The sequence below is a fragment of the Equus asinus genome, chromosome 23 (genome assembly GCF_041296235.1).
Source record: "Equus asinus isolate D_3611 breed Donkey chromosome 23, EquAss-T2T_v2, whole genome shotgun sequence".
Taxonomy (NCBI): Eukaryota; Metazoa; Chordata; class Mammalia; order Perissodactyla; family Equidae; genus Equus; species Equus asinus.
In genome coordinates, this window is record NC_091812.1 from 66,542,175 (window position 1) to 66,686,353 (window position 144,179).

The 144,179-nt window shown below is 47.6% G+C and overlaps 1 protein-coding gene across 7 annotated transcripts in view; it reads left to right on the forward strand.

The window, feature by feature from the left end:
• The first annotated feature begins 138,469 nt into the window (after positions 1–138,469).
• The window catches only part of CDK20 (cyclin dependent kinase 20), a 23,138-nt gene continuing 17,428 nt past the window's right edge, over positions 138,470–144,179 (forward strand). For 4 of the 7 annotated variants that reach the window (XM_044756780.2, XM_070495890.1, XM_014857722.3 and 1 more), the window contains exons 1-7: positions 138,470–138,684; positions 139,087–139,200; positions 141,274–141,462; positions 141,706–141,827; positions 142,019–142,081; positions 143,610–143,733; positions 144,107–144,179. The exon at positions 144,107–144,179 is cut by the window's right edge and continues 83 nt beyond it. In XM_044756780.2, coding sequence (XP_044612715.1) covers positions 138,610–138,684; positions 139,087–139,200; positions 141,274–141,462; positions 141,706–141,827; positions 142,019–142,081; positions 143,610–143,733; positions 144,107–144,179 — 760 coding nt within the window. In that variant the 5' untranslated portion in view covers positions 138,470–138,609. The remainder of the gene's footprint in view (positions 138,685–139,086; positions 139,201–141,273; positions 141,463–141,705; positions 141,828–142,018; positions 142,082–143,609; positions 143,734–144,106) is intronic. The other 3 variants (XM_044756784.2, XM_070495892.1, XM_070495891.1) reach the window with 2 other exon arrangements.

Below are 144,179 nucleotides of genomic sequence, written 5' to 3' on the forward strand. Positions count from 1 at the left end.
TTTGGGAATGTGGCTCTGGTAATAACCGGACCTTCTCCGGGCTGGGTAGGCAGCAGGTCCCTGCTGAGAATTTGGGCTACTGATGAAGGCGTTTCCAGGGTGAATTGTGGCTGGTGTCTGATTTGCAAAAGGGGGCACTAATCCTCGTTTTCCTTTAACACTAACTAGTGTACTCTACCTCAACCTGCTTAGCTGGGCATTTCTGTGGGACTTGTGGCAGCCAGCTTCCATGAGGGACCCGGATGAACCCCACCTCCCGACTTTCACACCCTTGTGGAGTCCTTCCAACATGGTGCCAGGTGGGTCCACATGACCACTGGCATATAGTTTAAGAGATGGCCTGTCCCATGATTAGGTCAGGAGAGACACTATGACTTCTGTCTTGGTGCTGGCTGTCCCTCTCTCTCTTTCTCATCACTTACACTGGGGAAGCCAGTGGTCATTCCATGAGCAGACCCCCAGGTTGGCCTACTTTGGGAGGATCCAAGGCCTCTGGCCAACAGTGAGTGAGGAGCTGACACCTGGTGACAATGTTTAGAGGTGACTCCTCCAGCCCTAGTCAAGCCTTCAGGTGAGATGGCAGCCCTGGCTGGCAGCTGGACTGCAGCCTCGTGAGAGGGCCGGAGCCAGAAACACCCAGGTAAGCCCCTCCCGGATTCCTGACTTCAGGAACTGTGTGAGCCTTGGAGGAACTTATGCAGCCATAGTTAACTAATACAGTTCTTACGGAAAATTACAGAGGTTTGCATAATTATTTACATTTATGAAATATCGAAACTACCGTGAGATTATTATCATGACCCTTTCCAGACTGTGAAAATCAGCTTCAAGGAGATTGACTTGACTAGGGCCACATCGATCTGTGAGCCAGCTGGCATTAGTAATTAGAGCTTCAAGTTTTAGAGCCTATGGAACCTTTTGCATGAATTTCTGTTCATTTTTGTTTGAGTTGAATGAGAAGAAAAAGTCTTTCTTAAAATCTTGTGGTCGTCCAGGTGTGTGTGCTGGCTGCTATTGCTCATTAAACTATATTCCAGCAAATCCTTAAAAGCTATGAATGAGGATTCATGGAAAGAAAGCACGGAGCAGGAAGTGGCTGTCATGAGACCGAGGGGTGTGCTGTCTCCTGTGGTTCCAGAGGGCCCACAGAACGTGCGTGCTTTCTGGTGCTGATCATCTCGCGTTGAGTCAAAGCATAACTCATCAGGCATTGTAATTTTTTGGTCTTGGTGAACCACGAGGAATTCAGCTAATGCTGCGATTTTCCTGGAATGAAAAGGTCTGCAGCTTCGACTGTGCATAGAGGTCTCAGGGTGTTTCTGTTACGACGTTCATACTCACGGATTCATGGTGACATGGGAACCCCCCTCCAGCTGAAACTCATAAAACACAGTCTTGGTTGGGAATAAGATTTAAAACAAATGAAATAGCTAAAGGCCTCGCCCCCGCCCTCACCCACCAGGACCATATATCCTCAGAGAGACTTGGTCTCTGGCTTGAATTATGTGAAAGCACATAAAGGGGGATTTTTCGTGCACAGAAAGTATGGAGCATTGTCCCAAACTGGTGTTTCTCCTGTATTTAGTTCCCACAACACTGAAGTTGGAGTGACCCTGGAAGGTGACAGGTGGGGACAGAAAGAGGTGGCTCTGCCATCTGATGCTAAAAAGGCAGTGTGATGGAGTGTTCCCACGGGGCATACGCTGTTCTGTGTTTTCTGCACGTCAGCTCATTTAATCCCCCCAGTGTTGTTGTGTGGAACCAACATGGAGCAGAGCACAAAATATTAATGAGGACAGTAACAAAGAAGAAAGGTTAGCATCCTTTAAGAATGTGCCAGCGATTATTCTAGCCACTGACAAAGAGTTATTCATTTAATTTTCACAACTGCCCTCTGAAGAGCCTTCTCTTATCAGCCACGTTTCACGTGTGTAAGAGCTGAGGCACAGAGAGGCTAAATATCTCACTCAGGTTCACACAGTAAGAAACTTTCTGAGCTGGAATCTGAACCCAGGCCAAGTAGCTAAAAGTCCACGTTCTTAGCCATTATTTTTTCACTGAAATTCAAATTTATTAAACCTTCTTAAGCAATCAAAGAGAATTTCACATCAGTGGGAAAGGAGTCGCCCACCTGTGATTGTCACAGTCAGCTACCATTAGGGGGACAAGGTAGATCCCTCTCTCACGTTTTACATCAAAATGAATCCGAAATGGTTTAAAAACTGACAAAAATAAAAACATAAAACCATGAGAATAGCAAATACACCAACATCCATGAAGTCTGAGGATGCAGAAGAACTTGCTGGGCCTGACAACAAAGGCAAATCACAAACAGAGAGATGCTCGATTTGTCCCCGCGGAAATGTCTGCCCCGTGATGGAGGAGCGAACGCAGCCTAAAGACAGACACATTCGCAATGTATGCGATGGACAAAGGATTAAAAACACTAGTATGTAGGCAGGTTTTACACAATGATCAGAAAAAGAGAAACAACCCAAGGGAGAAGATGGTGTAAGCCAGGAATATTGAAGTCACAAAAGAAAATGCACGAGCTAATAACTGCATACACAAAAACTATCAGCCTTACCTTCAAAGGTACGCAGATTCAAAGGGATTCTCTCTCTGTCGCTCTCTGTTTCTGTCTCTGTCTGTATCTCTCTGACTCTCTGTCCCTCTCTCTCTCTCTCCATCTCTCTGTCTCTGTCCCTCCGTCTCTCTGGCCTATCAGAGGAACAAAGCTTAAAAAGGACGAGAATCCTCAGCGTTTGGAGGACATGTAGGAAAAGATGCTTCAATGTCTTTTCTGATTATAAAAGTGATGCTCACTCAGTATGAAATAGTCGAGAAAACTCTAAGTAAGAAAGCAAAAGCTTCCCCAGGCCCCCGCCTGGAGTTGACCTTGTCCCCCGTGTTCTGTGCCCACTTGGCTGTCCCAGGTGGCATCCTCTGCCAGCCCCATCTTGCATGCGTTCCAAAGTGAACAGATCCTCGGATGAGGGCCTCCAGGACAGACGGGGGCCCTCACCAGCGGGAAAGCACGCTTGACCTGCTGCGATGCTCCCGGCACCAGGTGGGGCAGTCTGTGGGCCCCTGTGCATGTGCGTGGAGGGAGGCATGACGTCGGCAACTTTGTAAATCTTTGAAGCCCCCAGGAAACCCTGAGAGCCCCAGGGCCCATGTCTGTGTGCAGCAGTGGGGTGAGTCTTGGGCCCAAAACTGGTCCAACCGAAGTGCCTCGACAGAGGGGTGAGGTGACAGCTGTCCTCCAGGGACCAAGGCCACTGCCAGCAATGTGTACGAACAGGGGCCCCTGTACCCCTCCCTCAGCAGCTCCCACTCCAGGCAACCTGGCAGACTGTGAGGTTGGCCTGATGATCTGGAGACCCCAAACAACTGACCGTAGCCTGCTAGGGTCTGCCCCACCACATTTGAGTGGACAGTGACGAGTGTCACCAAGGAACGGTCTGTTGTGGTTATTGCAAGCTCCCAGGGAAAATCCAGTGTGTCTCTAGGAATAACTTTGACTTTTTTGAACCTGCGTAAGTGATACGGCCTCTGTGTACCCAGCGTCTCCTCTTCTGATAAAAGCAGTGCCTGCTCATGATGCCAGGGTGGGGAGGAAAGTGCCAGAGGGTGCCTGGCAGATGGCAGGCATCTGGTTATCACAGTTGTCATCATTGTTGTGATCATGGATTTCCTTCTCAAGGGCTCGTGAGGATGCTGTTGGGAGGATCACAGGGATGGAGTGGGTGGCCTCACGCCTGGTTCTTCTCTGGGAAGTGAAGAGTCGTGCAGTGAAGAGCACAGGCTCAGGGGCAGTGCTCACCTTCTGTGTGCAGAGCCTGACTCCCTCCAGCCCCTCCCACGTGCAGAGCCTGACTCCCTCCAGCCCCTCCTGTGTGCAGAGCCTGACTCCCTCCAGCTGTGTGTCAAGCCCTGGTTTCCTCAGCTGTAAAACACAATGGATGACAGTTGTAAAGACTTAGTCACACAGTAAATATCAGCCATTAGTCCACCCTTAATACTGAACAGGTGTGTGAGCTGGAACAGCATGCTAGTCAGGGGAACAACAGACAGGATGCCTAGACCTACACCCACCCGCATCTGTATCTTTAGATCTACCTCTGTCATCCGTGTCCATCCATCTATCTATCAAAAGAGGAAGAGACAGAGATTCACTGTGAGGAACTGGCTCCTGCAACTGTGGGCACCAGCAAATCTGAAGTCTGCAGGGCGGGCAGGCCAGACGCTCAGGGGAGAGCCGACATTGCAGTCTTCAGACAAATTCATCAGGGCTGCGGACTGGAAACTCAAGCAGGGTTTCTATGTCATGGTCTGAGGAAGAATTCCTTCCTTTTGGGGAAAACCTTAGTCTTTGCTCTTCAGGCCTTCAACTGGTTGCATGGGGCCCACCCACCTTAGGGAAGGTCATCTGCTTTACTCAAAGTCTGCTGATTTCAGTGTTAGTAAGATCTTTAAAATACCATTACAGCGACATCTAGGCTGGTGTTTGACCAAACAACTGGGATCTGTAGCCTAGCCAAGCTGACACATAAGCAGACAGCTCTGTAACTTCTCCAAGCCCCTGCTTCCCAAGCATCAAACGTTGTTGATAACACGTAAGTCGTAACATTTTTTTAAAAATACTTTTTCAATATTTTCTATGTTCCAGGAAGTTCTCGGTGCTTGAGATACAGCAGTGAGCGAGACAGAGAGTCCCGTCCTCACTGACTCACATCTGGAGGTGAGGACGAGGGGACTTCATTTAATTGCTGTATAAACTGTCTGGTATTGATAAGTGCTGGGAAGAAAAACAAGCAGGTGCTGCTGTTGAGAGGATTAAATGAGATAATGAAAACGAGGGCACAGCCCCGGACCGCTCACGCCCTAGGTGCTCCATCAGCATTGCCGTCCTCCTTCCCTCCCACAGCCAGGATGTGACAGGACAAGCGACTTTCTCCGCCCCAGCAGAAATGACCTGTTTCTCCTTCTTGGTGTGGGCCACCTTTCAGCAAATCCTGGCATGCCTGTGGGATGTCCCAGGAGAAAGTGAAAGGGGACCTATGCTTCCTTAGGTGCCTGAGCAAAGTTGTTTTATCACTGGGGCAGAAAGCTGGAATTTAGGAGGGCTGGAAAATTTTGTAAGGAGCCTGGAAGCCTTTGGGAAGGGAAGGGAAGGGATCAAATCCAACCCCATCCTCCCCTTAGAAAGGCGTTTTGAAACCCTCTTCACTATCCTACAAGGAAATCAATGGACGGAATAAGCAATTTGTGCATCTAAGTCCAAAATAATCGACATAATTCTCTAACTGAGAATACGGGAGAAATGAAAACCTTTGTGTGACATGTGTGTGTGTTTCCCTCTGGTGCTCAGTCGCACCTGCACGAGACAGCAGCCCCTCCGTGCCCCCCAGCCTCCAATGTGTCCTGCGCCAGTGAGGGCCCTGGAGGGCCACCATTCTTTGCGGGGTCACTGAAGGATTGTTCACACAGGTGAGGGTGGCGTTGAGGGGAGCCAGGAAGGGGGCGCAGCCCCAAGCACGAAGGACGGGGTGGGGGTAGGGGAGCTGCCCCCACCTGGGGCCTGAAGGGGCTGGGGAGGAAGCCACGGGACAGGAGCTGTGTGTCCCGTCAGCATGAGAGTGGCCCAGGACACAGAGACCCAGACTCACTCTCCTCCCACCTCTGAGTTCTTGCAGGGTCACCCGTTGGCCTAAACGAGAAGCAGGATTCTCAGGTGACTCCCGGGGACCCACACTCTTGCGTAATTTTCTGCCTTGAGTGTGGGTGGGACCTGTAAATATCATGGGCTCTCACTTCAACGATGATGGTACATTAAATGGCAAACGTGAAGGGATTTTGCATGTGTAACTAAGGTGGTTAATTGGCTGACTTTGCATTAATGAAAGGAGATTATCCTGAGTGGGGCTGACCTCATCAGGCAAGCCCTTTAAAAGAAGGATTGGGGCCCTCCCTGAGGTCAGAGAGGGTCTCCAGTGCCACAGTGAGGGGCCACAGGGCCAGGACTGGAGCCCAGCATGCTAAGGATGGTCCCTGGCCAATAGCCAGCAAGGAAACAGGGACCTCAGTCCTACAACCACAAGGGGCTGAATTCTGCCAACACCTGATGAGCTTGGAACAGGCAGAGCTGGCAGAATCAGGGTGAGCTGGGCCACAGCAGCTAAGAGACCCCAGAATTCAGACGCTTGGAAGCCAGTGGCGTATTTCCTCCTCACTCGGAAGTCGGGGTGGATCGCAGGTGGGCAGTTCTCTGGCCATGAGCTGCCGTCACCCAACGTGGCTTCCCGAGTCACCTCTGTCGCTCATTCAGAGGATGAGGCCCGGACTTCTGCTCAGGTTCCCTGGCCGGATCCAGACACGTGGCCACACGGAGCCAGCGAACATGGGGATGCAGCCGCCTGGAGAAAGCGGGAACAGATGTGGCGAGAGCTCCACGTGGCTGCTGGAGTGTAGAATTTGGACTGTAGAAAAGAGAAAATAGTTTGTAGTCAGGACAGTGTAGTCGTGACACTGGGATGGACAGACAGACTGTGGAGCCGAGTGTGGCAGACAGGTCCTGGTGTTTGTGGGCAGTTGGCTGTCTCACGGAGCCTCAGCTGAGAGGAGAAGCCTACTTGTTGAATAAATGGTTCGGGCACAAGAGCCATACCTGGGGAAACAGGAAGCTGGATCCTAGTCTTACAGCATATGCACAATTACAGGTGGAGTGAGGGTGAACAGCAAAATAATACAATGTTTAGAAAATGTGTAAACCTGGGGGTCAGAGAGACCTTTTCAAACCCAAAGGGCCGCCCCATGGGCATAGCGGTTAAGTTCTCATGTTCTGCTTCGGCAGCCCAGGGTTCGAGGTTCGGATCCCGGGTGCGGACATGGCACTGCTTGTCACGCCATGCTGTGGCAGGTGTCCCATATATAAAGTAGAGGAAGATGGGCACAGATGTGAGCTCAGGGCCAGTCTTCCTCAGCAAAAAGAGGAGGAGTGGCAGCAGATGTCAGCTCAGGGCTAATCTTCCTCAAAAAAAAAAAAAACCCAAACTAAAACCAGAAACTCTGGAGAGACATAGTTGACTTCATACAAATTTTAAAGATATATTCTGTTATATATATACACACACAGACACACACGTACATGAACAATATACACAAATAAGTAACAAAAGATACCAAAGAAGTCAAAAGACTCATGTTAGGTTGAAAAAATATTTGCAATGCATATGAAAGATAAACGATTAATACCATAATGTATGAACAACACTTAATAATAATAAAAACATGAAGGATATGAATTGCTATTAAATACAAATAAGTAATTGTTAAGGATATGCTAAAATTAGCAGATGCAAATTTACAAAAATTGCAAGAAATTATAACCTATTTTTAGTAGAAATGTGTGCAAAAGCATATTCATTCATTGCTGGTGGAGCTGTCAATTGCTGTAGAACTTTGGAGAGTAATCTGGAAATCTGTATTAAGATAAAAACTATGCATCCTTGTGATTCAGCCAGCCCACACGTATCTGGGCAGTAGAAATAAAAACACCAACATGGGCGTGAACATGAGAGTATGTGTTGCAGCCTTGTCTTCAAATAGTACGTGGCAGAATTCCTGAAGATGAAGTCATGGTCCCTCGGTGGGGCCGTGCGTGGACAGAATGTGGGCCGTCCAGGCCACGGGAGTCACGCGGCCGTCGGAAGGCACGTGTGCGATGTGCGCCGTGTGTGGGGAGGTATTTCCAGACCGTGAGTGAGAGGAGCAGGACACAGAACAGTTTGTAAAACATCAGTTCTTTTTGGCAAAATAAAAAATAGAAACGTTTGAAAGTGTTTTAATGTATCAACATACGGTTATACACATACGGAAAAGAAGTAGGCTGACTTGGTGGGCAGTGGGGTGAAAACAAGTTTAAAAGAGGGACCCCAAAAATGGCTAGTAAAAGGAAAGGTGTCAATGATAGAAACAGCAACCTCGGTATGGTCCTGTTTCCGTAAAATGAAGTCCACGTGTGCACACGTACAGATGTGCACACGAGGGTGGAAACCAACATGTTCGTGTGGTTATTTCCGTTTGGGATTTCAGTTTTTTCCTTAAGCTTTTATAAACTGTTTGAAAATGCTAATGAGCATATATTAGTTGTATAATCAGAAAAAAGTTGTAAAAAGAAGAGATAAAAATTTGATACTTGACGATACCCCGTGACATGTCTGTCTGTCCCGTCCGTCCACTAGGTAAGTCCCTGTCTGAGCAGCATCCCAGACCCCCACCACGCCCTGGGGACTGCAGCAGTCCCTGCTGTGCCTCTCATCCTGGGGGCTCCACCCGAGGCAGAAGCATAGGAAACCCCGGGGCTGATGGGGGCACGGCGAGCGTGGGCCCCTGAGACATTGAATCTACGCAATATTAAAATATCGCTTCTCTATAAAATGAACGTCTACGTCGTTGTGCAAAACGAATGTCAGATGAGATCCAAGTGGGTTTCTTACTTCCGATTTCTGGTTTATTCCCAGCCCAGGGCCCGCAGGCGGCTCACTGTCAGCAGGAGTGTCCGGGGAGACGCTGGAGAAGAACTGAGTAGGATGGACCCGCTCGGCTACTTAGAGCCTTCCCCGCCAGGCTGCCCAGCCGTGTCCCTCCAGAAACGCGCTCCACATGGCGGCTGTAGATGCTTCACATGCTCCTGTGGACACGTGGCTTGCTGTCCTGGAATCTGGGCTGCCCTGTGTGTGCTTTGGCCAATAAAGGGTGAGAGTATGGAGGTGTGCCTGGTGAGAGGGCCCGTGGGGAGCCCTGAGCCGCCCTGTGGGCGGCTATGCCCCCCTGCTGTCCTGAGGGAGAGAAGACAGCTGAGCCTGCCTTCCAGCACAAGGCATGGCAGCGGGGCCACTTCCAAGCCTTTGGACCAGCCGTCCAGCAGCTGGACTCCACCATGTGGCCCCGTCAAGGCCACAAGGCAGATGGCCCCACTGAGTCCCGCCCCAGAGGCTGGCCCTCAGAATCACACTGTGATAAAATGATAGTTGCTTTAGGCCTCTCAGCATTCAGGGCAGTTTGTGGCACTGCAGAAAGTGACCAGAGTGACTCCATGGAGGGTGTCCACCCTGGCTGGCGCCCCGCCCTCCTCCAGAGGTTGTGGGCCCTTCGCTATCCCACGCACGGCATGCTCAGCCCCCACTTGACAAGCCATGGCTGTCCGAGTGGCCGCCTGAGTCCCCATCCGTGCCCCATGCTCCTTCCAGCCCTCTCCTCATGGTCCCCAGCTGCCGGCCTGTTGTCATGCGGCCCACCCTGAACCTGTAAGGCAGCTGCAGCCGTGTGGGGCTTTAAACCACGTCTACAAATTCTTTAACACGCCTCCCAAGAGGTATTTCAAACTTTTTATTTTGAAATAATTATAGATTCACAGGATGTGGCAAAAATAATACAGAAAGGACCCATGCACCCTTTATCCAGTTTTCCCCAAAGGTGACACTTTGCAACTGTAGTACAGTCTTGAAATCAGGAAGTTGACGTTGGTGGAAATGTGTGCACAGTTCCATGTCATTTTATCACATATGCGCACTGTAGCCACCACCATGACTGAGACCCAGGCCTGTGCCCTTGCCACAGAGGTCTCCCTGCCCACCGCTTGTGGACCCACCCACGCCCCTCCCCACCAGCCCTGAGCCCGGCACCACTCAGGTGCTCTCCAGGTCTGCAGCCTGGCATTTGAGAGGGCTCTGCAGTGGGGTCACACAGCAGGTGACCTTTTGAGACTGGCTGCTTCCCTCAGCATAACATCCTTGAGATCCGTCTAAGCTGTTGTGTGTGTCACTCGTTCACTCCTTCTCATCGCTGAGTAGTGTTCTGTGGTGTGGACGGACCTCAGTTTGTTTGACTGGTCACCTGCTGAGGGACATTCAATGGTTTCTAATTTTAGGCTATGACAAAGAAAGCCGCCATGACATTCACGTACAGGTGTGCGTAGATTTAATTTTCTTTTCCTTCCTCTGGGGTGAGTGCTCAGGACTGCAGTTGCTGGGTCGTATGGTAAGTGGATGATTAGTGTCTTAGGAAACTGCCACGCTGTGTCTGAGCGTGGTGATGTCGCCGTCCCTCTGCCAGGCCTGTGGGGATCCGCCCTCATCCTCACCTGCCTGCGGTCCTTCACCGCTTCTTACCTTAGCTGTTCTGACAGGCGCCTGGAGATTTCTCTTTGTGGATTTGACTTCCATGATGGCTGGTGATGTTGGACATCTTTCCAGGTGCCTAACTCTCACCCCTCTGTCCTCTTCGGTGAACTGCTTCTTCATGTCTTTTGCTCATTTTTTAATTGGATTCTTAATGTTTTTACTGTTGCGTTTTGAGAATTCTTTCTATATTCTAGATATGAATTCCTCGTCATGTGCATTTGGCAAACACAGCACATCTTCACTGTCCATGAGTTCTATATTCGCAAATTCACTTACTCACTAAAATGTACTTGTAGCCCCAAAATCAACATGCACGATGCTTTTGGGGTTGTTTGTCAACATGCATGGAGTGGTGACAATTCCCCGCTGAGGCTGAATGAGGAATGCTCTGCCTCCCTATAAACACGTGTCCTTGTCACGGTCTGAGCAGTGCCCCGTCTTCGCATTTTTGTGCTTTTTGGTGGTGATGTTGCCGTTTAAAACGGCCCTGAGTGTAGCACTGATGTGCTGCCCGGTGTTCCTATGCACAGGACGGCTACGATGGGCCTTAGAAGAAAACACAAGTATCAGATAAATTTTGTTCAGGCAGGAGTTGTCGCGCTGTTCTGTGAGTTCAAAGTTGATGAATAACAATAAGGAACATCCAGAAAAAGAAAGGAAATTCACCAAACTGTAGGCGAGGCTGCTCTGGAAAGAGCTGAAGTGACACCTCTAGTGCATGAAGAAACTGTGGAAAAGATGGCACAGCAGATAAATCAGTGGATTCATGAGATGCCCCCTGATGAAAGATTGTGCAGTGGCCAGCATGGCTGCGAGGAAGGGCAAAGCAGGTGGTGGTCATGTTCCCAGGGTCGGGTGGACAGCGAGCCCTTCCCAGCTGTGCGGGCTGGCTCGCACATTTCCAGAGGCGAGATAGTGTGAAGAGGCAGGTTCTGCAGGTCAGGAGGCTGGGGGTGAATTTAAAAAGCACCTGCTAACAGGAGAAAAGTTACGTGGAAGGGCAGCTTTCAACGTTGATGAAATGGGCTTGTTTTACAAGGACATTGGCAAAAAGCCATATAATGCAAATGGTGTTTGGGTGACGAAAATGCTGTGCCCAGAGGCTCGCAGGAACCGATCCCTCTATTTCCCCCAGGAGCAACAGTTCGGCACCTGCTAACTCTGTGTTCATGGCAACTTTATGGAACGTAACTCCTGCAAGTAACGAGACTCGACTGTCACCGCGTGCCTTTTCTTTCCCTTCTTGCCTGTTGTTCCTGCTGGAACTCCCAGCACCATGTGCACCAGTGGGGTTGAGAGCGGGCACCCTTGTCCTGTCCCCAATCCCAGGGGAAACCTTCAGCCTTCGCCATATGTGAATGTCAGCTGTCGGCTTTCTGCAGGTGTTCTTTATCAAGTTGAGGAAGTTCCTCTCTATTCCTGGTTTCCTGAGAATTTGTTTTATGATGAATGCATGTTGAATTTTTTTCAAATGCTTTTTCTGCATCAGTTGATATGACCATGTAAAATTTCTTCTTCATCCTGTTAATGTGGTCCAGGACACTGACTGAGTTTTGAATACTGGACTAGCTTTTTGTCCCTAGAATAAACCCCATTTGGTCATGATGTGCCATTCCTTTTGGAAATGGTGTTGTATTTGCCTAAAACCCACACTCATCCTCCCGTATACGTTAGGTCATCTCTAGTTTACTTATCATACCTAATACAATGTAAATGCTCTGTAAATAGTAACACTGTATTGTTTAGGGAATAAGGACAAGAAAAAAAGTTTGTACGTGTTCAGTACAGACACAGCCATCGCAGGCCTTTTGATCTGAGGTTGGTTGAATGTGGGCACGCAGCACCCGTGGCTCCGGAGGGCCGGCTGTACTGTTGGAGGATTTGGGGCTGTGGTTTCCCCTTTTGCACCATCTCTGGTGTTGGTGTCAGCGTCACACTGGTCTCATAAAATGAGGTGGGAGGATGCTGTCCCTCTTCCGTTTTCTGGAAGAGAGTCGGTATTGTTGGTGTTGACTCTTCTTTAAACATTGGGTAGAATTCTCCAGTGGAATCATTTGTCCTGGAGATTTCTTTTTTTGAAGAAAAACTTCGTTTTAATTTTTAAAATTAAAGTATATATGCACACACTTTGCAAAGATTGTCACACAGAATAACAGTTCTTGTGTCCACTCCCACAAAGCAATCTTGTCAACTCTCTTAGCCGCTTCCTTTGATAGCTGCCTCCATATCCCGAACAAACATGCTTACAGGGCTATTTCTTTATTTTTCAGTGTTAAAAAGTATCTAAGACTTTCCCACATGGAAGATAGTGATTTCTCTTTTCCTTCCCTGTCCCCACCAGCAATTTCTGTCTCCCCTTTCTCCCAATCTAGTTGGACAGAATTTTTTAAAACTCCCAGTATTCATTGTTTCTGTATAGTCGCGCCCTTCCCAGGTGAACGTGGGCCGTACAATGCTGATGATGTACACGATGGTAGTTAACACTCACACAGAGCTTTCTCTGGCCTGGGCATGGCTCCAGGGATTTTAATTTTCATAAATCTCTTCTAAGACTGTTATAATAACCCTGATTTTACACATGAGGCCCAGAGAGGTCAAGTGATTTGCCCAAGGTAATTCAGCCTTTAAGCAGAAGAACTTGAACCCCAGAATTTGAAGCCCAAGCATTCCAGAATCAATTCTGCGCTCTTGACCCCCACCCTACAAACTGTAACAACTTTATGTTTTTTCCTGAGTTAATAACAGCCTTTTATTGTTTACTTATTTTTCCATATAGTTACTACTTACTAATTTCAAGTTCTACCTCATTTGTGGAAAGCTTCTCTTGATGTGTTCAGATATATTAGCTCAAAATCACCTTCTTGAAAATGTGTTCTAGGGTTCTGATCTGTCACGGGATGGTTGTTCTCCAGACCTGCCGACGGCTGGCATCCCACAGTCTCCCTTCTGTCGTCCTGGGGCTCCTTCACCTCTCTCGTGCTTGGAACCCACTGATTCCTGAGTGTTAGATCATATTTTTTCTTTCTTGTTTTATTTGCTTATTTTGGTCAAGAACATCCTCTCAGCTTCCTGAGAGAAGCGAATGGAAAGGAAATATTTTGAGCCCTTCACATCTAAATATGTCTTTATTCCATCTTCATATTTAATCGATAGCTTGGCTGGGTATAGAAGAATAAGTTTAGCTTCCATTTTGCTGTTGAGAATTTCAAAGCCATTCTGATTTCTATTCTTTGTATTCGACCTACTTTTTCTCTATGGAAACTTGTAAAATCGCTTTTCTATTCCCAGGGTTCTGAAATCCAATAATGAGGTGCTTTGACGGGGACTATTATCCATCACACTTGGTGCATCTTTTCAATTTGTGATTCAAATTCTTCAGTTATGGGATAGTTTCTTGAATTATTTCTTTAATGTCCCACCCCCATCCCCACTTTTTCAATTCACTCTCAGAAGCTCACTTTATTTGAAGTTGGCCCTTCTGAAGTTGGTCCTCTCGTTTTTAATTTTTGGTCCTCCTGTTTGTAATCTGTGGTCATTGTATTCGACTTTCTGAGAGAGTGCCATATCTTCATTTCCAACCTTTCTGGTATGTTTTTATATAGTGACTTTTTATTGAAGTATTTTACCCAAATAGAAAGGTGCATAAATCAAAAGTGTCCAACTCTATGAGTTTTCACAAAGCGAAAGCACTCACGTAGCCAGCACTTGGCTCCAGAAAGAATGTTGCCAGATGCCTCCCTTGTGCTCGCTCAGCCACCACCCTTCTTAAGGGAAACAGCTATCCTTTATTTCTAACATTATAAGTTCGTTTTGCCTGTTTTTGAACTTCTCACAAATGGAAGCACACAGGAACCTATTCTTTTGTGTCTGTTTTCTTTCACTTAGCATTATGTTTATGAAATTTATTTGTCTTGTGAACTTTCTCATTTCTGCATGGTATTCCACTGCACGAATAAACCACACTTTGTTTGTCCCTTTTACTGTTGACAATTGTTGCCAGTTTTTATGGATAGTGCTTCTGTGACCGTTCTTGCACGTGTATTTTGGTGAATATGCGTGTGTATTTCTGTTGGATGTATACTAGGAGTAGAATTAGTGGGTCGTAGGATATTCATCTGTTCAGCATTAGTAGATGTTGCTAAAGAGTTTTTCACCAAAAGGGTTTTCACCAAATGACACTCCGTGCAGCCGGGTCGAGATCTCCAGGTGTTTACATTCTCACGAATACTTGGAATGCGTGTGTGTGTGTTTGTTTTTCATTCTAGGCATTCTGGTGGATGGTGTATCATTGTGGTTTTAAGTTGCTTTTTCCTGAATTGAGCACCTTTTCAAACCCATTGAGTATTCTCTTTTGTAAAATGTCTCTTCAGACCTTTTGCCCAATTTTCTATTGTTTTTCTATCTTTTTCATATTTCTTTGTAGACGTGCTCCATATATTCTGGATATAAATATTTCATTGGAGATAAAATTGCACATATTTTCTGCTGTTCTGTGGCTTGCTTTTCACTCCTGTGATGGTGTGTTTTGATGAGCAGAAGTCCTTAATTTTATTTTATTGTTATTTATTTATTTATTTATTTATTTTGAGGAAGATTAGCCCTGAGCTCACTACTGCCAATCCTCCTCTTTTTGCTGAGGAAGACTGGCCCTGAGCTAACATCCATGCCCATCTTCTTGTACTTCATACATGGGACGCCTACCACAGCATGGGTTTTGCCAAGCGGTGCCACGTCTGCACCAGGGATCCCAACCAGAGAACCCTCGGGGCCACTGAGAAGCAGAATATGCGCACTTAACTGCTGCACCACCCGCCGGCCCCCAGAAGTCCTTAATTTTAATGTTGTCAGATACATCGATCCCGTGTGACTTTGCTGCTATCTTATTTTAAATTTATGGTTCTCCAGCTGTTCCTTTGTTATTGCTTGATCCCCAGATGTAATGTTTTCTCTCAGCCCTCTGAGGATATTGACGCTTTCTTGAAGTTTTCTCTTTCCTGCGCAGCCTCTGTGCCCCCAGTTCTGTCTGCTCCCGTCCCTGTCCTTCACCTGGCGGGTCTGTTCAAGCGGCTGGACTCTTGCTGCCTGCTGATGTGTGAGTCCTTTGTGCGCGGTGGGCTTCCCTGTGGGTGGTCGGGGAGAGCTGTCTTGCAGGAAGAGTCCCTATTTCTAAGGAATTTAGGTCGTTCCTCTTGGGTTGGTTCAAATTCACCAAAGAATATGCTTTCAGTCTTCTTCCTGGAAGATTACACCCTGGCTCGAGAGTCCTGGGGCCACAGTGGAGAACACAGGTAAGAGTCTCGAGTCAAACCAGCCGGGGTCCCCCGACATGGTAAGTTTTGCTTTCCCTTCTCCAGAGAATAAACCCGCAGCTTTCAGTTAGAGACGCGAGGAGCAGAGGGTAGGAGACGAGGGTTCAACTGCTTCTCAAACAGACTTTAAATCATCTTTTAATTTATAGGCCACTCCTCTCCTTTCCTCTGGAGGTCCAGGATGCTCCCCCAATTTCGGAGCATTTGGGGACTTTGTACAATAAATCAGGACTTCCCCACTGCCGGCTTACGGTTCAGCTTTCCAAGTTCTGCTAAGTCAGTTTCGAGTCTTCACTCTGCTTTCTAGCTTCCAAAAATGTGGTGTTGCCTCTTTTCTTGTTCTCCTTGTAGGCCCGTGTCTTCAAAAGCCCCTTCTGTGGTTTTACTGGGGTTGGGGGAAGAAGCAAATGTCAATGGAGGTGCCTGATTGACTCTCTTTAACTGGGGGTTGCGACGTGTAGTTCCCTAACCCGCGCAGAAGGTGTTTCCGTGTGTATGGTGTGCACTGGACTGTAAGGCTATGCGTACCTTCTACAGAGGCTCTCATTGCCCCAAAACCTCTCATCGACTTGCTCATTCTCTCTCCACTGATCTGAAAGCTTCCTTCATTCTACTCACACACACAACGCTGGCTGTTCCTCATCAGGCAGGGAGGGTCCCCACGCCCCGGGGTGCTCTGCTCCCAGCGTCTGCTCCCTGCGCTCTCTCTCCTCCTTCCAGTCTTCGCACAACGTCTCCTGACCAGGGAGGGCCACGCTCGGCGCCCTTCCGTCCTGGCATTTTGGAAATCGCATCATGAAGTGGCTAGGGGCAAAGCTGTTTCAGTCGGAAGACCTACCTCGTTTTCTTTTCTTAATTCGGTGATTATTTTGTGCCCTCCATTCTCATGATTCTTCCTCTAGAATTTCTTCCACATGGATGTGGGAAGGGCTGTGATAGCATTGGTGATCTTTGACTGTTACGTCCCATCTCTTGGTCTGGGGTGAGCATCCAGACTCCCGTGCTGCCCGCCTGAAGGGCTGAGACGCAGTGGGGCCAGGGGCAGGTGCTGCAGGCGGGGAAGTCCCGCGAGAGAAGTCCTTCAAGTCTCCTTCGAACCCAGTCTCTCCCGACTTATTTGACCACAGGAAAAATTGTAAAACGTCTTCTGATATTGTTACCGAACCTGAAGTGAGTTCGCTCACCCGTTGCACAGCAAGCCAATCTCTGACACCAGGTGTGGCGGAAGAAAGTAGGAATTTTATTTTTGCACAGCGCTGAGCAAGGAGAGAGGGCAGCTAACGCTGAAATCCCAAACTCCCCGAAAAGCTAAAAGGAAGAGTTTTTATTTGGGGTTTTACGTAGAGGAGGGGGAACATATGGCTTTGCTGGTCGGAGCTTTCCCACCAGCCTGTCTTTGGCCTTGAGACACTTGCAGAGAGGAGGAAGCCTGTGACCTTGCTGGTCAGCAGCTTTCCCACCAGCCCATATCTCTTTTTCGGGAGGAGATAGTCCAGGTACTTGTCCTTGATGATGTCTGTCTCCATGGAGGATAGTGGATTCTGGAGCCAGGAAGCCAGATAGTAAGCAGGGAATGAGTCTTTTGGTTTTAACCCCATATATGCTGGGTTTAATGTGGGAAAACTGATATCAGGGTCGATATCAATATTTTGCCTAACATCTCACAGAGCTTGTATTCTGCGGTATAGAGATTTTAAAAACTGGCAGAGCGTAACATTTACTATGGGTTCTCAAATACTTTTAAAAACAGAATGATTTTTCCCCTTGTCAACTTGTAAACCTCTTTGACAGAGGTAATAATTTAATTTTACTCATTTGCACTCCAGGGTGAATAAATTAGTTCTTGAGAATAGACTAAGCATTTCAGCATAGGGAAATCTACGAAATGGAAATTTGGCCGAGAACACAGACTCCCCGGACACATCAACCTCGAGGGTATCAGTGAACCTGAAAGGAAGATTCGATCGTTGTTCACTGGGCGAAGTGGGAAATTTCTCCTAAGAAAGCAGAATACATATGTCCTGAAATGTGGACTTGCAAGTCAATTTCAGAAGTTGAAGTTTAAAGGAACAGGGACTGAGGCAAGCCCCAAAAGAGGACAATTCCAGGTCGCAGGGCAGCAGGGCTGGCCTGATGGGGGGCTCGCCCGGGGTTCTTGAAAGGAAGAAAGCCTGTTAGCCTTCCAGATTCCACGGCTTGTTACTGTTTCCAAACTGAAAGAAACTCGCATTTGCTTCGGGGGATGTAAAACTTCCTCCATAAATTGACCTTCTGTTTTCTTACTTCAAATCAAGGATTTGATCCTTTAAAGTAAAAATAAACCCCAGGTTTTAAGTCTTTATTCTTATTATATCCAGATGGGAGGGCTGGGTCTCTCTGATGCACGCCAGAGACTGAAAAGGGGGCGTCTGGTTAATCTCTTCAGTAGATTTTATAAATATCCTGGTTTTCCCCGTGAGTAAAAAGAAAAAGTAACGAAATAGATTAGACCCAGTTACATGTAATGTTAAATTTTTTACCTTAAGCTCCAAAATGTATGGCTATTTTTAATAGGCAAAATTAACATCTTGAGAAATTGAAGCTTCAGTATCAGAGAATTGCTAGATATTAAAAAGAAAACTCTGTATGTGGTTTTGGCAAATGATTTTATCTTGATTTACTTCTCTGAGACATTGACCGTGGTCACAGAGATGAACTCCGGCAGCCTTCATTGATTCAGCAGCATTTGGTGTCCCATTGTGTGGCTGCCAAATTGGGCAAACTCACCCTCCTTGGTATCGACCAGAACTTATTGATCTAATTCAAGTACCATAAAATGCCTTTGTTGAAAGTTCATTATGTAGGAGTGGAAACATTTCAAAATAATTCCAATTATTTTTAATAGGGGTTGGGGGCTATGAAGGACTATAACATGATTCATAAATTTTTTTTTACATTCCTTGTATTGAAGTGACTTCACAAACACCCTCTAAGCAGATCATGGTGGAATGAAGGTTTCCACATAGCTTGCCCAGTTTTCTGAGAAAAATGCCAAATTTGCCACAGTTTCTCCAAAGTGATTGGCAATATCAGGATTGTGTTCTGATTATATGGAAGCAAATGTTTCTCAAAAGAATTGTTAGCATCCAGGTTATCTCTGAAATAACCATTGAAAATAGTGGAATGTTTACTTTGGGGAGCTGCCTGAAGGGCTGACACACAAGAGGCTAAGTAGCAAGCCCGAGGGCTGGAGCAGGCTCGCCAGGAGCCCGGGGCCGTCTCGGGCTCTAGTTTCCATCCTCCACCACGCAATGTGACCTCAGGCTGCTGCATCCTCCCTTCCCACAGCGGGTGCTAGGGCTTCTCCACCAGTGCCTGAGGCTAGACTGGCCATTTCTCCTTTTCTCGAGTATCTTAATAACATCGTACCTAGTTTTCAAGAAGAAATTATTAAATATTTATATGACAAGGAAGAAAAAATTAATGAGTACCATCATCAACTTAAGTTCCCTCTTTTTTTTTTTTTTCAGAAGGGGCAACTGAGGCCCAGAGGGCTTCTCTGGTGAATTCTATCAAAGGTCTAAAGAAGAATTAACACTACTCCTTCACAAACTCTTCAAAAAACAGCAGAGTGAGGAACACTTCTCAACTCATTCTATGACCTGATATTAATCTGATACCAAAGCCAGACAAAGACATCACAAGGGAAGAAAACTATGTTCCAGGAGCCCTTATGAATGTAGTTGCAAAAATTCTCAAAGAAATACTAGCGACCTGAATTCAGCAACATGTAAAAAGGATTCTGTGCCACGATCCATTGGGATTTATCCTAGAAGTGTACTGTTGGTTCAACATGCAAAAAGCAATCATATGTAAAGAAAAAGCCCCAGCATAGCCAACACCATACTGAAGACAGACTCAGTCAAAGGACTGACACCACCTGACCTCATTGAGCAGTTCCACTCTTGGATAAATATGCACGAGAATCAAAAACACATGTCCACACAAAGACTTATGCACAGATGTTTATAGCATTATTCATAGTAGCCATAAAAGTGGTAACAATCCAAATGTTCATGAAGTGATGAAGGGATGCACAGAACGTGACGTGTCCATACAATGGAATATCATCAAGCCTTAGGAAGCAGCAAGGTACTGGTATACACTACTACGTGGATGAATCTTGAAGACACCATGCTAAGTTAAGAAGCCAGACATAAAAGGCACATGTCGTATGATTCCATTTGCATAAAATGTCCAGAAAAGGCAAATCCATAAAGATAAAGAAGATTCGTGGCTTCTAGGGGCTGGGGCACAGGTGTATGAGGAATTACTGCTGTTGGATGTGGGGTTTCTTTCTGGGTGATAAAAATATTCTGGAATTATATTATGATGATGGCTGAACAACTTCATGAATATGCTAAAACCGCTGAATTGTTCACTTTAAAAGAGTAAATATTATGGTCTGTGACTTATACCTCAACTTTAAAAACCAAGTGAGGGGCCGGCTCCGTGGCCGAGTGGTTAAGTCCGCGTGCTCCACTGCGGCGACCCAGAGTTGGGATCCTGGGTGCAGACATGGCACCACTCATCAGGCCACACTGAGGCGGCATCCCACATCCCACAACTAGAAGGACCTGCAACTAAGATATACAACTATATACCGGGGGGGTTGGGAAATAAAGCAGGGGGAAAAAAAAAAAAAGGTTGGCAACAGTTGTTAGCCCAGGTGCCAACCTTAAAGAAAAAAAAAAAAGGAAGATTGGCAACAGTTGTTAGCCTAGGTGCCAATCTTTAAAAAAAAAGAAAAACAAAACCAAGTGAGACCTACAATGGATAAGATTATCTCCAAAGCTCACATAAGTGGTAAGTGGTAGACTCAAGAACAGATCCTGATGTTATGATTCCAAAATCTGCACATTTCCCATATGTCTCAGTCAGCTATTTCCGCTATAATGCTGTGCAGCAAACATCCTCAATCTTAATGATTTACAGGTGCAAGCATTTTTGTTCTAAATTCTGATTCTACAGGTTGGCTCTTCTTCCAGCTTGAGGGCAGCCAGTCCTGGCTCCCGCTGTTGGGTCGGCTTCACTTCTGCCCCGCGTCTTCAGTCTTCTTGGTTCAGCAGCTACCTATGGCATATCGTTGTCCTGGTAGGTCACTGGAGCACGAACCAAATTGTACAAGAACATTTAAGACCTCTGCTTGTGTTACCCTGCTATTACTCCAGCAGCCAACGCAAGTCATGAGCAAGCCTGGCCTCAGAGGGGCAGGTGAGCACACCTCCTGCACTGAAGGTCACACGGCACAGGGCGGGATTAAAGAACTGAGAACCATAGTCGGATCTGCCACCTCACTCTGTCATAGGTGCTGACTTTCACAGGACCCACAGATAAGCGAGTCCACCACGGAAGCCGCCTCTGATAGGAGGAGCAGTAAGAAGCATCTTAAATTAGTTTGGAGGGAATGACCCCCAGAAGTTCTGGGGTATGTTTATTTGTATGTATTTTTTGTTCGTTTGCATTTTGTTTTGGTCTTTTTATAGACAAATGAGGGGAGACACACTAGTGTCTGTTCCGTGTTGTCTCTGTGCTGCCCAAGTGTTTTCTTGGGTGACCCTTTGGACGGTCTGCTGTTCACTTAATTTCCTAGTCACAGTGCTTAGTGGAAGGTTCCTCCAGCTGTTTTTAGGTGGAATATTTTGGCTCTAATATATCATCAATCTGCGTCTGCTCTGTCTTCAGCCTTTCAGCATTGGCAGACTCTAATGGGTCCGCTGGGTCTTGACTCATCAACATCCCCTCTGTCTACTGACCTTCTATTATGGGATGTGAGGACTTAGGTCTCCAACGTCCCCCCTCCCCCTTTTCCTCTCTCTCACTCTCCCAATAAGTTAAACATCTTTTGGGGGAATTTGGTCTGTGGTGTTTCTGTTATTGCAGCCATGTGAATACTAGCCCTCTGTGAGTCAAGCTGTATATCACGCATTCAGTTCCTTTACGTTTTTTTGTGCAGAGTTAATCATTGCCGCACTTTTTTTATTTCTTGGCTTTTCTTTATCCTAATCTCTGTCTCACTCTCTAACTTCTTTGGTGCAATTGTCTACTCTGCCAAATTATCAGATTATATGCCGGCCCCATTCTCCCTCTCTCCCCTCACACCCTGGCTCCTCGACTCTGCACGTGTCCTCTCAGCTGCGGCCCCACTGTGGTCCTGGGACTGCCCATTAGGACCGTCATGGGGCTTCTCTTCACCACCCCCTGCGTGGGAGTCCCTGATTTTGAATCCGTGTTATTCTCTTTCTTGGCATTCTCTCTCACTTGTATAGAAGACCTCTTCTCGTAGGTTCCTGAAAAATGGTGTCTGGGTGATAAATTTTTAAGTCATTGCAGCTCTAACAATAAAGTTGTTTTACTCTCATACTTGATTTATAGTTTGATTCAGTATAATATTGAGGTCGAATATAATTTTTCTTCAGAATTTTGAGGTTATATCACGGTTTTTTCCTATTTTTAACAGTTTCGAGGAGTCTGCTAACATTTTATCTCTGCTCTTTTGTAAAGGAGCCCACTCCCTGGAATGGTTTGCGCTCCCCTTTATCGCTCGCGCTGACAGTGGCGCCCTGGCTTTTTGCATTCAGCATGCTGGGACTTGGTGGGCCTCCCAGTTTGAAAGGTCAGCTCCTTCCCTCCCGAGTTAATGCACGCGCATGGCTCTTCGGTGAGTCTCCCCAGCTGCCTTCTCTGTCTCGCTTTCTCAAGCACCCCTGGCTCGAATACCCGTCAGTCAATCTCGGGTTGATCTACTCATTTCATCCTCTTTCCGAGAGTCCGTCAGTTTTTATTTTACCTTCTGGAAGACCAATTTGCCATTATTTTCCAGTGCTTCTATTGAAATTTTAATTTTCACTATCGGATTTTAATTTCTTAGCATTCTTCTTACTCTTTAATTTTTCCTTTCACAGCATCTGGTCCTTGGTTCAGTATTTTCTCTTATATCCCTGAACATATTAATTACAGGTGTTTCTGAAGTTGTCTTTTACTGTCCACATTGTTGATGTCTATTTTGTGTCCTTTTCTTTTTCCTGTATGATGGTTTTCTTCTCTGCTTTTCATGTTATGGGCTCTTTTCAAATATCTGGTTACCCCTGTGAAGGGAGTCAGCAGAGACCACCCCAAACAGGCCACTTGGGCAAAGGGGTTATTTTGAGTGGAAGAAAATTGAGAAACGGCAGATTCAGGAAAAGCTCCCTGTGCTCCCCCTTCTGCCTAAAGGGTGGGTATAAACTCTCCTTTTTGAAGATGCTCCCGAGACCATTCTCACAACCAACAGCCGTTATCACTGGAAAGTCAGAGCCGAGATGGGTCTGCATGACAAAGCTGACTAAGCAACCCTCATCTTCCGTTAATTTCTCCATATATATCCTGTCCCACAGTTTACGGCCCCTAGAAGCCCACACGCCTTCTCCTTTGTCTTGTCACCTCTCCATGATTTATCACCCTTTGTTAAGATGGTATAAAAGCCCCAAATTCTAACCACCCCTTTGAGTCACTCATCACTGGGTTCTCCCATGTGTCTGCACATTGCGTGCCTAGATAAACTCTGTTTTTTTCTCTTCTTAATCTGTCTTTTATCAGTTTGGCTTAAAAGCCTCAGTTACTGAGCCTAAGAGGGTAAAGGAAGGATTTTTCTTCTCCTGCACTTGGAAGTTCTTTAGTATTTGGGAGCAACGCACCTGAAGGTTGCCTGACATTTCCGCATGGAGGTGGTGGAGGGCCGTGTGACCGGGCTGGAAGCTGGGCTTTCTAACATCTGTGACTTTTCTTGCTGTCGCTGGAAGGTCCCCTCGGGTCTGGTGACGCCGTAGCCCACTGGGCGCAGGTTGACGCGGTCCTCCCACATCATGTCTCTGTTTAGGGTCCTCTGGGCTCCCTGGACTCCTGCAGAGAGGCTGCTCTGGTCTCCTTCCTGGGAGACAATGCCCTGACGCTGGGGCCCTGGATCCGGGCCATGGGCAAGAACTAGGTAGAGGCATGCGCCCCTTATCAGTCTCCACGTTCTCAGGTCCAAACCTCGCCCCTACCCACTGCCTTACCTGGCGACCCTGAGTCAAGAGGCTTTCTGGTTCAATTTCTCTAGAGAATAAACTTCTAGTTTCCCACGAAGGTGAATCTGTCAACTTTTTTGCATGAAAAAAAACTCCACCCCAAAACATAGTGGTTTTAAAGAAACACAACCATTTATTTAGCTTAAGATCCTGTGGGTCAGCGATGAAGGACAGGCTCTTCTGGGCGGCTTGTCCAGCTCATTCATGAACCTGTGGTCAGCTGCAGGTGGCTAGATGCTTTGTTCTGTGAAGGGGCAGGAAGGGCCCTCTGTCCCCCTCATCCAGGGGCTGGTTCACATGGAGGCCAGTGGGCTTCCCAGAGAGTGAGTGGAGGCCAGAGGAGGCCTCGCGTCCTGGGCTCAGAGTTGGCACCACGTCATTTCTACAACATTCTATCGGTTAAAATGAGTCTCGAGGCCAAGCCAGGCTTGGGAAACAACTCTGGCCTTTTGGAAAAGAGCCCACGGCAAAAGGGCAGGTGTGTGGCTCCCCCCGTGCTGGTGGAGGCGCGGGTGGAGGCCCAGGTGGAGGCGCGAGTGGAGGTCTGGGTGGAGGCCCGGGTGGAGGCGCGGGTGGAGGCCCGGGGCCCTGCAGTTTTCACACAGACTTTCACCCATTCCCACCGTTTTCCTGTCCGCACCCTTCTCCTGTCTTCAAGGCCTTCAAGCCCTGAGCAATTCCATGTTCTGCAGGATGAACCCGTCTTCAGCAGGCATTTAAGGTTCATTCTATGCGTTCCGCTAAAGCAGTTTTCAGTCTTCTCTTCATGTGTGGGACTGAAGAGAGCTCCTAGCTTCATTAAATGCATTTGTGTTTCTTTCTCCTTCTCTCTGTCTCACTGCCAGCTTGCAATTATGATCAAGGGGAGAAGCCGGAGAAACACCTGCACTCTGCCACACACAAAACAAAAGACTGAAATCAGACGCTTGAAATTACTAACGATCCTTTCTGGTGTCAACGAAGAGAAGATGGGTCTAGAGCTGGCTCTCTGAGGGCAGCCAGCTACTGTGTCTTCCTTCTTTCTGTTTTTATAAATTATAAAATAATAACCCACCGGGAAGGCTTGTGATCATATCAGTAAGAACTTATTGGCTTTGTCAGACAATTCAGGGTGTCCTCATCACACTTAGACCAATAAATTCAAGCAGATTTCTTATGTTTACCGAGGACTGTGTTGGGCTCGGTCTGACCCCCATTGATAAGCTCACTGACTGGTGTGTGAGCCAGTGCTGACCGGCTCCTGATGGATGATTACACATGTTGGCTGCCCTTCCTTCTGGAAAAGTATCCAGGCTTCATGGTAGCTTTTGAACATGGTTTTTCAAACTTCCTGGTAATATCATTCATTTACCTTTCTGATGAGAGATTATTTTGAGGTTTGAGGAAAATCAGATTCTTGGCCTTTAAGCTGTAACAGTCTAACCCCATTATTGACGTGTAACTGCTGACAGCTTTCAAGCCCCACCCCAAACCCTCCCCTGCGCCCCAGAAAGCCCGGATGGTGACTGGGGAGATTAAAACCATGCAAGCACCTACCACCTACACCTCGGCCCCAACTCCTAACCCTGAAACCCCAAGTCAATCTCCCTTCCCTACTCACTCAAGTCATTTGCTCCCTTTTCCAGCAAATTTGCAGATTCTTTCCACAGGCAGTCCTCCTGCGTCATCCACAGCCACGTCCCCTGTACCACCAGCCATGCCCCTTGTGTCCACACCGCCACGCCCTCTCTATCCATATAGCCACGCCCCCATGCCCACACAGCCACGCCCCCTCTGTCCACACAGCCACGCCTCCTACTGTAGGCTTCACAGGCTCCAGTTACACCTCCTCCTCGTTTCTCTCCCTACCTTCAGCTTTGAGGTAATGTCACTTACTTTTTCCTTGTCCCTAGGTTTCCTCGCCCTCCTTTGTCCATACTTTTAGTCCACTCTCTTCAGTTAAACTCTCTCAAGTGTCCCTCTCCTTCCGGGTGACCCTGACATCCTTCCTTCCTTGCCGTTCAGTGGGTGGTGCTCCTACCCCTGCCAGTGCTCCCCCCGCTCCCAGAGCCCAGTCCTCCCGGACTTCAGCAGGAACCTCACTCTGCATGATCCATGGAGCCGTGTAATTCCTCTCTGTGCCTTCAGCCTCTTCTCCTCTAGCAGCTTCTTTCTTCTTTAGGATATGAACACGATTGCATCATTTTATCCGGAGAACTAAAGAGAACATTGTCCGCCTCATCTCTTCTTCATAGCCAAATTCCTAAAATTATTTCACACTCCCCTTTCTCTCTATCCTCCATTCTGGCTCAGCGCTCTTTGAAATCTAGCTTCTGCTCTTTCTCTTTCTCGGAACCACTGGGGCACTGACTCCAATTTTATCCAAAATAGTAAATCCTTGGGTACGTTCCGTTCTTCTCTGGCTTCTCCTCCTGTTGATAGTTGGCACTGGTGTCCACTTCCTCTCACCCTCATTCTTAGCTTCTCTGTTTCCATGACTTCCATTCTCCACTCCTCTGCGTCTTTCTTCTTAGTTGCCTGAATTTTCAGGATTTCCTCCTTCACTTCATCTCTCAACGTCAACATCACTCTCAAGAGATCTGGCCTCTGTCCTCCCCAAGGATGGTCACTGCTTGTGGCCGTTCATTCTTCCTGCACAATCTGTCCTATGTCTGTGGCTTCACCCAGCCCATTTACCAACGACTCTCAAGTCTTTCTCTGGACAAATGTCTCTTCAGCGCTCCAGACCCATCTCTCAAACTGCTTCCTGGATACCTGCGGTGGACGTCCCATTAGCACCTCCGTTCCATGGGTCCAAAGCAGAACCTTTATCTTCTCCCCTCAGACTGACTCTACACGTCCCGAGATCTGTGGTTTGGGTATTTCCCACCGTGTCAGTCAGTGTGAAGACCTGGGAGCCAGCCCACCAATTCCAAATTCATCATCCAGTCATATTAACCTTGACTCCTAAATACTTCTCGAATTTGCCCCTGCCTCATTCACCGTTGCCGTCTTTCAGATTCATCTTCTCTCACCTGGATTATTGCAATAATCTTCTAGCTCAGTGGTTCTCGACACATGCAGCCTGGACCAGTAGCATCAGCATCCCCCGTTCTAGAGCATCTCACTGGAAATTCAATTTAAAAGAATGTCCAAGTCATGAGACTCCAAGATTGTGACAATCTTCTAAATTGTTGGCTTTATTAGCTAAAAACATAAAAGGGGATAAATCACAGCTTGTCAAGATCCCAATTCTCTTTTCCGTCTGATTCCTCTGTAAACTCTGTTCAATTCCGTTCCAAAATTAAAGTGACTCAAGGCACCTGTGTTCCTCAGCCACGATTTTCTTTCTCGTTTCCGTCTGCATTTCCAAAGTCTTAGCTGCTGAGTATTTTTAGGGAGATGGAAGGCAATAGAGCTTTTGTTCTTTTTCCATTAGCCAGGATCGGTGTGTGTCTAACACACAACTCCATTTTATGACTTCTACTGCATCACGAAAACATCTCATGATATTTTCTCTACTTCATAAAAAAAAGCTAACCCTGCACTACCGTTTTAAATCCTGAGAAGAGCTTGGCATAAAGATGAAAGACAACAACAACCGAAAATAGTAGTAGAAACTAGATCAAACTAATGCCTGAGTTGAAGGGCACCAGGGACACTGAGCCTTGGCGTGGGGAGGGAGCCTCAGCTTCCCCAGTGACGGCCTCCCCCACAGACAGACAGACAGATGTGCTGTGACCTTCACTATGATCACTGTCAACCAGGCTCTGGGGCTGTTGTTTCCATCCCTTCAGCTGGGGAGCTGGGAAAGGCTGATCCCCAGACCAATGACCTCAGAGCCCCCTGGGAGGATGACGTGGCATCAGGACGTCCTACAGACCCTCAGTGATCCCAGCGTGCAGCTGAGGTGGAGCAGCTTGTCCCTTCACAGGGAGCGGTTAGTGATCACGTGGTGGGCCTGTTGCTGCTCTCCTGCTGGTGAAGAATCTCTTCCCACAGGGGAATCGGAAACGTGGTGTGTCAGGGACCTGCCTCCTACAGGCCCACTGCCAAGAGGCAAACGTAAATGATAACGATGAAAATAATAATGTGTAGTGTCAGACGGACTCACATAGGAATCCAGTTGTTTTCAGTATGATCAGTATTACTAATCAGTAAAAACTATTAAGAAGTTGATTTTTAAATCATTAAATACAAATTTAAAAACAAGAATCTTAATTGGAAAAACTGTGATTAGATCCGTTAGATCTTTTTCTCTATCGTCAAATGCGAACATCTCAGCAGAGACGGTGTTGAGTGTGTGCAATGCCTCACTTTGCTTTTATCCAGTGAACGAACAAGGCACACTTTTTAGTGTCTCGGGGGTCAGACTTTTATGAGCAACCAATCGCCTGGCTGCCAGGCAGCCAAAGGTGATGATTCATCCCCAAATAATTCTCAATTTGGGAAAGTCAATATGGGAGTCTCTAAATTCTGTCATGTACTCTAGACAGTTAAAAAAAAGGCTAGTAGGCGCCCCAATGCATTTATTTATATTCATTACAGGTTTGTATATATTATCTTTAAAGTGTTTACTATACAGCTGCATTAATGTATTATGTACATTATAACGTATATGCAGAAGTGAGAAAGGATAAATTGAAGATGAAATATCACTATTTTAAAACATTTTCATTTTATTTAATGATACAAAAAATTTGCTTTTACTAGAAAATATTAATAGTAGAGCAATGTGATTGAACGTGCATCATTTTTTTAAAAATATAATTTGCACTGTTTGATACAGACGTGTGCAGTTCTGCTTCTAGATTCCACTTATTTTGGCACTTGTTTTTCGTCTCCATCACTCGTGAAGAGGATTCTCTGACATACCCGTGAATCCAGGCTGAGGAAGTGGGGCTCTGGCTGTGCCTCCTGGAGGTCAAGCATATCCACTGAATCTACAAAGTTTTTAAGGGAGTCTGTTTCATCTTTCCTGATGTGGATCAAGAAGTCTTGCATATTAATTAGAAAATGTTTTACTTTTTAAATTTTTATCAATGGGTTCTTCATTTGGAAGATTTCAAAACATGTTTAAAAAAGGCTCCATTCCCCATTTTTTAAGTGTTACAAGAATTTTCACAATGACGCAAAATTATGTATCAGCAGCAAAAATACTCTCATTCCATCAGTTTTCTTTCAAAAAGGAGGTTACCTTTTCCTTATTGTTAAAATCTGAAATTTACCCTGAAGAAGTAGATTGACACCTGATCATTTTTTGAAAATATCTTCCAGATAATGAACTACTCAGAGACACTTCTAGTTATTGAAAAATTTAGCAACATTGTAACTTTTTGTTGTAACGTCTAAGCTAAAAACTTTGTTTAAATATTTTATCATAAGATAATCTGCAAATTACCATGAATACAAAAGACTTTCCTGGTTGTTCTCCATATCATTACAATGACTCTCAATGTAAAGTTTCTCATTTTAAGAATGGAACCTATAAATTCACTCAGTTGGAGCTAGGCAAACTTTAATCTGCTACAACGAGCTGAAAGCAAATGAATGAGTGTGGGGTCCACTCTGATCAGGGAACTTCCACTGATTTCTCAGGACCCCCTACTGCCTCACTGTGTCAGAGATGCACACAAACATTTATTCCAAATGGAAGGTTTGATATTCACACTTGACTTTGGAGACCTATGGGCTAGACAACCAGTTAGGCTTGAGGTCACCTATAATTCAGCAATTCTGCTCTTCATCATCTTTTTTCTTTTCTTTTAAAGTTTTATTCATGTAGGTCCTCTTAATTTCTTTTTCGTTCTTTTTTTTTTTGTTTTTTGGGTTTTTTTTGCTGAGGAAGACTCGCCCTGAGCTAACATCTATGGTCAATCTTCCTCTATTTTCTATGTGAGCCACCACCACAGCATAGCCACTGACGAGTGGTGTAGGTCTGCACCCAGGAAGCAAACCTGGGATACGGAAGTGGAGTGTACCAAGCTTAACCACTAGGCAACCAGGGCTGGCCCCTTGTTCATTTCTTGATGAACACATTTCTAGATATTTCTAATTAGGTTGTTATTATCAATGGAATTGTGTGTGTGTGTGTGTGTGTGAGGGAGATTTGCCCTGAGCTAACATCTGTGCCAATCTTCCTCTATTTTTTGTATGTGGGATGCCCCCACAGCATGGCTGATGAGTGATGAGTGGAGTAGGTCCATGCCCAGTATCTGAACCTGGGAACCTGGGCCGCCGAAGCAGAATACACAGAACCTTAACCACTTGGCCATGGGTTTCCAATGGGAAATTTTTTTAAGTGGGCATTGCTTGCAAATATGAACATCATTGATGGTGTATATTGGCTCCAACACTTGCTAGCTGTGTGACTTGGGCAAATTATTAACTTTGTGCCTTGATTTCCACGTCTGTAAAATTGAGATGATAATAACAATGTTTATCTCATAGAATGTTTATGAGAATGAAACAAGTTCATGTCTAAGAAATACCCAGCCCAGGACCTGGCACATGGTTAGCTGTTACTGTGAAGATGGTGATGATCCAGCCATCTTGCTGAACTCTTTTTTCCTTATAATAAAATTTCTATTCTTTTACGTTTTTCAGGAATATAATCATATCATCTACAAATAAAAATATTTTTGCCTTCTTCTTTCCTATAATTATATCTTCTTTCTTTCTTTTGTCTAGTAATTAATAATAATAATTTAATAATCAAAGTAACATTAATAGAGATAGTGCACAACCACACATGCATGATTTTAATGGCATGTTTCACTACTAAGTTATATATACATGTATATCTTATTGAATAATTGAAATATTCTTCTGTTTCTATTATACTTAGGACTTTAGTCAAGAATGAATTCTGAAAAATCATGTAGATTTTCTTTTTGATTTTTAATATGATTAACTATTCTGTAGATTTCCTGGTACTGACCCACCCTTACATGACTGAGATGATCCTTGACTTGGCTGTGGTTTATGATTTTATAACTCACTGATAAGCTCTGTTGACTAATATCTTTTAAAGGTTTTATTTTCACTTTTTCTCCCCAAAGCCCCCTAGTAAATTGTCGTATATTTTTAGTTGTGGGTCCTTCTAGTTGTGGCATGTGGGACACCACCTCAGCATGGCTTGATGAGCAGCGCCATGTCCGCACTCAGGATCTGAACCAGCAATACCCTGGGCTGCCGAAGTGGAGCATGTGAACTTAACCACTCAGCCATAGGGCTGGCCCCCGTTGACTAATAGCTTATTAAGACTTTTGTATTAATAGTTACAAGTGGGATCAGTCCATAGTTCTCTTGATCATGCTTAATACCTTCCTCTGCTCTCTGTATTTCTGATAGATGAGTAGTCGGATGTAGGTACTTAACTGGATTCTGGCTTGATTATTTGGGCAGGCATGTCTCATAATTCTGTGTTCCACCACTGGAAGGCCCATTCTGTCTGATTGTCTCTCTTCTTGTGATGTTGGCAGCCATTGATGCTCATTGCTTAGATCCATTAATTTATTAGGGATTGCAAAATAGTGAGACTAATCCTATTGACCATTATCTTCAATTTATTGGCTGGAATACTAGCTTCTCATCTGCTTCAATTTGTAAAGAAAAGTTGAGATAAAAGCTTAAAACTCTGATTTTTTTCCCCTTTACCTTCTTCCAGAGGTGACAGTAAGCTTTTTAAATTTCTTTTCTCTTCGTATTTTTTTTGGGGGAGGGAGAGTTTGGTGTGTTAGTATTGTTTAGTATTATTATGCACCAATATTTTTAAACATATTCGATATGCTTCAATCCATTGTGTTATTGATGATCAGGTTATCCCATCGTTGGTCAGCGAGAGCTTCTTCAAGGGGACTCCTGAGCCCTTTTGATACAACTTCGCTTCTTTGCTATCTGGTGTGACAAGATGTTTCAGGTCATTCCTGTGCCTGACCAGGAATCAGCCTTCTGTTCCGCAGCCCTGGCTCATTGAAGTGAGAAATGGTACTAAAGACTATAGTCTGGGGCTAGAGAGGCTCCTTGCTTCTGGTTTGGTCATTGTTTCTAGACTTAGTGGACAGAATTAGGAACTAGGATATAAGGTTAGGATTTTTTGTTTCTTAAAAATACATCATGAGTTTATATTTATAATTCAAATTCAAGACAATAAAGTTTTCATTTAATGTCTGTCTTACATCTCTATCTCCTTTCTTCCATGCTGAAAATTCTTTCATCATCTAGTATTCCAGAACAATACTGAAAAATGGTGGACATCCTTGTCTTATTTATACCTTGTTAATAAGCTTTCAGTATTTCCCCATTAAATATGGTATTGGTTTTTTCATCAATTATTAAGAAAATATTTTTCTTTCTTTTTTTCATTAAGAGGTTTGAAGAAATAGATTTCAAAATTTTATCAAATCTCATTCCAACATCTATGGAGAAAATCGTATGTTTTTCCAGCTTTATCTATAAATATGATTAGTTTTATTAATAGAGTTTCCATTATTGAACCATCCTTGTATTCCAGTTATGAAAACAGTTGATCATGATATGAAGTGCTGTTGGATTCTGTTTGCTAATATTTTACTTGGAGTTTCCACATTTGTAATTATATTTGGCATTGCCTGGAGTACTATTTCTTGGTGCTCTTCACTTCAGATTTTAGTATCAGCATTATGCTGACTACATAATAATTTTGTAACGTTCTCTTTTTTCCCTATGCTTTGGGAACTGTTTAAATATCTTTGGTTTGTCTGTTCTTAAGATCTGTCAGGGCTGGCCCCATGGCTGAGTGGTCCAGTCTGCACGCTCTGCTTCAACGGCCCAGGGTTTCGCCAGTTTGAATCCTGGGAGCGGACACGGCACTGCTCATCAAGCCACGCTGAGGCGGCATCCCATATGCCACAACTAGAAGGACCCGCAACTAAAAATACACAACTATGTACCAACCCGGGGTCTTTGGGAGAAAAAGGAAAAATTTTTAAAAATCTGAAAAAAAAACCGATCTGTAGACTTCACATGTGAAACTGTCTGTTCATTGTGTGTATCCAGTCTCTCATTTTTGATACTTGAATTGTTTACATTTTCTAAACAGTTTCCATTTATATTTTTTCCTAGGAAATAATCTATTTTATTTACTAGGTATTCAAATATTGTTTCATATATTTTAGCTGATTTTAGATTTATTAGTTTTACCATTTTTCTCTTTTATATATTTTTAAATTTCTTCCTTCTAGTTTCCTTAGTTTCTTAAATATGGTTCTTTTTCTAACTTCTTGAGTTGGATGTTTAAATTATTTATTTTCATTATTTTTTGCTTACGAAAATGAATATTCTGTGGGCTTTTCTCTGAGCAACGCTTTAGCTTTAGTATTGATGCTACGGCTATCAACTCTCAGCTATCATAATTTCTTCTTTGATCCCAATGAATGAAGAGATTTTAGAAAAATATACAAATAGCAGGGGTTTTCCTAATCTTTTTAACTGATTCTAATTTTACTGACCTGAGATCAGAAAAAAACAAACGTAGCCTTTGTGTTTTTCCTGAGGCCATCTTTGTGGTTCAATGCAACGATGCTCAAAGAAAGATGCAAAAAACATATGCCTGGGAAGTAAAAAGAAAGCCCTAAAACTTTTGTATTTACTTTACAAATTAGAAACTGTCAATAGTTCAATTATCTCATTTATGGCTAAATAGTTATATACTGTGGGAAAAGATTTTGAAACTGATGGATGATGCAACTAAAATTTTCTAACTGAGGGACTAGCCAGATATACGGTTAAATTGCTTGACTGTCTTATAAGCACTTACAAAGGTGTATCCTTTGTTACGGTGACTAGGGCTTACATGAGTCAATTAGGTCTGCCTTATCTTTTATGTCCTCTAGGCTTTTTTAGACTTAATTATTGTTACTTCTCCCTACTTGATTTACCACGGACTAATGGGAGTGAACTAAATTCTCCTAATTCCAAAATACCCCTGTCAGTGTCTGCCTGTATGTCATGTAGGGTTTGGGTAACATTTTCCTCTGTTGGACTATTTGGTACAATAGGCTGTGACTCCTGTCATTTATAAATGGCCTTCCTTTATCACACTGAATGTTCTTTGTCCTAAATGTCACCTTCCCTGATGGTAACATTGTAACCTCTGCTTTCTCTTTGTTGTCATTTGCCAGCTATGCCTTTGCCCATCTTTGACTTATTTGTTACTTTAGTTTAGAACTGTCTCATATATGACATATACATTGGGTTTTGCTTTGTGATTCCATCTCAGTTTTTTAAAATTATTTCTAATTATGATAAAGCACACAAAACATAAACTTTACTGTCTTAACCATTTCTAAGTGTACAGTTCAGAGGCGGTAAGCACATTCACGTTATTGTGCCATCCGTCTCCAGAGCTCTTTTGGTCTTGAAAAACTGAAACTCTGTTCCCATTAAGCAATTTCCCATTCCACCCTCCCCTCAGCTCCTGACAACCATCCTTCTACTTTCTATCTCTATTAACTGGACTACTCTGGGTACTCCATCTAGGTGAAATCATATAGTATTTATCTTTTTGTGACTGACATTTCATTTAGCACAAGGTCAAGCTTCATCTATGCTGTAGCATCCATGCTGTAGCATGTGTCAGAATTCCCTCCCTTATTAAGGCTGATTAATACCCCATTGTACATACTGCATGTCGCTTATCCATTCATCTTCGTTTAACACTGGGGTTGCTTCCACCTTTTGGTTATTGTGATTAATGCTGCTGTGAACATGGGTGCATAAACATCTCTTTAAGATCTTGCTTCTAATTCTTTGCAGTATATATCCAAAAATGGAATTGTTGGATCATATGGTTCTGTGTCCAAAGTTTGAGGAACCACCATACTATTTTCCACGGCAGTTGCATCATTTTACATTCTCATCAACAGTGCACAAGGGTTACAGTTTTTCCACATCCTTGCCAACATTTGGTATTTTATGGTTTTTTGTATAGTAACCGTCTTAAAGGATTTGAAATGGTGTCTCATTGTGGTTTCAGTTTGCCTTTACCGAGTAATTAGAAATGTTGAGCATCTTTTCGTGTGCTGACTGGCCAGCTGCATATCTACTTTGGAAATATGTCTATTCAAGTCCTTTGCCCATTTTTTAATTGGATTGTCTTTTTGTTGTTGTTGAATTATAGGAGTTCTTATATATTCTTGATATTAACCCCTCTTCAGATAGATGATTTGCAAATATTTTCTCCCATTCTATAGGTTGCCTTTTCTGTTTGTTAATTGTGTTATTTGATGCACAGAAGTTTTTAATTTTGATAGAGTAAATTTATCTCTTTTTTCTTTTGTTGCCTTGCTTTGCATCATAGCCAAGAAATCATTGCCAAGTGCAATGCCATGAAGCTTTCCCCCTCTTTTCTTCTGAGAGTCTTACAGTTTTAGCTCTTATGTTTAGGTCTTTGATCCATTTTGAGTTAATTTTTGTATATGGTGTGAGATAAGAGTCCAACTTCATTCTTTTGCATGTGGGTATCCAATTTTCCTAATATCCTTCTGAGATTTTTTAAATGAGTAAATTTGTTTGATCAGCATTTATGGCAAATACCTTTGGTCTCGGCTCTGTCATGGTATGTTAACTTTTCTTGTGTACTGTTTCTTCTAAAAAAATCATCTTTCCTGTATGTGCTGTATTTTATTTTGTCTGTCTTGTATGCCTTTATTTTATTTAAAATGTTTTTGATACTTTATAAAGTTTGTGATTTCTTTTTAACTATAGATTTACCTTTGTACCAGTTACTTTGTATAATTACCTGATTCTTTGTTTGTTTAGATAGCATCTAGAAAACGTAGACTTTGTATGAACAATGAGGCAGTTAATACCCTCTTACTGCCTCCCACCTCCCCTCACTAGTCTTCCTCCTTTCTACCACTCATTTTTCTTTATTACGATATGATTCCCAGTTTTTTATTGTTTATTTTATGCCTATAGATAAACTTGTTTCTATATAATTGCTTGAGTTATCAGCTTTGAAAATATCTTTATGGCACCTGCTATAAAAGATGGTGAGGTAGCGAATCTGAACAACTTCCCGCCTCTCTACAACTCTACCTCCAAGGTTTTGTTTACAGTGTTGTTTCTCCACTGTCATTTCTTATAACTGCTATTTCACTGTAAAATTTTAACTCTACATTTAAGTGTTTTCAGTACTTATGGTCAATCCTTTGCTATAATTTCTCTGTTGGAGTTTAATTTATTAAAAATCATTCCCCAATAGGTTATTTTTTAAAGGCCCATGGAGAACCGTATTCCTTGAGTTGTTTCATGCTTGAGAATCTGTGTGTGTTCTGTGTACACATGGGTAACTAATTGCTGACTATAACATTCTTGGGTCGTGCTTTCTTCCCTCGTTCTTCATAAGCACAGCTCCACTCCTTCTACTGTTGAATGCTGATGTGCTAGTAATGCCCACCCCTGTAAAAATGGACCCCCAAAGACGCTATAGTAAACGTAGAATAAACATTTATTTTTTATCACAAAATGCTATGAAGGGGATGTTTCTGGTTGGCACAATTAATAAATTATAATTATTTAATTTAATTATACAATTAATTAATAAAGCACAATTCCATGTGCTAATTCAGTGACTTAGGCTTCTTTCATCATGTGGATCCACCAGTCTCTAGGGTCGAGTTTTCACTGGTGTCCAGCTGGCAGATGGGGAGAATAAGGAGAGGGCAAAGCTGCTTCTTTAACATCCAGGCCTCAAACAGCACACATCACTCCACCAACTTCCTGTGGCCAGATCTGGTCAATGGCCCCTTCCTGTAGGGGGTGTTGAGAAATGCCGTAGAAGAGCCGTGGCCCAGGAGGAAGAGAAAATGAGATTTTCTTGAACACTTGGCAGGCTCTGCCGTGGTGGGTGAGCACTCCGAACCCAGTCTTATGACTGTACACTTTCTAAGCCACTTGATCTTTTTGAGTAGATGTCCAAATTATCGTTTCTTTGTTTCTGAGGTCTAATTACTGTACAAGGGAATGAATCACTGATGATTTTCCTATATCATTTTCCCCATAACATGATTTGCTTTTTTAACACACAGATTTTATTCTTCTTTTTGTTCAAGAAAAGCTATTGAATCATAGTTTTAAACGCTTGTGTGCTGCACTTGTTTAGCTTTCCTCTTTAGGCACATATCTTCAATTTCCTGTAAAAAATACGCTTGAGGGATTTGTTATCATCACAAGGTCACATTCCTACAGAGTCCAGAAATATTTGTGGCTTTTACTTAACTAAGTCTGTGTTTTTTCAAATTGCAGGTTACAGCTCGTGCATGGATCGTGAACTCCAGCTAATGGGTTGTGACCTGCTGAATTAGTTTTCCATCGTTGCATAACAAATTATCACGAAAATAGCAGCTTAAAACAACACACATTTGTTATCTCACAGTTTCTGTGGGTCAGGAGTCCGAGCTCAGCTTTGCTGGGTCCTCTGCTCAGCATCTCGCCAGCCTGCAACCTGGGTGTTGGCCAGGGCCGCCGTCGCATCTGGAGGCTCGGCGAGGGAAGAATCCGCTTCTGGGCTCATTCAGGCTGTTGGTGGGGTTCGTTTCCTTGTGCCGCAGGGCTGAGGGCCCCGGATTTTTGCTGGCTGTTGGCTAAAGGCTGTTCTCGAGTCCTGAGACTGTGCACATTCCCCTGCCACCCAGGACTCATCAACATGGCCATTTACTTCACCCGCCCAGCAAGGAGACTCTCTTGCCCCAGTTTGCAAAGACAGAAGCCATGTGTGAGGTACTGTCATCAAGCAGGCGGCATATGACCACCATATCGTATTCTTTTTTTTTTCAGATATTAGAAAATTTATTGAATTTTCTTTCAAGTAGTATTAGGTGTATTTTTTTGTTGTTGAGGCAACACTAGTTTATCACATTATATCAATTTTAGGTGTACATTATTATATTTCAGTTTCTGTGTAGACTACGTCATGTTCCCCATGCAAAGACTGATTACCATCTGTCACCACAGACACATGCTCTGTCACCCCTTCCGCCTTCCTCGTCCCCCCTTCACCCCTGGAAACCACCAATCTAATCTCTGTATCTATGTGTTTGTTATTGTTCTTATCTTCCACTTATGAGTGAAATCATACGGTATTCAACTTTCTCAGTTTTATTTCGCTTAGCATAATACCTTCAAGGTCCATCCATGTTGTCACAAATAGCAAAATTTCATCTTTTTTATGGCTGAGTAGTATTCCATTGTGTATATATATTCCATTGTGTATATATCCATTGTGTATATATCACCCACATCTTCTTTATCCATTCATCCACTGACAGGCACTTAGGTTTGCTTCCAAGTCTTGGCTAGTGTGAATAATGCTGCATTGAACATAGGGGTGTAAATATCTTTTTGACTTAGTGTTTTGATGTTTTTTGGGTAAATACCCAGCAGTGGAATAGCTGGATCACATGGTAGTTCTATTCTTAATGTTTTGAGAAATCTCCATACTGTTTTCCATAGTGGCTGCACCAGTTTGCACTCCCACCAGCAGTGCATGAGGGTTCCCTTCTCGCCACATCCTCTCCAACACTTGTTGTTTCCTGTCTCGTTAATTATAGCCATTCTGACAGGCATGAGGTGACATCTCATTGTAGTTTTGATTTGCATGTCCCCCACCAGGTCATATTCTACTGGTTAGAGATGAGTTGCAGGTCCTGCCCTCAGTCAAGGGGAGGGGATTATACAAAGGTGTCAACTGCCGGGGGTGCAGATCATTGGGGATCATCTTAAGATCTTATCACCACAGCTGCATTTAAAAAATAAAGCAGAATACAGGGCCATCCTGGTGGCCTAGTGGTTGGGTTGGCTCACTCTGCTTCAGCAGCCGAGGGTTTTCAGGTTAGGATCCGGATGCAGACCTACACACCGTTCATCAGGCCATACTGTGCCAGCATCCCACATACAAAAATAGAGGAAGATTGGCATGTTTGTTAGCTCAGGGACAATCTTCCTCACCAAAAAAAAATAATAAAATAAAGTAGAATAGAATTATACAGAAAACATCAGAATGCATCCTATGTAATAAGAGTATGTACTTTTAAGTGAAAATTTTTCTAGTAATGCAAACATACCTGTACGTGTGTCCATAAGAGAAAACATATTTCTCACTGATGGTTCAGTACAAAACAGGCTGAAAGCCACTGACCTGGGAGATCTTGCAAACACTGAAGATAAGACTGTGATTACAGGAGAGTCCAGGCTGCTGGCTCCTTCTCTGTTCATCGTGCTCCCATAGCAACCAGAAAGCAACAGTCCTCCCACCGCTCTGCTCCATTTCTGCTGTTACTCATTGTAGCCATCACAGGACTTGTATTTTCAAAGAGCTAACATCAAGATAACTATTTCCTCTAGCGTTTTCTCATCAAATACTTCTGTGACACTCAGCGAGCCTTGCTGGCTGGCACCCCACAGGGAGCTGGCTTGTTTCCGCCCATTTTCCTGCTGCCAAGCTTCCCGTGAGGCCGGGTCTCTCATGTTTGTGCTCTCCGGTTCTGAATTCCCCGTGCCTTTGGCTGCCTGGCTGCACATATACTGAGGTTTGGTATCAGAGGTGTTCTCTTCTGTTATTTAAGCTGGAATTTCCATTTCTGTTCTTAATTTCCCTGTTGCTTTCTTAAGGTTTAAGAGAATAGAGGGGTTTGGGAAGTCCCTACTTTGCCATCTTGAAGTCTTGTCTACCTGAGGCAGCTCTAATCTGGGGAATGGGTCCCAGTGTCCCCGCCTCCCGGACAGCTGCCTTTGTCCACTCCCAGTGGGCAGCGGGCATGGGACATGGCCACCACTCTGTCCTCCTGCCTTCCTGCGGTGTGGCCACCTCAGGATGGGGCAGCTCAGTTGGGCCGAGACTCCCCTGGCTCCCATCGCTTCTGGGTTTGGCTAAATCATCTGCCAGAGCCGGTTATCACCACAGACTGATCCTCAGGTTTGGGGCGCGGCCTCCTTTCACCCACCCGGGAGCCTTCACCTCGGTCCGCGTGGGCGCCTGTGGCTCATCCCCTCCCGGCTGGGGCTGAACCACCATCCCCGCCAGTGTCTCTGCTTCTTCCAGGGAGCGGATGGTTTCTGTTTCTTGTTTCTCTTCCCTTCCCTCAGGTGTCTGCTCATTCGTGAGAACTGTTAGATCTGCGTGAGGAGTAATTTGGCCTTCTCTCCACTTCCCTCCCAGCTTGAAGCAGCACAGACAGTGAGCTCAGAGCCCGGCTGCCCCCGACCCTCCCCTGCAGGCAGAGCGGGGGCCTCTCCCCTGTCAGGTTTCTTTGCATCTTTCCCCCGTTTACCACCTTTTCCCAATAGTGGGTGACGGAAAGAGGGGCATTCAAGAAGATTCTCAGATTTGTTCATCCACTTCTTCCTCCTTATTTGGGGGAGTGTTCTGAGGTTAGGGGCTTCTCCAGACCAAGCCCGAGGTCTGGTTCTCTCTCGGACTTTTCAGAGACGACGGCCTTCTGTTTTCCCTTGTCCTCCGCAGCTGGCTGACGATCATTGGTGCTTGTGTTTCTCACGTTCTTGTCATCGGGTATTGAGAGAGGTGACTCAGCCACTTTTCCCTGGAAGTTCTAAACGTTCTTTTCTAGATGACGTTTTCCGGAGGTGCGTGGTCCATCTTAGCCGTGGGAGAGGTTCTTTGTGTGGCCGACACGTGGTGGCATGACTTGAAATTAGCCGTGTCCCTGGCAGTACCCTCCCTCATGCCCAAGCTGAGAAAGGGGCCACAGTGGTGTGATCTCTTCTCCTGCCTCTGTTCTCCCGTCTTCCTTACCTTCTTCCTCGGAGGAAAAAGGAGAAACTCCCTTACGCAGATGAATGCAGCGCAGAACGAGGCCCGTCCTCTGTCAGCTTGACCGCAGGAGACAAGGCCTCTAGGAGGACAGCCCGCGGCCGGGGTCCCTCCCCTCAACCAAGAAGCACAGGAATCGCTTGGGCCCCTCGTGCGAGCAGCTACCTCGGCGTCTTGCTCTCAGAATGAGGTCAGATCTTATTTGCTCCCTCAGGTGACCCAGTGCTGGCTTTAGGAATCGCAGTGCGGCGCCCATGGGGCAGCCGCAGCCTTGCTGAGAGTCTTAGCAAGGAAGACTCCTGATTCGCACAAATCCACCTCTCCAAGAAAGGAACAAAACTCTGCTTACGGAATGACACGGGCACAGGGAGCTTCTCTGGAACCGAGCCGCTGCCCTCCGCCAAGGGCCCGATGTGGGAGCTGAACGACAGCCAAACGTTGGCCCTGGGAACAAGGGCTCGAGCTGCTGGGGGCGAGGGGACTGCATGAGTTTTCATAATTAGGCTAAGCTTTTCTTCAACGTGTGCAAAATTAGGGAAAAATGAATAAGCACAGAAGATCGCCATGAAGCTGATGTTGGAAAATCAGAGCAGATTTGCTCCATGCTTTGCTCTGGGGCAAATCTTTATTTCACGGCTTTTAGGTTTCAGGGACGTGAGGTGACGCTGTGAGACACACAGCAGTCACTTTCAGAAACAGTGTTCTGATGAGCATTTTTACTAGCACCAATTCATCATTCACTCCGCAAATATTGTTTGGAGTATAATAAATAAGTCACTGCTCAAGTGACAGGTAACTATGCAGATGACAGGGGACCATATGGTGGTTACAAGACAGGACTTAAAATTTTAAAGGACAAAACACTCATATTCATTTACAGCAATTAACTGCGAGACCGAGAACCATCTGCTGTGACTCCTTCGTCCCCCCGGGCACTTATACAATCCTGTTTCACGTTAGTTTTTCTTGGTTGCATATTCCAAGCAGAGGAAATATCTTTTTCATAGTTTTCTGGTGACTTATTAGTGTTATCCTAATGTTTTTACCACATTGCTGTATTTCTGCCCTTGGCTCCAGGAGAGTGTGGTGGGTGTCGATGTGCTCAGCTTGTTTTCAGGTTTTCTTCCTCTCCGCAGTAGTTTCTCTGTTCTGGCTTGGAGCCAAGTTATTTTTCCCCTGTTTTGTGTTTTTCTAGCACCTTTTCATGTCCCTCGGGAGGAGGCTGGGGATGGAACAGGAAGAACCATGTCATGCTAGACACAACTTTCTTCATATGCCACACAAGGGCGGGCGCTGAAAGAGGTGCTGGAATTTGTATCCTTGTCCAGCTTCCTGGGCAATGTGGATCGAGCCCTTTTATCTTCTGAGAACAGGTCTCAAATCCCAGGCATTTATCACTCAAGTTTTAATCTCCTTAATGGCATATCTTCTCAGAGGGAGACTCTTAAGCTAAATACACAGTCAAAGCAGAAGAGTGTGGGAGGGAAATTAAGCAATCACCTAATGCATCTGGTGCCACATGGGAAATGGTCCATAGGGGCCATTCAGGTGAGGGAGCTGTTCATTTCAGCCTCACTCAAACACTAATGGGTTTCTGCTTCATTTTAGCTACGTGGATTCAAAAAATGTTTTCTAAGGCACCACCTTTCTGTGATACTATGACAAATTACAACTGATAAACTTACATTTATACCTAAAGAGAGGGCTTGAGCTGCTTCACAGGTCAGCCCGCAGCTCCTGAGAGAGTCTGGGCTCTCCCTGTTAGGATACAGGCCATCATCCGTTTCCCACTGCCCAGTCCTCTCTTAGGACAAACGGTCGGGGTCTGTGGCCGCTTTCTTCTGTAACAGCAGAGCTGAGCTGTTCGGACGGACGGTAAGGCCCGGAATTGTGCAGCACCTGCTCCCCGACCTTTGACAGAACAAGTTTGCCAGCCCCACCTGTAAGGGATCAGTGGAGAAATTTAAAATTCCATTCCTGAGTGTTAACTCCGAGACTCACTACCTCCTAAACATATTGTAAATTATTTTTCCTACTGTACCCAAAATATCCAAGATTCATATTATTTGAATTGTAATGAACCTTTCAAATCACCCGTTCCCTCACCCTTGCTTGCTGTTGAGGAAAATAAAATTTGGAGAGGCTTTCATGAGATACCCCCAAAGTTATCTTACCTACTTTTTATGCAGTCCGATGTCAGACCTTCAAGAATTGGTCTTTCCAGTGACTCCAAAAACTAAATTCAGGACATTTCCACGAACGCACTTAGACTGGACACCCGTCAGCAGTGGGAAAGCCGAGGTCCACCCCAACCTGGTAGGACTTCGAATGTTCCTGCTGTCGTAGTGCCTAACAGCTCCCTACTCCCGAGATGCGAGTGACCCTTAATGCTCCCCGACCTCGCCTTCATTTGGATATTTTACTATTTCTAATTAATCACATTTTATTAATAAAGGTTTTCAAAATTTTAGATGCTCATGAGAAATAATTTCATTAAGTGGAGCCTGTGACACTTCCGTAGTGTGTTTTCTAAAATGAGTACACATTATTTTTTAGGGCAATTTTAGGTTTATAGAAAAAAATGAGCAGAAAGTAGAGTCCCTATATACCCCCCCACCCTATCCTCAGTTTCCCGTTATTAACATCTTGCACATCTGTAAGCATTGATAAACCAATACTGATGCATTCTTATTAGCTGGAGTCTATAGCTTGGCTTGTGCTGTACACGAAGCGTGGGTTTCCTCGGATGCATAATGTCACGTATCCAGCGTTATAGTATCACACAGAATAGTTCCACTGACCCTAAATCCTCTGAGCTCCACCTGTTCATCCCTCCACTGCCCAACCCGTGGCAACCACTGATCTTCTTACTGTCTCCACAGTTCCGTCTTTTCCAGAATGTCACACAGTTGGAATCACACAGTATGTCGCCTTTCAGATTGGCTTCTTTCGCTTAGCGATATGCATTTAAGGTTCCTCCATATTTTCTTAACAGTATCTTTCACAGATCAGAGGGGGGTTTTTTTTGCCTAAATGAAGTCCCATTTATCAACTTTTTCCTTCATGGATCATGTTTTCAGTGTTGTCTTAAGACTCATTGCCACATGCACGGTCACCTAGATTTTCTCTTATGTTATCTTTTACAAGTTTTATAGCTTGGTATTTTATGTATAGCTCTATCATCCATTTTGAGTTCGTTTTTGTGAAGGATGTAAGGTCTGTGTCTAGATTAATTTTTTCTGCAGGTGAATCTCCAATTGTTCCAGCACCATTTGTTTAAAAGGGTGTCCTGTCCCTTTCTGCAATGAATTGCCTTTGTTCCTTTGTCAAAGGTCAGTTGACTATATTTATGGGGGTCTGCTTGTGGGCTCTCTATTCTGTTCTGTTGACCTATTTGTCTGCTCTTTCACCGATACCACACTGCCTTTATTCCTGCAGCTTAATGGAAAGACTTGAAGTGGGAGCAAAGTCAGTCGCTGACTCTGTTTTTCTTCTTCAATATTTTGGCTATTCTGGGGCTTTCCTGCCTTTCCATGTAAACTTCAGAATCAGTTTGTAGATGACTGCAAAATAGCTTGATGGGATGTTTCTTAGGATTGTGTTGACTCAGTAGGCCAAGTTGGGAGGAACTGACATCTTAGCAGCACTGAGTCTTGCTGTCCAGGAGCATGAAGTTCCATTTATTTGGAGCTTCTTTGGTTTCTTTCATCAGAGATTTGTAGTTTCTCTCACATGGATCTTGTGCATATTTTGTTAAATTTTATGTAAGTATTTCTTTCTTGTTTTTGGTGCTAATGTTAATGGTATTGTGTTTTTTCCCAGTTTTATTGAGGTGTAATTGACAAATAAAAATTGTATACCTTTAAGGGGAACCACTTGATGCTGTGACATTCATTTATGAAATAATCACCACAAGCTAGTTGATATATCCATCACCTCTCATAGTTAAATTGTTTTTTCTTTTTTAATGGTGTTAAGTTTTTAATTTCAAATTCCATTTGTTCATGGCTGCTATATAGGAAAGCTAGTGACCTTTGTATATCAACCTGGTACTCTGCAACCTTGCAGCCTTGACAAAATCACTTAGTTCCAGGAGTTTATTGTTGGGTTTGTTTGTAGATTCTTTGGGATTTTCTTTGTAGACAATCATGTCACCTGTGAGCAAAGTTTTATTTCTTCCTTCCCAATCTATGTACTTTTTCTTTCCTTTCCTTCTCTTCTTGTCTACAATATATTTTCAGAGTGTGGGGGACTGATATTGGCCACCCCAAGATATGCCTCTTTGGCATGAGGATTACTTTGGGCTGGTTGCTTTTAAAAACCACAGACAGGAAAGAAACTTTGAAAAGTAGAATTTGCTTACCCTCCATTGACAGACATTTACATTGTAAAGGAAATCTCCATCTGTAAATGTGTCTCCCTCTCTGTACCAGGAAGGAGGGGGGATGACCTTATCTTTAGAAGCTCTTATCAATGTGGAAGGCAAGGACTCAAGTCTGCATAATAACCTGACTCTTGTTTACTGTACTGTGTGTGGTAATCTCCCATGATCAACTCCCCCCACCCCCGATATCCTCCTTTGTCTTTAGCTGAAGATGATATTTAAGGTGGTGGCTTCAGCCATGTCAGCGAGTTGCTCAGCTTGCCTGAGCCTCTCCCATGTATACATGTTGTAAAGCTTTGTTTAATTTTCTCCTGTTATTCTGTCTCATGTGAATTTAATTCGTTCTCCAGCCATAAGAACCCAGAGCGGGTAGAGGAAATGTCTTCCTCCCCTACAAGAGCAATATATAGTGACAAATATAATTATAAATAACAATGTGAATCTTTTAAGGCAAGGTCTATGCTATTTGAATGTAGGTTCTAAATGCATCTTTTACACATTAGTTAAAATTCTTAAAAACAGGGAATTTCTTTGAATTTATGTGTCCCTACAGCCTATTGCAGAATCTGAAGATGGTAGGCGCTCAATGAGTACTTAGAAAGAATGAATGTGAGATATAATTCAAAGAATTAATATCCGCATCCGAGATCCAGGCAGAAAATGGACGTCACATCCAGTGGTTGTTGTTGAGAGACTTCAACACAGTGGCTGTCACCACACCCGCCCATTAGAATCACCTGGGAGCTTTCAAATTCCCCTTGCCTGGTGGGGACCGAGGCTTCTTGGGTGATTCCGACAGTCAGCAAAGGTTGGAAATCAGCACATTAATGAAAAGACTACCTGTGGAAGTGTTGGCAAGGCTAAGGGAACCAGAAAGGGATGTTGAGACACCTATTTCATAAGTGCAGAAATGGAAGCTTAGTGAGCAGAAGTGAGTGGCTCAGGGTTAGGCGGGTTGTACGTTCCTGAACTGAGATTCAAGCAGGGATGTCTTATTCTCAACTCCAAATAAAATAAACTATTTTGCCTTCCAAAATGAGTTGTTCTCTGGAACAAAATGTCACATTTGACCAAGCCTGAGGTTAAAAACACCTTCAGAGTAAGCACAAAATGCTCCTTTTAAAACCACACCAAATGGATTAAGGTCAAAGTTCTCTGTGTTCTCAATTGAATTACGGCTGAAACAAAACCTGCCTGGTTTCTGTGAATAGCATAGGATACATCACGCTTTCTCCTCTCCTCCCCATTTTGCAGATAAAATCATGTGGACTTCCCTGGCAATAAATTAAATAGAAGCCAGAATGACAGATAATATATCTGCTAACACATGGTCTGGGAGAGAGGATCCATCGTGGCTGGGCAGTGGGTCAGGAGGACGGGAGAAGGTGTTGACCTTTTTTCGGTCAGAGCAAAAAGCCAAAGACATGGACCTGAAAAGCTCCGTCCCTTCCAGGGCTGCTGGAGACGACCACGCAACCTCGCCTTCCCTCTTAGCCAAGAGCTCAGTGCAAATATGTTTTTACTTCCCCTGCTGTTTATTGTTGACTAGATTGTGAAACATCTAAAGCTTCAACCAGTTGCCTCTGAAGATAAAGTGGTCTTCTGGGTTTGTGTGATGGTGACCGCAATTGTCTCTAAAATCCTTTAGGACTTTCCATAATTCCCTCCCATGTGTTACGTCACTCCCCACTTCATTCCGTTTTTTGCATGTTGCGTGTCCCTCTGCGGTGCGCGCTGGGGCGTCTTCCCACCAGGGAAGGACGGATGACGTTGGTGAGGTTCTCCGGGACGGCGTGCGCTCTGCGGCTCACTGCAGCCTCCACAGCCACGTCTCCCTGCTCAGCCGAGTTAGGTGGTCTGTCTGGATGCCGAGGGCATTTGAGCGTGTGTCTCCTGTGCTGCCTCGGCCAGCTCCCTGGTGTAGAGTATCAAAGTCAGCAGGGGGGTGTGTGTGTGTTTTGTTTTGGGGTTTTGTTATTGTTGCTTTGTTTTGCCATGCAGAATGGTCTTTTTTAAAAATGAGCTTGAATGTTCGCACTTTTATGAGCATAGACTTACAGCCCAGTCCTTCCCTTCCCGAACCGGGGCGATGAGTCCTTGTAAACGCTCTAGATTATGAGGATAGTTAAGCATTATACTCATATTCATAAATAAAATTCGTGTGTGACATTTTATATGGAAAGTTCCAAAATGTACCAAAATTAGATAGATTGAGACAGTTCAGTATATGAAAATGTTATCAGAGACCTTAAAAAAGTGTACTGTACCTTGATGAATAAATGGACCAAAATCAAATGGTGTATAATTATAAAAGGAATGGATTTCGCATTAAAACAGCCTCCATGCTGAAGATAAGGGAAACTGGGTTTTTTTCAGTACCACTTATTGGTGAAAGTATCAAATCAAGGAAGGGAGGGAGGAAGGCAATGGTTAATTTATGTGTCAACTTGGCTGGGCCATGGGGTGCCTAAATATTCAGTCAAACATTACTCTGGGTCTTTTTGCATGAGATTAACATTTAAATCAATAGACTAAGGAAAACCTCCTTAACAGGGGTGGGCCTCATCTAATCAGCTGAAGGCCTGAACAGAACAAAAGCCTGGCCTCCCCTGAGTGACAGGGATTCTCCGGCAGGTGGCTTTCGGACTTCATCTGCACTGTCGGCTCTCGGGGCCCCACTGCAGATCTGGACTTGCCAGCCTCCAGAATCAGATGAGCCAGTTCCTTATAGCAAGTCTCGTTCTCTCCACATGCACAGGCTGCTGGTCCTGTTTCTCTGGAGAACACTGACCAGTGCACCTTCCCATCCTTCTCCACTTGGAAAAAACACCAAAGTTGTTCGGAGATTTTATAGAAAAGAAGAGCCTCGTCCCAAATGCACATTCCATCACTTTCTCCCCAAAGAGACCAGCCATAAAAAGAAAGGTTTTAAAACCAAATCAAGGTATAAACGCCTTCGTCACTAAGAAGGACTCTAAGGCCCTGAGCCATCGAAATGCCTGCGCCATCCACTCTCCGTCTCCACTTTCCCAAAGGCCTTGCAGAATTCTCCAAACAAGACCTTTTCAAGACAGCGCCTGTCAAAGGTGTTGGATGTTTCCTCGTGCAGCATCCCAGCAAAGGCGGAGGACATGGCAGGCCATCCTCCCCCTCTGAAGTGAGGGTGGGAAATGGGGCGGCTCCGCTCTCCTGGCCACTGGCACTGACCTCTTCAGTCTAGGATTTCCTGCAGTTTAGGGGTGAGAGGCAGAAGAGGGGGATGGTGGTGAGTCTTCTAGCAAGCCTCGAGTGCTTTCTACAAAACCAGCAGTCCCCACAGACGCCTCAGTTTTGTCCAAAACTTAGTACTCATTCTTATTAGTGTTTTCTTTAATTAATAAACCGTATTTTTTTTTTTTGAGGAAGATCGGCCCTGAGCTAACATCTGTGCCAGTCTTCATCTATTTTGTATGTGGGTTGCCACCACAGCATGGCTTGATGAGTGGTGTGTATGTCCTCGCCTGGGATCTGAACCCGTGAACCCCAGGCCACAGAAGCAGAGCACATGAACTAAGCCCCTAGGCCTTTATAGCGCCATCTGCTGCTGGCTCTGACCACTGCATTCCCTTCCATCTGCTCAGTCCACACCTGGCCTGGGACACAGATGGGAAAGGAAAAGCTGTCCTCTCAGTAAAGCAAACGTCAATCAAGCATGACATTCTACTAAATGTCACCTTTTAAGATACTGCAGAAATTAAAAAAAGAATTAAACAAAAATCCTTTATTTTTCTGGCCCCTGTATTCTCATTTGATAATATATAATAAGTAATATCAGGGGATGACGTCACAGGAAAACCGAGCAGAATAAAGCGATAGAGACTGACGGGGTGCTGCCTTCATATTAGGGTCACGAAGGGCCTCTCGCTGTTAGCTGGCTTCTGCAGGTCGTGCAGGCATTGGCGGAAGCACAGAGGAGGTCAGCGAGGGAGTGAGCCCAGGCGGGGCCGGGCCAGCCGGAGGAGCCCCGAGTCGCCACAGCGGGGCCCCAGCTTTGCTCTCACTGCCTCTCCTCACTGCATATGCTGTACTTCCCCTCTTTTCTTGGTTGTGTGGGTGTTCTGGGACATTCCTCAAGTGGGGTACCCCCGCATGGGATAGTCAGATGGAGCATAGGGTCCTGAGTCCTGGGACCAGGGAGGCCGCGTGCCGGAGCAAACCTTCTCACGCTCCTCCCCATCCCTCTTCTGATGGGTCCTCTGTTGCAGGAAAATGCTTCTCTCCTTCCTCTCGGTTCCCTCAGGGAACCAACAAAGCTGGAGGATACTACGCCCGGTGAAGCTAACCAATCACAGAACACGTCCCACGGGTTCCCTTCCGGAGGGATCTACAGGAGTCAGATTCGCAGAAGCAGCGGGGGAAGGTGGCTGCAGGGCTGGGGGAGGGGAACGGGGGCTGCTGAGGAATGGTATCAAGTTTCAGTCATGCAGGATGCAAGCGTTCTGGAGATCTGTGCAACATTGCACGCATAGTTGACAATACTGCGTTGTACGCTTAAAAATGTAAGAGAGTAGATCTCATGTTGTGTTCTTATCACAATAAAATAACATTTGAAAAATAAAATAAAATTGATTCTATTAAATAATAAAAAAAAGAAAGCGAGAGCTCAGCCGTGAAAGTCGCCCCGAGAGACCTGTGGCCGTGCGGAGACGACCTCGCAGGACTGTGGAAGGCGTGCAGGGACGTCCCAGCTCCAGAACGCCTCCTGATTGCTGGGTTGACTTTAGAAGTTTTCACTGCCGGTCAGCACTCCTTCTCCTCCTTCCGGGAGTAGGGCCACCGAACGTCCCTTGGGGGTTGGCCGCCCTCTGCTCTCCGGCAGGTGACCACGGCGCACTGACCCTGCTCCCAGCCCCAGGCCCCGGCCCCTGCTATGCTTCGCCCTTGCACATCCACCGTCCGGGCCCGGGGCGTGGTCCAGGAGGGCGCGTGCTAGCGCTGCCGCACAGGCAGAGCTCCCTCCCTCCCTCTGGCAGGAGCCCTGAGAAGATGCTCTGGTCCCCCCGGGACCTGAGAGGCAGCCAGAGCAAGGAGCAGATCGCAGGAGACGCGCTGGGAGATGGAGCCCCGACTCGAGGGCGCCGCCTACCGCCGAGCCGGCCACTTCCCAGCTCCTTGAGCCAATGCAATGCCCAGGGGGTCGAAGTTTCTGTCACTGGTGACCAGGAGATTTCTAATTGAGACATTTTAGTAACAGCAGCATTTTAATTAAGATAGCTAGAATGTGAGGGCGTTTCTCGTATTTGTGGATAAATTACTAAACGTGATTTTAAAAATCGGCGATAATATGGGATAAAACTGAACTAAATAAGTGTCCTTATTCGGTTAGCGTCTTTTCCGTCAAGAATCTTGCGACCAGATTCTGTCACGACAAATTAAATTCTACTTTGTGGTACATTCTGGTTACAATGTATGAACTGGCTATAAGGGATGTTACTTACGAATCATCACAACCCATGTAAAATGCTGACAGGACCCTCAGGAGGCAAAAAAGAAGAAGAACCAGTAAAACCTTCAAGACCACGGATGGAAGACACCTTCGTTGGTGTTTCCAGCAGCCTGAAGTGAAAAATAAATGAATATGAAATTTGCATTTTTCTATATAATTTTTTTCTGAAATGCCAAACCTAGGAAAACATTTTTTCTTAATTGTGGGGGGCGAAGTGAAGAGTGGAGTGGGCACGACTGCTCCTCCAAGCTCTTGGCCTGTCCATAGGTCAATTTTCACAAGAAGGTCACCTCTGTCTCCTGTTACCTGGGACTGTGGTCCCATTGGACACATGGGCACCAAGGAAGGTAGATAGCGCATGCCGACTGATACGACGGTTGGATTACTTTAGTCATAAGAAGCCAACCAGTTTCTCAGACGGCCAGTTGAATTTTTAAAATTTATTTCTTGAACTAACTGGTTATCTCTAAATTTTAGAATTCAATTATGGCGACACCTCCATCTCTTCTGAAGGCTATTACATGTTTTTGTCATTTGGTAACAAGAATCGTGTGGCTCGTGATGATTCTGATGTGGATTCTCACCAGGAAGAACCCAGTCAAACTTGACTCTCAATCCCGGTGACTGTTCGGGCTTCGACTGTTGGCATATTTGCTTTCTCCTTTTACTTGGCTTTTGATTTTATATTTTCAAAATTTACTATCCTATTCAGCATGTTTTTATATAAACCATCTACATATTTTTAAAAGCCTATGTGAATACAAATTTTTACTGCTTTTTCAGGGAAAATGACTAAATCAAATGGATGGGTATTCTATACACCTCTGAGATTTTGCCATAAAAGTATCTACTCTTTGGCATAAAATCTCTCTCTCGGTTACTGATAACTAAATTCAGATTACTATAATTAAAAATAATTATTGTAATTATAATTTAAAAATTTTAAATTAAAATAATTGCAGGCCACGCTTGTACAAGAGTGTAGAGAAATACTGAAGAAAGCATCCTGCTTCCTGCTTCCAGTGGGAGCCCTGTTAGAAGCTGCCGTGGTTTCCAGGTGTGTATGCGTGTGTTTCTATAACGTTGCTCTACATCAGCATTTTCCAAACTATGAATAGCACCGGGTCAGAAAACAGGACAGTGGATAAACCAAGGGTGGTATATTCATAGAATGAAATATTACTCAGCAATAAAAATGATCAACTACTAACACACAGCATACAGTACATGTATGAAAGAAGGCAGACACAGAGGAGCCTGTGCTGCGCGATTCCATTTATATATGGTTTCTAGAACAGGGAAAGCTGCCCCATAGTCATGGACGTCAAAATCGTGGCTGTCCACCGCTGGGGGCAGGCTTGTGGAGATGGGCTATAAAGAGCAAGAGGAAACTTCTATGGTGGTGGTAATGTTCTCTGTCTTGGTTGAGACAGTAGTTTCTCAACTGTGTGCATTTGTCAAATGTGCAGAAAGGTACCTTTAAAAGGGATCCACTTTATTTAGGTAAGTTACACTTTATAAGGCTCGTCAATTTTTTAAAGCAGTGCCCTATGAAATGTTAATGTGTGTTCCACAAAAAAGGAGAGAGACTGTGAGGAACTAACTTTGGGAAACAAGAGGATTAGACAGTTAGACTGGTTTAGCAGTTCGGGACTGCTCAGAACCTGTGCTAATAGGAACTAAGGTAAAGATGCTCACAATGGTCGTCAAGAAGGGAGCCGGAAGTGGTCCTCTGCATCCACACCTGCTCTGAATGGCTTGAAGTACAACACTGTCTGGAGGCTTCTCCACTGCTGGTGCAGCCACAGACCACGTTCAGAAAGACGCTTCCCGCCTCGTGCCACGAAAACACAGCACACAATGAAACAGTGCTCACTTAGGACTAAATGGAAAATAAAACCTAAAGCCAGACTGCTGGTATCGTTAGGTGTTTGGGATGGTGATCACAAAATTTCAGTCTCTTAGCGCCGGTCTAACCCAAAAGTCCTTAAGTGCACCTTTCACACTCTTTCCCGATCAGACAACCAGACAAAACATTCCTTGAACTGTCGCCACAATATTTCTCAGCCTGAGAAAGCCAGCTTTCCTCTTCATTGTGGAATGAAAGCTAGGGAAACATCATTATTCACAAAGATAGGAGTCTCTCTCTCTATTTTATTAAATAGTGTTATTTTAGTATGAACATTTTCTTTGGAGGAAATCAACTACATTTTCGTGAGGTGCCTTCTTGGGATTCTGTAAATTACAGTGTAAATGACCTTGGGCGATGTGTGGGAGACGCTCTGAAGCTAACAGCGAGTGAGGACGAAGGCCAGGCCCCACAGGCTGGGCCAACGGAAGAGGCGGCACGCGGCTCTGTGCTTCCAGGCAGGGCGAGTGGTGCCAGAGCCCCAGGCGCACCTACTCCTGCATACCCTTCAAACCGAGGCACGGAAGAAATGTGGCTTCTGGAAGTTCACATCCCTCTAAAAGAGTACTAATTTTCATAATATGACCGGGTTTTTTTTTTTTTTAAATAAGAAGCCACTGTACTGACATTTGAAAAACCAAATCCAGGTTCACATGTTTTGGAGTTTGTAGAGGAAAGGTGACATAGAAGTTATCCAAATGTGTCTCTGGGGAGGTTAAAAACTGGTTCCAAGGATTTTAGTAAGTAAAGTAGTGAAAGCATTCAAATAAAAATCTATAGAAAAAATTATTTAAACATTTTCTCATCAAAAACAAGCCAAATTAAGTAAAAAGTTGCTGTAATAGGAAATCTCATTCCAAGAGGTCTATTTTGAAAAGTCCATGGAACCAGAAGAAACAGGCTTTAATCTTTGGAACTATTCCTGAAATTCTCTGCCCTTGTTACATCTGTTGGTCCTTCTTTCTTTCTATTAACTGATATTCAAATAAAAAGCATATAATATTCCAGTCAAAAATGTATAAATTATACACTTTCCGCTACAGAGGAGGAGGCACGTAGTCCTTGGAAGCCTGCCTCTGAGAACCATCTGGATCGTCTTATACGTTAATTGGCTCTTGGTTTTGAAAATGGTTTCTCTTCTGTTGTAACTCCATTAAAAGTATTTATTAAAACTCTCCAGTACAATCTACATGTCTGCTTTTTGAAATCCCTAGGTCCAGCAATGAAAACGCCCTTTGGATCATGCCCATGTGTACTTATTGTGCACAGAAATGTAATCACAGGCTTGAGTAGACAACCACTAGTGGTAATGCCTGGAGGTATTGTAAAGACATGAGAAAACAAACTCAGGGATCCATCGGCTCCCAGTTTGCTTGGCGATGTGAAGATAAGAGTTTCCTGTCTGTGTCTGGCTCTTCCAGCAAATGTCCCAGCTGACGGGGTTTGCTTCCAGAACCAGGCTCATACATCAGCTTCAGCGGCAGGTGCCCAATTACGGTGAGCGCGCTTAAAGTGAGGCTGCTAACGTGCGCACGGCACCCTCACGCAGTCTCCACAGCACCATGGCCTGAAGACAGTTACGCTCGTTGGAGGACATTTGCTCTGTAATTCTGGAGTAATTTATACCAACAGCAATGAGCTGAAGGCACTCATATGGCAGTTAAGTATGAATGTGCTCGTTGCCTGACAGACCAACTACGTGATTCCCGCCCAGGGAGAACTTCCACCAGTTCAACGCTGCAAAGATGACACGACCAGAGCATCTGCGGTGGGGACAAGTGGCAGCTCCTCTGGATAGGAAGTAAGATCAAGTCACACCTTTGACAAACAGGCTAGTTTCTGTCAAGGATAAAGGATGTAAGACAGCCATGACCCACTTCAACTCTCTGCCGTCACTCTAAAGGCTTATTCTTAGGATTACTAGGAGTTTTCCAGTCCGTAGCAATGCTGAGACATTCACTGTAGCTTTTGCGGGGTACACGGAGCTGGGGATAGATCTTCCTTAACTAGTCCTGGTGCTCAGCTTGATTTCACCACACCGTGGCAGCCAGCAGGCGTCCTTTCGGGGAGTGTGGCTTCCCGGCAAGCCATCGGGGCCCGCTGGAGCCCACTTGGGAAGAGAAGTGGAAGAAAGGAGCTGCGGCAAAAGCACCTGTGTGACAGGGAAGGGATGGGTCACAGGAGAACAGGAGACAATCGCTTTATCACCACAACACGCAGGACAGTGGCAGGTGCAGGGACTCCAGTGTGGACCATCTCAAAGCATTGGTGAAGGTCTGTGTCTGAGGGTCCTGTGTGTGAGAGTCCGTGTGTGAGGGTCCCGTGTGTGAGGGTCCCGTGTGTGAGGGTCCCGTGTGTGAGGGTCTGTGTGTGAGGGTCCCGTGTGTGAGGGTCCGTGTGTGAGGGTCCGTGTGTGAGGGTCCCGTGTGTGAGGGTCCGTGTGTGAGGGTCCGTGTGTGAGGGTCCCGTGTGTGAGGGTCCGTGTGTGAGGGTCCGTGTGTGAGGGTCCCGTGTGTGAGGGTCCCGTGTGTGAGGGTCCGTGTGTGAGGGTCCCGTGTGTGAGGGTCCATGTGTGAGGGTCCCGTGTGTGAGGGTCCCGTGTGTGAGGGTCCACGTGTGAGGGTCCGTGTGTGAGGGTCCCGTGTGTGAGGGTCCCGTGTGTGAGGGTCCCGTGTGTGAGGGTCTGTGTGTGAGGGTCCGTGTGTGAGGGTCCGTGTGTGAGGGTCAGTGTGTGAGGGTCCCGTGTGTGAGGGTCCGTGTGTGAGGGTCCGTGTGTGAGGGTCCGTGTGTGAGGGTCCCGTGTGTGAGGGTCCGTGTGTGAGGGTCCGTGTGTGAGGGTCCCGTGTGTGAAGGTCCATGTGTGAGGGTCAGTGTGTGAGGGTCCCGTGTGTGAGGGTCCGTGTGTGAGGGTCCGTGTGTGAGGGTCCGTGTGTGAGGGTCGCGTGTGTGGGGTCCCCATATGTAAGGGTCCCTGTCTGTGAGGCCTTCATCAGCATGCAGAGCCGATGTTGCAAGGACGATGAGCATCTCTTCCCGGACATGCACACATAGGCCAAAGGTCACCCCTTCACTTCTGGGACATCCCCTCTCCATGGTGGGGGGCATAACAAGAACCTCGGTGCCGGAGGAAATTTGAGGCTGGAGCAGGTGAAGGAGGAGGGCCCGCCATGCCTGAGGCTGTCATGGGGGCGGTGGCACCCTCCCTGGGCGCCCTCCATGCGAGTCTATCCAGACATAGGATCTCTGAGGGGTGCTCGGGACCCCCACCCTGTCCTGCATATGTTCATGGGCATTTTATGAACCCCTCAAAGCTCTCACTGAAACCCAGCTCTAAGTTGATGATCTGAAATTATGCAAAGAAAGCACATCCTTTAGGAGTCTGGCCAGCAGGATGGTGAGAATCTCCATCTATGTCATCAGTGTCCCCCGAGCCAAGGTTGGGGTCTGTCCCCAGGTTGCTGACACTCAGTGGACAGCGGTTCTTCCCAGGCAGGGTCCCTCCTCTCTGTCCCCCTTTACCTACAGTGACAACGAGAGGCTAGAGGAGAAGGCACTTTGAGGTCCCTGGGCCCTCACATCTCTTTTCCTTGGCCTACACGGTGCTTTCGAAAAAGATGTAAATAGTTGTCAACATGTAAAATTTGAGAGGTTTCACATTAAAAATGTCTAGATTCTGGCTTCTCCAGCAAAATCAGCAGCTCCAAGCCTCCATCATGGCAGGAAATGCCTGGAGCCAAGAACAGACCCCCTTCCTGGATGGGCATGAGCTCTCGGTTGGGCCAGGCCCTTCTAGGTCCATCTCCTCACTTACAGCACCTGGGACCTGGGAGGTCACTGGGGCGGCTGCCCTGCTCTAGAGAAATGACGATGTCCTCGTCCTCAGAGCAAGGCAGAGGCTCAGGGTGCAGCTGGAGCACGGCACTGCCTGAGGATTCGGCATTCACTCCTCCATGATTCTCGGCAGAGCCTTTCACTCATCATTATTTTCTTCATTTACAAGGTTAGCATTGTAGCAACTACCCCCAGATGCAAGCTCAGCCAAGGTGCTGACATTGGACTGCCAAGGACACAGGGCAACAAAAGAGGTGGGGTGGAGGGCCCGGGACATGAGACATGACAAGTTTGGATTCATGTTGTCTTGGGTAACAAAGGTCTGCTCCTGGAAAGTTCTCTGATAAGTCAATGGGGCATGCACATCTAAAGCAAAGAGTTTAGTTACTGACAACACTTCAGCTAAGCATTAGGAGAAAGTAAGAAATGTACAGTTTCTTGCAAAATATCCTTTTATTGAGCAACTTACTTGAATATTTTGAGAATTTCAGATTAAAGGTATTCCTTACGTGCAAAGTAATATAAATAGTGACTATTAAAAGAGGCATTAAATGCATTGATGAAATTATGTTATTTTATAGGTTTTATTTGTCTCATTAAAGCTTGAAAGACCAATATGTGTTCATTGCTGTTGACGTAAAGAGAAGAGACAAGTGTTAATAGCAATTCACTTTTTAAACTGAATATGTTTTGTTCTTAATTAATGTCTTTTTCTTCATGATACCAAAAGCAAAGGCAATGAAGGAAAAATCAACAAGTGGGACTACAGCAAACTAAAAAGCTTCTGCGCGGCAGAGGAAACCATCCACAAAATGAAAAGGCAACTTCTCAAATGGGAGAAAATTTGCAAATCATGTACGTGAAAAAGGGATTAATATCCAAAATATATAAAGAACTCATACAACTCAATACTGAAAAACCCCGCAAATGATCTGATTAAAAATTGGACAGAGGATCTGAGTAGACATTTTTCCAAAAAAGATGGACAGATGGCCAACAGGTATATGAAAAGATGCTCAACATCACTAATCATCAGGGAAATGCAAATCAAAACCAATCCAATGAGCTATCACCTCACACCCCTCAGGGTGGCTATCATCAAAGAGGAGAGATAACAAGTGTTGGTGAGGATGTGGAGAAAAGGGAACCCTTGCACACTGTTGGTGGGAATGTAAATTGGTGCAGCCACTACAGAAAAGATCATGGCGGTTCCTCAAAAAGTTAAAAATAGAACTACCATAAGATCCAGCAATTCCACTTCTGGGTATATATCCACAGGAAATGAAATCAGTATCTCAAAGACCTCTGCACGCCCATGTTCCCTGCAGCATAATTCGCATCAGCCAAGACATGGAATCAACCTAAGTATTGATCAATGGGTCAATGGATAAAGAAGATGTGGTGTATAGATAGATGCAGATATAGATATGTACATATAACGAGAAAGAAGGAAATCTTGCCATTTGCAACAACATTGATGACCTCGGGGGCACTATGCTAAGTCAAATAAGCCAGACAGAAAAAGACAAACCACTGCATAGCGTTGCTTATATGCGGAATCTAACAAAGAAATCAAACTCATAGAAACAGAGAGTGCAACGGTGGTTGCCAGGGCTGGGTGGGGAAGTGGAAAGAGGTTGTAAAAGGTACAAACTTGCAGCTATAAGGTGAACAAAGTCTGAGGAGCTCATGTCTCACATGATGACTACAGTCGATAGCACTGTAGTGTATAACTGAAATTTGCCAAGAGAGTAGAACTTAAATGTTCTCACCAAAAAAAAAAAAAGGTAAATATGTGAGGCGGTGGATGTGTTAAGGGACTAGATGGACGGAATCCTTTCACATTGTATACACATATCACATCACCACGACGTAGACTTTAAATATCTTACAATTGTATTTGTCAATTATACCACAATAAAGCTGAAATTAAATTTTTTTGTTCAAAATAAGCCTCTGAGAACCAGAAAATCACAAAGCATTAAAAAAGTAATTAAGTACCTGCCAAATACCTACCTCCAGGTAAGAGTGTAGTAACATAATCTGCTGAACCTGAATCCCCAGCACTTCTCTCACCTCCTTTTTCCCTTCCAAGGCTGTTTTGAGGCGCTGAAAGCTGGTACTTCAGAAGTTTCTTGCCTAGAAAAGAAAAGCACTCACGTCTCTCCTGGAGCACATCAGAGCTAGACGGTAGGAAACTGCTGAAATCGAAGTTTCTTATTCTGGACTCAGTGAGACCACAAATAAGAGTCATTTAACAACTGGAAAAGGGTCTGTGCGGGTGAAACAACGCGGGTATCAGCCACAGCCCAGGAGACTGCTCTGTCAGCGGACTGGGGTGCTCATGAAGACCCAGGGGTCATAACACGCTTCTCAAGTCCTCACCCGGAGGCCAGGCCCTGCCAGAACCCCGCCTGGACCCTGTTGCTCTGTGTCTTCCTTGTCTGGGGGTCTCCCAGTCTCTCCTTTCCTTTTGTTGTGATCTGTATTCAAGAAGAAGGGAAAACAAGCAGTTTAATAACTGCTACAGTGGACACTCGTATGCTGCCCAGACTGCCCCTCAGGCCCGAGCCCTCATTCCCCAGCTGAGTCTCTCCACAGGAACTGCCCTCAGAGAAGGACGCAGCCTCACCAAGGGCACATCCCCTCCCTGGAGGGTGCAAAGCCCAGACCCCTTGCCTCACAGAGGAATAGCTCAGCAAGGCCATTCCAGCTCAGAACTCCTCATGGTCCCCTTAGGCTGCTGTTGCACCCCCATCACAGCCCAATTCTCCCCTGCCCAGTCCTGCTGCCCTCACTCCTTTGAAGGGGTGTTCCCAAGAGGGCACCTCAAAGACCCAACTTGAAAATCTCCATGTAGACTCTGTTTTGTAAGGACTCACAACTATAGTGAGGTTTCTGCCACTTCATTTTTTAAAAGAATGTTGCAAAAATATCAAAATGTCCCAACTGTTATAAAATTGTCATGTGCTGGCCTCAAGGTTTTCTCTTAGAGAGTGGTATTAATTGATAGTGACAAAATGACACTATTTTTGTTCAACAATGGCAAAATTTACATGACACCAAAACAGTTGTCAAGCAGTCAATTTAGTGGAGACAAAAATTATAAAATTAATCATTTTGAAATATAGTTGTCTGGTTTTGGCAGGCACTTAATTACTCGAAATTTATGGCAGTTAAACTCAAGTGGGCTATTAGTAACAGCGCTTCCCTTTTCAGTTGTGTTCAAACAGCCTCGGTGAAGAAGAATCTTGCCTTCAAACACACTGCGAGTCACTTTTGTCAAAATCAGTCTGCGTTTTAGGAATTTTCCCTGAAAGTTGGAAGAAAGACATCACTTCTCGGCTGATCTTGGAGGCAGTGCGTTCTGGACACGTCTGAGCGGCACAGGCAGAGAAGGAAGCGAGGGACAGATGGCAGCCGCACCTGACATCCACACCTGACAATGCCCTCGAGGTGACATTCATTTTAGAATCTATTTCAAAACGATACCACTGATGATCTGAAGACCAAATGAGGGAAAGACTCAAAGTCGAGAGTGATTTGGCAAAGAAACGCATTTTCTGTTTTTTTTCTTTCGTCCCTCAGTCCCCAAAGCTGTCTCCACCCTTGCCAAGCTGGGGCCCTGAGAAATTCGGAGCCCAGGGTGGGTCCCCTCCCTTTCTCAGAGTGACACCAGCTGAATGGAAGGCAGGGGTGACAACACTTCTAACCACCACTGGTCCGAGGGATGCGGGTCAACAATAAGTTTTCCCTATTAATACATGTAGTTCCTTGAGGAACGTGGCATGTAGTTTAGCGTTTCTTTACCTCCAACTCCTTGAAGAAAGTTACCAGCAAGTCATCAAGAGGCACGTGGCCAGCTCACACGGGGCAGAAGGGGTCGTGTGGCAGAAAGCAAAGGCTGCATCGATGACAGGGAGGCAGCCCCAGTGGACGGAAACAGTCCAGGATATCAACAAATGCGAACAGGCAGAGCTCCCTCATTAAAAAAAAGAAAAAGAAAATCATCGCCAGTATTAAAATAATAACAATAATCCACTACTTTGCCACCTACAGGGACATACTTGAAATAAAAATACACAAGCATGTTAGAAAGTAAGAACTACTCTGCTGGTCCCGATGGAAAGTACCAGGTAAAGAGTATTCCTGACAGAAGTCACTGAGAGACGACAGCCACATATGGTGATGCAAAGGGCTTGAACCCCTGATACTGAATTTGTGTGGCTGAAAGCAGAAACAGACAGCTGAGTAATGATAACACCTATTTCACTACTCAGATATAGGAGATCGAGAATTAGTGCTAAAATTGTCCCTGAGGGTAATACAATAAATGAAGGTAGATTTCACCGCAGGTTGGAAACCTCAAGATGGACACTCCAGTGGGAACCCAAGACGTGTAAAAATTCCAGAAAGCCGACACAGCGTTACTCTAGGTGAACGCAGCCCCCAGGACGTGAGCCTTAACTCTGACCAGGCCCTGAGCTTTCTGTGAGTTGGAGCAGAAATGTTTTCAGTTCGGTGTGACCCACTTTCCACCCGCTTGCTGACGGCCAGGTGGAAGGCTCTGACCGCGAGGCTGGCCTTTTTCTCTCGGCCCCAGCTGAACACAGACGTTCCCTCCTAGGATTTATTTTTAAACTGATAATATTATGTCCCCAATAATAACACTGAAAGAAAAGTAACAGCACAGCAAGAATAGATTAACGACTTTTCTGAGAGGAGCCAACTTCTGGAATACGAAAAGTAAAGACACGGCTAAGCAAGACCAATTTTCTGCCCCACCTGGAAATGAGGTCGCCCTCCTGACAGTGCCAACTTAACCCCCTAAAGCCCGGTCTGTAATTGCACAGCTGGAGGGATGTGGGGTTATCCAGGTGTGATCGAGGGGGAGCGTCGTGTGGAGCAGGAACAGAGGGTTAGGACTAAAACATGGTTCCCGCTCTCGGAAGCTGAGGTCACAGCATGTGGGTTGCATCTCATCGGAAGGGTGGGTATCAATCAGAGAGAAGCATCTAGGAGCACTGTGCATGAGGGTTCCACAGAGCCAGGGCCTTTCTTGTTCCCACCACAGGCAGAGTAAGGCAGTGCTGCCAACGGGCACCGAGGTCCAGGTATGGGACAGCTGCGTGCCTCAGCCGCCACAGGGCACAACACTCAGCTTCTGATCAGAGCTGCTTCCCAAAGCTGCCGTCTGGCAAGATACCATCCGGGGGTCTCACGCTCGCCTCTTCTCCACCCTGAACAGCCTGCTGAGGCCGATTGACTTCCCAGATTGAGGGGAGAATGCAGTGAAGAGCAGAACCGAGTGTCTGTCTTTTACTCCTCGGAAAATAATAAATTGATGTTTTTGCTTACATCAGTCTCTTGAGAGTTTGGTTAACTTGAGTTTACAGCTGTGGGTCCACAGAAAATAACCGTGGATACCACCCTGGAGTAGAACCCCAGCAGGGAGCCAGTTCCCAGAAGAACATCACCTGAGTAGCCAGCAGACACCCTCTTTAGCACCAGAACGGGATCAAGGCTCCAACACTGTGGAAAATGACAGAAAATTCCAGGATCAGCCCTCCAGCAACGCACCAAAGATCCACAGTCTATCATTTTACATCAGAAAACAGTTTCTCCAAGGAAGAAACTTCCCAAGTGTTTCTGTCTCACTTTCCCTTAAAACCTTTTCCCAATCAAACAACAGACATTTCATGACAGGCTCGGTACTTTCTAAAAAAGAAAACATATGGCTTCATTTAGGCCATAAAATTCCATTTTTGACCCAAAGATATCTTACCCAAAAGTTCTACCAGGGGTTTGACTCTGGGCCCAGCACATCTGAAGGTCGGCATCCCGCCAGACGTGTCCCCCCGTGCCTCAGCATCGGGGTCTGCAGTGGAGGTGTCCTGGCCGTCCCCACGACAGGTCCCAGCTCCCACCTGGCACTGGCAATGCTCTAGCTCATGGGAAGACGGGGGCAAGCAGTCTGGACACCGGAGTCTCGAGAGCAACAGACCACCCCAAGGGGCAGCCCCACATCTGAGAGGAAGGGAGCAGGTCCGTGGGCCACGGAGGAAAACCCTCCAGAGGGACGGGGTGACCCATGGGAGGCCATCCTGGCTGCCTACAGGACTCTGTGACCTCGCTGGGGAACAAGGCCACAGCCCAGCCTCTACACCCCTGCCTGACCCCCTGGGAATTCTCCCTGCTGCCCGTCTCCTGGGCCTCGACTCCAACACAAGCATTGCCTTCGGAAATAGCAAAAAGGAAGCCTCTGTTACAACACAAAGACCCTCCTTCTTGAAAAAAGTTGTCACATATTTCATTGAAAATTATCAAAATCATAGTTTAACTCAAGTTGCCAGTAGCAATACTGAAATCTATTCTGCAAGAATGAATATACATAAAGCGTGGATTCATCTCTCATGAATCTTTATCGAGATCAACTTCAGTATTGGTAATAACACAGCAAATGAAGAGCTTATTTTAAAAAGCAATCACAGTTCTTGAAACATTCCCCACCACTTATTTGTCTAAAAAAGCTTTCTTTTTTCATTGAATTTTTAACATTTGGTGCAAAACAGCTCTTCCACACACTTTTCTTTCAAAGTGATTTTATTACACATTTAGCTTTCCCAAAAAGTGCCAAACTGACAAATTATAGATCTCTCAATTCTGAATGTGTAATGTGGAAAGTTTTATTAGGAAGTTGTCACATTAAGGTAGAAAATAAGTTGCATCAGGGGGACAGAGGGGGCGCCCTCCTCAGAGAGCAGCCCCAGCCCAGAGCCGCGACGTCTGAGCCGCGGCCAGAAAATACCAGCGATCACATTTGCTTTCGATTATTTGAGAGCGAGGCACAGGGAGTCCACTGCCTCCGATGCTTGGGTTCAGGATGAGACAGAGGAGCAGAGGCAGGAGAAGGGAGCTAAGACTCCCCCACAGCCGCCGTGTGCCCGCAGGTTCCTCGGCCACCCCTTTTCCTCCCAATTATCCCCATTTTACAGAGGTAGGAATTGAGGTACAGCAGAATTAAGAATTCACCTTCTATGGGCTACAAATTAGTTACCTGGACACCTAATGGCAAAGCACGTCTTCAAGGACGAGGAAACGGACACGCCACCCCGCCGGGGAGTCGTGGAAGGGTTAAATCGGGGGTCGACCCCATGCTGCCTTTGGAACGGACTGCAGGACGGGCAGAGGGTGACCGGCCGGGCACAAGGCCACGCACAGGTGGCGGCCAGCAGAGACCTGGGCCGGGCCAGGGGGCAGCCTGCCGAGGGAAGGGGGCTCTGCGGGGTCCGGCGGGTCTGTGCAGAGGGCAAGAGTGAGCACATACTGCACAAGGGGCACGGAAGAGAGAGGCTGTGCAGCCGTCAGGGCGCTCACGTTGGGGTGCCCGGCAGGAGCCGCTGAGCGGAGGCAGACGGGGAGCAGGCGGCTGAGAGATATAAGTGGAACAGGCGGAAATAGATTTTTAAACACAAGTCCTATTTTTCCGTTCGTCTGGCTTTGTTAGAGGAAATTTTCTGAGTTGAGGCCTCCCGGTCATTTAGGCACCGTGGCTGCTAGTAACTGTTAACAACAGCACCACAACTGTTCACAGTGGCAAGGGGTCAGAATCAGTGATGATTTGTAGCAAGAGGCAGCAAACTACAGCTCCCCACATCTTCGTGTGGCCTGCGAGCTAGAATAGTTTTTACTTTTTTTTTTTTTTGAGGAAGATTAGCCCTGAGCTAACATCTGCCGCCAATCCTCCTCTTTTTCCTGAGGAAGACTGGCCCTGAGCTAACATCCATGCCCATCTTCCTCTACTTTATATTTGGGATGCCTACCACAGCATGGCTTGCCAAGCGGTTCCAAGTCCACATCTGGGATGCGAACTGGTGAACCCCGGGCTGCTGAAGTGGAAACATGTGAACTTACCTGCTGCACCACCGGGCCTGCCCCAGTTTTTACATTTTTAAATGGTTGGGGAGAAAAAAGACAATTATTTAGTGACACGTGAAAATTGTATGAAATTCAAATTTTAGTGTCTGTAATAAATGTCCGAAACAAAGTCTTGTTGGAACACAGCTGCGCTCATGTGTTTATAGATGGTCTGTGGCCGCTTTCCTGCTCCACCGGCAGAGCCGAGGAGCTGCCACAGACGCTTGCGAAGACGAAGATAGTTTCCATCTGGCCCTTCACAGGAAAATCGTGCTGACCTGTGACTCACAGAATAAGTATGTATTTCTTTTTTAAGTTCACTTTGCCTATAATCGTAATATTCAATATGGTTGACTATAAAAACATGCTCAAGCTTATCAAAGACATTTGGAAAAGAGAGATCAGAACCACGTGAAGTGGGTGTTTGTCAAATACACGACGACAAGATCAACTTCCCGTCAGATTAGTTTCACAGCCTTCAAAGACATGAAATACTCCGGGATTTAGAGAGTGGGCCCAGGTTTACATTACATCCGAAACACCTGAAACAGAAAAAGTGGACGGGGGAGTCAGATGGCGATTAAAATGGAAGGTTTCAAGTGGTACCACATTAACGAGTCGGGATCGTCTCCTTAGCTGACGGCCACACGGTGTTTTCGGGAGTCGGGTGAGGGTCGGAGGGACAGCCTCTGATGGGTGTCGCGGACAGTACTACGGGCATCATCATGATGTGAAAACCTGACACACACCCTTCTGAGTCCTGGCACATGGCATCTCAGAAAGATGGAGCTTTGAGTTACTGACTTGTCTTTGTATCACATTGCTCATTTATTTCCCGGATTTTTTTAAGTTTTAAATGTTTAATTACATACAACAAACAGGAATTGATGTGGAGTGGTAAAAACTTAAAATACACAGAGCTTAAGAGAACGCTGACATCGTACGGTGAGCACTCGTCTCCACACACAGGACCCCCCGAGCACGAGTCTGACAGGCAGAGGGGCTTTAAATGCAGGCGAGGGGGGAACAGTGACCCTGTGGACCCTGGGACCCCTAACAGGCGAACCTAGCAAGCGAGCTCCATCAGCTTAAAGTCGGCACAATACAAATCCACAGTGCCCTATGAAGTGGCATGCAGGCCACCTTCAGCCTGTGTCTAAATGACCTCACAGCCCTCACCTCGTGATGGCAGATGCCAGCAGGATGAATCAGTGACAGAGATAGCTGGCCCCTCGCTCTCACGTTCCCAGCCGCGTTTCTCAGAGATTGGGGGAAAGCCACAGCCCTGGTCCCTGCCTCCCCCCGCACATGGATAACACCACATCACAAGCCTTGTCTGACGGATAACCAGAAAGTTCTCGTTACCGTTGAAGTAGCTGACTACCAGAGGCACAGACACTGCTTTGTTGAAGGTATGTAAACTGTGTCAGACCTGCAGACCTCGGAGCGGTTCCTCAGAATACGCTGTCAGTCTGTTTCCCGGGACTTGAGTTCCTCATCTTGATGATGGAATAAACTCCTTTAATTAACCTTTGCCCAGACTCTGTATCTCAGTCACAATGCTCAGTGACTTCCATGATGGGCACTGAAGTCCAGATGACGTTTCCTGTCCCAGCCCCGCACAGCAGGCCAAGGGTGTTGGCAGGCAGAGGCCAAAGGCCCTGGAGGATCCCTGGTGTTTCCACTGACTCATCTTTAACTCTTTCTACTAAAGTAGAAGCCTGATTCCTCTCAAGGACCCCATCCTCCCTCTGTGAAATTGTCTTATCATTTTTAACCCCAGGGCAGGAGAGTAGAGATGCAAATGGACTGAGCACAGGCGAGTGGTGAAGAGGGCTGAGGCAGCCTCTTCTGTTGTCTCGCTGGTGGACTCTCCCTCTGATCACGCATCACGTGAAAGCAAGGTGCAGACAGAGATAACGGCAGCCATCCCAAGTCCTCATCAAGCTCTACTCTACGAGCTGTTTGGTTTAAAAATACAGTCGTAAATACAGACCTAATTTCCATCAGAGACTATGGCTCAGGTCACTTATTTCCTTCAGCCTCAAAAAACCAAAGAAGCACAACAATCGTTACAATGGTAACAGATTCAGGCGGATTGTTGGTTACAAGGCCCCGAGACGGGAGCTGTGAGCCTTTTGAGGGCCTGTGAAACTGTCCGTATTGAATATCTGTTTAATTAATTGTCTACTACATATGCCGTTGGGTCATCAGCTCAGCCGCAGCTCCCTCTTATGTGGTTGTCCTGGTGCATAAGTTCACTCGTTCGACAACACCCAGTAACGCCCATCCTCTACGGCCACACGTTTCCTCGATGCCGTGAGTACGAGGTCCCCGCCCTCGCAGCAGCTTCATGTTAGTGGGAGAGATGGAAAGCAAACTTGAAGTCAGGTAGCTTAGGGTGAGGAACGAGAATCCAGCAGGGCCAGGAGACAGAGGGGTCGGGGGGAGGTCTCAGGGGTGCCCCTCCGCGGGGCGGCCTCTGGGCAGAGCTGAGTGAGGTGGGGAGGGAGTGGAGTGACTCTCTGGGCATAGTGTCCATTGCAAATGGAACACCAGCCACATCTGTCATTTTACATTTTCTAGTCTCCAAATTATGAAACTAAAAAGAAACAGATGAACTTAATTTTAACACTATATTTTAACTTAATATATACCAAAATACTATTATTTGGACTGTAATTGCCATAGGAAGTTTTAATGAGATATTTTACTTTTTTTCCATAAGAAGCCTTCACCCCCCCTGTCTCCCTTTGCATCTCACAGCTCCCAGCTGTCTCCCTGCTCATTGACAGCAAGGAGGACACAGGGAGACCTGGATAAAGGCAGATGTGTTTTCTGTTTCTTGGCTATGAGAGATCCTGACTCTAGATTTCAGAATTCATCTGCTGACAGCAAACAAGGACTACTTTTCTCTCTGGGCATGTATCAGTGATTATTAAGTTGAGCTCACTGGGAATTCATTAGTACATTGTGAAATTCTTAAAAGGAAAAGCCTTAGTAGCATTTAGTCTCCATGAGATGGTCATTTATGTAGCAGGCTCTCTATAAACCAGGATGTGCTGCACTCCTCTGTCCTGTGTTTTAAAATATGGTGTAATTAGAACATGGGAAAGAAATGAACAGACATTCCCTGAGGATGACATACAGATGGCAAGTCAGTACACAAAAAGATGCTCAACATCATTAGCTGTGAGGCAAAAGCAAATTAAAACTGCAGTGAGATATCACTACAGACCTAACAGAATGATTGAAATAAAAAGTATTGACAACAAATCCTGGTGAAGCATTTGTTTATCAAGCAAGTAAACTCTTGGATATTTATCCCAGAGAAATGGAGACTTATATTCACACAAAACCTATATGCAAAGGTTCAGAGCAGCTTTATTCGTAATAGCAAAAAACTGGAAACAACCCGGATGTCCTTCGGTGGGTGAATGGTCACATGAACTCAGTTATCTCTATACCACTCAGCAATCAAAAGAACTAACTATTGATTTAGGCAACAGCTTGCATGAATCTCAGGGAGTTCTACTGAGTGGAAAAAAGCCACTCCCAAAAGGTTACATTCCATACACTTCCATTTATGTATCATTCTTGAGATGACAAAATTATAGAGATGGAGAACAGACTAGGGAAGACAAGTGTTTGCCCAGGGCTAGAGATGGGGTAGGAAGGACAGGGGCTAAACGAGGTCGACACAAGGAAGCCTTGTGGGATGGAGATGTTCTGTGTCTTGACTGTGTCGATGTTAATGTCCTGGTTGTGATATCATCCTATAGTTTTGTAAGATGTTACCATCGGGGCAAATAAAATGCTAATTTAATACAATGTGGTGTAACTATAGCTATGTTACACTTCATGCCTGTTGTAGATAATACTATGAACAAAGGAGTGTAAATATCACTTCAACAAACTCTTTTCATTTCCTCCAGATGAACACTCAGAAGCGGTGCTGCTGGATCATATGGTAGTTCTACTGTTAATTTTTTAAGGAATCTCCATACTGTTTTCCACAGTGGCCGTGCCAGTTTACATTCCCACCAACAGTGCATGACGGTTCCTTTTCTCCGCATCCTTAACAACGCTTGTTATTTCTTGTCTTTTGGATAATAGCCATTCCAACAGGTGTGAGGTAATACCTCATTGTGGTTTTGACTTGCATTTCCCTAATGATTAATGATGTTGAGCACCTTTTCATGTGCCTGTTGACCATTTGTATGTCCTCTTTGGAAAAATATCTATCGAGATCCGCCACCCATTTTTCAATTGGATTATTTGATTTTTTGCAATTGAATTCTATGAATTCTTTAGATATTCGGGATGTTAACCCTTTATTGGATATATCATTTGCAAATATTTTCTTCCATTCCGTAGGCTGCCTTTTCATTTTGTTGGTGGTTTCCTTTGGTGTGTGGAAGCTTTTTAGTTTGATGTTGTCCCACTGTTTATTTTTGGTTTTGTTGCTTGTACTTTAGGTGTTAAATTCAAAAAAGTATTGCCAAGACCTATGTCAAGGAGCTTTTTTCCTGTTTTTTTTCTAGAAGTTTCATGGCTTCAGGTCTTCTATTTAAGTCTTTAATCCATTTTGGGTAAATTGGCTTAATTTTTGTGAGTGATATAAGATATGGTCTTTTACATGTAAACATCCACCTTCCCAGCACCATTTATTGAAGACGCTGTCTTCACTCCACTGAGTATTCTTGGTTCCCCTGTCAGTTACCCGACCGTGTGTGCATGGGCTTATTTCTGGTTCTTGACTCTGGACCACTGAGTGCTCTTGGTTCCCCTGTCAGCTGCCCGACCATGTATGCATGGGTTTATTTCTGGCTCTTGACTCTGGACCACTGAGTGTTCTTGGTCCCCCTGTCAGTTGCCCGACCGTGTATGCATGGGCTTATTTCTGGGCTCTTGACTCTGGACCACTGAGTATTCTTGGTCCCCCTGTCAGTTGCCCGACCATGTGTGCATGGGTTTATTTCTGGTTCTTGACTCTGGACCACTGAGTGTTCTTGGTCCCCCTGTCAGTTGCCCGACCGTGTATGCATGGGTTTATTTCTGGCTCTTGACTCTGGACCACTGAGTGTTCTTGGTCCCCCTGTCAGTTGCCCGACCGTGTATGCATGGGTTTATTTCTGGTTCTTGACTCTGGACCACTGAGTATTCTTGGTCCCCCTGTCAGTTACCCGACCATGTGTGCATGGGTTTATTTCTGGTTCTTGACTCTGGACCACTGAGTATTCTTGGTCCCCCTGTCAGTTACCCGACCGTGTGTGCATGGGTTTATTTCTGGTTCTTGACTCTGGACCACTGAGTACTCTTGGTTCCCCTGTCAGTTACCCGACCGTGTGTGCATGGGTTTATTTCTGGTTCTTGACTCTGGACCACTGAGTATTCTTGGTCCCCCTGTCAGTTGCCCGACCGTGTATGCATGGGCTTATTTCTGGGCTCTTGACTCTGGACCACTGAGTATTCTTGGTTCCCCTGTCAGTTGCCCGACCGTGTATGCATGGGTTTATTTCTGGTTCTTGACTCTGGACCACTGAGTGTTCTTAGTCCCCCTGTCAGTTGCCCGACCGTGTATGCATGGGCTTATTTCTGGTTCTTGACTCTGGACCACTGAGTACTCTTGGTTCCCCTGTCAGTTACCCGACCATGTGTGCATGGGTTTATTTCTGGGTTCTTGACTCTGGACCACTGAGTATTCTTGGTTCCCCTGTCAGTTACCCGACCGTGTATGCATGGGTTTATTTCTGGTTCTTGACTCTGGACCACTGGTCTATGTGTCTGTTTTTAAGTCTGTTTCTTATTAAAGTTATATATAGGCAACATTTATGGTTTGAAATTGGGATTCTGAAATGGTTTTGCTAAACCTTTTATCATAGAATGGCTAAGTAGAAGGGTAGATGGTGCCATGGGCGATGAGGCCCAGAGGACGAGGCAGCCTGTTGCCTGAAAGAAGCAATGGCAGTAAATAAAGTATTTCAGGTAAACGAGATTGCACTCAATGATGGAGCCTACGATTTGCAAGTGCACGTAGGGATTCACGGACTGGACAGTCTGTAGGCTCACACATAAGATGAGGAATAGGAGCCAGGTCTGCAAGAACGGAGACTGACAGCATGACATGCTATCTTCCATTTCATCTTTGCAAGGGAATGTAAAAGACCCAAGTCAAAAATTAATCCACAGCCAGCTCATCGAGCAAGCCATCTCTGCAGCTGAACAGGCCTTCGGTGCTCTCGGTGAGTAACAAATGAATAATGAAACACTTGAAAGGCTAAGACATTTGTATAATTATGGAACCTGCTGAGGAAGGTACAGCTGTAATGAAAGCCAGGGGGAAAATGTAAAACAGAGCATTCTGGGTAATCTTCTAATCGCACTTTTTAACAAGAGAAAAGCCCTTTCGGGCATGTCCCTTTCATTCCCCTCAAAACTCAGTGCTGAATTTCCAAAGAGCAAAATTATTAAAACCAGTGAAGATTCTTTAGAATTTATCTTTACTCATTTGGAAAGACAATGAAGGATAAATATTCCAGAAAGATAATCTAGGTCTACAGTTTTCCGTGAAAGACCTTCCTCTTTGTCCTGAGCTCAGAGCACTTTCTGATCTAGAAACCAATAGTGTCACACTCTCGAAGGCCGACTTGACTCCAGCCCAGTGTTTCGTGGATGCTGTCAGCCCTCAGACGTCCCGCTCCACTGGGATGGTCTTCCTCATGCTGCTCCATGGCCGGCATTCCTGCTCATCATGAGTTCCACCGAGTTACCCCATTCACAGCTTCAGGTCAGGCTCGAGTTGTCTGCCCTTTGATGCAACACACCAAGCATGAGCTCCTGGTGCCTCACGTCACTTGACATCCACCTCCTCCGTGGAAACCGTTTTAACTGACAAGAAACAAGACAGCAACATGCATCTTCTTCTCTGAGTCACCCCAACGCCCCCCCATCTTTCTCCTTGTCCCAGGTGTAGATAGCTGCGAAGTAAACCCCAGAATCAGTGGTGCATCGACTTTATTATGCCCTTCGCATTTCTGCAGGGCCCCCAGAGGATGGCTTGTCTGCTATATGGGGTCTGGGGTCCCAGCGAGGAGGACTCATGTGGCAGGGCTGGCATCACTGAGGCCTTCTTCACTCACTCATCTGGTGCCTGGGCTGGGGTGACTCCAAGGCTGGGCTCCCCTGGGCCGGGGTCTCCTGCCTGTGGCTTTTCTGCGAAGCATGGGCTCCTTCCCAGCATGGCCCCTTCAGGTGGGGTGGGCTCCTTACACAGGGCCAGGGCTCTGCAAGTATCCAGTAAAGGAGGAAGAAGCTGCAGGGCCTTGCACGGACCAGGATCAGAAGTCACTCAGGTCTCCTCCACCACGCTGTGCTGGTCAAACAGCTGCAAGTCTGCCCAGATGCAAAGGGAGGGGCGTAGACCTCACCGCTGGTGGCAGGAGCTGCAAAGGACGTATGGCCATTTTTTAAAGTGCTGCACGTCTAGTGTGGGCTCTGGATTTGACCTCCTGCAACCTCTGGACTCCCAGTTCTTTCTTCTCATCATCACCCTGTTCCAGGCCATCCTCTCTCTGCCAGATGACCGGAGCACCCTTGTCACTGCTCTTCCTGTGTGCATTCCCGCACTCTACCACAGTCTACTCTCCGCCCCACAACCAGGGAATCATAAAAACCCAGACCTGCTTCTCTCAGAGGCTGAGATGCAGAGTCCACAGCATGGCCGCAGGGCCCTGGGGGGTTTCTTTCCCAAGGACCTCTCTCCTTGCCCAGCCCTGGGCTGCACCACCTTCCTGAATGCCTCAAGGCCTTTGCACATGCTGGTCCCTCTGCCTGGAATGCTCTTCCTCGCAGGCCCACTCACCTGACCTGGAAACCTCCTGTCATAATTCAGCTCTCAGCCCCACACACATAGGGTAAACCAGAAAAAATTCATCTTTCATAATGGAAAGTTGTCACAAAAGAAATCAAGATTGAAAAATGAAGAAACTTGCTGAGCATATCGTTTCTTATTTAGAATTTTGAGTTTTGGAGGTAACCACCAGAAAAACTAAAAACAGTAATGGTTAAATTTTTGCCTTTAGGAAATTTCCCATGCATTCCTGGATTGAATAATAGTTGGTATTGTCGTGACAGAAAAGATGTTGAAAATGATATAGCACATTCTTACTGCCTGTGTGTGCACGTGTGTGCATGTGCTCATCTGTGCCCATGAGTGTCCAAGGGTATGTTTGATGCCTTAAGTGATTCATAAAATCAAAAGGAGGGGCCAGCCCAGCGGCGCAGTGGTTAAGTGTGTGTGCTCTGCTTTGGAAGCCCGGGGTTCATGGGTTCAGATCCCAGGTGCAGACCTACGCACCACTTGTCAAGCCACGCTGTGGCAGGCGTCCCACATATAAACAGTAGAAGAAGATGGGCGCAGATGTTAACTCAGGGCCAGTCTTCCTCAGCAGAAAGAGGAGGATTGGTGGCAGATGTTAGCTCAGGGCTAATCTTCCTCAAAAAATATAAATAAATAAATAAACAAAAATGGTCACTAGTAAAGTCATATCCAAATGCATTAGATAGAATTAAGTATCCATAAATGCTACAATAATCCTGCTTTGACAATGAACCAAAGGACTTTCCATTTTTATTTCACTTCATGTACTGAACCAGCTCATTTCTGTTTCCTTGAGTCCTTGGATATTCTGAAATTAAGAAGAGAATTTCATTGAAATTGGCAAAGCTCTTTCAAAGATTTCTCGGTCAGTGTACAACTGCAGTTGGTCAAAGCACCGTCTAATTTGACATTGGCCAGTATATTTTTCATTTCCTCTCATTCGTTTTCTCCTGACTCACCCGTCTCTGATTCCTGCCCTGGGGAAGGGGCCCGGGCCAACTTTCAGAGACAGCAGTGTAGTCTCTCAGCCTCTGAGTTTCAAAATGGGCTTGAAGTACCCAGCAGAAATAATTTGGAAGAAATAGTTTAGAAGAAAAGACTTTGGAATCTCAAAACCATGAATTCTGAGCAGCAAACTCGAAATTTTGTCATAAACAAGTTTTCCACAAGGCAGACGTTGGGCTTTTTCCAGGAGGTTAGTTGTGGTGGAAAATAAATGCAGAGCTGCTAAACCCCCAGGTGCATGGACCGCCAGCGACTCAGACAAACGTACTTAAAACCGTGTTGATGCAGCCAGCAGTAAGAAGGCCAGAAATTAGGATGTGTTTAAGAAAAAATATTGGCTGTGCCATTTGTCTAGTGTTGGGGAGGAGGAAATTCCCCCCTCTGCCCCTCTTGAGTCCTTATAGTTGAACTAATAATAAAATTGACACAAGACCAGATTAACGGAGAAAAAAAAATTTAATATGTATGCATAGGAGATCACAAAAAGTGATGCTGAGGGGCTGGCCTGGTGGTGCTGTGGTTAAGTTCGCACATTCCTTTTACAGCCCGGGGTTTGCCAGTTTGGATCCCAGGCATGGACCTGTGCACTGCTTGGCAAGCCATGCTGTGGCAGGCGTCCCACATACAAAGTAGAGGAAGACGGGCACAGATGTCAGCTCAGGGCCAGTCTTCCTCAGCAAAAAAGAGGAAGATTGGTGGCAGATGTTAGCTCAGAGTTAATCTTCCTCAAAAAAAAAAAGTGATGCTGAGAGAAATGACTAAAGTAGACAGTTTTCATAGCTTTTTATGCAAAGAAACAATAAATCTGTGAGGAGCTGACAGGACAGAGAAACTTAGATGTGGGTGCTTAATTAGTAAAAATTTAAGCGGAGTTTGGTTTGAGGTAGTAAATTAGCAAAAAAGTAACAAGCTTTGTTTATGCAGATCTCTTGGCCCTGAGTCCCCTAACTCTGGTGACCAGGACGTCCCTCAGCCTCCAGGTGCAGGGGCACTCCTCGAGTGGGAGGTTTGTTGCCGACATTCAGGCGGAACAGAGGGCGGACAGTCTCTCTCAAGTAACTTTAATTCACAAGAATCCACGTGTCATTGTGGGATATTTTGGAGTGGCCTGCCCTGGGCCCCGCCACTAGGAGCCTGAACACTTATTGGCTGAATAAACAATATCTAGTCTGGGGGCAAAGGAGAGCCTATCCCAGCACAGCATTTAAAATGTGCCACACTCAGCACAAATGTCTGTCTCCTCCCAGTTTTAAGACCAGACATGACGGTAAAATATCTGGTGGGAAAGGATAGGTTGTTTTAATTTAATTCTAAACGTGGGGAATCCCCAAGTGTCCCCATATGAAAGAAAGCAAGAGTGTTGCAAAGTCTAGTAGATAATTTACATTTAGGAAACATGCAAAACTGGGAAATTTGCCGAAGACGGCCTTCCCCACCACAGTGCTGCTCTCCACCTGCCCAAGAAGACAAGATTCCGTGGAATTCTTTTTTCGAACAACAGCAGCCCACAGTAAGACAGTGGCCCCAGGATGTGTAATTCATTCCTCCACTGGTGACAGTTGGAACTCAAATTTCTGGGCCTCCTTTATCAATTTTATGTTAAATAGCTGGGAATTAATATTTCAAGCCCATTCAAGTATATATAATATGCATTGCAACTGTATATGTGTGTGTTGCGATAAAGATGCCCTGATTTTTAAAAAATCCACCTGCTTTTGCCCAGCATCCGAGAGAGGAAGAGGAAGGGAGTCCCAGACCCAGAAACCAGCGCCCAGCCCTCCCAGCGGCTGTCCCTCCTTCTCTCGGGGTCAGATCCCTCTGCTGCCTTTGCTGGCTGCCTGCTGCCGGATAGGCCACAGGCCTCTCTGACCTTTACCTTCCCATCGGCAAAGAGGAGTAATGCCCTACTTGCAGACGTGGCGAGGAGGAGGAGACGGATGCTGGCACGGTGCTGGGCTCACAGGACCCTCCGTGAAGGGAGCTTGATAATTAAAGCTGTGCTTCCTCGGAGCCCACAGCTCCCCTCATCTCCTCTGGCACTGAATACCCTGCATCAACACAAAGGAGCGAGGTCACCCAGAGTATTTACTGACGTCCTGGGAAAGCTCTCAACACGAGCTCCTGCCCCCCACCCTTCGTAAGCAGCCACTGGGCTTATCTGGACGCTGCTTCCGAAAGATCGCCCTCCGTCTTTTCCTTTAATGACTTTTCATCCTCCACAATCAAATGAGCCAATTCCTTATAATAAATTTGTTCCTCTTTATATATCCTGTTGCTTCTGTTTCTCTGGAGAACTCTGACTAATACAGAGGAGTAATAGATGTTAATTTTAAATAATTATAATATCAAAAAAACTATGAAAAAAGTCATCTATAGTCTCAATTTTCAGAAAGAACTAGAAACATTTTAATACATTTCTTCCCAATCTTTTTCTATATATAATTGCACAATATCATAATATGCAGTTTTATAACCTACTTTCCTTCACATTATTAAATTTTTGAAAATACGCTTTTTAAAACAAAACTTTTTTTCAAATGATTCTTTTTTAAAAAAAATACAGGTGATACAGAAAAAAACACAAAGAATGTGAATATCATCCTGCCTCCCACCGGCCAAAAGCAGTAAGTACCAGGCAGCACTCAGAGAAGGTGCTTTCTACGTGCCTAGATGCAGACAGGAGAGAAGAAAATATTTTAAAAACATGGAATTTTATTGTACACGCAGTTTTTAATAAAATTGTCAAATTTAACTTAACTTGGAACTTAATAGAAATAAATGAAACTGAAGTCAAATTTAAGGAATTGCTGTAGGCCAAATAAATCTTCTTCATGAGAGAAATTCATTTCTAAATGATCACTCTGAACAGAGGAAAATGCATATTATTGGAGTTGGAGAACCTATTAGTCAGGATTCTTTTTTGCAAACCTCAGAAAACCACTGGCTAGCTTAAGCAGAAAGAGACGTTTTTCAAAAGACCTGGTAGCTCACAGCATGTGGAGAGGCTGGAGGAGCTACAGTCACACTTCCACCACAGGGTGAGGGGTCCCCAGGGCACCCAGCCTCACTGCCAGAAATGAGCGCCACGTCCGTCCTTCTCTCCTTCAGGAGTCAGGTCCCGGGAGGCGGTGTCCAAGGCCCGGCTGCAGGGAGTGCGGAGATGAAGCATCTGGTCCATTGGCTGCCGCACTGGGAGGAAAGGGCTGGATTCTGACGAAGTCGAGGAATCACCCAACACAGGACAGATGTTTCCAGGTAGTCACAAAAAAATGTCACCTCTCCCTGCCCAACATCCACGTAGACTTCCTTCCAGGGCTTGCCTTTGCATCTATCCCCCCACCATGGAATGAAATAAAACAAAAGCTTCTACTGACCCCTCATTCAGGTCAATCACACTCACTCCATCTCCCCAGGAAGAGAAGCCAGCACCACATCGATCATTGCACCCGCCTCAGACCTCGGGTTGCAGTCCATTCTCCCTCTAGTTTTGGCATGATTCTGCCTCAGATTTGGTGAGCCACAGCCCAGTTGTAGAGTTAATCACGGCTCACACTCTGATGCATCCTTGCCCCTCTATCACGAGTCTCGAAGGTGAGCACCGGGATGGTGGGAGAGGCTGACTCATTTCGGCACGTGGGCCACCCGTCTACCAGATACTCAAACACTCCATACACAGTGGGTGCAGTGGGGACTTATTTTTTGAGAAAAACCCCAAATGCTGTCAAACTGTGGGACCATCCACGTTTATCTTGCACAAACTTACTTGCAGTGATATACCAAGGGCAGGGGGTGGTCTGGGAAGGCAATAAGAGGGTGCAATTTGAAAATAAGAATAAAGTTGACTGAAATTCTGCTTTTTGTTATCACCATGTTCTAGATTTTCTGAACAATGTCAGTGAGAAAAATACTCCTCTCTCCTGGGGCATTCTTTTTTTTTTTTTTAAAGATTTTATTTTTTCCTTTTTCTCCCCAAAGCCCCCCGGTACATAGTTGTGTATTCTTCGTTGTGGGTTCTTCTAGTTGTGGCATGTGGGACGCTGCCTCAGCGTGGTCTGATGAGCAGTGCCATGTCCGCGCCCAGGATTCGAACTAACGAAACACTGGCCGCCTGCAGCGGAGCGCGCGAACTTAACCACTCGGCCACGGGGCCAGCCCCTCTCCTGGGGCATTCTGTCTGCCCATCTCTTGGCATGCTGACGATTCCTTCTCACCCATCCTTCCCCGTCAGGACATTTAGGCGCTGTCCATACATCAGTGTTGACTTTCCCTCAGGCCCTCGCTCCTTCCAGACAGTGTGGACCAGGAGCTCCGCTGCCTCCTCGTGCATCATGCCCTGTGCAAACCTGGAGGCCTTTCAGGTCGCTCCCTCAGAGCAGCACACTCAGATGTGCTGAAGGTTACCTCCAAAATCCAGAGTTGCCTAGTACTACGCGTCTTTCTGGACCGTAGAGAATGCAATGCACAGCAGCTTTCCTCCAAATAGGAAATGACGGCCCCAAATGCCCCAGCTCACTGGACCCCAGGATCTCCACCAAGGAGACAGACGTTGGCATTTTTGTCTGAAATGTATTCATCTTCCATCCTGTCACATCCATGTGTCCCATCAAAACATACAGGGTATCTTCCACTCTCCACGTCTACTCTCCGTGTTCTGTCAGCATGATGTCCTCAGTGCAGTGACTCAGAATCGTGTCCTGCAGGATGGCAAAATGCGCAAAGTGTGGGAAAGAGCCAGAGCATTGAAATATCCCCAAGGCAAGACATTGAAGATGCTCTTCTGGGGTCAAAGAAAACTCTCAGGTGCTTTCTGTTATTTAGAATTGAGAGAAAAAGTCCTCTTCAGCTGCATCCCAGACGGCTGCAGGTGTCTTGATTGGTCCACTAAGGATCCCACAGCTGGGAAAGCAACTACCATTGGAGACAGCACCTAGACAAGTGGATAAGAATCCACCGTGATTATCCAGCATCCATCGCCTTTTTGCACTGGCCACGTTGGTGAGCTAAGTGGGCCTATGACAGGAGTCAACATCTTGCATCTGGTCAATAAAGCGCCAACATCCTAACTTCCCTCGGGTATCTGATATTGCTTCTGGGTTTTTGTCAGTGGTGAGGGAGGCTGAGACTTTCTACCATAACAGCTTCACCTCCCTAGACCAGGGGACCAGTGGGGGAATTGTGCCAGTCGCTGAGGCCGTCTAAGCAGTGTCCCTTCGGGAGCTGAGGGAATAAGTGCAGGACAGATGGACACAGGAAATAACTACGGGACAGCAGGACACCACGAAGGAGACTTCGATCCTAGCCGACCTGTGGTATTAATAAGGCCTCCACACACCCCCACCTGCCGTGGCCCCTGGTGGCTTTGTTGGTCCACACGGGTTAGCCTTACCTCAGAGCCGGCATCCCGTAGGTCCAGGAGTTTTCCCGTGCAGGGTCATTTTGTAAGTGGCCACAGGCCTTTTGGTGAAGGTGAGGATGCAGACTCTCGGGCCGCATACCGAGGACTTTGTGTGGTCTCTTCAGAGGATCTCCTCTTCATTCCAGGTGACAGGAGCCCGTGGGCCTGTTCCCATCTAGGCGCTGAGAGGCCTTGACGCCTCACTGAGATGGTTTAGTCCAGGCCTCTGTTCCCCAGACCTGAAAGTTTTCCCCTTTAAAACTCAGATAGGGCCCCAGTGAACTGCTGTCAATTTCACTCCTGGGGTCTCAGGGGTAAGAACAGTCTGTTCACCAAACTGACCCTGGAGCTCACTGTGGCGACCAACCCGGACTGGCTGTCCTGCCTGCCTCCTGCCTCCCCGGAATCAGCACTGAAACGAAGGAGCCCACGCAAACGGAAGCTTCTGCACACCCGTATCCTCAGCCCAACACTGAGTACCATCCCAGAGCCCAGAGGCAGCACCTCGGCTCAGAATCCATCTCCGAGGGCTCGCTCGCGCAAACACTGCAGCCCCACCGACAACTGTATCCTCTTTCTTTTTGGTCTTGGACCATCAGAATCCATTCCCACACATATTCTGGTGATTTTGCTGACAAAAGTCAGTTGTTTTCCATTCCGGGGTTTGCCTTTGCAGGTGATCCCCTTGACATGTGCACATCTGAGCCTAATTCCAGGCAACTCAGACAGTCAGTGAACAGCGAAGGCTGGGGGAGGCGGGGGGAGGGGCTCAGACGGTCAGTGCACGTGCGAGGACTGTTGAGGGCAGGGAGGGGTCGTTCCCCTTGCAGGGGAACCCGCTCAGGTGGGAGAGCTCCAGGGTCTCCATGACAGGAAGGTCTTGGACTAGCTCAGAAGGGCCGAGGGGAGGAGAAGGCAGGGTGCACAGTGGTCCAGGTATTTCCCCGCTCTCTCTATTCCCATGCTGATTCTCGGAGCTCTGAGCAATGCCCTGACTTACCTCAGAGAGGGAAGATGACGCTGTGAGTTCGGCTGACCCTGCAGCTCGGCCACCTGCAGGATCCACCTTCAATATGGCCTAAGAAGGACCCTGGGGTACCCTCTACGCCTTAATCTTAGAATTTAAGTCATTTCAGATTCTCGTTCTCATTCTTTAAGCTGTTCAACACCTTATCGATGTTGTCTCCCTAAATACTAAGCGAATCTTTGTTTCCTTTTGTGACTACTAAGTCAGATAGCTAATCCAGCCCTCCATATTTCTTTAATAGTTTGTTTTCTGCAACTTGTTCCCTGTAGTAGTCAAGTTTTGGGGACAAGTAAGAGAAAATGGCCCTGGCCATCTTAAAGAAATGTATCGGAAGGACACCAGTGTGGAAGCAAAGTCAATGGGAAGACCAAGAAAGGAGGCTCTGCGAGGAGCCGGGAGTGAAGGGAGATCAGCCAAGGTCATGGCAGAAAGGTCACAGGAGGCCGTCCGTGGTGCCACAGCCGGCCACTCAGCACCTGGCATAAGGAGATAAAAGTACAGGGATGTTCTAAAGTTGATAAGGACTAAACTCAAAAAAACACAGCAAAAAATATGTAATGAATTTGGAAATTTTAGGTGAATTTCCTTCATATTGGATACAGGACAATTACGCCTGTTGTTAATGCAATTGTTTAACATAACACTGGGAGTGTGACTCAATGTCATAGGGCTTAAAACAAAACCAAAATCTCAACCCAAATGAGGATTGGAATAAAAAAGATAAAACTGCTGTTATTTACAGGCGATATGATAGTTTACACATAAATCTCAACAGAATGACCTGTAAGTTATTAAGACTATTAGAAGAGTGGCTGGCCCCGTGGCCAAGTGGTTAAGTTCGTGCGCTCCGCTGCAGGCAGCCCAGTGTTTCGTTGGTTCGAATCCTGGGCACGGACATGGCACTGCTCATCAAACCACGCTGAGGCAGCGTCCCACATGCCACAACTAGAAGGACCCACAACGAAGAATATGCAACTATGTACCGGGGGGCTTTGGGGAAAAAAATAAAAATTGAAAAATCTTTAAAAAAAAAACTATTAGAAGAGTTTATAAAGTTTTCAGGCATAACATTAACTTACAAAGTCCCTCGTGTTCCTCTTCACAAGTACATGACAGTGTAAGACGATGAAGTAGGAATTAACCCACCCGAGAAAGCACGTGGTATTTATGGAGGTGATTGCGAAAGTCTAGACAGGTCATACTGCAGAGAGTAGAGGGAGAGACAGTCCGAGGACAGCTGTCTGTGGACGGCACAGCTTAACACTGCGAGGATGTCAGCTCAGCCCAAACCACGTGCAAACCCTGGGGAAGGCTCTGGGTGCGCTCAGGTGCAGATGCCAGCCGGAGACATCAGCTCTGGGGGGCTGGCCTCACCTCCAGCTGCTTCTGTGGATGCGTCACCAGACACTGGCTCGTTAAGGGGAGAGTCAGCGCCGTGACTCTCCTGTTTTCTAAGTGAAGGGCTCCTGGAAGTGATTGACGGCAACCTTCCTCCCAGACTGTGAGACGAGCCCACATGTATCTTTGGCTGTTTCAACAGCAGATGTTTTAGCGATGTTCTGGAACTTTGGAGGTTGTAAATTGGGAGCATACCCTGGAACTCCACCACACATCCCTGCCAGAGGATTTTCTGGCGCCCAGCACCTCGGAGCCGACAGACGACGGCTGATGCTCCTTCTTCTTCCTGGTGAAGTCACGCGGACACAGCCCGGCTCGAGAACCCCCAGGCCTCAGCTGGACCCAGGGGCTGGAGGCGCTGGCCAGCCCTGTGGCCTCGGGGGAGTTACTTTGTCCCAGTTCCTTTGTTTTAAAACGTGAACCTTCATCATATGATTGTAAGAGCTGCGTGAGGTGATGTGGGAGCCCCAAAACAGCATTTGAGGACCAGATGCTGTGGCTGAACTGTGTCCCCCAGAATTCATATGCTGAAGTCCTGACCCCCCAGGACCTCAGAACATGACTGTATTTGGAGATGAGTCTTTACAAAGGTAATTGAGTCAAAATGAGGGTGGGCCCTGAGCCAGCGTGACTGGTGCGCTTATAGGAAGATGAGATCAGGACACAGACACGCACAGAGGGACGACCGTGTGAGGACAAGAAGGAGACGGCATCTACACGCCCAGGAGAGCGGCCGTCATGACAGTTAAATTAACGTTTGTTCCCTGGAGCACAGGGTGATGGGAGGCGAGCTCGGTTCCACAGCAGACCACAAGAGAAGTTGAAACAGAGAAGCCATCACCCACAGGTCCTGGAGGAGGCACACGGCATGCCTCGAGGGGCCACACGGAGGCGGGGGAGGGGGTAGAGGCAGGGTGCAGGCAGAGAGAGCACCACAGGACCCGGGGGGTGTGCCTTTCTTAGGGTCCGTGGGTACAGGCTTTGGGGTTCCAGATTTCTCTTGGGTCTCCAGCCTGCTGAGTACAGATCTTGGGGTCTGTCGGCCTCCATAATCCTGTGAGCCAATTCCTTTAATAAATCTCTTCCTATAAATAAACTTTACATATATATCCTATTGGTTCTGTTTCTCTGGAGAACCCAGACTAAGACAGCATTTTCTTTACAATACTTATGGTAAATTCTTCTTCTGCCCCTGTGAGCCACATGTCAGTCTTTTTTAAAGTCTCTTGCTTTTTTCTCAACAACCTGGGAGCCGCCTCTCTGACTGGGAACATCGCAGGACGTGGCGGGCCATCTCCCAGGCACTGTGAGAGGGCAGGACCTGGTCCCCAAGCTGTGAGACTCCTCCAGTCATGGAGACAGGGGACGAACACTTTTCCTCGGGGTAAAGTCAGTCTGCAGACAGAGGCCTGGGTCCCTCTCGGCCAGTGCTCTGTCTCCGCGGAGTTGAGGTCGGGCTGTGCCTGGCCTCTGTCCCCTGTGCGACAGCCCTGACTGAGGCGTCCCTATGGGTGATATGACCTTTTCCAGAGCAGTTTTTGCCTCGGCAGCGCCTGCCACCTCTGCAGCGCATGGGCCACTCAGGCCTCTGGTCTGCCCCTCACCTGCTTCCCACACTGAGAGGATAACTAACAGCAGAGACGGAGAGTGGAGGACGCTGGCTGGGGCACACGCAGCGGGCGCAGGGCCACCACGTGAGTGACAGTCGGACTCGAGGGGCTGATGGTGCCTGCGCCCCGACCCCAACTTTGGGGTCCTGCCCGCTGGCTTCTGGCTTCCCTGGCCGTCCCCAGACCCTGGACCAGTGCAGGCATCACCCATAGGTGAACTCAGCCGTCCACAAATGCTAAGTTCTACAGAAAGTGAATTGGTAGAAATGAAAGCACTTATTTATTTCCATTAGGCCCATAATGAGATTACATTGAGGCCAAGGGTCTGGGCTCACTTCTCTGACATTTTTAGTCCAATGATCTTTCCTTTTATGCCTTGGAAAAAAGAAAGTTCTGACGTGTCCCTCTATTCTCCACCCACGCAGTTAGCTTCTGTGAGAAAACACCTGCTTGTGGAGGAAGAATTCCTGAACTTTAACAACAGTCCTGTGAAATGATCCCCAGCCTTGTGGAAACCTGGTGACGGCTGATCCAGACCCTCCTGTGGCAGGTCGTCTGTCTTCCTGCCCCATCCTTTGGAGGACCAAAGACGCAAGGACAGCTTCCCCTCGGGTGGTCACAGCAAGGAGGAGAGCGCAGGCGACAGGAGCTAAGATACGATCGAAGCTTCCCCGGGACAGCAGGGCGGGTCCTGTCTCGTTTCTGTTTCCTCAAGGTCACCTGTCACTACCAGGGCTGGGCAGACAGGGAAGAAGAAGAGGATTCCAGGCCAGTCTTCTGGGCTCCCCTGGCCTGCATGCCGGGCCTGTGTGCCCTTGGTGCTGCCCGGCTTGTGCAGCTGCCGGAGATGCGTCTGTAAGAGGAGCAGGAGTGGGTGCTCTCGGGTCCCTGGTTCCTGCAACCCAGGCTAGGGGATGGCAGCACGCAGCGGCCAGGGCAACCTCCGCAGCCACCTCCTCGGCCCTGCGGGATTTCCCAAGGCCTCCCCGAGGGCCGCTTTCCAGTCCCTTGAGGGGACACCCCTCAACTTCGGCCGGTCGCTCCCAAGAGCCATGGCTTTTGTGACCCCAAGAGGCAATTATTGCACGCTCTGTTCCACATGCCAGATGGTGGGGCTCAAAGAAAACACAGAAGTTCCTAGAAATTTGTGCAATAATTACCATTATGAAAGAGAAACCGACTTCCCGGACACTAAAAAAATGTGCTTCGGTTTGGTTCTAGGCAAAAATGTGTCCAGATTAGAGTCTTGGTCCCGTGATACGACTGTGAGATACACGGGCAGTTCCTCTGTAAACAAGATCTCGTCTCGAGTGGGGACGTGTTGACAAGCGCTCTCTGCGAGGGCCCTCGCCTCCTGGCAGAGAGAGTGGGGAAGAGGCTGCTGATGGTGTCATGTTGGCCTTCTGGGCCGGTCTCTGGCCTCGTTCTTGCCCGGCGTGTGGTCTGCAGCCCTGGTCACACTCGGCAGGCACGCAAGTTCCCCTCAGAAGTGCCCCGATGTCCCCCGCCCCGTGCGCTCTCTGCAGCCTCTCCATTGCTCTCCGGGGAAATTCCACCCGGGCTTGTCCCTCAGCCTGGGCACTCATGCTCCCCCCTAGAATGTTCTCCCCGTGGCTGGGCCATGCTTCAGTATTGTCACTTGGTCAATGTGATGGTTAATTTTGTGTGTTGACTTAACTGGGCCCCAGCCCCCGGATATTTGGTCAAACATTATTCTAGATGTTTCTGTGAAGGTATTTTGTAGATGAGATTAACATTTAAATCAGTAGACTTGGAGTAAAGCAGATCACTCTCCAGAATGCAGGTGGGCCTCATCTAATCAGTTGAAGTTCTTAAGAAAAAGACTGAGGCCCCCCGGGAAGAGGAATTCTGCCTCCAGGCCGCCTTCAGACTCGAGCTGCAACCTCACCTCTCTCCAGGTCTCCAGGCTGCAGCCTGCCCTGTAGATTTTGGACCTGCCAGCCTCCGTAATCACCTGAGCCAGTTCCTCAAAATAAATCTCTCTGTCTCTCTCATTTCCTCTCTATATACCACACACTCTTGGTTCTGTTTCTCTGGAGAACCCTGACTAACACAGTCAGACAGCTTTCCTAACCACCTCATCTAAAGGCAGTGGCCAACACAGTGGTCTTTCTTGACGTCCTTCTTGGGCATTTCCACAACCTGGCTTACTGTGCACTTGCTCCCTGGCTGGCCCGAGGCCTGTGGGCTCTGAGCGGGAGCACAGAGGGCTCTGTGAGGTCAGGGGCTCCAGTGGGCGCTCACCACACGGCCCCCAGTGCGTGCACAGGACATCTGCTGGACGGATGGTGCAGGACGTGCATTTTGCCCATTTTAACTGTGTCTTCTTTGAGGTAACTGTGGGGCTTCACCAATACAATTTTAAAGTATAAGAATATTTCTAAGTTAATTCCCACTTTATTATTTTTAGAACTTGAACAGGAGACTACAGGAACTAGAATTAGAGAATGTCTCACTAATAACTTAAAACTCCTCTAAGAACTCGGTAACTGTTAATAATTCTAACATTAAAACCTCATAGATAACTGTAACTACTCATTGGTATCAAGGCCTCTCAAAACCTGCCATATTCTCCCCCAAGGCCCGCCCCCTTCCGGTGTGCCGATGTGTACACCCTCACACCCGGCTTTTCCAGGCGACTCTGCTCTCTGAGCGCTCCTGAGTCCACAGAAATGGGCTTCTTGCCGCTGGCAGGCCCCTGGCCACTCGGACCTATATGTTTCCTCCCACACCAGGAGGCCCTGTGTTCACTCTTCTACTCTTCTCTAAAATCTTCCACCCTGATTTTCTGGGCTATAAGCTCTCAGCTCATTTTGATTCTCTTATTGCTCATCTTTATACCTTTACAGAACATCCTTAATTCTCCCTATTTTGTCAGCTTAACTGGCATCTATTTGAGAATTGGCGCCCACTGCCCCACCTCCAGCACTGCTGCCCCCCGGGTGTGGCCAGCAGCACCTGGATTTTGGCATTGCCCAGGCTGGCCCACTAGGGTTCTACACTAGAACCACATTGGGGTTGTCCGTGCTCTTGTCTAAGTGCTGATTCTATAAGACGAAAACCGAACAAAGCAATTGCATTATACTAACTGTCTAAAAAGTGGTCTTTACAAACCCAAGTGAAGTTGTTTTTTGAGCGTCCGTGTCATGACAGTGAGCCAGCTTCCCAGTTGTGCAACACTGCTGAAATCCTGGCTGTCCGGATGGTGGAACAGTCTTTTATGAGTATAATCCTGATCAATGTCAAGGCCACACAGGCAATCACCAGCCTGAGGTTGTCCAGACCAAGCCTCACCGTCTTTATGCGAACCTGCTTGATATAAATGTTAACAACCTGTGTCTTGATGGTGGTACGCTCTTCCTCAGCACAGGAGGCATTGTCTCCTTGCTATGTTGAAGGTTTGACCATATTCTACTCAAGAAAAAAAAACAGTGTTCAAAAGCTTCCACCAGATTGGGGGCTATGACTTGTTTGAGGTCAGACGCCACCAGAGCAGAACCTGTTCTCCCTCTGTTTCTCCGTGTAACTCGTTTGCCAAATACTCTGTGGCCCTTGGCCAACAAACACCCTGAATCAAGAATTCAACCAAAGGGACATTCCCTTCAGTAAATGATCTTGGGGACACTGGACAGCCACATGCAAAAGAATGAAACTGGACCAGTCTTACAACATACACAAAATCAACTCAAAATGATTCAAAGACTTAAATGTAAGACCCAAAACCATAAAACTCCTAGAAGAAAACATACAGGAGAAGCTCCTAGATATTCATCTCAGCAATAATTTCTTGGATTTGACTCTAAAAGCACAGGCAACAAAAGCAAAAATAAATGAGTGGGACTACATCAAACTAAAAAGCTTCTGCACAGCAGAGAAAACCATCAAGAAAACGAAAACACAATCTAGAGAACAGGAGAAAATATTTGCAAATCATCTATCTGATAAGGGGTTAACATCCAAAATATAGAAAGAACTCATACAACTCAATAGCAAAAAAACGCAAATAATTCAATTAAAAAATGGGCAGAGGATCTGAATAGACATTTTTCCAAAGAAGACACACAGATGGCAAACAGATACATGGAAAGGTGCTCAAATCACTAATTCCACCAGACTGGGGGCTATGACTTGTTTGAGGTCAGACGCCACCAGAGCAGAACCTGTTCTCCCTCTGTTTCTCCGTGTAACTCGTTTGCAAATCAAAACCACAATGACATATGTCCTCACACCTGTTAGAATGGCTATCGTCAAAAAGATAATATGTGTTGGTGAGGATGTGGAGGAAAGGGAAGCCTTGAGCACTGTTGGTGGGAATGCAAACTGGTGCAGCCACTATGGAAACAGCATGGAGTTTCCTTAAAAAATTAAAATGGAACCACCACAGGATCCAGCAATTCCACTTCTGGGTATTTATTCAAAGAAGATGAAATCACCATCTCAAAGAGATATCTGCACCCCTATGTTCACAGCAGGATTATTTACCACACTGAGACAGGGAAACCAGCTGTGTCCATCAATGGATGACCAGAAAAAAAATTGTGGTGTATACACACGCACGCGTGCACACACACACACACACACACACACTGGAATATTATTCAGCCATAAAAAAGAAGGAAATCTTGTCATTGGTGACAACATGGATATACCTTGAGAACATTATGCTAAGTGAGTGAAATAAGTCAGACAGAGAAGGACAAATACCATATGATCTCACTTATACATGGAATCTAAAAAGAAAAAAAAAATGAGGACACAGAGAACAGATTGGTGGTTGCCAGAGGTGGGGGGTGGGTGTAATGGATGAAGGGGGTGAAAGGTACAAATGTCCAGTTACAAGATGTATAAGTCATGGGGATGTCATGTGCAACATAGTGACTATCGTTAACAGTACTGTACTTTATATTTTAAAGTTGCTAAGAGAGTAGATCTTAAAAGTTCTCATCAGAAGAAAAAAACTTTATAACTAAGTGTGGTGACAAGTGTTGACTAGACTGACTGCGGTGATCATTTCTCAATGTGTGCGCACATTGAATCATTATTCTGTACACCTGAAACTAACATAATGTTACATGTCAATTATATCTCAAAAAAAAAAACACAATAATTCAGCCAGCCTTGGTTGGTAGTTATTGTCTGTCATAAACAATACGACACACCACTTCTGTGCCCCTTGTAGTTAAGGTTTTGTCTTTTAATTGTCAATAGCTCCATTCAGCTCAGCATCCAGCCCAGTGTCCATCAAAGCAAGAGCACAATCTTCAACAATTTCTAAGCATAGAGTTCTCTTTTCCTTTGAATTGAATGGCTCTTGGTGACCAGACCTATTTGATATGTAATGTGACAGGCGTCCTTATAAGAGGAGATCAGGACACAGACACGCACAGAGGGATGACCACGTGAAGACACAGGGAGAAGACGGCTCCCTGCACGCCCAGGAGAGAGGCCTCAGGAGGGAGCAGCCCTGCCTGCCCCTTAATCTTGGATTTCCAGCCTCAAGAACCAAGGGACAATCAATATCTGTTGTTTAAGCTGCCCCGTCTGTGGTGTTTGTTACACAGCCTGAGCTCACTGACATGCTATGTGAGCACAGGATTTCTTTTACAAGCAAGAAGACTGAATAGCACATATACCCCAGGTGTGACCATAAAATGTAGGATTCCACTGAAATTCGCCTTAAATTAACCTGTGACTGAGGATCTCAGGTTGCCCCTCTCAACACATTTTGCTCTCTTATCCTCTGATTCCTCCCTCACCTCCCCTCCACCCCGACCATCAAGAAATCACAAACATCCGGGGGGGGGGGGGGCGCCTGCGGTGCTTAGGGAGCGAGGACTGCCCGAGTCACCCTTCTGTAGGCTCCACAAGTGCCGACAATCATCCCTAAAGACGGTCTGCTTTCTTCCTTATTCTCATTCTTCCTCCTTGCAACACACAAACTTTATTTCTCCTCATCTTGACATTGATGAAAGGCAATTTTCTTTGCTAATCTGAAGTGTGATGAAACATGTAGAAAAAAGATTTCTGATAAACACTCTTTGCTAATTGAGTGTTTAGAAATTTGCTTGTATCAAAATAATTTGACATTTCTCCCCATGTCTTTTATTTCCTCTAGTACAGTTTGGGTTGTTTTCCTCCACAAAGGTGCATTCTTGATAATTGCTTTCTCCACATCACTTGGAACACTGCTAGAAATCATAGAGCTAACGTATAATGTAATTATATAGCTTGCACTGAACATTTAAGATTCTTGGACATAAATTAACAGGGTATACACATAACCAGGCCTGTCACAAACTTTTTGAAGACTTCGATCAGGCAGTCTCCTGCACAGTTAGTAAATCGTTACTATGAATCTCACTTTTAATCATCACGCTGACTTGTACCACTCAAAGTTACAATGTAATTATATTAGTTTCTCTAATATAGCTACAATTAGTTACATATTTAATTAGCTTCCCTACTCCTAAACAGCAAACATTTTCTTTAACTAACCTAGTGAGTCGTGCAAACCTTTATGCTTATCTTGCTGTCCATTGCAAGCATAGTTTAAACAGAAAGCTCACACTGCATTGTACGAAAAATAAGGAGTTAGGATGAAGGATGACAGATGGTTGGGAAATTAATTTCACAAGTTAGTGGATCCTCTGTTGACTCTGACAGACAAAATGAAAGAACAAGAAAGCAAAAGTAAGAGCTTTTCACGCTCCTCAGCTCTATTTTCAGTGTGCTGATCACGTTGGCACCAAAAGGTCCCAGATTAATAAAGACTTAATAGTTCATTACTGCTTTATTCATTACCAGTTTGTTTCATTTAAAATTTTATTACTTTTGAGGTCTGAAATGCCACAGCTGAAGTGAGGTTACAAAGCTTTAAGGTAAAGGTCCTCCTACAAGGGCGAGGAGATCGGTGGGCAGAGGGGAGGGTCCCTGGCGCACAGGTGCCCAGAACCCTGCAGAAGAGCAGGACGTGAGAGCCCACCCGGAGCCTCTCCCACTGCGCCACCTGGTGGGGAGCTTCGGGAATAGATGGGTGAGCAGCTCTAAGCACATCCCCCGGAGCAGCATCAGCACCACCTGGGAGCTTGTCAGGAACACCAATTCAGGAACGCCTATCCTCAGGCCCCACCCAGACCCGCTGGGGCAGAAACTATGGCAATATTCTGCCACTCCGTCTTTGGCTTCATTTCCTTATATGCAGATTGACACCAGAACCAGTAGGTTGTTCCAGGATCTCGGACATGTAGCACATGCGTGAAGGAGAAGCATGGGGACTCGAAGAGACCAGATCCAGGCGTCTCCCTCTGACGTGGATGTTGAACAACAGGCTGTGGTCACCTCTGCCTTCCAGTTCTAGGCAGGAGTCTCATGACGGCAAGATGCCTCTGGAACAACAGTCACTTCTAAGCGCTTGCGTATTGCCACCAGACCTCCCTGGTCAGGGAATCTGGACAGTGACCCAGAACCAAGTACATTCCACTTATCTGGGGGTTTTTTTGCCACTGCTTTTATTAATTATAGTTTCAAAATGGCATTAAAGGACCATAAATTGCACTTTTAAAAAACATTCTTTGGGTACAAAAGTGAGATTTCTGTACATGGAAACAGAAATTTTTTCCATTAAATCTGAGAGAAATAGAGAAAACAATTAATTCAACTCCCACCCATCCAAATCTAATAGTTTTCTTTTCTCACGTGCATCACCTGTCTTAGAATCAAAGATGTGCTGGTAAAACCGGAGATGCTGCTGTGAGAAGACTGGCCCACCAGGTGATTCTTTATGATGAAGCAGGATTGGGCAGCAATAAGATGGAAGGACAACAACTGATTTTTCTCTAAAATAGAACTCTTAAAGAAATGGAGACATTTCTGCTTTGAAGGAATGACAGAATTTTTGTTCTAAGTTCTGCCAAGAGCCTCGCTGAAGCTCAGGGCCAGGCGTGTCCATCTTGTAAGACAGCTGGGGCCCAGTGGACAGGGCAGTGCTGCTGCTCATGGAGGAGAGAGGGCAGGAGGCCACCTGGCTGCAGGTGGAGCGTGTCCATGAGAACATGCAGAGTGACTGTTCTGTGTTCCCCAGGTGGTCAATGGAAAGAAAATGAGCTGGATGCATAAGAAGTGAGTTAGCTCAACCGAAGAGCAAATTCCTCGTCTGGAGGATCAATCGTCAAAGAGGGACGTAAACGGCAGACGCGGGAATGTGGCAGCAGCTGCAGCCGCCTACTTTGGGATCTTACGAAATCTCTGCATAAAAACAGAGAAGGCAGAAGGCAAAACCAAAACCCATGAACATTATTTACAACAAAACTCAGTGAGGTAGTATCTTCACAAACACCAACATAAAAGCAGGGTCAGGAGGAACCAGCGACAACCGAGACCTTCACAGCCTTGGCAGCTGCACAGGAGGAAGCAGAGGGCAGCGACCAGGTGTCCGATAGACCCAGGACAGAAGAGCCACGATAGAGCCCGCGGCGATCACTGGCCCGCACAGGCGTCGCGCTGGAGAACAGGAGCTGAGCCCGAAAGGGTTTTGCCTGGTCCGATAACACGTGCAAAGAAGGATCCACAGGGAGGGCTGCCGGGAAGTGGGGCAGCGAAGAATTCAGAACTGGCGCTGGGGCGTCCTTCCTGACAGGGTGGAGGGGAACAGAGGGTGTAGGATTGGGCACAAGGATCTGTAGAGACAGGAGAGAAGGTGCGGAGACCCATAGGGGAAGGGCTGAGAGCCAGGACGGCTCAGAAGGAAAGCCACCCAGGACAATAGAAGAGGGGGCTCGGGAAGTGAGACCAGGCCTCCAGCTGAAAGCTGGGGAGAGCCAGTCTCGCACCAAATTAGGCTGAGCCACAGCAAGTCTTTGAGGTTGATTCTCAAACAATGTTGCTAAATGAAAGGAGGACACGAGGTAGCCTCTCGCCTTCCGGGGCCTTTGCAGGAACCGCTTCCCGTGAATTCGGAACAGGAAGCTCCCGTTATCTTCCCATCACTGGCTTCTTATTACGCAGATTTTAGCTTAAACTCATCAAAAAGTCCTTCCTGTAACCCCCAATCTAAATTACTTAGCCTTCATCACAGCACATTATTTTAATTCTGAGTAACATTTATCAATATCTGATATTTTTAAGTAAATATTTTATTGAGGTACACGAAACAAAAATATATGTAATGAGTTCAGCCAAGAATTTCCTTAAAACACCCTACGAAAACCAGATCTGGTCAACAAAGTGTAACCGAGCAAAAAGGGGCTCGTTCTGCTGGCCGCAACCCGGTGCCAAGCAATTGCCAACAAGCCAGTGGTTGAGAAAGGAAAATTTATACGAATTTCTAGCATAGTCGGAAGATGGCAGACTCGTGTCCTGAAGAACCGTCTTAAATCTTGAATCACAGAATCTTGAGGCAGTTACATAGGGGAAATGGACAGGGGAGGAAGGGGTGAGGGATGTCGTTTCCAGTGTGATGAACTTTGAGGCACCACATTATCTCTTTCTTCTGTCATTCGTGATGGGGACCAACGCAGGATTTTTCTTTCTGGAGGTCGTCATGTTCCTGGGAGCTCAGAGAATAAAGTTGTCTCATTACAGCCAGGAGATATGCATAAGCAAGGGTCACAGAACTAGCAGATCATGCATTTTGTAAAAGCGAGAGGTGCTTAATCATCTAGGCTGTGTGCAGGCTGGAATGTATTCACAGAGACTAGTGAGTCCATCATGGTTACAATGTTGCTTCCTTTCCCCGAGGGTGGCTTCCCTCCCGTTAACTTAAGATCTAACTATTAGAAAAGGACCAACGTTAGTCACCAGGCAAGAGAGGCACACACCTCACCCAAGTGCTTACAGCCTCGTCAAACCTTGAACGAGGAGTGCGCTAGGAAGATGAAGAGGAAGAGGAGAGTCTTGATGAAGAATGTTTTGAAACCTCGTGTGTTGGTATTATGTCTACTAAACTTCACAGGGTCCCGGGGGATCAATTCCTCTTTTCTCCGCTTCTCAGATGGGAGCTCATGGGTGTCTTGAATGGAGTCTTGAAACAAATCTCACCTGCTGAAGACCCAGTGGGCCCCCAGCTCCTGAGCATGGAGTCAGAACGAGTGCCCTCAGGGACTGCGAATCCCAACCGTGGCTCCTTGAACTGGCCTGGGGGCTCTGGCCAAAGCCTCCACACTACATCAGGAGGATGCTGCCTCCCTGGAAGGGACCCAGACGCTAGTTTCACCAGCGAGGTCTTAAAAGATGCGTGGAAGACAGTCCTACCATTGCCACAGTTTGGCCAATTAAAAACAAAACAAACACAGATGGACTTTGCAAACTTTTATTGTATTATTGTAAACCAGACCATGCAATAATTCCAAATTTGACTACTTTTCCTTATTGCAGCAAATTAATATACGCCCCCCCCCCCAGTACCCTGGACGTCGCTATCAAATGGCAACCCCTAGGTCTCCTTTCACCCCATACAGCTAAGCAATACTGCCTACCCTCCCCAGCAAAAGGCCAAAATTTTCCAGAAAGGCCCTGGTTCCATGGGTGTGAGGTAAAGTTGAGGATGGGGATGACACAGAAGAAGAGGAATTAGATGAAAATCTACACAATAAATGGCGAGATACCCCCACCCCTGTCCTCTGTTCCCACTCAGCCCTGACAGTGCCAGCAGCTAGGCTTCCCGCCAGGTACAAAGAGAAGACGAGAGGATTCTCTCTTGGGAAGTGGCCAGCAGAAGAGAAAAGTCCATAGACACTGGTAGTAAGAACCCTCTCCACCAAACGGTTCAGCCCAAACAGGGCCACCCACACACAAGCCCCACCCCAGCTCCCGATCAGACTTTGAGAGCCTCACTCCCAAACTGGAAGGAATGTTTGAGGGTCACCAAGCATTTGCCGGAAGGCTCTACCATGAAATACAGAGACCAACACAAATAGTTTTTTAAAAAGTGCAAGGAGGAAGGAGCAGGAGCAGAAAAAATTCAAATCACTATAGTATGTTCGAGAGATAAAAGAAGGATATCGGCTTCGTAAAACAATAACAGGGAGCTATTCAAAGCAACTTTCAGACAGCAAAATGAGCACTTTCAAATAAAAAAGTAACATAGTTTTTAAAATATCAATTGAAGCATCAGAATGAAGATTTTATAAGCTTCTGAAAAGTAGAATGAAAAGATGAAAAACAAGAGAAGAAAATAAAGAAATTACAAGATGGATTTGGGAGACCAAAATCAAAAGCTGGATACTCTCCAAACTTTTGGATCCAGCCAAACTGCCTACTTTCAGAAACTCAGGGTCTCAAAAAAATTAGCTTGCATACTCCCATCCTTAGGAAGCTACTTTAGAGTATGCTCCACAAAATGATGGAGAAAACCAAGAAAAAGAATGATATGGGTTCCAAAAACATGAGCTCCAGCAGAGGAAAGAATGGCCCAAGATGATGAAGAAGGAAAATTCCAGAACAACAGAGGGAAGAGAAGCCTAGAGAGCATCTAATACCGATTGGAGTGGGAGCTGAGGCCTCCAGGAGCAACATCTCGTCTCGGAAGAAAGGAGAAGGAGGGGGCGGGAAACTGAGGGATGACCTGGTGCGTTTTGGTTCATGTGGTCATCAGAGGTGGGGGAACTGGTGAGTGGCCACTGCATAGAAAAGTGGGTGCCAGAATGGGGCCCAGAGAAGGAAGAGTTGTACCAGAAAGAGAGCATAGTCGTGATACGCTGTGAATCATATGGTTGTGACAGTGCAGACATTGCAACCTACCCAGAAATTATGATCTTTTATGAGAGCATGGAAAAGCAAATATTGAGGAGGTGCCAAAAGGGTTCTCTTCGGCCACAGTAAGAAGTCGACAGACAATACGTGAAACTAGAAATCAAGGAATTGCACTCCCAGCTTATCATGCATAAATGTAGACACAAAACCATATTACCCCCTCAGAGATTTAAATCTTGCCTTTGAGGAACAGGAGTTCGTGTGGAGGGTGGAGCAGGACAGCTTTTCTCTTTGTAAGCACTGAAACATTCCACTTTTAAAAACAACTGCATGCAATATTGTGATAAAAATCAAAACAAAAACCAAAACATCCTCAAAGCTGCCTGCCGTTTACTGGGTGGTATTTAAGTTTGAAACCACGCTCATAGCGGCTTCTCCCCACCACAAGCCTCTTAGAACACAGAGTATTTTCCTAAATGTATCCATCTGGAATTCACTTTAGCAGTGGTCGGTAGAGGAGATCTAATTTTGCTGTGGTTCGTTTTCTCTTTGGCTTTGTGGTTTAACTGATGCAGAGGTGACCCCGCGTCGTGCATCCTTCTCAGCCGAGTTGTCTTAGATGACACATCTTGGCGGCTGTGCCCACCCGGGCGTTGGCTTCTTTCGGGGGCTGATGCCGGGTCCCCACAGAGGAGGGAGGGCTGCCGGGAGGAGAAGCTGAGGGCTTTTGGGAGATGTTGGGGAGGGAGGAAAACAGGCCTGTGTGATCAAGGACGTGAGGGAGCGTCGGTGAGAGGAAGACTGAGGAGAGGCGCGGGTTTCCGCCCTAAGAACCCAGATGGAGATTTTTTTTTAAAGATTGGCACCTGAGCTAACATCTGTTGCCGATCTCTTTTTTTTCTGCTTTTTCTCCCCAAATCCCCCCAGTACACAGTTGTATATTTTAGTTGTGGGTCCTTCTAGTTGTGGCATGTGGGACGCCACCTCAGCATGGCCTGACGAGCGGTGCCATGTCCGTGCCCAGGATCCAAACCAGCGAAACCCTGGGCCACCGAAGCAGAGCAGGCGAACTCAACCACTCGGCCAGGGGCAGCCCCCCAGACAGCAACTTTATCTTGAATTTTTGCAACCTGAGGAGCCACACCCCACTCCACCCCACCCCCGCCGTGTGTTTTTTTACTTTTCCCATTGTTCTGTCCTTGACCTTGTTGACATTTCTTTAAACCTATTCTGCTAATATCTTTTTATGGTTCGTGGCACCATCCGGAGGTTTCCATCTCCCGGCGAGTGCTAAGTTTCCACCATTCGCCTTTCCCTCTAAGAGGCTAATTATGGTCAATCATCTTAAACACACTTTCTCTTTAAATCAACAGTCTTTTGGGTTGCTGTCCTCTGGTATGAAGTTCTTGCGTTTGGGAGAGCTTTTGTCGGTTGTGTCTACCGGGTCCTGCTCAGAGCACGTCGCGTTCCTCTGCATCTTGTGTGTTTCCTTTAAGCTCGTCCTCGTTGGAGATTTTCAGACCATCCGTGGGGCCTCTGGATGTTTGTCCTGTGTTCACTCCAGGACTGCTGTTCACGAACTTCTCCACTAGGTAGTGAATAAAGCTACTTTGCAATTTCTCAATATCTTTTCAACTGCTCTAAGGTTTGGGAAAAAAACCATTTTTTCAAAAATGCATAAAAAACATACAGATAGGGACGCGCACATTCCCTTTTGCCTCAGGCTCTGCTACCACTCACAGCGCGCGCTGTAAGATCTCGCCTCTATTTAGTATTTTGTTCAACATAGTGGGCTTTTTGGGCATTGGTGCTGATTTTCTAAATATCACATTAAAATATTACTAAGGCTGATTACTGAGATTTTTGGTGCCCCCTTAAATTGTGCCCCGAGGGGAATGCCTCATTCTCCTCGCCCTAATCCTGGCCCTGCTTGGGTGGGTATTCTGTCTACATCTAGTCATCCAAACTCCTGCTAAGCTGGCCTCAGGCGAGCCTTTCCTGTCACCTGTGAGCCCCCTGGGGACACGGAGGGAGGCACGGGAAGCGGGCCCTCACTCCCAGCCCACAGACTCCAGCGTGCACATTCCCAGCTGCAGCTCAAACACAGGGCGCGAGCTATCCATTGTGGGCAGTTAATTATTCAACACAAGTGTCCCGAATGTTCCTCTGTGCAAAGCTCTCTGGGGTGCAAGGGGTCCCTGCAGAAGGGCTGGGCCGGGCAGAGCCCCTGGGAGGAAGGGAGCTTGACGTCCGTGAGGGACAAATCCTGACCTGTACCTGTTTTCCCTCCTTTACGTAATGGTCTCTCTTTCGGCTGGTGTAAATTACGCCACGCCTGGCTGTCCTTACATCTTTGTCTGTGTCTCTAAGTATATCCTTGGCAGGAGGCCAGAAGGAAACTTGCTGAGTCAGTTGGAAGGTATGCTCTTAGGGCTCCATCACTCCCGTCACCTGCGTGGGTCCCCTCCCTCAAATCCCCAGGGGGGCGGGGTAGGAGGTGACGTCAGTGATAATCCGAGGGTGTTTGCCTTTACCTCAGTCAGAAAGAAGAGAAGAGGGCAAGGGGAAAAAGGAGAAAAAAAAGTCTTCCTTTTGTGGCAGATCAAGAAATAAAGGGAAAAAAGGGTTTAAAAGGGTGGGGAGGCCCCTCCAGTTGCTTCTCCAGGTCAAACCCACAGAGGGATTAGGACCCCAGGGTGGAGGAAGGGCATGGGCAGGAGAGGAGAAGTCGGCAAGAAGTGAGGGACACGTCGTGGGGAACAGAGAGAGACTTTCCGTCCAGGCTTAGCAGCTAGAGGAGGTTGGGATCGGCTCCTAGAAAGGAACTTGGAGATGGAGCTGTTGTGTCTAGGGGATAAATGCTCCCCTGACGGACCCTTTCATTTGCGGATCATTCTAAACTGACAGCAAACATACTCTGAAAGTTCCGAATGGGCATTCTCAACCCATCAGCCAAAACCACAGGGTCCTGCGTTCACACGGCTCTTTCTCCCCAGCTCCTTCCAAGCCCTCTGTGAGGCAGGCAGGAATGGCCGTCTACACCCATTGGACGACCTCACCTGGTGGACCCAGGATGCAGAGCAGGGCATCAGACGGGGTGACAGGGTGGTTTCCCCCTCCCAGCTGCCACCTGTGCCCCCAGAAAACCCGCAGTCCCCACAGCTGATTTCTCAGGGCCGGTTTTCACCTTCTGCCCTCATCCCATTCCCCACGTCCCCCTTGGCCCCCAGGACAGGTGTGAGCAGTGGACCTCCACACCTCCTACCTCTGCTAGCCATTGCCCTCACCCCCACCTTCCAGGAAGGGGGCCTGCCGGGGAGCAGGCGGTTCCCAGAAGGGAAATGTGCTCCGGGATGGTGCTGTGTTCCTGGGGTAGGAAAGGACAAGAGGGCCCCTGGGTCTGGATGCTCAGCCCACCAAACCCAAAGATATCGTTTCTTAGCAAATGTCTCCGGCCTGCACTCCGACCCCCCGAGACGGTCTGAGCTCAGATGGGGGAGTTCTGCTCCTGGGTCAGCCGACCACCCCCTGAACCAAGCCAGGCCCAGGAGCACGTCCATGTGATTCATTGGACGGTGTTGAAGTGCCTCTGACGGCGTTTCTAATCAGCGGAAGAGATGTCACGAAACAGAGAAGGAAGATAGATTTGAGTAATTACCTGCTCAGATTCTTCCCATCAAGAAGGGGGTTTTAATTAGCTAAATGGTCTCCCCCATGTTGAAAACAAGACCATGAGCCACTAGACATTCATTTAGGACATTGTTTGAAATGGGTGCATTATAGTTCACGTTCTAGAAGATTCATATAATTAGCCATTCTACTTTCGTTAAACTTTACAAATTTTTTTCCCAAATTTTACTATTGTAAACAAAGCTCTTATGCATGCCCTTAATCTTTGACCATAGGTGGTGAACATTTTCATTTTTAAATCCAATATAATAGGTAAAAGAGGGTATTTCACTATTTTAACTTAGTATTGCTTTTTCAATTTAGAATAACTTTTTGAATATGTTTATCGCCCATTTCTTGGTGCACCTTCATCTTGGGGGCACTGTCCATGTTCTCTGAATGTGTTCACTGCTCTCACCCCACCCCCACCCCCACCCCCACTGGTGCGTGGTAACTCTTTCCTGCAGTAACGGCACCGCGTCTCTTCTCTTTTGTGTTTATTTTTATGCTTGGAGTCACCGTCCTCGCCAGAGCGGGCACTCATGTACCTACCACCTTGTAATTAAGAAAACTGGGCTCTAAGGGAAGAAATCTGCCCAAGCCTTAGATCTAGAAAGTGTGGGGGCCAGAACGGACCCCAGTCCTTCCTCGGGCTCTCCCCTCAGGCTTCCCCTGGTCAGCGGCCTGGCAGCCGGCATGAAGGAGCCTGGCGAGAGGATGGAGGCAGCCTCTCAGGGAGACCAGGGCCGTGGAACCTTGGTGAGCCTCCCTTCCAGCTGTATATCCTAAATCATTTCCCCAAACGCCAATTCCTTAAGGACCTTTCCCTGGGGAGGACAAATTTCCTGCAGAGACTGTGAGAAGAATATAGGGAGAAAGCAAGAGACTGCTGCTTGTACTTCTGCATCTACAGGAAGCTTGAAGACGCTGAGCTCTGACCTCAGAGAACGAGCATCGCTCATCCAGCGTCTTAGCGCAGGTGGATTCGGGCCAGGCCTTGCCCCGGGCGTCTGGTACACGGTCGGTGAAGCAGTGTCCTCTCTCTTCCCTACCACAACCTTGCACATAGCAGGGGCCGAATCACATCTGTTAGTCATTCCAATGTGGATTCACACACTGTAAAGTATTTTCGAGGCAGAAAGACAGGGAGTCAGAGAGAAAACCTCACCCTTCACATGAGCGGTCAGCCAGGCCTTTGCCTGTCCCATCTGAGTGGGACCCCACTCCTGCCACACAGCTCTGCTCCCCTCTCTTCAGGCCCGGCCCTGGGAAGTCCAGAGCATTCCCTATTGAACAGATACAGGGAGGCAGTCCCTGAGGATGACCACGCAGGCAGAGGACGGCCTGGGGCTCTGCCCTCCAGGAGGCTCAGTCTGGGGAGTCCCACGCCTCTTCAGTGGGGACAGTCCTCTGGGCAGGAAAATGGGGGTGGGGCACTGGGACTGTGGGCCCGAGAGCTGTCTGCTCACCAACCTGGGTGGTCTGGAGTCCAAACCCACGGCATGGACGCAGATCAAATTATAGACTCTGGGCCGCCCCAACACAGGGACACACGGGTGGACTTAGGGGGCCACCCTGACACAGGGGCACGCGGGTGGACTTGGGGGCCACCCCTGACAGACATGCAGGTGGACTGGGGGGCTGCCCCTGACACAGGGGCACGCAGGTAGACTGGGGAGCCGCCCCTGACACGGGGACATGCGGGTAGACTGGGAGCTGTGGATGCTGGATTCGGGAAGGGCCCAGGCCAGACTGTGAACTGGAGAGAAGAAATGCATTTCACTCCTCTCGGACCCACTCATCTTACACTGGGGTTGCATCAGGCCCTGTGGGGTGAGTTGGGACAAGGGGGCTTGTCTCCAGGAAACTGCCCAGGGGCAGGGACAAGCCCAGTGTCCAGAAAGAAGCCACACTCGTCGGGACAGAGGGAGGGGCGGGGAGGAATGGTCAGGGAGCACCGGGAAGGCCAGGCTGAGGGAAGTGGCCACTGTGCACGCAGAGAAGAGGAGGATCCGGCCAGGCGCACGAAGTGGCCGCAGTGGAAATCCTTGAGCTTTATTGACCATTAGACACCTTCGCCCCCTCCAAGAGTTTACAGAAGGTCGTGAGTGCTCCACATCAGTCAGTCAACACAAGGCAGGACAGATGGACCTTTTAGAATCCCTTTCTCCCCATCTAAGGAAACCCCTTAGGTCCTCTGCCTGCCTGTCTCCCCTGCATCGTGCCCTTCCGTCCTGACAACTTCCTTCCCTGAGAGGTTCATGTGGGAGGCCTCCCCACAGCAAAGTCCGCAGATCTTCGCATCCCCTTCAGCTCTGCGGTGCAGTAAGCGTGTGGACAGACCACAGCTGATTTAACTTGACTCCTAGTGGTTCACACTGACTTAGGTCATTTCTACCACTTTGCTGAGGCAGCAGCTTCAAGTGCTGCCCCCACAGCTGTGCTGGCTGGGGACCGGGGTGCCCTGGAGCCTCCCCCAAGGTCCCGTCTCAGAGGGAGGGACAAAAGCTGCTCCCGATGCCCAGCAGGCAACTCCACCGGCTAGAGCTGGGGCCAGAGCGGATTCGGAGGAGAACCAGGATGCAGCTGGTGCTCCTGGGGCAGAAGGGGCAGCTGCTCCCAGGCCCCCGGGGGGCTGGGAAAGTGGTTGCTGGAGCAACGCCCCCGGCTCCAGAGCTGGAGGCTGCCAGCCCCACCATGGCTGCTGTTCACCGGAGGGAGGACTCTGTCCCCACCCCTGCATAGCCCAGTCCTCACATGCCAGGAGCAGCCTGGGGTCCCCCAGGTGAGTCCCTGCACCACCAGCTTCCAGCTGTGAGAAGGGCTGTGGGGAAGTGGGAAGTGGACACAGAGCTTCGGGGCTGAAGCCCAAGGAGGGAGAGCAATGGAAGTCTCCAGAAGGCACGCCCAGTGCGCTGGCTGGAATTGCCAGGTCAGGCGAGGCCAGATTCATGCCCAGGACACTAGCATGCTCCGAAACGACGGCTTGACCAGAAGTATCCTGTAACTCCCAGGAGAAGTGGCCAGCGTTGCTCTCAGGTCCCAGAAGGCCCTGCTGACAAGGGCAGTTGGGGGCGCAGCTTCCACCCCGACTGGGTCCTGGAACCGGGGCGTCTGCCTCCACGCCAGCCCTCCGCGGGGCGTTCTTTGGAATTCGAGCTCTCCGGTTCTGAAACCAAACCTGGGAGGCAGGGACGGAGAGAGAAGGAGAGGGAGAGAGACAGAGATAGAGGAGGGAGAAAGAGTGAGAAAAGATATTTTCCAATTAAGCCCAGTCCCATGACCACTGTCACCAAGTAGCAGGCGACTAGACGCTAAACAGCCGTCAAATAAAACTTCTACAGCGGAGAAGAAAAGCTCAATCCTTGGCTGGGCTGAGCCAAACTCCCACTGTGTGGCCCAACCTACCTTCCAGGCCGATCTCCCCAAAGTGCCCACTTTGCACGCGCACGCACACTCGCACACATGCACACACGCACACATGGGCACATGCCGGGGCTGCGCTGAAGCTGCCACTCTGAAACACCCCTGCCCCCGCTCGGCCTCCATCAAGTTCCCCGGCTTGCTGTCACTCCTGCCCCTTCTCCTCTCTACCCATCAACCACAAGGGATCCTTTATTTGCCAGATAATCTTTCAAGTAAGCCGCCCCCACGGAGGTGGGGGACTTGGGGAGACGCTGGTCACACGGTGCAAACTTCCAGTTATAACCTGAATGAGTGCGGGCTGCAGTCAACAACGCGGCATCAGATAATTGAAAGTTGCTGGGCGAGTAGATGGGAAATGTTCTCACCACCAAAAAGAAATGTAACCATGTGATGGGATGGAGGGGGTGGCTAAGCGGCAGTGCTGATCACATCACCATACGTAAGAGCACCTGTGTATCCAGTCGTCACTGCTGCACACCTAAACTAACCCAGTGTTACACGTCCATGTATCTCAGTGAGGCTGGGAACACAAAACGCGCACTGGAAAACAACAAAGAAGGCTCCCCAGTGCTTTCAGGAAGAAGTTTTTAAAGCCCGAGGGGCGGTGCCCTCTTTTTTCAGATATAAATTCATTATGAATTAAACAAGGATTTACCAAAATAATCAAACATGATTTAAAAAAATACTGGAGGGGCCGGCCCCATGGCCGAGCGGTTAAGTTCACGTGCTCTGCTGCGGCGGCCCAGGATTCGGATCCTGGGCACAGACAGGGCACCGCTCGTCAGGCCACGTGGAGGCGGTGTCCCATATGTCACAACTAGAAGGACCTGTAACTAAGATATAGAACTATGTACCAGGGGGGATTTGGGGAGATAAAGCAGAAAAAAAAAAAAAAAAGATTGGCCACGGTTGTTAGCTCAGGTGCCAATCTTTAAAAAAAAAAAAAAAATACTGGAAAATAGCGAGGGGCTGAATATACAAGCTGACAAGGACCAGACCACAGAAAACGGTGGAACCCTGACCCACGGCCTCCACAGCCATCCCCTCCTGCCAACTCAGGACCGGCCGCCAAATTTGCTCCCCAAGCCAACACACAGGATGCCCCTCTGGGGGCCACCCCCGTGTCCACGCTGGTAGCCTCTGCAGGGCACGCCTGGACCTGAGGCTCCCCTCCCTGCCTGTCTTGGAGGCTCTGCCGACCCAGTGATGCTGCGCCAGCCCTGCCCACACTTGCTTTCTCAGGTCGTCTCTTTCCGAGATACAAGGAATAGGACGGACACCTCTGAGTAAAGCCCCTTTCCACCCCAACCCCAGGTCGGGGTCAAGTCCTCAGTGGGTCCTTTCCCCATGTCACCTGGGCTGAGTGAGTCCGGGGTGCAGGACAGCTGTCCCTCCCGCCTCCCTTCTGCTGCCCAGACCCAGGCGGCCCCTCCTCCTCTCTCCCCATTTCTGCGCAGGGCGCACGGCCTCCTCCCTCCAGCCCACCCTAGTTTTGAGATATGGTTCCACTCCCCACAGGACTAATTCCTCTTCTGGTGGCCCCGTGACCCCTTGCCCCGTCCGGCTCAGCCAGGCCTCCCCTTTGCTTTCCAGGAACACAACAGTGGCCTCTTTCCATGCCCAGGGGCAGGTGAGCCCCGAAGGTCTGACAGAGTACAGGAGAGCTAACAAACAACTGGCCAGGCAGTTTTCTCTGCTTAGGGGAAAAAAAAATCCTCCAGCAAATTGTAAGACAAAGGCCCCATCCTACAAAGGCCCAGTTCCTGGAACTCCGCCCTGGCTCCCTCCTGCACATGCCCTGGCCTCACGCTGCGTGCACCCAGCTGCTGGAGTACGCTGGGTGCTGGGTGCTGGCCTGTGCCCAAACTAATCCAGCTTTCTTCCCTCAGATCCTTTGCAAATGCTAAACAGATCTTCCAGCAAACTTTGCCAGCCCCTCTGGGCATAACTGCGTGTTTCCCAGGTGCCTCCTGAGGGACCCCAGCCGCTGAGCCCATCTGAGACCTTGAACTTCAGGGTTTCCCCTCCCGGCTCCAGGAGCTGTGAACTGTAACCCTGCACCATTTATGGAAGTTCCAAGGCCAGTTCTTTGGACTGTAAATGATCATGGAGTTGGACCTGCTTCTCGGGGTTGCGATGCAGTCCTGGTGGGCTGCCTGCCCCCACTCTGAGGGAGGTTCCCCAGCCAGCTGATAAGAGGCCCCTGCGAGGCTTTCCTTCTCTGGAAATCCAATATCACTGCCTAGGGCTACAGCTAAGCTTTTCTGTACCCTGGGTCACTTTGTATTTGTAATGTTTGGAGCAGCTGGGGGGAGGGGGGCTCTGGAAAGATATGCAAATTCATTAGGAAAAATTCAGCTCAGGTTCCTACCACTTCTAAAGATAGGAAGCACCCCAGCCCGCGTGGTCTGGGTTTACCTCTCTGTGCATACTGCGCGCTCTTGGTAACCCTTCTCCCTCCGGGCTGTCGTTTAATTACCTCTGGGGTTATGCAGACCTTTTAAAAATAAAATTCTTAACAGTCGCCTGCTACAGAGCAAACCCTCAGTGGGTGGTTATTCCTACTCCAGCAGCTCAGGTTCACTCCACCATCTTCATGAAGCATCTTGAAAGGAGCTGGGTAGGAAATGGTGGGGTGGGGGACCCCGGGAGCTGAGGCACACTGTGGGGTGACCAGGACTCTGAAGACACGAGAACCACCTGGGGACAGTTCCAACTCCCCGGCCCAGCTGAACCCCAGACGGCAGGAGACCAGGAAGCTCTCCAGGCGATGAGAGCGTGCGGTCCAGGCCACAAGCGGGTGTAAGGCAGGGGTTGTGCTCGCTGCAGACACCTAGCGGCTAGAAGACATCTACACGCCCAGCCCACTCCTGGAGATTCGGACTCCAACGCTCCAGGGTGGGTCCCTGACAGTCTGGGATTGGAAAGCGCTGGTCCAGGACAGAGACCGAGATTCTGGCTACGCGTCACAATCAGCTGACTCGGAGTCCACTGGGGGCAGTGGTTCTTCTCAAACTTGACCGCACACTTCCATCACCAGGGGGCCGGGGTGAGACTCCCCATTCCCAGGCTGCACCCAGACTGTCATGGCAGACTTCCTGGTGGCAGGACCCAGCCCCCTCGGGGGATTATGGTGTGTCCCCACGCTAAGACCCAGAGGACCAAATGATCCGGGACCCCTGGGACCCTGACACCCTTTTGGGGATGCCTGTGAGGTCAAAACCGTTTTCTTTACAACACAACACCCACAGCCTGTGCCCCATCTCCCTCGCTCCCTCTCGGGGACTTCCCAGAGGCTGGAGACCCCGGCCATGGCTGGGGTGCAGAGCAGCTCTGGGCGCCCACCCCCAGCCCGCTTCCAGTCCCATGGCCCGCGCGGCCTTCTCTAGCTGCGGGCGTACGGTCGCTTTGCTTGAAAACCAGGTCGCTTAAGTTAACATGCAATGGTTTATGGTGGTTATTTTGAAGTGAATCAGTGAATATATTGAAATATCTCAGACTCCATTTTTAACACAGTAAATATTTGGCACCTTAGACTCGCCCCATCGCTGGAGTTGTAACCTAAGTTCCTGATCTTTATTTTCGCACCCAGTGAGTGGGGATAATGCCCACCTCACAGGGCAGCTGAGAAGATTAACTCCAACTGACGTTTTAAGCCAGGGTTTAAACAGACTGCCAGTCTGCCCTCACCAGCCCCTCCCTCCAGTCAAGGAGCACAGATTCCCACTCACCTGAATTCTTGACTCAGGGATCTGGGTTTGTTTGGCCAGCTCTTCTCTGACGGTGATGTCAGGGTAAGCATCCTTCTCAAAGGCCTCAGTAAGAATCTTGTATTGGCTTTTGTTGAACTTGGTCCTCCTGCGCCTCCGGCCTCCTTGGGGTGCTGGAAGAGACACACGCCTCGTAACCGAGAGGGCGTTAGCCTCAGGCCTCACATCTGGTCCCCTGAGACTTGCTCCCGACCGTCCAGGGCGGTGTAGACCCTGCAGCCTCCGCTGAGAAGGAACTTGTTTCCAGGCACGGAGCTCTCTCTCAGCCCCTCATCCCTCAGCAGACCTGGCTCCCAACTGCCCTGGCTCCCAGCTCCGGGCTCCACCTGCACATCCTACAGAGACTACGAAAGCCAGTGCGTCCCACACAGTTCTCGGGGAGTCTGCCATATAAACTCTTAATTACAACTAGACACCCACGTCCAGGTCCTGGCCTGGGCCTCTGGTCTGCCGACACCCCATTAACATGTCTCTACCACCTGAGCTAGGACGCAACTACGCAAACACTAAGAGATGCCAAAAACCGGAACAGAAGGAATTTCACGAGAGAAAAACTCACACTGGGGAGTTTCTAACACTAACGCTTATATTCTCCCTGTGACCTGGGGAAGCTCCCAGCCCTCCATTTTAGCTCCGGGCCCCCACCCCAAGTCCATCAGAGCCGGGCTCTCCTGATTCAGTTCCAAAAGGGATTCACTCCACGAAGAAAAATGGGCAAAATTCAAGGCCCCATGAGGCTGGGCTCCTTCCCCCAGCCCTCCTTGGAGCTCCGGAGCACCTCCCCGCCCCACAGAAGAGAATTTTCCAACTTTTGAGCTGAAAGAACACTGTACCGACCCGGACACCTCCTTGCATCCTGAGCTCCTGGAAGGCGGCTTTTGAGGGTCTGGCCTGTGGTGTGGCCTTGCCCCTCTCCAAGTCTCAAGGCCAGATGTCACAGGGCGCAGAAAACCCCCACCCACATCGGGTGAGGCTGCCCTGAGAATCCACGAGAAGGGCCCGCCCGCCCCCGAGTCTCTCCGCTGACCCCCGGCCGCCCGGCTCCTGGAAGGACTCACCATCTGAAGACATGGCCACAGCGCGCGCAGACCGGCGGGAACTGCCGCCCGGCCTCCCGGATCCTGCGGAAGGTGGTGGGACCCGCCCAGGTAAGCCCTTCCTAGCACTTGGCAAGGCCCACCTCCCTCGACGCTAATCCTCTCTGGAGAGGATGGTCCCGGGAGTGGCGGATATGGTCCCGGGAGTGACGGATGCGCTTCCGGCTTCCCTTCGGAGCAGGACTTTCCCCCCTCTGCTCTCGGCCTCGGGCCTCGAGGAGCAGCGCAGACCCCGAGGGCACCCGGGGCCGTGCTAAAGAAATAGGGCTGCGGTTGCCAAGACAACCACGCATTGGTGCAGGCCACGCTGGCCACGCCCGTCCCCAGCGAGGGGCAGGCCGTGGATGAACTGGTTACAGAGTGAAAAAGAAGCCCCCGCTTTCACCCCTCATGCGCCCCCGCTGCCCACGTGCCGCTCAGAGACCCCCAAGCGCGGAGGTCGGCAGAGAGCCACGCTCTTACACGGTCACTGTACCCTCCGATGACAACGTGCAACGTTGTCTGCACAAAACGAGCTTCGATAAAGCAGCTGCCACGGGCTGACCCAGCACCTGGAAGGCGGCGAGTCCAGGTCGAGACTCAGGTTTCCGCTGTGTATCAGACCCCCTTTTCTGGAACCTGATGGATTGATAACTCCCAGGGATTTTTAGTAGCATGTAAACCGCGTCCGTGGAAAGGACCCTGGCTGAGAACTGCGCCAGGCGCGGGCACCAGGGGAGGGGCGGGAGCGGGCCCACGGGGAGAGCCGCCCTCAGTTTACCTCACCTTGGCGACTGGCGGGGCGGGACGTTTGCTACAACACATTTTAAAGATCAAGCGTTCCCTTTCAAGCTACATAGAGTGGGTTGGTTTGGTTTCTGGCTGGATTAATTTGCAAATAAAAACGTTTTTGGGCATCCTCGTGGGCTTGCCTCAGAAAGAAAAAGAAGGAAATTATTTCCACCAAAGTCTGTGCTGAGCTGAAAGACAACTCTGAAAAGGAGCAGCCTCCAATAAACAGGGGTGGAGCCGCCTGGGTGGTGTAGCGGTTAAGTTCATGTGGCCAGGTTCGTGGGTTCGGATCCGGGCGCAGAGGTACACGCCGCTTGTCCAAGTTCTGTGGCGGCGACTCACGTATGAAATAGAGGAAGATAGGCACAGATGTCAGCTCAGGGACAATCTTCCTCACCAAGAAAAAAGAAAGAAGAGTAGGGGTTGAGAAGTAGAGCGGAAACTAGCCCTGAGAGCTGCTGAGGCCTGACGCGCAGGGCCTGCCAGTGCCTTCCCGCCGTCCAGGAGAATCCCCTGTGGGCCCCGCGCGGATCCGCCCCCCGGCCGCAGCGCGGGATGCTCCTGGCCTGCTCCGAGGCCCCCAGAAGCTCCCGGCCCTAAAAGGCTCCAAACCGGCGCCAGTTCTGGTTAGGAATGACTCCGACGCTGCCGTCCTGGAAGCGCGGGCTCCGCCTGAGTATGCTCAGCGTCAGAGAGCCCGCCCGGCCGGAGGAAGGGCCGTAAGGGTATTAAAGTCCCCTCCTGCCCAGCGGACAGCCAGGCCAGCTGCCAGCAGTGTCGCTTCCCCACCCCGCTTCTGGGGGACGGCGGGGGTGAAGCTTTCTGCAGGGAGGAGAGAGACGCCAGGGGCGCAGAGGTGCGGAGAGCGGGGATCCCACGCCCGGGAGACTTGCGTGGGGGGAGGGGGCGCATGGCGCCCCACGCGGGGACGGGCTGCAGGGGACCGTGTTGGGAGGGGACAAACTGCCCCGTCGTGGCGGCGGAGAGCGGTCAGGGCAGAGCAGACGCCGTGGGCGCCCCGGTGCGGATCTGTGCTGCGGACCAAGCCCTGCGGGTCCTGACCAGTCCTCCGGTCCTCACCGCCGCCCAGTCTCCGTCTCCTCAGGAGCCAGGCCAGCCCTGGGATGCTGACCGGTCTTGGCCTGGCGGCGGTCCTGTGTCCTTCTCTGAAACAGGCCGCCAGGGCATCTCTGTCCAACGCGGCGGCCGGAGCCACCCGTGCTGTCGGTCACCCGCCCATGGTGAGTCCACGGCGACGCGCTGTGAGTGCAAGACACACGCCGCCTTTTCAGTGCAAAAACCAGAATGTGAAACACCTTGATGATTTTTACATCCGATGCGTGCTCGAAATGATGATGGTTTTGACATTTGGGTAAAATAAAATATATTATTAAAATCAATGTCACCTGTTCTGTTTACCTGTTTAACATGGTTACTATAAAATTTAAAATTACATGTGTGGCTCCAGCCAAGAGCCCGGGACAAGGGGCACCACAGCTGCCAGTGGCCCACATGCTGTGTGGCAGAGCTGGGGATGACTGGGGCCCTGGGACGGCGCCCTCCCCAGAGGGACGCCAAGTCGCCTGCATTTATGGACAAATGTTCACGTCCTCCTCTCATCTTCTTCCCAAATCATGCTGGGAAATGGTTGCCAACTCTTGGCCTGGCTCCTCTGCCTCTCCCCGCCTCCCCGGAAGAGACAACCAGGACCCAGACCACCTGGAAAGCTGATAGCTTCCCAGGCACGTAGAGTTCCCAGAAGAGAGATGCATTTGGAGATTGCGAACGTTTCCTCATGGAGAGGGCCCGCTCTCACCCCGGCCTTGTCTGGAGCCAGCCTCGCCTAAGGTCACTGCTTTCGGGGCCTCTGCCTCTGCGCAGTGAGATAGGGTGACGGCTGTAGGGAGACCATCTCTAAAGCTTTGCAATGCAGACAGGTGGCCCTGGGCCCCAAGTATTTGATGACTCCAGGCAGGAGAGTTGCACCACCTTGGGTTTGATGTGCCTTTTCTCCAAGTTTTTTTCCATAAGAGATTATAACTGTGAGTCACAAAATTACCATAAATTACCATGGGGCTGTGACTCCAGGGTGAAGGCCAGACAAGAAATCACTTCCCCAAGGGGACCACACCCGCAGTGGCCGAGCAGACGTTTCACCCGAGCCTCAGACTTGGCGCAGGCCTGCTCCCGGCACCACCCTGGACAGGGGGCCTTGAGTCGTGGTCTCCACGGAGCATCTGGCTCCCAAGACCGGGCCTATTCAGTTACATGTCACTGGAAACCAGGGGCCTAGGGTCAGGACACAGCAACTGAGGCAAATCCCTTCTTCCCCATCTTAGTTTTGTTTTGTTAGTGTCATTAGGCAAATTACAGAGGAAAATATACCCTACAAATGAAGTTAAACCCAAAAGTCCCACCGTTTTAAAAATGATACAAAATTCAAGTGAAACACCTCCCTCACCACAGCCCCCACCTGTCCTCCGGTTGCAACCCCAGGAATAACCATTTACATTGTTTTTCCAGAATTTTCTTGTCTTTCTACACATGACATATTATTTATTTGACAAAAACATAAACTGCTAAATCGACGAGACTACCGCATGTGCTTCCTCCCCCTGGACGTCCCCTCTGACTGCCCTGATGCGGCAGGTCAGTCCCGGGGGGTCCCTGTCCTCCTTCCTGCTCCACCGAGCAGCGTACACGTTCCTTTCCGGTCTGAGGAGCTGCAGGGAACGTCTTGGGGGACTGACTTCTCTTGGCAAGATCCCAGCAGTGGGCCAAGAGGGAAGGGGTGCTGGCCGCAGCTCAGTAGGACTGTCACACACAGGACGCTGGCCAGGAAGCCTGCAGGGCAGCGCCCTCCGGTGAAGATTCCCGGGGACAGACGGAGGATCCTGAGAGCGGAAGGGGGTCCCATCTACCAAGCAGCCAGCCGTCAGGAAGGAGCTCACCCCTGTTCAAACCCTTCAGAGAGAGAGGATTGCGGCTGGTCTTCCCTTGACAGAGAACGTGCAGGCTGATCTTAACGCCCTGGCTGTGTGTTGACTGTCACAGCCAGCCTCACGCAGGAGTCCACCCGCCAGCTCTCCATGTGCCTTTTCACACCCTTGGGATGGGCAAGGAGCTCCGACCCAAACATAAAAGCACTCGCCATAAAGGGAACAAGGATACATTTGACTTCATTAAAACTAAGAACTTTTCTTCATCAAAAATCTGGGTTAAAGAGGGAATGACAAGCCACAATGGGCATAGACATCTGCGGTCCACAGATCCTTGTGCTCTGCCAAATCGTGGCCCCATATTCGTTACTGGGGCTGCCATGACGATCATGCCAAAGAAAATAACTTTTTTTTTATTGTGGTAAAATGTAACACGAGATTTGCCATTTGAACCATTGTTAAGTGTATGGTGCAGTGGCATTAAGGACATTCGTGTGGCTGTGCAGCCATCACCACCATCCATCTCCAGAACTCTTCATCTTGCAAAGCTGAGACTCTGTCCCATTAAACACTCCGCATGCCCTCCCCCAGCCCCTGGCCCCCACCATTCTGCTTTCTGTCTCTATGAACCTGGCTACTCCAGGGACCTCATATGAGTGGAATCACACAGCATTTGTCCTTTTGTGAGGGCTTATTTCACTGTCCTGACTTCGTTAAATTAACATTTGTTAAATGGAGCCCCAGGGCGCTGGGTGGTGAGCCCTGGTTCAACAAAAGGCCAAAGGGAATAGAAATAGAGAAGTTTGTTACTCACAGATCCTGGAGGGGGTGCCTTGAGGGGTCACGTGGGGAGGTCGAGGCAGGGTGCAGGCAGACAGAGGCAGGACCTGGGGCAAGTTCCCAAGCTAAGGGCAGACTGATCACTTCAAGCCCGAGAGAGCAGGGTTTGGTGAGCAGATTGGGTGTGTCCTCTAAGGGGCGCCCACAGGGGAGGCCTGCGGAGGGGGAGGACTGTTGCTCGCAGGGCGGCTGGGGAGTCACCCCAGGAATTCACATTTGCTTGTGACTCTGCGGGCTGTTGTCTAGTACGAGCTCTCAAGGGAGGGACCTGTGCCAGTTCAAGGCCCCTGCAGGCCACTGGCCACACAAATGGAAGTTGAGGCAGCAATGCCGTGGAACAGCTTAGCTGAACTCCGGACAATCCATCCTTGATGCCTGGGCATCAGGAATAGCAATTGCTTCAGAAGTGATGTGTTAGAGGACACGGGTGTTGTTTTCTGAAGCCATTGTAAAGCACATCAACCCAAAGCAACCACAAGGAAGACTCTGATGAACAGACTCGCTCCTGTTTGAAATCCCATGCTTGGCCACTGCCTAGGTGGATGGCAAGAGTCACGAAAACAAATCAGGGAACCGGGTAGGGCAGGACCTGTTGAAGTATCTTAGTGAAATTCTGCATGACCTGCGCACTTTGAGACGTCTTCTGAGATTGGCCTGTCTTGTCCTGAGCTGTTAATGGGCGTGCAGCAAGAGGTGCCCTGTAAAGAGCAGACTCTGCCCCGTTCAGCCAGTAGGAATCTACCACCAGCCAAATGTCCACCACCATTTGTGCTGGTGAGTCGTGCAGCGTCAGACTCGGAGTGTGGCGTGTCTGCGTGGGGTTGGTTAGGGTGCTTGATAACTGCTGAATGGCTTTTAATATTTGACCTTGTTGGGCTAGGGCGTTGGCACCTGCTCCTGTGTGGCCAGTCCAGTGGGGATGGCCAGTCCCAACAGCACAGGGGCAAGAATGGCCCTTTGGGTGAGCGAGCAGATGTCTCCAGTGGAGAGGTGCTGGATGGTGAAGGGTGGCTGGAATACAAAATGTAACAATGTTGCAATGATAGAGGTCATCTCCCTGGGTGGCTTGTGGGTGGGGAGGGTCAGGTGGACGTGCACCTGGCCCCTTGAGTCAGGTCCACAATAGAATCAGAATGAGCCGTTATTTACCACGGCGGGGGGCAGTGAGTCTGCAGGGTGAAGTCCAGCCTTGCGTTGGAGCAGAGGTGGCCGCCCCTCAGAAAGCGCCACCGAGGGGGTTTGTCATTTTGATGCTTACCCGTGGGACCCACTGTTTGGGGTCAGGGTTTAGTCTGAACAAGGCTTGCGGTGCTTTGGAGGGAACTGGCACAGAGGCTGGTCGCCAGGAAGAGCTGCAGGATAGACGGTGACACAGGGCTGGAGGTCTGGCTCCTCGCAACACAGATCCAATGTCATTTTACCCGAGAAGCCTGGGCTGCCATCTCAGAGGTTTGTAAGGACATATTGGTCATGTCAGAGCTGGCCTACTTGGTTGTGGTGGACACGGGGAGGGGCTCATGGGGAAGATGGGGGAGGAACGAAGGTGGGAACAAGGAGTGGGGTGTGTCATGGGTGCGTGTGGTGGGCAGCGGCAGCTGGAATCTGTGCACGGAGCAGCGAGCACCGCAGCGAGAGGTCCCTGCCCGTGGGTCTGGGCAGGTCAGCTCGGGTGGTGCAAGGAAGTGCCTCACTGCACCCGGCGGGGTTTAGGACCCATTGTCTGGCTTGCCCCGGGAGAACGGTGGCTAGTGCTGCTGGGCAGTCAGGCTGGGGACTGACCCACAGAGCCACAGAGTGTTTGGTAAAAGGCAAGGTCTGCGAGGCAAGCAGTTAGCTATTCCAGGAAAATAGTCTCTATAGGATCTGCAGAGTGGGTCACCTTGAGGCATTTGTGCAAATTGGCCTCCAGTTGACAGTCACTGCTGTCCTGGTGTGGAGGTGACCTGGGGTGGGATCCCAATGTCCAGCGAGGTTGAGGGGCATTGTCCCCCTTGCTCTCTTGAGCTGGGGCAACAACTGTCCAAAGTACTGGTGTATTTGAGGGTGATGGGGGCCAGCCCAGAGGGGGTGGCCTTCCTGGGTGGAGGCCCGTGAGAGGTGGGGGGCTGGCTGGTGTTCAGTCCTGAGTCTGGGTGCTGGAGGCCTGCCTGAGGATGGGACTACAGGTGTGGGCTCTGCTGCTGGTGGAGCAGATCTCAGAGAGCTCCGTCGGATCATCAGGATGCCGCTTGCAAAGGAGCGTGCGATGTCCGGGACCGAGCGTTGCTGGGCCTCCGTCCACAGAGCATACGGGCTCTGGGCGTGTTGGTAGGCTAATTGGGGGAACACTTCATGGATGGCAGCTTTCCAATCCAGAGATTGCCCCTAAATTCTGGTAGGATCGTTAGAGCACAACCCTGCCAGCCAGGTGGGGCTGACGTGGTTACACTGGGAGGGCCTTTCTGCCTGGAGACACGCTGGCCAAAGCCCCTCTAACGGCCGGCCAGCACCTGCCGCTCAGCCATCCTGCATGCTGTGGGTCACCTGGCTGGTTCTGTCCAGCACCTCTCCTGCGACAGGTTAGGCCCAGGGTCCACTAGCCACAGGCGGGGAGACCGTTTGCATTTGACCAGCTTGTGGGGCTTCCTCAGGGGGGGCAATCTGGTACTGACCAGGGGTGAAGTGTGGCTGCTGTGGAGCAAGCCGTTGACCTCCTTGTCCAAGGTAGGGTGCTGATAGAGGCCTCTGGATTCCAGGATTCCTTCGTGGCTTTCATCCCAGTGTGACCGGCATCCACTGGGCAGAGGGCCTCTTCTTTGCTCTGATATCTGCATGGTTCCACCACTGGATCCTGGAGCTGTAAGGTCAATCTCCTGGTTGATAAGGAGATTACAGGATGGGAAGCAGCATTTCTGGAGGGAGCAGCCAGGCAGAGTCCAGTGAAAGCATCCATGATGGTGGTTGCGTACCTCCTCGCTCCAGCAGAGGACTGCTCACAAATGGGGTCTGTCACCCCAGGGCACAAGTCCCCACCTGGGAGCCTTCCAGAGTTTTCTTTGGGAACAAAGGGAGCAATTACCTACCACCACTTTCGCTGGAGCTGGGTGAGGGGGCTGCCCGCCTGTGTGCCCATCAGTGATGCTCTCACTCCCTCACGGCCTGATGGAATGTGGGCCCACTTTGCTAAAGGGAGCGGTGTCTCTGGGGAAGGAGCTGTGTCAGGGCTGTTTCTGATACTCTGGGAGGTGGCTCACGCGGGGCCTTGGAACAGGTACATAATTTGGATAAGGAGTCTGTACTGTTTTTGTCCTGTGCTTCTGGACTATATTGGCGTGTATGCGCAGAGACACGAATGACCCTAATCAGCACGTGTGAGTGGGCCATCTCTTTGCAAAAGGAGCCGCCCCAGGGAGGCCCTTGTCCAGACCAGACTGAGAGCCATGGGTTACCCCAGGAACCAAGAAAAATGTATGTTCTTGGGAGTCTCATTTTTAGGGCCATTTGTAGAGCCAGGTACACTGCCACCAGCTCTGCCACTTGGGCCGAGCCAGGAGTGCCCTCCTCCACCAGGGATATGCTGCCGGCGGGATGATGCCCCGGCCTTCTAGTAGGCTGCTTTGTGCACGATGGTGGTGCTGCCGTAGGTGGAGAACATCGACTCCCTTTCCATGTCAGACTGTTGGTCCCAAGGGCCTCCCCAAACTGCTAGAGGTGCCGGCAGTGGGCTGCCATGAGCTGCCCCTCCATGTCGGAGGGCAAGGGGCCGAGGATGGGGGAAGCCACATCCTCCTGTCATCCAGAAAGGCCCTGACATCAGGTTTAGCTCTTTCCTGGAGGCACTGTTTCCATTTCAACAGTGAGGCCTGTGGGGCCGTGCCGGCCTCTGCTGAGCTGAATGCCTGTCCCAAGGCAGGACTTGTGCGTGAGGCAACACCACTGTGAGCCCATTAATGCTTCCACCTCAGAAAGAGCCTAGGAGGCTGCCAACATTTGGTGCACCTCATGGTGCGTGCCGGGCCGCTGCTGGGGCCAATGTTTGGTCCAGAACCCACGGGCAGCCAGGTGGAGCCAGAGATTCCATGAGGTGTGATGAGGTATCGCCCGTGACTCAACTCAGAAGTCTGAGCCCGGAGGGACCCGGGGTGGGGCCGGCAGTAAGGCAGTTTGCTGAGGTTCTCCCCAATGGAAAGAAGCCAATTTGCGTGTAACAGCATAAATAGGCCTAAGTAGGATGGAAAAGTGTGGAATGTGTTGTTTCCAAAGGTGAAGAGACTTACTATGTGCTGTGCCTGCTGTAGTGTGGTGGAAGGCCTGACTGTGAGGAACTGAGGTTTCACAGCAAGAGAATTTCACAGCCCTGGGCTGACCACATTATGCCGAGAAACTTGACAGAAGTGGCTGATCCTTGGATCGTATTCAGGGCAAGGGCCCATCCTCCGTACTGTAAATGATAAGTTTCTAAGTGTAAGTTTTCCTGGACAGGATCTCAGGGCCCCCGTAGCAGAACGTCCTCTATCTGACGCCAAAGGCGGCGGTGGGTGAGTGTGCGTGCATTTAGAGCTCGTCTGCACAGGCTGTGTGCGGTGGAGGCTCTTTAGATAACCCTTGGGCTGCAGAGTAAAGGCGTGCTGGGCGTCTTCGAGAGCGAAGGCAAGTTGAGGTGGTGACTCTTCAGTAACCGGGACGAGTAAAGCCTGCTGGGTAGGCCTAGGGCAGCAGAGTAGGGCCCTGACCTTTTGGATGGTGTCTACCATCTCTGTAATGTTGGGGACGGGAGCCTGAATGGTGGGAACCTGGGCATTGAGTTACGATAGTCAGTTGTTACTCTCCATTCACTGGTGGCAGATTTTAACCCTGGCAGATAGGGCTCTTGCAGGTGCCATGGTGACCTCATGAGCCCGGTGTCAAGCACGTCTCTAATGACAGGCTGAGGCCCTCTGTGCCCTGCGTCAGCTGACAGTGTGGTGCCCTTACTGTTCACACCAGAGAAGGCAGTTGGACACGTCTCCATTTGGCAGCTTCCACAAGAAAGGCCAGAAACTTGGATCTACTCCTCCAGGCGTGTCCCTGGGTCAGCATCCACACCTGTAGTATGGTAATATACCCATAATAGGAAAAGAGAGGGCTGGGGCCACCACCACCGGCAGCTGTGTCAGAAACGTGGTGCCAAGAGACACATCCAGCTTAATGTGCGCTGCCTTTACGGTTTTCCCGCGGCGCCTCGTGGGCTAGACGAGGGTTCCTTCCCCTGGGGTGTTTAGGAGTGTTACCTGCAGTCACTGTGACTTGGGCTCCTGCGTCTAATTGAGTCAGGAAAGTCTGGTTATTGGCTTTGTCCCAGTGGACCACCACAGTCATGAATGGGCAGTTTTCCCTGGGAGGTGGGAGAAGCTCTGGGTGAGCCACTGAGTCCCTGGCGTGATGTTCTGGGGGGCTGCCGGGGCTGCCAGGCCTGCAGGTTGGAGAACTCATTTGGGGCAGAGGGAGCCTCGGGACCCTCTGAGGGCCTGTGGGCCATTGAGCTTGGACTCTGTAGCGAGGTGATCACTTGTTTTAAAGAGAGGAGCTTGTGCCTTGTGCCGGGCTGCTCAGATGTGAGCTCACTGGGGACCCCTAACGGCCGACCTGCTGTATAACACCTTCTGCTCCTTAGACTCCTCCTGGGCCTTGCTTCCTGATGGGGTTGGTGTGGGGGCTCCAGGGACTGGAGGTGGGAAGGGTGCTCTGTGAATTGGGATCTGCGGCCTGGCACTCCAGGGCTGGCCTTGGGGTTGTGGGCCACCGTGGTTCTGTACAACCTGAGAGTCTGGGTGAGCATCTCCTTTGTGACAGGCCACCATGTCTATTCCCTTCAGGGCCTCCTGAGTTGTATGGGACGTCCCACAAAGTGGAGGAGTGCGGTCCTGTAATTGTTGGGGGCGGTCCTTGTAAGAAGTCTCTGGATTCAGGGTCTATTGGAGTCTCTTCGGGATTGGAGATGAAATCCTGGTCACCTGGGTTGCCATGTTCTCAGAAGTGGTAGACCCACTGGACCATGTCAATCTTACCGAGAGGGAGTGGGGCTTCATCTAGTGTGAATCTTCTAATCACAGCTTCCGTCAGCTGTGAGCTTTCACATAGGTAACTGCGATGGCAGGATGAGCCCAGCCGCAGCACATGAACCCCTGTCTGCAGGGGAGGGACTCCCCCTGTGTATCTCTAGAGCTGGTGCCTTTGGATTTGGACTCTCCCTCCTCATTAGAAGCCTGATTATGGCATTGGGATCATCTGCGGTGGCAGCCTTTGCTCAGATTCTGGTTGACTTAGTGGTATGGGTCCTGAGGCAGCCCCTCATGGGTTGAAGGATTGGGGTCACCTGTGTCTCTCAAGAATTTGGCCCTTAGGTTCTGGGGGTCTTTAAAATGTTATGTACTTGGGCGTCCTTAGCCAGACCCATAGGAGGCCGCTTTCCTCTCCAGGGTGTCTCAGTCGACCTCACTGGGATCAGGGTCAGACCCCACTAGTACAGTGGCCCCAAGATCGTCAGGACTGGCCCCTACACCCCGAGGGTGAGGACCAGAGCCTTTGCGCCCAGCCCACTTCCTCAGCGTTCTGCATTTCCTAGGAGCCTGCTAACCTCCTCGGGCGCTTCAGGTGGCAGAGCCAGCAGGTGGTCAGGCCAATTTCATCGGGCCGTTAGATCTCGTGCCTCCAGGAGCCAGGGGTGGGACTCATGCAGGCCCATATGGTTGGAGGACAAAGTGTGACAGCAGCAAGAAACGGACCTTGGGCTGTGCCACTCGCCTTTGAGAGGAGCCACGCCCTCCTCAGTGAGAATGGGCTTGAGTCCTGGTGCTGCCCTCAAGCCAGCGGTCAGGGAGTGGGGCTCCCTCTCCCCCTTCTAAGGACAAGCCCGCCACCTTTATCCAGTAGCCCACACGTGAGCAGGATCGCCACTCTGGATGTCCCGGCCGTCAACTAACACAACGGGACCTTGTGAAACTCTTAGCCCATTCTCCCGAAATCAGCGACTTGGTCTGTGCTTAGATTCGGGAAACAAACCCTCAGTCCAACCCTCACTGGTGGGATTTACCCAGTGGGTGTTAACAGGTGGAAGACACGTCCGTGGCACCTCCAACCAGCTCCAGTGAGCATGCTCCGAGGGCCAAGGCTCGGGGACCCTGGTTGCTTTTGCGGAGCCTGCTCTTTGCGGTGAGTTGAGGCAGCATGCAAGACAATGCAACCAAACCAGCAGGTGGTGGGCCCTCCCAGATAGAATTACTTCCCTGGGAGAGCCAGTCTGCAAGTCATTTGCAGCTAAAAGGCATTTCCCAGGTCAGTCATCCTGTTCCCGATGGCTGTCATTGTGACTTTGTTAAATTAACATTTGCTAAGTACAGCCCCAGGTGTCAGGTGGTGAGCCCTGGTTCAACAAAAGGCCTTGGGGGAAATTGGTAGAAGTTTGTTACTCTCAGGTCTTGGAGGAAGTATACACACGCCTCGAGGGACCTCTCCTGGAGGTGGAGGCCGGTGCAGGCAGAGAGAGCATCAGGGCCTGGGGCACAGGCCTTTGTTAGTGTCGGAGGGTGGAGTGCTGTGGGGCTCCCAGGCTAGGGCTGGATTGGTCAGTTCAAACCTAGAAGAGCAGGGTTTTGGGGTGCTCGGTGGGGTTTTATCTAAGGGGCACACGGGGAAGGCCAGCGAGGTGAGGGAGCCGGTTGCTCACAAGGGCTGTTGGAGAGTCATCAGGAACTTGCACAGACATGTGGCTCCCCGAGGATGTCCCCGCCCGGCTCCAGGGAGGGGCCACACTGAGTGGAGCTGAGGCAGCAATGCTACGCCGTGGTTTAGCTAAACTCTTGATGTTCACTGAGCGTAATGTCCTCAAGCTTCACCCACGCTGTAGTATGTGTCAAAATGTCCTTTTAAGGCTGAGTAATATTCCATTGCATGTATATAACACATTTTGTTTATCCCTTCATCTGTTGATGGACACTTGGGTTGCTTCCACCTCCTGGCTCTCACTGATAATGCTGCTATGAACACGGGGTACAAACATCTCTTCAAATCCCTGAAGTGTATACCCAGAAATGCAACCCTTGCTAGGTCACATAGGAATTCTAGCTTTAATCTTTTGAGAAACCACCATACTCTTTTCCCGGCCCTATGGCTACCAAGCCCTAAGGGACCAGCAACCTGCTGGTGGGTCCTTTTGCCTGGAGCTACAGGTGCCAATAGAACAAGACCAGGTTTGGAATAGCAGAGCAGAGACTTTATTCATTGATCAATGAATGGGGGAGGCAGAGCTGATGCTCTCAAACACCTTCTCCCCAAAGGGAAGGTGAGCAGGGTTCTTATGGGATGTGAAGGGGGAGGGGTCTCCGCGGCGTTGCTGGGGCGGGGCATTCAGGACATGCACAGATCTTCCCTTCTTGCACACGGCACCTTTTGCACATGTTTCCCTTTGCGCATGGCACCCCATCGCCATCCTGGACCTTTCTGGTTTGGACTGGTTCTGCCATTTGGCCATCTGAAAATGTTCTGCTTTGGTTCCTATGAGCAAGCACAACTCAAAAACAAAACGTTAGAGGGGCTGGCCTGGTGGCGTGGTAGTTAAGTTTGCACATCTGCTTTGGTGGCCTGGGTTTTGCAGGTTCAGATCCTGGGCACAGACCTACACACCACTCATCAGGCCATGCTGTGGCAGTGTCCCACATACAAAATAAAGGAAGATTGGCACAGATGTTAGCTCAGGACCCATCTCCCTCACAAAAAAACCAAAAACAAAGCATTGGACACAGAACATCTTTTAGGGACTGCCCTGGGTGACACTATGGGATGATGTCCAGGTTCTGGGTTTTGGGGGGGAGGGTCCTCTGATCCCGCCAGGAGCTCTGGGTGGCTTTGGCTCCAGTGTCCTGCACCCCCAGCTGGGCAGGCCCTTCTCAGGGGACCACTGCCTCCCAGCAGCAGGACCTCTTTTCCCCTCAGAGGGAGTCGGGCCCTTTTATCTGGGAACCAGGTCTAGGGGGTTTCCTCACTTGTTTCCAGCCCCTCACTTCTTTTTTCATATAGTAAGGAGGCTACATTAAGACCCAATTCTTGGGTTACTGCTGATCTGCCGGGCAACTTTGAGAAGGAGAATGAAAAATAAAGTGATGATTCTATTAAGGCTGAAGGAAACCGGAGTATGCCATCCCAAAATATGCCTTTGACATAAAAATTATTTTGAGCTGAAGGCAATTAAGTGAAAATTCCCAAAAAGTTTCTCCTTTTCTACCTGAAGGCAGGAAATAAATTCCCCTTTTACTGGAAACAGACTCTCATCAGCCCAGAGGTGGCCCCAGAGGAACCTGCACACAAACCTCACTCCATCAGTGCCCCATCTAGTTACCTTCCCACAGTTTGCCGCCTTGAGAAGCCTAAAACTTCTTGCCTTGTCTTGTCCTCCCCCTAGAAATGTATTGTTCTTTGTTGACAATGCTATATAAACCAGAGTTCTGAGCCCCTGCTTTGACTTACCATTTTTGTTGAGGTTTCTCCTGTGTGGTGCTTGCTGCCTGCGTTAATACAGTGTTTGTTTTTCTCCGGTTGATCTGTCTTTTTGTTAGAGAGCCCCAGCTGACAACCTCAGGTGGGTGGAGCTCGTTTGCCTCCCCTACAGGTGAAGCAGGAAGCCCACAGTCCTTCAACCAAATCACAGCATTAGTGCCCTGGCTCCATCATGGTTTCTCAGTGTCCTTTCATCTCTTCTTCACACACCTAATTTGTTCAGGAATGACTACTTGATGCCCCCCTCACCTCCCAGCCTACCTTGGGATGCTGTACCCCCACCCTGACTCTTTAATCTTTACTCGAATTATTCCCAATGCAGAGCAAGCCCTCAAACTGGTGCAGATCAATTCTACCACCTTTCTCCCAGAACTAGCTCTCGTCCCTCAGCTGGAATAGCAGGTCTCCCCTTGGCTGCCCATCACCCTTAGATACAAGCAGGTGGAGGATGGTAAGGTCACAAGGAAAATCTGGAAATTTGGATTTTAATCAGTACCATTTTCCAGCCAGCTGTGGGACTCTAGGCAAACCAATTAATAGCTGTGAAATTCACTTCTCTCATCCAGAAAAGAAAACAATAGGTTACATTATATGAATAATATTACACAAATGATATTCTGTATCCATACGTAAATAATATCCTAATTGTTTAAAATGTCCATCTAACCGTTACATCTCACCTAGTGTGTTATACATTCTCATAAAATGCATACTCCTAGCCAGTGTAAAGTATCAGAAATGTAAAAGAATGACAACACTCTTTCTCTGGATGATAAGATTGCTGATTTTTACTCTGTCCCCACCGCATTGAAATCAGGCTACTCTGTCTCCTTCTCCAGCCACACAGCTTCTGCTGGTTATCAGTTCACTGCCTCTCATCCCCATATTCACCTTTCATCGCCCGTGGTGGCCCCCTTGTTTGTCCTTTGCCTGTTGTCATGATGGTAGTGATCTCTGTCAGTAGAGAGCGCTGGAGAGACGCTGAAGGAGGAAGAGTTTTCCCTCCCCATTCCACTGTGCCTGCTCACCGGCCCTTGGAGAGCTGGCGTCTCCTCCAGCGCTCACCTCCTCCAGCACACACGTGTCCAGCTCACATGGTGCGGGGGCTTCTCCAACATCTGGCTCCAGCAGGGCACCGCAGCCAGCGGCACCCAGTGGCCCACAGCTTCCTCCAGCACCATCCTCCAATGATCTTGTAGCGAAGTCCCTCTGGTGAGCCCCTCCCCATGAACAGCCTCCTCCAGTGTCTGGAGGGGGGCTTCATGGCAAACTCTGAAGTGCAGAATTCTGGCAAGTTTCACCAGCATGGCTTCCCTGCCACTCAGTGGGCCACAGCCAGACCTCTCCCTGGGGGACGCTGGGCACTTTGCCTCGGCCCTAGGGTAGTGGCTGCTCCTTATATCTGTTATTCCTATATTCTTTCAGGTTCTCTCTACTTCTTACTGGCCAATCTCTCATAACTCCTACCCCCTGTTATAGCTAATAATTTTTACGGTAAACTTTTTCTATTAAGATTACTGATAGTCTCCATTTACTGAGTGGACCCTTACTGACACATGGCTGCTGCAACAATAAATGTCAGGGCCCTTTCCTTTGTAAAGGGACACAAAACTCATGTGCCTTTCACCTGCATCACTGTTAGGGACATTGCGATTTAGTTGATCAGCCAGTTCTCCTCTGGTGGGATGACCAGGGTAAGGATTCTCTTCAAACATATTATTTAGAATGGCTACTTGATTGAGCATAAAGTTCATAGCTGGTATAAATTTTCTTTCTGTTCTCTCTCCTTCTACTAGTGATGAAGCTGAGGAAATCTGGGGTAAACAGAAAAAAATAACGAGACCACTTAAAGTACTAGCGTCAGGAGACCAAGCTTTCCTCTCACCTCTCAGACTATTTGGGGATCCTCTGCCTGACACAGAAAAACACTCAATGTTTTACAAAGCCCTTCCAAATGTTTCTTTTTTCCCTCCAAGAAAGTGGGCATTTGGTGTGTAAATATTTTATATTTTATTCCAGCGTGAACCAAAAGCAATTAATTAACTCAAAGATATATTATAGTTAAAACTTGCATCTTTATAACTTATTATGTTATAGAGAATGTATCGTACCTTAAATCACACTAAGAAGATTGACTTTCCACGTAGAAAAGTATATCCCCATACTACACCATGCAGAATAATAAATGCATATTGATTACAAATAATGTGAAAAAGATAAAGTAGCAAAATCTATAAGAAGACATATCAATGGCCTCTGGTTCAGGAAAGATGTCCTCAATAAAACAATAAGCACATATCATAAAGAAAATAATTGAAATATTTAGTTGTATCAAAACACTTCTAGAACAAAAAGCAATATAAATTAGCCAAAAAGATAAACAACAACTTGGGAGATAACATTTGCAACATGTATACCGAGACAGAGATTTTGACCATAAGGCAGAAACAGGGACCAAATTTACCATACTGCTGTAAACAACCCGAAAACTGGACAAGCTACATGAAAGAAATGCTTTCTAACATTGACTAACAGGCAGTGCTGGCCTGTGATCTTTGAAAATGTGGGAAAAAAATGAGGTGAGACCTATAAAGGCTTAGGCCAGGCAGAACATTCCAGACACAGAGCATGGGTGGATTCCAAGCAGAGGATGACAAGTTGGTCACATCAAGTTGAGGAGAGAGGGACTTCAGTTCAAGGAGGCTCAAGCAGCTGGAAGTTGCAAGGCAGAATTTCAGAAAAGAGGGAACTATACAGAAAAGAGCTCCTGATTTCTCCTTAGGGGTCCCCTTGCATCTTTGCTAAATAGAATGTCCATGTAGAAGGTGGAACTCTGATGGCTGGGCAAAGAATGACTGGAAATCTGTGAGATGAATGGTTCCTAGAACTCAGTTAAGTTTGGAAGGCTTTAAATTCCAACCAGCCAAAGCGAAGAGTTCTTCTTTACCACTCAGAAAATTCAGTGGAGACCCCTGAAGTACCAGAGCTAAATTATCTCTCGAGTAAAGCTGCTCTAGACTTGCCCTAGCAAAGCTTCCTAACAAGCCTGGAAGGATAAACTAGAACTCAAAGGAACTTAGCTACTACCAGAAGACACTCTAACATTCTTTAAAGAAATATCAGAAAATTCAGACACTCTACAACATAGAATTTAAATGTCCAGTATTCAATAAAAAATTACTAGACATCCCAAAAGGCAGGAAAATGTAACACATAATCAGGAGAAAGAAGAGTCAATAAAACCGGACCCAGAAATAACAGAGATGATAGAATTAGCAGACAGGAACAGTAAAACAGCTGTTATAATTATATTCAAGTATTCAAAAGAAAATGTGAACCTAGGAGAAAAATGGACCACCAGAGAGACCTAAAGAACATATAGAGATGAAAAATCCAATATCTGAAATGAAAATTCATGGGGGAGAGATCAAAAATATTTTTAAAGAAATACTATTGCAAAAATTTCCAAATTAGATGAAAACTATATGCTCACAGATTCCAAAAGCTCAATGAATACCAAGAAGGATAAATACAAACACACACAACTACATCAGGGCACATCACAATCATATTTCTGAAAAACAGCAATAAAGAGAAGTTTTTGAAAGCAGCCATGAGGAGTACGGCACATTATATACAAAGAGATTTTAAAAATCCCACAGACTTCTTGTAAGAAACTAGTTAAACTAGAAGACAATGAAACAATATCTTTAAAATACTGAAAGAAAAAAAACCCTGCCAAACTAGAATTATTTAACCAGAGAAAATACCTTTCAAAAGTGCAGGTGAGGGGCTGTCCTGGTGGCGTAGTGGGTAGGTTTCCCCGCTCTGCTTCAGTAGCCTGGGGTTCACAGGTTCAGATCCCAGGCACAGATCTACACACTACTCATCAAGCCATGCTGTGGCAGTTCCCACATACATAGTGGAGGAGGATTGGCACAAGTGTTAGTTCAGGGACAATCTTCCTCAAGCAAAAAGAGGAAGATTGGCAGCAGATGTTAGCTCAAGGCCAAACTTCCTCACCAAAAAAAGAAAAAAAGGGGCCGGCCCCGTGGCCGAGTGGTCAAGTTTGCACACTCTGCTTCACACAGCCCAGGGTTTCGCCAGTTTGGATCCTAGGCGTGGACATGGCACCGCTCGTTGGGCCATGCTGAGGCAGCATCCCATGTGCCACAACTGGAAGGACCTCCAAGTAAAAATACATGACTGTGTGCTGTGGGGATTTGGGGATAAAAAAGTAGAGGAGAAAAAAAAGAAAGAAAAAAAGAAAATGCAGGTGAACCAAAACACAATTCTTAAGTGACTTTGGGGTCGGTTCTCTTAGTTGCTATGTGGTACCACTATACCTATGAGGTGCCAGATACTGGGCAAGATCCTGCAGATAATTAGGTGAACAAGACAAATCTCTTCCTTCATGGCTTCAAGAAGATTCCCTGAGCCTCATGGGAGAAGGCCAAGGCTTCAAACTCCTTCAGAGAATAAAAGGGAAAAAAGCAAAACAATTAAGGAAGTTTCATTTTTATCTCCAAAGACATTAGACAGTGAGTTGGTCTATCCCAGAGGATATTTATTTATTATTCACTTCAAGTGTATTAGACACTCATAAATTAATAAGTTCTTCCCATGAGAAATGGCAGAATTTGTAACATAATTGTGAGTCAATGAATATTTGTGGATTATTTGACATTAGTATTGCAAGAATCATGGCAAATTTTCCAAAAGCATGACAGAGCAATAGACAGAAGTAGAAGAGGGAGAGAGACTGTGTGTGAGAGAGGGATGAAGATTGAAACTGAGGGATGAAAGATTCTTTCCAAGCACGTCTTCAGGGAGGCCCTGTGTAAGAACCTCAGGGCCGTGCTTCCTGCACTTGGCTGACAGGAACTCAGCTCCATCATTTTTCCCTCTCTTCCCCTCCGTGCTCCCATCCCTCTCCCCCTCCTCCTCCTCCTCCCACTCCTCTCCTTTTCCTTCTGAAGCGTGGAGTGCAGCATTGGAGTCAGGCAGATTTTGTTGTGATTCCGCTCTTCCCTTCCTAGCTCCCTGAAATGGAAAGACTTAGAAAAATTCTCTAAACCTCATTCTTATGTGAACAACAGAAATAACTATATTTGCTGCCTTATCAGGTTATCATGTAAAGTGCCTCCAGTATGTTCTGGCACATGTTAAGTGCTCATTAAACATTTCATTTGTTCAAAAGTATAAAAACTGAAATGAAAAATCCACCTGAGAGCCTCAACAGAAGATTTAAGCATGCAGGAGAAAGACCAGACAACTTGACTATAGATCAATTAACATCATCATGTCTAAGGAACAGAATTTTTTTTTAAATGAAGAAAAATGAGCAGAACCTAAGGAAGATGTGGGACACCATCAACTGTGCCAATATACACATAAAGGAAGCCCCAGAGAAGAGAAAGAGCAGAAAGAATATTTTAAGAAATTATAGCCAAAAATGTCCTGATTTTGATGAAAGGCATTAATATATACATTCAAGAAGCTCAACAAACTACAGATAGAATAAACTCAAAGAGAGTCATTTCTAGACACATCATAATTGAACTGCTGAGAGACAAAGAAAAAGAGACTCTCGAAAGCAGCAGGAGAGAAGCAACTCATTTTTCACAAGAGATCTGCAATAAGTGCTAATTTCTCAGGAGAAACCATGGAGGCCAGGAGGTAGTGGGATGACATATTGAAAGTGATGAACGCAAAAGACTGTCAACCAAGAATTGTACACCTGGCATAACTATCCTTCAAAAACGAAGAAGAAATGAAGACATGCCCTACAAGAAATACTAAAAGGAGTCCTTTGGGCTGAAATGAAAGGACACTAGACAGTAACTTGAATCCACATGGAGAAATAAAGAGCACCAGCAAAGATAAGTACATAAGTAAATGTAAAAAACAGCATAAATGTATATTTTCTTTGTAACTCAGTTTTTCCTATATAATTTAAAAGACAAGTGCGTAAAGCAATAATTATAAATCTGTTGATGGGCACACAATTTGTAAAGATTAATTTGTATGACAGGAACAGCATAAAGGAGAGGGGAAAGAGCTGAGCTGTACAGGAGTAAAGTTTTTCTATGCTATTGAACTTAAGTTGGTATTAATCAAAACTAGATTGCTGCAAAGTAAAATGTTAATTTTAATCCCCAGGGAAACATTAAGAAAATAATTCAGGGTGTCAGCAACATGGCAGAGTGAGCTGTTCCCTTTGTCTCTCCCCCTTTGAACTACAACTAAATGGACATTCATAGATCAATGAAGGATACACACACAGCACAAGAGGACACCTGAGAGACCCATGCAGCTATACATCTGAGGGTGGATGGACTGTCCCCAGGAAGTGGTGGAGATAGGAGAGCACTCCCCTGCTCCCTGGCAACCCTGTGCACGTGCACAAAGGCTCTCCCGCCCAGTGCAAGCAAGCATAGTACCACTGTGGCCCCAAAAGTGGAAGTGCACCTCAGCACAACTGTAAGAAGAAGTGGTGGCAGATCTCCACACCCAGGAAAACAATTTCCTGATGGCACTAGCATCCACAGTACTGCCATGGCCCCAAGGGTGGGAGCATGCCTCAGCACAACTGTGGGAATGGGCAGCGACAGCCCTGAGCCCCTGTGGTATCACTCTCCCATCCAGTAGGAGAACCTGCAGTGCTGCTCCAGTCCCAAGGAATGGTCCAGGTTCAGACCCCGTGGGGAGGCCCTGCTCACCAAGCACAGTGGCTTGCACCATTGTCAGAAGAGGTGGCAGGAGATCTATATGCCCAGGTGAACGCTTTGCTGGCTGGTGCAAACACCCATAGTACCCCACAACTTCTAGCTGATGGGTGGGATCAGAAACACAGTTCCTGCTTCCCCCCAGTGGTAGCAGGTGGAATCTACAACTTGATCCTATCACAAATGCATGAACAAAAGGTTAGTTCATTAAACATCATGAGAAACTACAGCAACAATTCAGAGCAGAAGGAGAATGACGATTCTCCAGAAACCAACCCCGAAGTCACAGAAATTTATAGTCTAAATGACAGAGAATTTAAAATAGCTGTCATAAAGAAACTCAATGAGTTGCAAGAAAACTCACAGAGACAGCTCAAAGAGCTCAGGAATAAAATGAATGAGAAGAAGGAATACTTCACCAAAGAGACTGAAACTATAAAAAAAAAAAAAAGAAAACCAAGCAGAAATTCTGGCTGTGAAGAACATAATTAGTTAAATAAAAAACAATCTAGAATCCTTAAAGAATAGAGCTCATATTATGGAGGAAAGAATTAGTGATTTTGAGAATAGAAATATTGAAATGCTTCATGCAGAGGAGGAGAGAGAACTAAGATTTTTTTTTTAATGAAGGAATTCTTTGAGAAATATCCAACTCGATTAGGAAATGCAACATAAGGATTATAGGTATTCCAGAGGGAGATGAGAGGGAGAAAGGAGCAGAGAACTTGTTGAAAGAAATAATAGCTGAGAATTTCCCAAACCTGGGGAAAGAACTGGACTTAGAAATACATGAAGCCAAGAGAACTCCTAATTACACCAATGCTAAAAGACCTTCTCCAAGGCATAAAATAGTAAAACTGGCAAAAGTCAATGACAAAGAAAAAATATTAAAGACAGCAAGGCAGAAGAAAATAACCTACAAAGGAACCCCCATCAGGTGTTCAGCATACTTCTCAGCAGAAACCTTACAGCCTAGGAGAGAATGGAATGATACATTCAAAATACTGAAAGACAAAAACTTTCAGCTAATAATACTCTATCTAGTGAAATTGTCCTTCAGATACGATGGAGAAATAAAATCTTTCCCAGATAAACAAAAACTGAAGAAGTTCATTGCCACTAGACCTCCCCTACAAGAAATATTTAAGGATGCCCTCACACCTGAAACAAAAAGGCAAAGGTGTACAAAGCTTTAAGCAAGGAGATAAATAGACAGATAAAACCAGAAAACTGCAGCTCTCTTTCAGAACAGGGAAGCAAATACTTAATTATAACTTAAAAGATAAAGTGAAGGAAAGCCTGAAAAGTAACTACAAACACTTCAACCCAGTCACAACACAAAACAGAACAATTAGCAACAATAACTCAGAAGGGGAAGAGGAGGGGATCAAAGCTGTTTAGGCTAATGCAGATGAGAGGCTATCAGAGAATGGACTATCTCATCTATGAGGTCTTTTATACAAACCTCAAGGTAATCACTTAAAAAAATCAGAGCAGAGGAATAATTCATAAAAAAAGAAAAACTTCCACAGAAAACCACCAAAATGAAATGGTAGTCAGAAATACAAAGGAAGAGAAACATGGAAACATAGAACAACTGGAAAACAAGAGATAAAATGGCAATGTTAAGCCGTCATAAATCAGTAATCACTCTAAATGTAAATGGATTGAATTCTTCAATCAAAAGACACAGAGTAGCTGGAAGGATTAAAAAGCAGGACCCAACAACATGCTGCCTCCAGGAAACACATCTCAGCTCTAAAGACAAATATAGGCTCAGAGTGAAGGGATGGAAGATGATACTCCAAGGAAATGGCAAACAAAAGAAAGCAGGTGTTGCTATACTTATATCAGACAAAGCAGACTTCAAGATAAAAAAGATAATGAGAGACAAAGAGGGGCACTATATAATGATAAAAGGGATTTTCCACCAACAGGACATAACACTTTTGAATATATATGCACCTAACACAGGAGCACCAAAGTATATAAAACAAGTATTAACAGACCAAAAGGGAGAAATTAACAGCAACTCAATAATACTAGGGGACCTCAACACATCACTTACATCAATGGATAGATCATCCAGACAGAAAGTCAACATGGAAATAGTAGATTTAAATGAAACATTTGATCAGATGGACTTAATAGATATATATAGACCATTCCATCCAAAAACAGCAGAATACACATAATTCTCAAGTGCACATGGAACATTCTCAAAGATAGACCATATGTTGGGAAACAAGGCAAGCCTCAATAAATTTAAGAAGATTGAAATCATATCAAGCATCTTTTCCAAACACAATGGTATGAAACTAGAAATCCACTATAAGAAAAAGCTAAGGAAATCACAAATATGTGGAGACTAAACAACATGCTACTGAACAACCACTGGAATAATGAAGAAATCAAAAGAGAAATCAAAGAATATCTGGTGACAAATGAAAATGAAAATACAACAGACCATCTCTTATGGGATGAAGCAAAAGTGGTTCTAATAGGGAAATTCATAGCAATACAGCCCCACCTCAACAAACAAGAAAAATTTCAAATAAGCAATCCTAAACTACACCTAACAGAAATAGAAAAAGAAGAACAAACAAAGCCCAAAGTCAGTAGAAGGAGGAAAATAATAAAAATTAGAGCAGAAATAAATAAAATAGACTGGAAAAAAAAAAAAAACAGTAGAAAGGACCAATGAAACTAAGAGCTGGTTCTTTGAGAAGATAAACAAAGTTGACAATCTCTTAGCCAAACTCACCAAGAAAGAGAGAGAAGCCTCAAATAAATAAAATTAGAAATGAAAGAGGAGAAATTACAACAGATACCGCAGAAATACAAAGGACTATAAGAGAATGCTATGAAAACCTATATGCCCACAAATTGGATAACCTAGAAGAAATGGATAAATTCTTAGACTCATACAACCTCCCAAAACTGAATCAAGAAGAAATAGATAAACTGAAAGAGATAGAGAAACTGAGTAAAGAGATTGAAACACTAATCAAAAACCTCCCCAAAAACAAAAGCCCAGGACCAGATGGCTTCTCTGGAGAATTCTACCAAACATTCAAAGAAGATTTAATATTATCCTTCTCAAACTATTCCAAAAATTGAAGAAGACAGAATGCTTCCTAACTCATTCTATGAGGCCAACATCACCCTGATACCAAAACCAGGAAAGTTACAGGCCAATAACACTGATGAACATAGATGGAAAAAATCCTCAACAAAACATTAGCAAACTAAATACAGCAATACATTAAAAGATCATACACCATGATCAACTGGGATTTATACCAGTGATGCAGGGATGGTTCAACATCTACAAATCAATCAATGTGACACATCACATTAACAGAATGAGGAATAAAAATCACGCGATCATTTCAATAGATGCAGAGAAGGCAAAAATTAACTCAAAATGGGTTAATGACTTGAATGCAAGACCTGAAGCCATAAAACTCCTGGAAGAAAATATAGGCAGTGCACTCTTTGACATCAGTCTTAGCAGCATCTTTTCCAATACCATGTGTACTATGGCAAGGGAAACAAAAGAAAAAATTAACAAATGGGACTACTTAAGACTAAAAATATTCTGCAAGGCAAAGGAAACCATGAACAAAATGAAAAGACAACCCACCAACTTGGAGAAAATTTTGCAAAACATATCTGACAAGGGGTTAATATCCAAAATATATAAAGAACTCGTACAACTCAACAAAAAAAAACAACCTGATCAAAAATGGGCAGAGGATATGAACAGACATTTTTCCAAAGAAGATATACAGATGGCCAGAGACACATAAAAAGATGTTACACATCACTAATTATTAGGCAAATGCAAATCAAAACTACAATGAGATATCACCTGACATCAGTCAGAATGGCTGTAATTACCAAGTCAAAAAATAACCAGTGTTGGAGAGGATGTGGAGAAAAGGGAACCCTCATACACTGCTGGTGGGAATGTGAATTGGTGCAGCCACTGTAGACAACAGTATGCAGATTTCTCAAATAATTAAATATAGAAATACTTTATGATCCAGCTATCACACCACTGCATATTTATCCAAAGAACTTGAAATCAGCAATCCAAAGAGATTTATGCACCCCTATGTTCATTGCACCATTACTCATAATAACCAAGAGACGGAAGCAACCCAAGTGCCCATCAACTGATGAACAGATAAAGGAGATGTGGCATATATACACAATGGAATATTATTCAGCTGTAGAAAGACAAAATCACCCCGTTTATAACAACATGGATGGACTTTGAGATATTATGTTAAGTGAAATAAGCCAGACAGAGAAAGACAAAGACCACGTGATTTCACTCATATGTGAAAGATAGATAAACACATGGATAAAGAGAACAGATTCGTGGTTACCAGAGGGGAAGGGGGATGGAGGTGGGCAAAATGGGTAAAGGGGCACATACACATGGTGATGGATAAAAACTAGACTTTTGGTGGTGAGCACGATGCAGTCTACACAGAAACTGATAAGTAATAATGTACTCCTGAAATTTCACATTTATAAACCATTATGACTTAATAAAATATTTTTTTAAAAAAGAAAAGAATTAAAAAATACAGTAAAAGAAATGACAAGAGAATTAAAACAGAACACACTAGAAAAAATCTATTTAATACAAAAGAAGTCAACAATGGGGGAATATAAAAATGAAAAACACATGGAAAATAAATAGTGATTGGCAGATGTAAATCCTACCTTATAAATAATTACAACAAATGTAAATGGATTAAGCACTCCAATCAGAAGAAAGAGATTAGCAGAATGGATTTTTTAAAAACATGGTCCAACTATAGGCTGTCCACAAGAGACTCACTCTAGAAAGTAAAAGATGGGAAAAGATACAGCAAGCAAATAGTAACCAAAACAGAGTCAGAGTGGCTATGCTAATATCATTCAAAATAGACTTTAAGACAAAAATTGTTACTTGTGACAAAGAAGGACATTGTATAGAGATATTTAAGGAAATAAATGGGTCAATCCAATAAGAAGAATATCAATTATATACACACATGCCCCTAACAACAGAGCACTAAAATACATGAAGTAAAAACAGAACTAATTGAATGGAAAAATACACATTTCAACAGTAAAAGTTGGAGACTTCAATGCTCCACTTTCAACAACAACTAGGCAGAAGATAGACGGGGAAATAAAGGACTAGAACAATACTAAAACACAATTAGACCTAACAGACATCTGTACAAGAGTCACCAACCAACACCTGAGTACACTTTCTCCTCACATGCACATGGAACATTCTCCAGGACAGGCCATATCCTAGGTCATAAAACAGTCTCAATGCATTCAAGAGGATCGAAATTACACAACATATGTTCTGAACTCATAACAGAATGAAATTAGAAATCAACAACAGAAAGAAATTTGGCAATTTCCAAATATGTGGAAATGAAATGACGCACTCCTAAATAACCAATATTTCAAGAAGAAACACAAAGAAAATGCTTTGATATTAATGAAAATAAAAACACAGTATACCAGAACTTGTGGGATGCAGCAAAAGCAGTGCTTAGAGTGAGATTCGTAGTTGTAAATACCTATATTTTAAATAAATAAAGATCTAAAATCAATAACCTAAATTTCCATCGTAAAACAATGGAAAAAGAGGAGTAAAATAAACTGAAGGCAAGCAGAGTGAAGAAAATAATAAGGGTCAGAGAGAGAATAAATACAACAGAGAATAGAAAACCAATGGAGGAAATCAAGCAAACCAAAAGTTGGTTATTCATGTGGATTCCATAGTATTTTTGTACACAAAATCATGTCCTCTACAAGTGGAGAGAGTTTTACCTCTTCCTTTCTACTTTGGATGCCTTTTATTTCTTCTTCTTGTCCAATTGCCTGGGCTAGAAACTCCAGTAAAATGTTGCATAGAAGTGGAGCTATTCTAGTTTCCTTGCCTTCCCATATAAATATCACAGTCAGCTTGTCCGCATCTACACAAGATCCTGTGAGTATTCAGTTGATAGTTTTGTTCAGGTCTTCTATGTCCTTGCTGACTTTCTGTCTGGTTCTTCCACCAATTACTGTGAGAGGAGCCTTAAAGTCCCTGATTATAAACAAAGATGTGTCTATTTCTCTTTTCAGTTCTGTCAGTTCTGTTGTTTGGTGCATATACATTTTGATTTGTATCTTCTTAGTGAATTGACCCTTTTATCATTACCATGTGTCTCTTTGATGCTGGTAATCTTCTTTGTTCTGAAGTCCACTTTGTCTTATATTAATATAACCACTCAGTTTTCTTTGATTAGTGTTTTCCTGGTATAGATTTTTAACAAAACTTTAAAATTTCAGAATAGTTTTAGGTTTACAGAAAAATTACAAAGACAATACAAAGCTTTCATATACCTCACACCCAGTTTCTCCTTTTAACGTTTTGTATTAGGATGGCACATCTATCACAATTGATAAACCAAAATTGATACATTGTCATTAACTGAAGCCCATACTTTCTTCAGATTTCCCTAGTTCTTAGCTAGGGTGTTTTTTCTGTTCCAGGATCTCATCCAAGATGCCAAGTTACATTTCGTTGTCACATCTCCTTAGTCTCCTCAAGGCTGTGACAGCTTCTCAAACTCTCCTTGTTTTTGGTGACTTGACAGTTGTTTTTTTTTTAAAGATTGGCACTTGTGCTAACAACTGTTGCCAATCTTTTTTTTTTTAAATTACTTTTTCTCCCCAAATCCCCCAAGTACCTAGTTGTATATTTTAGTTGTGGGTCCTTCTAGTTGTGGCATGTGGGACGCTGCCTCAACATGGCCTGATGAACGGTACCATGTCTGCGCCCAGGATCCAAACTGGCCAAACCCTGGGCCACCAAAGCAGAGTGCGCAAACTTAACCACTCAGCCACGGGGCCGCCCAGTGACTTGACAGTTTTGAGGAGTGTTGGTCAGGCATTTTGTAGAATGTCCCTCAGCTGGGATTTGCCTGAAGTTTTCCTCACGATTGGATGTAGGTTGTGGGATGTGGGGAGGAAGACCACAGAGGTAAAGCGCCCTTCTCTTCACATGTCAACAGTACGGGCTATCGACATGACTCAACTAGTGATGCAGACCTTGGGCTCCTGGCTGAGGTGGTCTTCTGTCAGGTTTCTTCACTGCATGGTCTTTTTACTCCCTTTTCCTGCTTTCCTCTTTGACAGTAAGAAATGCTGTACAGCCCACACTCAAGGAGTGGGGAGTATGCTGCACCTCCTAAGGACAGAGGATCCACATAGATTATTTGGAATTCTTCTGCAACAGCATACTTTCTATTATCCCTCATTTATTTATTCATTCATTCATTTATTTATTAGTATGGATTCACGGATATTTATTTTACACTTTGGGTTATAATCCAATACTACATTATTTATTTTGTTGGTCACACTGTTCCAGCTTTGGCCATTGGGAGCTCTTTCTGTTGGCTCCTGTGCACTTTTTTTTTTTTTTGGCTGTTTCTTACTTTCTGTTTTAAATTTTATCTGTGAATATATTGAGAACCCCTTCAAAAAATGCTGTAACTTTTGCCTTCAAATGTCAAACAATTTTTAAAACCCAAGTGGAGAAGAATAATCTATCATATTCATCTAATACTAACCCTTCCTACTCCTCTTTTTTGCTCCTGACATGTCCTTCTGCTACCATTTCCCTCTGTCTCAAGAACTTCCTTTCACAATCCTTTCAGATTACGCCTGCTAACAACAGAACCACTCAGTTGTCTTTCCCCTGAGAATGTCTTCACTTCACTTTCATTCCTGAAGGATATTCTCACTGGATAGACAATTCTGTCAACATTTCCTTTCTCTTAGCTCCTAAAGAATGTCGTGCCACTTCCCGTGGCCTCCATGGCTTCTAGTGAGAGATCACAGGGTTTAGAGACATCGTGCCCCTGTAGGCAATGTGTCATCTCTCTATGGATGCTTTTAAGAAGGTGGGGTTTTTTCCTTTAGTTTTCAGAAATTTGATTATGATGTTTCTAGAAATAGATTTCTTTGGCTTTATTCTGTTTGGGGTTCACTCAGCTTCTTGAATCTGTAGGTTATATCTTTCCCCAAATTTGTGAAGCTTTCAGTCATCATTTATTCAAATATTTTTTTCAGCCCTGCACTCTTCCTCCTCTCCTAATGTTAGATCCACTGTTATTGTCCTACAGTCCCGCAGACTCTGTTCACTCTTTTTTACATTTAAAAAATATACAATCATGGGACAAAAACACATATAAAATTTACCATCTGAGCCATTTCTAAGTGTACAGTTGAGTAGTGTTAAGTATATTCACATGGTCATGCAACCAGAATCCAGAACTTTCATTTTGCAAAACTGAAACTGTGTCCCCATTAAACAACAACTCCCTCTTTCCCCCAGCCCTCCACCCCCGGCAACCAGCATTGTACTTTCTGTTTCTATGAATGTGACTTCTCTGGATACCTCATGTAAGTGGGATCACACAGTATTTGTCCTTTTGTGACTGGCTTATTCCACCGAGTGTAATGCCCTCAAGGCTCACCTGTGTTGTAGCAGATGTCAGAATTTCCTTCCTTTTTAAGGCTGAGTAATATTCCACCTCATGGATATACAGCGTTTTGTTTATCCATCCATCTGTCAATGGACACGAGTTGTTTCCTCCTTTTGGTTATTGGAAATAGAATTGTATAAATATGGGTGTGAAAATATCTCTTCAAGCTCCTGCTGTCACTTCCTTTGGATGTACACCCAGAAGTGGAATTGCTGGATCATGTGGTAATGCTATTTTTAATTTTTTTGAGGACTTGCCATTCTGTTTTCCATAGTGGCTGCACCATTTAGATTCTTTTGTGTCTAGTTTCTTCCCTCAACATTGTGTTTGAGATTCATCCGTGTTGTTACCAGCAGTGATGCCTCATCCATTCTCATCACTGTGTTGTGCTCCATTGGGTAAACATTCCACAGCTTACTTATCCATCCTGCTATAGACACTCAGGTTGTTGCTAGGTTTGCGCTACTAAAAAGAGTGCTGCTGTGAACATTCTTGCATGCCTCTGGCGGACATACATACACATTTCTGCCAAGTTAAATTTCTAGGAGTGAAATTACTAGGCCATAGTGTATGTAAGTATAAATAATAAAAAGAATATAGGGGCTGGCCCTGTTGCCTAGTGGTTAAGTTCGGTGCACTCCACTTTGGCGGCCTGAGTTCCTGGGCCTGGGTCACAGGTGCAGACCTACATCACTTGTCACCCATGCCGTGGCATCAACCTACATACAAAATAGAGGAAGATTGGCACAGGTGCTAGCTCAGGGCTAATCCTCCTCAGCAAAAAAAAAAGAAAAAGAAAAAGAAAAAAAATTATATATATCCAGTTCCTATCAGATAACGTCAAACATTTTTCAAAGTGGTTGCATGAACTTGCTGTCATATCAGCAATGTGTGAGAGTTCCAGCTGCTCCACATCTTTGTCAGCACTTGCTATGTCTATCTTTTTCATTTAAATGATTCTGGTGGTTACAGTAATAACGTATTACAGTTTTAATTTGAAATTTCCTGATGACTTGTGAAGTTAGTGCAGACCTTTTCAAATGTTTATTGGCCATATAGGTATCTTTTTTTGTGAAGTGCCTCTTCCAGGTTGTGCCCATTTTTCTGTGAGTTTGTCTGCTTCTTTATGGTTTTGTGAGAGTTCTTTATAAGTTCTGAATATGAGACTTGGTCAGATGTACATGCTACGATATTTTCTCCCTTTCTGTGGCTTTCCTTTTCACTCTGTAATGGTGTCTTTCAACGAACAGATTTTCTTCCTAATGATGAAGTCCAATTTCTCATTTTTATTTGCCTTTCAGTGCTTTCTGTAACCTCTTTAAGAAAATCCTTACCTAAACCAAAGTCATTAAGATATTCTGTTTTCTTCTAAGAGCCTCATTGTTCACCTTTCATATGTAGGTGCAGTCCATCTGGAATTAATTTGTGTGTATGGTGTGAGGTATGGATCAATATACACTTTTTTCCTCATATGACCTTTCAGATGACCCAGTACTATGTTTGAAGACCATCCTTTCCCGTTCCACTACTTCACTGGTCCTCACCATTTGTGCCAGCTGTAAAGCACTCCATTCTAAGGGGCTCCCATAACTTACTCAGCTATTCTTCCGTGGGACACTTAGGTTATTTTCTGGCCTATGCTATCATCACAGAAGGTGAACATCCTTGTGTAGACATTAAGGCCTTCTGCAGTTGTTAAAACAGAGTGGAATTCCTGAGGCAGAAAATATTCACTTTTTTGAAGAATTAATAAATTATACAATTTGAAACTCAAAGAATACAAAGAGGTCGAGTAAAAAGTCTGCCTTCTACTCTGTCCTCAATTCTTCCAGTCTCTCTTCCACCAGGTAAGCACAATCATAAAATCTTGTATATCTTTCTAGATATCTTGTAATGTATGAACAAGTATTGTTTATATTTTATTCTCCTTTTTTTTTTCCTGAAGAAGATTGGTCCTGAGCTAACATCTGTGCCAATCTTCCTCTATTTTGAATGTGGCTTGCTGCCACAGTGTGGCCGCCAAGGAGTGGTGTAGGTCCACACCTGGGAACTGAACCCAGGCTGCTAAAGCAGAGCGTGCCGAACTGAACCACTAGGCCATGTGGCCGGCCCCATCTCCTTTTTTTTTTTTTTAAACAGTTAGTGGCATTCTGTATGCTCTGTTCTGCATCTTGCCTTTTTAGCTTAACACTACATCTTAGAAATCTTCCTATTACAGTACATAAAAAAGTGTCCTTGTTCATTTCTGAGGCTCTATACATTCCATTTGGTGGGTCTACCATAATTTAGTCAGCCTCCTATTGATGGGCCTCTGTGGTGTCTCCAGGCTTTTGCTATTCAAACAACACTTCAGTGAGTAACTCTGCACATGTCATTTCACATGTGTGTGATACATCTGTTGGGGGACTTCTGGAAATCAGCTTACTGGGTCTGAGGGGTTACGCGCTTGTGGTTTGATCAGCATTGCCAAATTACACTCCCACCAGCCGTGTATGAAAGCTCCTGTTTTCCTATAGCCTAGGCAGTGGACTGTTATATCTGGAATCTTTCGCCGTCTAATAGGTGGAAAAGTGCAGATTATTTTGCATTTATCTTATTGTGTGTGACATTGAGCATCTTTTCAGAAATTTAAGAGCTACTTATGTTTTTTTGTCAACATCCTTTGATGGTACGCACTTCTTAAAAATCACTCAGGCTGCAAATTCCTCCCAATGTTTCCTCATGAGAACCCCTTAGATATGGGCTTTCTGGGTCAGAGTTTGCACTTTTTAAAAGTTGTCTGTGTGTGTTGTGGATTGACCTTCCAGAAGGGAGGCCCCATTGACGCTCCCTCCACAACGCAGCCCCGGATCCGCCTCCCTTCATCATCACTGGCCCTGGGTCTCACAGGTGGAAAATGGCACCTGCGAGTTGCCGAACCTGGCGCCTCCAGTTACAGGTGGGGAGCCGGCCCCGCCCCGTTACCTGGCGGCCCCGCCCCGGCCCCGCCCCCGGCCCCGCCCCAGGCCCCCGGCCCCGCCCCCGGCCCAGGCCCCTCCCCCGCCGCGCCCTGGCGTCGCTCGTCACGTGACGTTGGGGCGGTGCGCGGAGGGGGCGGTGGCCGCCATCGCTCTGGCCCCGGCGCTGGCGTTGTCCCCGCGGGAGACTTCCGCCGAGTGAAGCGCGCCGCGGAGTGACAGCGGGCCTCCGGGGAGGGCGTAGACGAGGCCCGGGCGCGTCCCCACGGCCCTCGGCCGCCCGCCCGGCGCTCGTCGCCGCCCCGTTGCTAGGCAGCCGCGTCGGGGCGCGGGAGGCGGGGCGGGCGGCCGGGGAGGGGCCCGAGCCAGCGGGGAGGCCGGGGTAGGGGTGCGGGGCCCGGGGCCGCGAGGGCCATGGAGCAGTACTGCATCCTGGGCCGCATCGGGGAGGGCGCGCACGGCATCGTCTTTAAGGCCAAGCACGTGGAGGTGAGCCCGCGGGCGGCGCCCCCGCTCCCCTCCCGCTCCGTTCCGCCTGCCCGTGTGGGATCCGCGCGTGTCCGGGCCACGCCTGGGCCACTGCGCCCGCCTGCCCGCCTCCCTCCTCTCGTTGGGGTGCGCCCACCACCCTTGGTTGCGGCCAGCTGCCCACCCGCCGGCAATGCTCCCCCGGTCGTCCCGCGAGTGTCCCCTCGGAGCGTGGCGTGGATGTCTGAGCTCTGTCCCCACCGCCGCTGCTGGGTCCCAGGCTGGCGCTGATCTCCCTCCAGAGCGGGCTGGGGGGCGCTTCCCACCCTCACGAGGGCCTCAGGCGCGTTTCTCGTCCCCTCGCCTCTCGCCTTCTTTCCCAGCCGGGGACGGGGCGTCAGTGTCTGCCTTCATTCCGCACAGACTGGAGAGATCGTCGCCCTCAAGAAGGTGGCCCTGCGGCGGCTGGAGGACGGCATCCCCAACCAGGCCCTGCGGGAGATCAAGGCGCTGCAGGAGATCGAGGACAGTCAGTATGTGAGTGGGGCGGGAGTTCCCGCCCTCCTGCACTCAGTCCCACTGGGGGGGGCCGCACCCACTCTGCTGGCCTAGATGTTTTCTCACCCCTCAGTGACTCCCTTTCTTGTCCACGTTTACCCTCACTCATTCCTTCTCTCCTTCACCCACCTATCTCTTTGTGTGCTCGTTCGTTCGTTCATTCATTCACTAACTTACCCTTTTTCCTAGAAACAGTTAGTGATTTCTAGTGATAGTGATAGCTGCCACCTCTTGAGCTCCTGTTCTCATCTGCAGCTGAGTTAACTGCTGTGCCTACATTGTCCCTCTGAGTCCTCTGCTCCTCTGCACGGCAGGTTTCAGGATCTCCCTCTCTCAGGCCAGGGGAGGAGGCTCAGCCCCCAGCTGATGACCCTGAGCTGGTCCTTGGTGGCTTTGGCCCAGGTCTGATGAGTCTGGACATTGGAGCCTTGGGGCCTTGGGTCGGCCCTACCCTGTGCCGGGCACTGGCGACACGGAGAAAGACTGGCCGGACCTGGCTCTTGAGGACTTAAGTGTAGGGGGCGGTGTGGTTTGTGCTGGGGTGGACCTGGGAGGAGGGACACCTGACACCCCCAGCTCATTCCCTTCCTGGTACTCTCGCTCATCCATGTCAGCAGTAGAGAATGTCCCAAGGGTGGGTGATACTCTGGCTTGTTACTTATTCTCTGGAGATGTCCATGATATGTTGGGTGACAAAAGCATGCTATAAAACTGCATGTGTCTTCCTGGTTTTGTGTGAAAATAGCATATACATGTATGAACGTGTGCCTGTGTGTGCTATATTTATTGTAAAGTCTGGTGGAATATACTCTAAGGTTGGCTGTAGGTGATAGGATTTTTCTTCTGTTGTTTTTTTCTTTACAATTTTGTGTATTATCTGCATGTATGTGTGGGTTCCAATCTGTAAAATGATTGTGTCCTACCTGCTAAATCAGAAAACCAGCAATGAGGCCATTCTCAATTTTCAAGGAAGGTCACAGGGCTTGCTGACAAGCCCTTTGGGAGGCGGAGGCCCATAAGGAGGCTGGTGACATGGCCTGGGTCTTGTGGATCAGCAGGCCTGAAGGTTCTATAACACTCCACATTTCACCCTGGCCCAGGCCACCGTCACCTCTCAGCAGAACAGCTGCGGCAGCCTCTCCCCTCAACAAGCGTAAATGAGATCGTCCACTGCCCGGCTTGAAAAGCCCCCAGTGACTTCTCCTCACATCGAGAGCACCGTCATCCTCCCTTCCTGCCCGCCTCCAGCCTCTCCTTTCATTCGTTCCCCACAGCTTCTTAAGCGACTCTCTCATGACAAGCGCTGTCTAGGCTCCGGGAGCACAGAACAGAGCAGACGTCCTTCCCCTAAACGACCCACCCGCACAGGCCCTCCAGCCTCCTTCCTGCTCTTCCTCTGGGCCTCGTGCTTGCTGTTCCCTTGCCCAGAGCTCCTTCCCAGATCCCAGCGTAACCAACCCCACCCTGTCTCCTCTGTCCTCATCAGAACCCGGACCTACCTCGTTGGTTTGTTCCCTCATTTGTCAGTTGTCTGTCCCCTTGTGCTTTGAGCTCCCTAAAGTCCTTCAGGACCCACCAGCCCTTGCTCCCGCTCACTGCTGTGCAGCCCGGCCCCTTTGACCCCTGTGCCCTCAGGAAGTATGTGTGACGTGTCCTCAGCTGTCCCAGTGCTGCCGAGTTGTGATCACTGATGCCTTCTTGGTGCTGGGATTTCATGGCCCTAGAGGAAGCAGGAGGAGACCTGTGCTTGTGCATGTGTGCATGTGTGACTATCCAGGTGGTTTTCCAGTTCCTGGGCTGGCTGAGGGACCAGACGCTGCCCTAAGTGGCTTTCTTTAGACTTCCTTTTCCCTGAGTGTTAGTGGAGAATTAGAGCGGGGTCCCAGCTTCTCTCGGGAGAGGGGAGCAACAAGAGAGCTCCAAGCTCCCTGGTTCTGAGCCCAGCTCCTGTGTCACCTTCTCTGCCTGCCTGGCCCTCTGCTGGGGCGAGGGCTGAGGGTCCCAGAGAGTCTCAGCTGTGAGTCCGGGGGCTGACGGGATGCCCTCCCGCAGGTGGTGCAGCTGAAGGCCGTGTTCCCACACGGTGCGGGCTTCGTGCTGGCCTTCGAGTTCATGCTGTCAGATCTGGCCGAGGTGGTGCGCCATGCCCAGAGGCCGCTGGCCCAGGCGCATGTCAAGAGCTACCTACAGATGCTGCTCAAGGGGGTCGCCTTCTGCCATGCCAACAACATTGTGCATCGAGTCAGTTCCAGCACAGGCCGGTGGGGTCTGGGAGGTGGGCTGGGCTGGGAGTGGGTCAGTCCTTGAAGAAGGTGTAGTCAGAGCGGGGATAGAGGGGGCATGGCCTGTGGGCTGAGTGGCCAGCGGTGTGGCCCTGGAGGAGGTGTTGTCCTGGGCTGACCTGAGTCCTCAGCCTGCCCAGCCCTCCTGTCCCTCGGTCCCCTGGGGGCTCTGGAGGAACTGATGCCTCCTTTGGTGTCTCAGGACCTGAAACCAGCCAACCTGCTCATCAGTGCCTCGGGCCAGCTAAAGATAGCGGACTTCGGCCTGGCCCGGGTCTTTTCCCCAGACGGCAGCCGCCTCTACACGCACCAGGTGGCCACCAGGTAGGGAGGGCCAGTTCCCAGGCAGGACCTGGCACTGGACAGGCCCCACCCCTCCTGCTGGGGGAGAGATGCTTCTGGACCTTCTGTCAGACGTTGCTCATAGGGCTGGTGTTGGGGCCGGGGTGACCTTCCAGGGTAGCCTGCTGTCAGACTGGTGACCTGGCTGTGACCGCCTGCCCTCCTCCTCACAGATGGTACCGAGCCCCCGAGCTCCTGTACGGTGCCCGCCAGTATGACCAGGGTGTCGACCTGTGGTGAGCCTCTTGTGGGCTGGGCGAGGGGGAGTGTGCGTCATGGAGTTACCTCTTCCTCCTGGGCACTGAGGTCTCTAGGCCATTTGGAGGTGTTTTCTGCCATGAGCTCTAGGTTGCCTTGGGGGTGCCTTCCCTGCGTAGGGTATCTCTGAGGAGTTTGGGGTCAGTGTTTCTCTCCATGACATTTTTGAGCTGGGTAGGGCTCAGGTGGGATGGAGTGGTTATCCCAGTGGGAAGCTTCTGGGCTGGGATGGGAAGGTGGTCGGAGGCGGGGAGCATCTAAGCTGGTATACAGGCGCTTGTATCCCAGGATGCAATGTCCCTGAGCTATCCAGAGACTTGGGTCCCTGAGTAGGAAGGCTCTGCACCTTTACTGGGGGTAGGGTGATTTGTACATACCTAAGAGTTTGAGATTTGGGGGCGGTTTTGGAGGTCTGCCCAGAACGTGAGGAGGTGGCTGTGTGTCCCAGAGTGTGAGGCTCTGAGAAGTCTCAGGGTTGTTGAGGGGTTGCCGTGTGTCCCAGAGCTGAGGCCTGAGAGCTGTTGGGAGAGTGGCATATGCTCTATGTTATAGGCTTGAGGTCTTCGACTATTGAGGGGTCTGTATTCTTGGCTGTGAAACCTCTAGGCTACTTTGTAGGTGTTTGACCCTAGTGTAAGGTATGGACGCTGGTGTGGGGAGATCTGTGTCCATGGTGTGAGGCGATGGAGCTAGGGTGGGGGGATCTGTGTCCGTGGTGTGAGGGAGGCGATGGAGCTTGGGTGGGGGGATCTGTGTCCGTGGTGTGAGGCGATGGAGCTGGGGTGGGGGGATCTGTGTCTGTGGTGTGAGGCAATGGAGCTGGGGTGGGGGGATCTGTGTCCGTAGTGTGAGGCGATGGAGCTGTGGTGGGGGGATCTGTGTCTGTGGTGTGAGGCAATGGAGCTGGGGTGGGGGGATCTGTGTCCATGGTGTGAGGTCATGGAGCTGGGGTAGGGGGAATCTGTACCCGTGGTGTAAGGTGATGGAGTTGGGGTGGGGGGATCTGTGTCGGTGGTGTGAGGCGACAGAGCTGGGGTAGGGAGACTGGCTTTGTGTGGGTGATGTAGCTGGTGTGGGGAAAGATGTGTCTGTGGTGTGAGGCGATGGAGCTGTGGTGGGGGGATCTGTGTCCATGGTATGGGCAATGGAGCTGGGGTGGGGGGATCTGTGTCTGTGGCGTGAGGCAATGGAGCTGTGGTGGAGGGATCTGTGTCCATGGTATGGGCGATGGAGCTGGGGTGGGGAGACTGTGGCCTTGTGTGGGTGATGGAGCTGGTGTGGGGAAAAATGTGTCTGTGGTGTGGGGCAATGGAGCTGGGGTGGAGACATCTGTGTCCATGGTGTGAGGCGATGGAGCTGGGATGGGGAAACATGTGTCTGTGGTATGGCGCAGTGGAGCTGGGGTGGGGACATCTGTGTCCATGGGCAGGGTGATGGGGCTGGTGTGTGGGGAGATCTGTGTCCGTGGTGTAAGGCAATAGGACTGTTTGGATTCTGTATCCACAGGGCCGTGGGCTGCATCCTGGGGGAGCTGTTGAATGGGTCCCCCCTTTTCCCTGGGGAGAATGACATCGAACAGCTTTGCTGTGTGCTTCGTATCTTGGGCACTCCCAGCCTTCAAGTCTGGCCGGTTTGCAGGGCCCGCCATGGGGAGGGGTGGGGACAGGGGTCCTCCATCCTCCGCAGCAGCCAGTGACTCCCCTCCCCTGCACCTTCTCTCGCAGGGCCCCCCACCTCCTTGACCTTCCGGACCACTGTCCTGGCCCAGCTCAGGGGCTCCTCCCTCTGTGCGCTGCTGGGGGAGGGAGGGCCAGGTCCCGTCCCTGTCCCAGCACACATGCGCTTCTCACCAGGCTGGGCCTGGAGTGGGGCTCGAGAGGGTGAGGGAGGAGGAGGCACTGAGTGAGTGCACGAAGGCATCAGTGATGGGCTGCAAGAGCAGGGTGGGCCACGGAGCAAGAACCGACGTGGGTGCTGGCCCCGACGCACCCCTTCTCTCCCAGGAGATCACGGAGCTGCCCGACTACAACAAGATCTCCTTCAAGGAGCAGGCGCCTGTGCCCCTGGAGGAGGTGC